Here is a 144,179-nt window from a genome sequence, read left to right as displayed (position 1 = left end):
TTCTTTTAGTGCTTTTATTGTTCTATGTGGCCCATTTTGAGAGAACCACATCAATTTTTGACCAATTTCCTACTATTTGGTTGTATTTTTACACTATAATTTTCGTTTTGAATTTATTGTTAGAGAGTCCACTCCTATTTTCGGTTTTTTGATTCTTTTACCCCTTTCCTAATTTTTCCTTTCAACCGGAGGAGGGGGGGGGGGGGGGGGGGTTAGTTTCCTTGAAATACGAAAAATACTTTCTTATCCAAAACCCTTTTGTGAGTAGCTTATAATTAGGTGGTAGAACTTGGTCATGGGGGTATTATATATGGTCCTAGCTAGATTCAATAATAAGTGACTGCCCATGGTGAGTCTTCACCATGAGAGCTGGTGCTTTTTTTTTTTTTTTTTAATAATATATATAGTGTAAATTTTTAATTATTGGCTAAATGTTCGGTGGTCAAAATGGATTCAAAATGCCAAATCACTATGGGCGTCTTTTCGGACAGGATTTCAGTGCTGCACAGTTAATTTGAATCTCAAGAGCCTCGTCTGCAAGCCCATCTGCATGTCGTCCGAACGAGAGAGAAAAACAAGAAAACCCGAGAGTTTCATCTGCAACCTCGTCTATAAGCCGTTTGAATGCGCCGCAGCAAAAGAACACAGAAAGCGATGCTGCCCTAGCCCCGTTCGGACGAGCTCATTTACCGTCTTGACGGCCCGTACCTTCTAGGTCTATTTTACATTGTAATTGAGTTCTACCTAAACTAGGGGTCTTTAGGCTTTATATATATATATATATATATATATATATATATATATATATATATATATATATATATATATATCTTTACAGATCTGTATATGTACGAATTCTGCATCTAGAGCTCGGAGTTTGTGCTAAGAGAGTCCTTGATATAGAGCGTTTATTCTCTCTCTTAGAGTGATCGTTTGATCTTACTAGGTGATTGTTGAAGTGAAGTCAACCGGAATTCCGGTGAAGGGAGATCACGTAGAAGGATTGCGCCAGCTGTCTCTGGAAATGGCTACTGTGGTAGAAGGCAAGTGGGTCGCTTGTCTTATACAAGAGAGTGTCAATTGCAAATGTTTTGTAAGTGTAAACTTCTTGTAATTCTTATTCTTTTACTGATTTAGTTGATTTCCTGGGTTTGGCTGCTTTAGAGAGGTTTTACAATTTAGAGAGTTCTCTAAATGGTTTCCTTTTTGCAACCAAAATATCTGTGTCACTGCTTTACATATTTTGGTGAATGATTGATTGGATTGTTTAATTTTAAATTCCGCTGTTATTTTCATACACCTATTCAACTCCCTTCTAGATGTTGTTAGGAGTCGTATATTAGGTTTTTCATGTAGTATCATATATCTTCCAAAGAAGCCAAACGAATCTTAATTATTTGTTCTCTCTTGTTCTCATTTAAAACAAATATCCCTAAATGAATCATCGAAATGGAAGATTAAAATCAAGCTAATTAATCTTGCCCAACTCAAGAATTAACTCATCTTAAAATTGTTAATATTAATTAATGTTGTTGGGTCATGAAATGTCTCTGCTTAAACATTTTCCTCCATTATTATAGTGAGGTTGTTGAATTTAGGCTGAAAGGTGAAAGCTAAATTTGCTATAAAAAATTTCATTGACTGAAGAAGACTCACTTTATAGAGCTAGAGGTGAGAGTAAAGCTAAGGCTAATCTGATGGTACGTACAATTGTTCCATTGGTATCCAAATCCTCCGAATTGTCCCCATGCTAAAATAGTAAATTACCCATGAAATAAATGAAATTCCCACAGCCGACAGTTCTGTCGAGATCATCATATCCTGACTCTTTATATAATTAAAAGGTCCCACTCAATTGTACACTTTGAATTAATCCCATCCATCCAATTCTTTACTCGATCTGATCACGTTATTTATTTGTATAGTAGGATAAGCAAAAGGATCTAGGCTCTAGCATTAGCTAGCTAGGTACGTTCTCAAGGGGGTCGAGTAACATGGGAAGCCATGTACTAGCTCGCAGTGGTTGTTTTCCATTATTTACGTTTTATGTCCTTCCATAACATCTCCATCGGGTGCAATAAATTGCTCGTATTGCATATAGTACTAAGTCTTATGTGAAAAGATATTTTGTCTTTATCGTTCATCTTTTATTTTAATTAATTATTTAAGGAAAATTTAAGATTGCAAATGATCAGGAAAATATTAAAACATTAATTAAGTAATTAAATTAACCATTCTTTATTGGCTTAACTTCTTAAGATAATTAAGTGGTCATGAGTGAGGATTTAATAATCTATTTCTGCCTTCAGCTCCAAAACTTGAAGAGATCAATTAAAACACCTTTTAATCAATTAGTGATTCAATATATATATTCATTCATAATGCTTCCTTTTGCTAAAGATCATCATATACTTAAAAGACCTATTTAATGGAAAGCAATCATTATATAACTCGCAAAATTAACTCTCTTCTTTATTTTTGTTATTTAACTTATTCTCTTTTTGATTCCAGGGGATAGCTGCACAATGATTAATAGTGTCCCAAGAAACAAAGATTACTAGCAATTCTACTCTTACAGCCATTAGGGGGTGGTAAAACATAATTTTAAAGGGTTTATTCCATAAAAACTTATAATTTTGAGAGAATTTTTAAAATTTGAAAAATTACTGTCCCAAGCCGGGCTATAGTTCCGCCCTGGAGGCCATTTGGTGGTTCATTTATACCCTTATGGCCATTTGTTGTCAATTGTGCTTAATTCATTAAGAATGTCTTAAGGGAGTTATTTATATGTTACACAATTATACTACACGGAGTTATTTCTCAGTGCTTTTGAAATCCTAGAGAATTATTTGTCGCAACCTTAGACCAACTTAACAAATTTCTCTTATGTTTTTTCGCTTCACTAAACGATATGGTAAATGATTTTACTCTCCCCTAAAGATTAAACATCTTTTCAAAACTACTTTTTTATTATTCTTTCACAAAAGGCAACACATTTGTATCATATCAATCAATTCTTATTATTACTCAAACAAAAACATTTACCAAACACACCCTAAAAGTCGGGGGTGACAAGCATTAGTCTTTCTCCAATTCCCCATCACTCAATCCAAATAAATATAAACAAATTAAGAAGGGACATGATCTAAGATTTTTGTGTTATCGAGTTATTAAACTGAATAAATTACTGTTTACTAAGGATTATGGTAATATTTGTTCTCATGATACGGGGTGTAACTTGGAACTTGGAAGCAAGAGTTTAGACATGTCTTTTGGACATGAAAATAGACTCTTATATATATATATATTATATTAATTGCAGAAGAAATGAATTAAATTAGGCAGATGGGGCTCGGGTATTGGAGACCAGAGAGAGAGAGAGAGATCGAGATGATCAAAAACAGTGAGAGTCTGTGAGGCGACCAGGGCGCACCCACCAAAGCAAATGCTGTGTGGGATTGGAACTATTTGTTTCCCAAGGAGGAGAAAAACGCAAGGCAAGAGAGGATCATCTTACAACAACAACCCATGCTGCTTTATAATTGTATACGTATATATGCTTCTTCTTCTACAAAGTATATTCTCTCTGGTTTTGGGAGACAACCTCCAAACCTAATTATATTTTTGTCTTTCAAACTCTATTCTCGGTGAGGTAATTTTTTTTTTTTTTTAAACACTCCCTTTCACACACTGTCCCATAAAAATAGCTGGGTTCTTTCCAAGTCCCAAGATTATCTTATTTTCTCCCCTCCCACACTTCCCCTTTTCACCTCTCTCTCTCTCTCTCTCTCTCTCTCTCTCTCTCTCCTCTTTAGCATAATTTGTACCCATTGTTTAGTCATACTTCACAAGTGATTTCTTGTCTCTCCTTTTTTTTACTCAATTGGGTTCACTTTATCAACCTTGATTTTGTACAATTTTTCTTTTTTCTTTTAGCCATTCACCCTTAGATTTCCTTTAATTTGGTGATTTTGTTCAATCTCTCCCTTAAAAAGTTTTGATCACCACCTTTATCTCTCTCTCTCTCTCTCTCTCTCTCTATAATATTAAGACACCCATCTACCCAAAACTTCTCTTCTCTCCTAGCTCCCACCTCTCATCATGAATGATCCCTACTCCTCCAATTACTTAACTGGATGGTTGAACTACAATTCTCTCCGCCACCACCACCAGTACTTCTCTTCCTCCACATCTTCTTCCAATCAATCTTTTTATTCTCCTTACAACACAAACTCTTTCAGTACTTGCTTTGAATCCTCTCCTCCCTCTCCTCCTCTAAGAGAAGCTCTCCCCCTCCTCAGCCTAAGCCCCACAAGGCATCATCATCATCAAGAATCCTCCTCCTTTACTACTTCATCTGCTGCTGATGATCATCATGACACCCTGGCAGTTTCTCTTCATCTAGGGTTACCAAGCCCCAGCTCTGCTGATTTGACCTCACGCCTCTCCTCCACCGCCATCTCCGATAAAGATGACGTCACTCTTGCTTCAAACAGGCTCAACAAGGGACAGTATTGGATTCCTACACCGGCTCAGATTCTGATTGGTCCAACTCAGTTCTCATGCCCCCTTTGCTCCAAGACCTTCAATAGATACAACAACATGCAGGTTTGTTAAAAAAAAAAGAAAAAAAAAAAAGGTTTCCTTTCCCTTTTCCTTTTCCTTAATTCAAACCTCTCCCATCCATTTCTAATTATCCTTTTAATTTTGATGAAAAAGAGGACATCTACACTTCTTTTCTAGCTAGCTTGATTAATTCAACCTTTCACTTTTATATGGGTCCTTAGGGTTTTCCTTTCCCTCTTGCTGTTTTGCTTTAGATTTATAATATACACAACACATTTTGTCTGACAATTTGGAGTCTTTTTTTTTTTTTTTTTTCATCCCCACTCTCCTCTTTTTATCTTTTTGCATGATTTTTGGGTTTTTGGAATTCAAAAAAAATAAGAATAAATCTACCTGGTCCAACTGAGAATAAGATCAGTACCCCTCTTTATGTGATTGAACAACACAACCTTATGCTTTTTGCACCTTGAACTTTGTGTAATATTGCACATAACTAGTTTTTCCAGGGCTCTCATCAGATGATCTTCTCCAAACCACCCCATATACTATAACTAGTACATGCATGAAAGCCCCCATACATGGTATATATATTGCTGCATCTGTAAATTATAAGAGTATCACTTTCCTTAAACGTGAGCCGTTTGCCTTCAATATTTGTTCTTTTTTTTTTTGTAGAGACAAAATGCAAAGAAGGAAGAATCCAGTTGGAAATTAAGAACCCTATAAAAACCTGTTGTTTTAACCTCTCTAGTGTTATTAACTTACAGTCTACCACTTGATTTGAGAAATATGAAGCAAAAACAATTCAAATTCGGTAGCAAAATTTCAAAGCACCACACATGCAGAGCAAACCCCTATCAAAGTACTAGTAAACCAGAATATATATATATGAATGTTCTTTGCCCAAGTGGACTCAGCCGAAAGACACCTGAATCTTGTAGCAATATATATATATATATTAAATGGGATGCTTCTATTCAATTTTTTTATTTTTTTATTTTTTTTTATTTTTGTGAGGTGTTCCCTTTCAACTTCTTATTTTTTCTTTTTAGCAAAATTTAAGCTTAGGACTAAACCCATCTTGATCTATCCAAAAGCTTAAGCGGGCAAGAAATAGTTAATTTAATCGTTTAATTAATTTATATTCTTTCACACATGTGGGAAGAGAAAGTCAAGATATTTACTATGATATTATGTTAAACCGGATAAAAAATAGTTAATTTAATCATTTTTTTAAAAAAAATTGATTTGATTGGTGGATGGTTGATAATAATTTGTAGATGCATATGTGGGGGCATGGATCTCAATATAGAAAAGGGCCGGAGTCTCTAAGGGGAACACAACCAACAGCCATGCTTAGGCTGCCATGCTATTGTTGTGCAGCAGGGTGCAGGAACAACATTGACCACCCAAGGTCAAAGCCACTCAAAGACTTCAGAACCCTCCAAACCCATTACAAGAGAAAGCATGGGATCAAGCCTTTCATGTGTAGAAAATGTGGCAAGGCCTTTGCAGTGAGAGGTGATTGGAGAACCCATGAGAAGAACTGTGGCAAGCTTTGGTATTGCACTTGTGGTTCTGATTTCAAACACAAAAGATCTCTCAAAGATCATATCAAGGCATTTGGAAATGGCCATGCAGCTTATGGAGTTGACTGTTTTGAAGAGGAAGATGATGCAGCCTCTGAAATTGAGCAAGATAATGAATCCTCTCAGTGAGACAGATCGATCGATGGAACCCAATAGCTAGCTGAAAAGATTGTTGAATTTTATTCGATCTCATATTTTGAGCTCATCTATATATATCATGATGGATGCTTTACACAATCTATTTGGCTAATTATGCAAGAACATATTTTATATTAGCATTATTTTGAGGCCCCTGCCCTTCCTTTATTCCTTTTCTTCTTATTATTATTATTATCCCTTTCTCTCTCTCTCTCTCTCTCTCTCTCTCTCTCTTTTTTTTTTTTTTTTTTGCATCGTTTTCATTCCTAGAACTTGCACTTTTAGTATATTGTAGACTCCTTATATATATACTGCTTCGTAATTGCAAATCAAGTTAAAGGTCAAAAGAATATAGTAATATTTAAGAGTGCTAAAATAGGGGAAGTCGTGTCTGGGTCAAACTTATACTCCTATATGATTTAAAGTTAGTCAGCTGTCTCATATATATATATATATATATATATATATATATATATATATATATATCCAGTAGTCCAATGAATAAGATATAAACATAAATATTGCGAATGTAAAAAGGTTTACATATATGTCATTATTGGAATTACCAATTAGTTGTTCCTCAAAAGAGGTTTGAGGCTTGGGATATGAAATTGGATTTAGTTCATGATTTAAACTTCTTCTAACAGCGTTTTCTAGCTATCTTTGCTTTGCTTACTACTTTTTTAATGCAAAGTCCAACAACAATTTTCTATTTTATTCTCTATTAATTTTTTTTTTTAAATATTAGTTTTCAGTATTTCTTTTAGGGTTTAACACCGCCGTTTTCTCACCCATGGAACATGTACGGATCACATCAACTGCACCACCACCCTTCACGGCTTCAGCAACCCCCCACCCCTCCCCTCCCTTCTTATACTCACTCACTAATCTTGTCCTCTCATAATAGTAAAACATAGCCAAAATGCGTCACCCATGGCCGGGATGTTGCGCATATAAAGAACAAGAGTACTTAATATACATAAGTGGACTAAGTTCATTAGCTTGGGCTTTTAGGCTAGAAGTGATATCCTAATATGTATACTAATTTACTCTCCCCAATACGGAAGCTATGCAAGACAGCCATTGCAACCGACACCGTGGCCACGTGCAGTGGCAAAGCCATCAATCCCCCATTTCATCTTTCTCGATTATTCTCTCTACGAGATTTGCTACAATGCATTCTCCTACCCATTTCCTCACCATCTTTCTTCTTTCAACATCTTGATTTTTTCAAAATAAATAGAAGAGAGAGGAGATGGGTGAGAAAATGCAAAAAAGCATTTGCCTTCTCTCTACCCATGACATTACCCCACATTGGAACACCCAATGAAAAATACGGCGACCCACGGCCACCACGAAGTGCAGTGGCTGGTGACCTGCCAAGATTCGCTATGCATAGCCCCCTACTCTCCTATGCCTTCATTTTTCTTTTTTACCTTTGTTCTCGACTTCTTGATTTGTGACTCTTACGGCTTGTTGATGGTGATGAAGAGAATCAATATTTTATTCATTTAATATGCTATACACTAATATGAAAAATTTACTTATTAATCTACTCTATTGGAGATGCATGGTCTAACATATATCTCTTTTTCCTTACAACAACAGGAATACTATCAATATCTAACAATATTGACAGTGTGATAAGAAGATATTCGTAATTTTAGGGGGATAGTCAGTGCAACGCAGTTTTAAAACCCATGCGGATATATATACCCAAGGTAGATAGAGACTAAAGAGGATAATCATATATATATATATATATATATATATATAGAAATGTAGTTTTAGAAAAGGTTTTCAACATGCAAATTAGGGCTAGTAATAAGTTGGAGGGTTAAGTTTGAGGAGTATGATTTATTTAATTAAATACGTTAAATTAAAGTTAATTCAAATAAATTTATACTCACGTTTCGATACAATTTAAACTTGATATATGATATTTAAGACTAAAAATTTTTGACGGATTATGATTAAAAATGTTGACCTGTTTAATTAAATAAATCAAATTATATACAAGATAATGAATTACTACCTTTAATGCAAATAAGTCAGCATTTGGAGTGCATTTGATGCTGTTTTTCTTTCGTTAATGACAGATCAACATATACTACTATATATGTTTAGATTCACCATTAAAAAAAAAATCGAATGATTGGGTTGAGAGAGAGAAATAGTAAGAGAAACGTATTTTGTATAGTTCATAGTACAGAGGTTGGAATAGATAGATTGGATCTTGGTGGCAGCTTTGTGAGTTGAGAGAGAAAGAGAGAGAGATTGATATCAGTCAAAGGGTTTTCTTGAAATGTCATATCAAAGAACAAGACATTCAGAGTATGTACTGTACGTAGGTGGCTTCTGAACATGTCTCACATGAGCCCAACCAAAATAAGTAGCCCAGTTTGGGACTTCTCTCTCTCTCTCTCTATTTAAACTGTGATTTTCCGCTTCATGATGATGTAAGTTTTGCAGTGTTTGACAGTTATGGGTTTCGTTGTACGTACTGTATCTATGGATTTAACAGAACAGTGAAAATTGGTGATGAATACGATGATTAATTATGTTTTTGTTTGATTCTGTTGCTGTTATATTTATCACCCCCCTCCCCAGTGTTTTGTGTTCGATCTGTCACTAATGCCGTCTGCTACGCGTAAAGACATGATGGATCACTAATGTCTCTGCTACCATGAAGACGCGATGGTTCCTTGTTATGTGTAACGAACCACACCTTTTCCTTTTCTTTTTTTGTTGACAAAGAGAATTTTATTTTCTTTAACTATCACTTTATTTAGGGAGAGCGTTTGAAAAAAAAGGATTTTGAAATGAAAAACAAAGAAAAAATTGATAGATGTGATATAATACGGAATAAAATATAAACATTTTTGTGAGAGAAAAGTGAAGAGTGTTTGTTGGATAATAGTTTTGAAAAGATGTTCATTGCCAAACCTAATAGTTTTTAGGAGAAGTGAAAATAGAGCAGTTCATTGCGTGGCGGATTGATTTTTATTTTATTTTATTTTATTAAAGATACCTAATTTTTATTTCATAATTATCTCAGATGTAATAGTCTTAACCGGCCTTTATTTTTTTAATAATAATTAATTTAATTTTTTTTTTTTTTTAAAAAAAATGTCACCTCAATATTGTAGAGGGGACCAAGAATCCCATGAATTAATATATGCATTTATGGTCTTGTTTTCAATATCCATAATAGACATTTTACCGATTATTCTCTTCCGACTCTTTATTGTAGGGAAATTTTTATTTTGGGGAGTCAAAATGGAAAAATATATGCTTTTTTACCATCCATCCGGCTCACATTTGGAGAGCGTGAACGATACTCCCTCACTCTCCAAATCGGTAAAAATAATATTTAAATGGAATTGTGAGCAAATCTCTAGTTTGAAGAGGTACTTTAAAAAAGTAAATAATTAAAATAGAAAAATATAATTTTTTTTTTTTTTTTTAAACTAAAATAGGAATAAATCTAGAAAGCCAGCCCAAATAATTGCTGTAGACATCCAGAAAATTGAAAGCAAACCGCGGTAAAAGTGGCTTTGCTTGAAGGGTCCCCATAAAGAAAAGTCATAAGGGAAAAATACTTATTTATTGTACACTAACTAAATTACCTTTTCAAAACGAAAAAAGTAAATTAATAATAAAACTAAAATAATGCAAGTGAGGGAGATGCATGCATATATGGTTACCATAATATTAATTTGATATAGTAATTATCATCATATTATAATTACGTTACTCTTGGCATTTTCATGACAAAATTTATACTAGAAAAGTCTTCTTTATTTGTTAAATATACTTGCAGTGGATTTGGCTGCAACCATTAATATCTAAACTCCAAAGAATTCTTTTTCGGATAAAGTTTTTCTTCGAATTAGGTTGAAAAATGTTTCTCCAATCTAAGGATATATGTTAATTTAATAGACCAAATTAAAAAAAATTACATTCGTTAGAGTTCAAGTAAACCTTTTCCTCATTCAATTAGAAAAAAAAAAAAAAAGAAAAAAAAAGTAAACTCTCTTGGGAGGTAGTGATGTGTTCATGACTCAATTACCCCAATGCTGCCCTTCAAAACGCCATTAACCATGGAATTTGTAGGACTTTAGAGATTCATTGAACACCATTTCAAGAAATATCATCTACATGTTAGATTCTAACAAAAAAAACAAAAAGCATCTAGAACTATTAGTAGAATAATTTTTTTTCTCTAAATTGGGTTGAAAAAAATTATTCTTAATTATAACTCAGTCAATTAATTGATATTTATCTTTAAATTATGTAATTCTCACGTGCATTTTTAATAAGATTAACGTATATAGCATGTTATTCAAATTGTTTCAATTCATAACACATTATCAATTAATTTTAACTGGAAACAACTATATCCAAACCGTTCCATGAAAGTATAAAAACAACCCAAAAAGAGGGGGGAAAAAAAAACAATTCAATTTTAGTTGTAAAAGCAGGAAAAATCTCTGTAAACTCTACCAGTCCACGACTCTATGATTAGGTTGGTATATAGAAATTGCTCCTCTCCCCCATAAAGCATTCATTTGGGCAAAAAATTTAAAAAGAAAAGAGAAAAAGAGACAAAAGAGAAAAATTGGCTTTCTTTTTCCCCTTTTATTCTCCTTTAGTTGATAAAACACTTTTCTTCTCTTTTTTGCTTTAGGTATAGTAGGTCACCTTTTTTTTTTTTTTTTTTTTTTTTTTTTTTTTTCTGCTCTCTACGTATCCCATTCTCTCTCCAACTTTCACAGGTTCAATCAAAATCTCACTTTTTTCTCTATTAAGGAAAGATAGGATAGACAGCTTTAAACCCATGAATCTCTTTGATGAGATTTTGTCCCTCCTATGACTTAGCTCGGAAATTTGTATTTTCCAGAAATTACAAAATGATGAGGAAATAAAAAAATTTACGAGATTGACTCTTTCATTTTCCCCACTTTTGACGTCTTTTTGCTTTACATGTCTTCTTTTGTGCTTGCTAGGTGCCTAAAGAACAATTTGTAGCCCTTCACCCTAGTGGTCCTAAAGTCTTTTATGCAGTGGAGCAATTCTATTCTTCACACCCATTTTATATTGGTTGAAGTGACGTATTTTAAGTGGTTGACATTGAGTGAAGACTACGTTTTATTTGCATATTTTAGTATGTTTCTAATCTACCAATATTAATCACTTAAAACATGTCATGTTAATCAAAGTGAAATGAGTGTGCATAGTAGCATTACTCTTGTGCACGGTGATCCATAACCTAATACTTTTTTTGCATGTTTGGGTACCTTATACTACTGGATTCCATCTTGCATCACACAATATCTAAGAACAGAAAGTTGTCCACACGAGTGATTGTTATTAAGGAATTTGAAGTCAAGTCAGCTCTTGGTACCATTGCGAATTAGGATCCAAATGGAGATGATCCATTTTATGGTCCAGATTATATTTCACGTATCTAATAGCATATACATCGATACATGGTAAATATGTTGCCATGTGGCACCATGTACGTTATTAAATGCAACAAAACAAAATCTAGATGGGAAAACGAATCCTCTCTATTTCACCATTTCACTTCCATTCCAAGTGAAACAGAGAGGATGGCATTACTTAAATGACAAAGAATGAAATAATTTAACGTTTAGCCACAGGGCAAAAATAAGTAAAGCTTCAAAATATATCTGAGATTTTATGTACACATGCAAACCAGCAGAGACGGATGATACAAGTTTTATTAAAGAGAACAAGTTCCATAACATATCTTCATTTTGTTTTTCATTTCTCTTTTTCTTTTCCCCTCCCCAATAAAACACAAACAGTGGAAGTACATGTCTGCTATCTTCATGAAAAGAACTGCAATGGTACAAAGACAGTTATACCTTCTCTACCTTCTGGCAGAAATCAAATGATGCTGGCCATTAGTACAAGTCTTCAATGCGACAATTAGTAAAGGTCTTCAGTGCCACTTGAAAAAAGCAGGCACTATTTGAAAAACCATCATGGCGGTTCAGGCATTGTACAACACTGGGGAATAATAATTGGCAGCATCCATGACTACAGGCTCATCTCCTTGGGTAAGCTGATCTCAAGAAAATATAGGCTGGTAACAACCAAGGAGATATTAGAAGATAAAATAAAACTAGGAGAAAGAAGCTGGACACAAACTAATGGAAACGCTTTAATACATATTTCTTAGCTATGTAATTTCAACGCCACCGGTTGTAGAACTGCAGATGGCAAGAGCCACATTGTACAAAGCAGCATACAAACCACTTAGAAAGAGCTATATTTTTCTTTATTCTTGTGGAAAGACACCTATTTGCATTCTCTTTCAACATCCCCATAGCAAAAGCTAGCGGAAGTATCCTCCCCAAAACAATTTAAGGCAGTATTTTGATATTTTGCTTCTCACTTCTTTGTATCTCTTTCTTATTTGGGTCACGGGGGAGGATTGACCCAATGATTTATGCCAGTAACAATAACCAAGTGCTATCCGGCAAAGACAGCATGGCATCTTCCTGTGTTTAATAATGTTTCTTCCCCTTACAGGCAAGAAATTACTATTTTCCATCATAAAAAGTATGCCCTAGTAAACATGCATATAAAACATTTTTACCTTGCAGACATGAAAGCCATTCCAAAGAACACGGCCTTGACAGCTTGCTTCTGCCCCGCATAATCAAACGCCAGTGGCAGCATTTCGTGCAGGGTTAGAAAAGCCATCACTCCACCAACTGAAAACAAAGACTAGAAAATTAATATAACAATTCATCACTCTTTGATCAACTCAAGATTAGGAATGATTATATCGCTAACCTGATCCAAGTAGGCCCTCAAGAATTTCTGGATTCAAGCTGCTTGGAAATAGATAGGCTGAGAATAAGATATTAAAAAGTTTATTTTTCCAAGGATAATCATTACAATTTACAAAAAATTAAACAATCCCAATTTGTAATGCACACAGCATCTAACTCACAACCTCGCCCTACGTCAATACCAAGGCTTACATCTCATAAACATCACCTCTATTAGTTTAAAATAAGGCTTCCACTTAAATTCAAGTTTTCTATTCGTTCATAAAGAAAAACAACTTGCTTTGGCATTTTACAATAGAAAACAGTTGACATACCTACTATTATAACACCCAGAGGCTCAGCAAAACCAGAAAGCGTGGCCAACTTGAATGCCTGCCATTTGCTGCAATTTGAGAAGAATCAACCATTTTGTGATTTAACTGCATAGGTGATTTCTTTATCATAGCTTCGTAGAATATACTACAATACACAGATCGAAAGGAACTTAAAACATTATTATCAATCATTATAGTGTCCATGTCAGCTTATTTTCTCATAATGTGATCAAGGGGAAGCATTTTATCACCCATTGCAAATATGACTTGTGCACCGAATAAGATCCCCTTTGGTAACCATATTGAAGTCTTGGAGTCGGCATATGTTGGATGGAATACTTTGCTTTGAAATGCACATGTTTGGAATGAGATTTGGATTTCAGAGGCATGGTTTCTTTTTTGATGAAAGAGGACAGAAGCAAGCTCTACCCTTGAGGGCTACTGATTCTGAAAGACATAACTTTTTTCCTACAAACTATTAGCACCACCACCAACAACATACCAACACGATCATCACCACCATTGTCACCAGGAACAATTATTCCAATACCATCCATTGAAACCACTGCCAAATGGTACACAACCGTAAAGATCATCTCCTCCAACACCACCAGACTGCCCTCACCATCTTCAGTACTAGCAGGCACTAAGGTAACAGCCATCTGTGTGATAACCACTTGATAATTGCTCTACCCATGACCACCCTAAACCACTTTTCACACCGATCCTGCCAGCATGCAATGACCTCCACCACCTCTAAGACTATCACCACACCCATTACCATCAATACCACCATTTCAAACACTTTTCTTATTTCTGATGAAGTACCAATATTTGAATATGCACTGACAAAACATGATTAGCTTATGTATTGCAACAACTAAATATTGCAAAAAGAAGTAAATATATTGCATGCTTGACTAGTCATAAATGCTTTTAGAAAGCTGAATTAATTGCTACCGTAAAAAATTCTCACCTCTGTGTTGCAAAATAAACAGGAAGTGCAACAGCAACGCCCTGAAAAAGGGAACCAAAATAAGAAAGGGCAAAATGAAACATCTCACCACATATATGGTCATTTTTCAGTTATAAGACTGCTTGGATTTCCAAAAACAAGGGAACATGATAATCAACGCTATTGATTTTAGCTCAGTACCATATAGCTGTCAGTACATGATTATTATTGTTATTTTTATTATTAGCACTACTACCTGTCTGAGACATTAATTCAAGCTGGGACTTCAAAGTAATCTTGTAATTTTTGCAATTTCCAAAATCTGGACCACACAATTAAGTTGTGAATTGCCAGAGCTAAGAAGAGATACAACATTGACCGATAGTTTAAACCTTGTAGGTAAAATTAGGGTAACTCAAAAAAACTTTTAAAACCACATTTTTTTAATCAAACTCTGAGGCACCAGAGCAAATAAACTCGGTAATGTGATATTTCTTTCATGAACCAATCTAATTACAGTTATAATTTCATTACATAATCAAGAGAACTGGCAGAACGTCCACCAATATACTTACATGACAAGTGCATTTTCAATTTCTCAGCTTGGGCATGAATCGAGCAATTTGTTAAAGCATAAAAGGGACAGAAAGCAGGTTCAGGCTTGAACAATAATTCTGAGATTGATTTCTCCTTTCCAAAATTTTTTTTGGTGTTCCAAAGCCATATTACATGTATATTATATTTCTTGATAACCTCAGACACCTAATAGATACAGTTGTGGGAACAAGGCTGAAGGATCTCTACTTCCCTTTGTTCTAATCGGTTAAATTTAAGGAATTATGTAAATTAATGGACAACCACAAGAAAATCACTCATTTTCGTATCTATGGAACCATTCAAGTAACACACCACATCTTATCCCAGGAATTATTCTAGTCACATGCATCCATGCGCATAAAGCCAGTTTGTAGCACATGGAATTAATCACGATTGACAATAGCAAGCACACACTCAAACATCTCTGAGATCAATACTGTCGATGGAATCCATGTGCGCTTCAGCTACGATCTGTAATTCACCTTTTGGGAGGGCCGGGGGAGGGGGGGGGGGTGTGTGGAGGTTGAGAGGGAGAGGGAGAGGAAGGCGCTCATGACAAGTTACATGCACAGGCACACACAGAGACAAACAAACAACAATAACTACGAAAAAAAAAAAAAAAAGAAGATAAATTGCCACGTTAAAGTGTTATGTCATAGCTTAAGCTGCGTCAATGCACAGGCCTACAAGTAAAGATATCTGAACAAATTCTGTGGGAAGAGCATGCCAAAATGGCTACCTTTGAAACCATAATATAGGCTCAGCCATGAATGTTCATCTAATGGAAAGTACAGGAATGGTTAACAAATATACCAGTTCAGAGTTTGTTGGGAATTAAAAAGTTGGAAGTTACTGTTATTCATGGCAAGGTGCAGCATTCTGGAAGAACCAATAGCATCTGTATGTAAATTAAATATATTACAGAATGCATACCTCTGGAATGTTATGCAGAGAAATGGCCAAAGCCAAGTTGACACCAACACGAAGACCCTATAAAAGAAGCATGAAAAAATTAGAAATCTTAATGGCATAAGCACCAGTGTTTATTTCTCTGAAGACCAGAAGGTTCAAAATATTTTCAATACGTTTTGAAATAGTATTCCTGCAAGACTATGTTCGTAAAAACCAAATTCTTGTAAAACAATACAATAATAATTCAATGAGTTCCAGAAGCGCATTAACATACAAATCAGATTATATATGGATCCAATCAATTCAAACAAACAAAAAATGAGCATAGCTTTTATAAAAAGCAACTAAATTCATCTCATACTGCAGTATCAAAAGATTGAGCATCCATAACAAATTGAAAGATTGTACTTATCAAAAAAAAAAAAAAAAAACAAATTGAAAGATTGTGACATAAGCTAGATTTGCATCAACAATAGAATGCTCATATTTTCATTTTAGTTGGAAGCTTATAGGTTCAAAGAAAGCCAACAAAACCTAAAAATGTTATGCAAGGATTAAAAAATAAAATAAAAGAACCCAAACTTGATGGTAGTTCTTTTTTGGATTAAGTAATTTGTTTTGTTTTGTTTTTTTTTTTCTTTTTTTGATAAGTAAAACTTGATGGTCATTCTTAAAACAACAAAGATTATTGTTTGGGTCAGGTACAATAAAACTGACGGAGTCCAGCATATTCTCAAACTCTTCAGGCGGTCGCATGCCTTGCTCTGTTTTCCACCTGTCAACCGCGTTGGAGAAAAAGTTTATTCTGGTTGCATGGGGATAAACTTTCCTCAGTTTCCTGGTTGAAGGGACAGGGCTAATGATCAAGCAATCAGGAGCTATCTGCTTGGAGACTTAATTTTTATCTAGTATTACATATTTGCACTGTAGCCAACTACAAGCTCATTTCTGTTTGTTTAAGTTTATCAATAAGTTGACTTCTGTTCCTAAAGTTTATCAATAAGTGGCTGGAGCCTATATGTCGAAGTAATTGAGCATTTCATATTATTATGCAAAGTATTTGAATTTTTCCAGATTTTCTAAGAGATGAGACGTTTCTGTTAGCATTGATGAGACTCCATTGCTCGAGTGTGTGAGTTGAGTCAAAAAATCAGACTCAAATACTGCATCATGGACCAATGACATAAAGGGAAAATCCAATTCATATACTTCATCATGAATCACAAGAGTATAATGATAATTAGAAGAACATATTTTTCCCAAGAGTATTCACAATTACACTGAATTAAATTAAAGCAGAACATCTAACTCAAAGTCAAAGGAGTACCCTCCTAACAATGGATATAAATTTTCTCATTAAATTTAACTTGACACTCCTGCAACAAAATAAAAGAAGACTGGGAATACCTTCATTGACCCAAGGAACACTGCCATTCCTTCAGGGAAATTGTGTAAGCTTATGCCTGCAGCTCGGAGGAAACAGTTTTCATCAAATAGGACCAACAAAAGCACTTTGTTTACATAGCAAATATGCAATAACCCATGAAAATTGAAGTTTGAAATTTCTCGGTGCCCTTGATATAAGAATTTCATGAACTTCTGCAAAGCATGAAAGTGCTATAAGTTCAGTTTAATCATCAGGAATAGTTTGGAGGCAGATCGCCATGTACTAGTCAGCACCTTTGTTGAAACAGCTACTCAAGCTAAAATATTTTCGACAAGAGGATATCTACATGGTCAATTCTACAGTAGCAACAAGTCAGCTCTACACTTTCCCCACCAAGGGATACATTCTAGAGAAGGGACCACATGTAACCGTTCTTATTTAGTTAAATTATTATAATAGCTGAAGATTATTGCAAAAGAAAAATAAATTTGCTGGATTTTTGAGTTCTCACTCAAGCAAAAGTGGAAAAAATAAACAATTTGTGTTAGCCAACCCCAAATTTAGTTGAGATTAAGGCTTAGTTGAAAAGTATTGAATGAAATCTATGTTACCATCAGGTGTAGTCAGGTCAAAGATACTCATGATTCAAAATATATGTCATGAACCTCATTGTAATTATATTTCTTTTATCAATAAATTCATTAAAAGGACGTCAAGGGGATGCCACTCAAGCATACCAGAAGTATACATATGTAGTTAATGATCACTGGTATTTGTATGCAGAGTGCCTAATTCAATGTGTGTGTGTGCGCGTGCGCGCATGAAACAAATCATGTGATCAAATACAGATGAGGCAGCATGAAACATCAATGCTGATCGGGCCCATCTTTGTATGGCATAAACTATTCAGAATTCCATATGGCAAATTACAAAGCAAAGGAGCGCCAAGTATGGGCTAGAACAAACACAAAGAGGACAACAGTGGGAAATGGCACAACATTCTTGCAGCCAATACTGTGGTTTGGTAAACTTCGTTTGGCCTTGTCAGCCTGATAGGTGGTAGAAAAATGTACAAAACAGAATTCGGCATATCAGCCCAAAACGTTAACACAAGCCCTTTTTTTTTTTTCTTCAAAGAAATTAAAAAGAGAAGTCCAGATAAACAGAAAATTTGCTGTATTAAAAACACAATAAAGACTCTTCGAACACAAACAATTCGGAACACATACAGAGAAAAACTCTTTCTAATACTATTACTATAAGATTGAGAACCAAAAATTCAATTGCTCAAAGTCATCCATCATATGATTTTTTTACTCAAAGCTATATCATTTGCAGATGGAATATACTAACTAATTACAGTTTTAGTTCCACAAATTACATGCAACCAATTTTGAAATAATTCACATCACAATCTATGAGAAGAGTGAACCATGTCAATGAGGTTGTTCATACCTATTGCTGTAACGATCCCACTGTATAAAACTTGGCGGCGATGCTTCTTCATAATGTCCTTGCCACCTTCATCTCCACTTTTCTGTACTCAAGCGCAGAAGAAAACTTTCAACTATTTCTAATTTTTTTTTAGCCATTATAGAAGTATTCAATCATATGCAAGTAGATTAGGAAAACAATCATTAAGTAGAAGAATAAATCATTCATACCTTTTTGCTTTTCACATCTGAAACAGGGACAAGTGTTGGTTCTGGGATAAAATTGGCAACAACAGCAAAGAATATGACACCTGCAAAAAACTGCCTTGGCAAGAATGTAGAATTTAATTACCACGACAAAAATGAATAAATCAGGTAATAAAAGTGCACATTTGAATTATATGAACATTGTAGTCTATAACTCACCCAAAGGTTGCCTTTTAAGAAGCCAATAGAGTTGATAGCATTGTGAGCCAAATCCAGGAATGATATGCTCAGCATGAGACCTGCAGCAAATCCCTGAAAGGAATATAATAATTCCGGACAAAATATCTCACAACATTAATATTAATTGGAAAAAAAATCAATATGTGATCAAAGTCTAGATTATTGCTCCACATTTCTATTATCAGTTCAACATAACCTGGGAAATTATCTAGATAAGTAGTATACTTGGATAAAAATATAAACATTAGCTACAAGAGAAAATCACAAATGATAGCAATTAAGGAAATGAGTGGTATCACATGTCCCTAGCAAGCCATCCAGATTTTTGGATAAGAAATGAAGCGGTTGGGTACTGAGCATCACCTGTAAAAGCCCAAGCACCTTCAAATTGGGAGCCGGATTGAGAATTACAAAAAGTGCACCTGCTCAACATTTCAGAACTTAAAATTAGATTATAAAACACAAGCTAATATGCAATTACTTATATTCATGGATGAGGCAATGAAATAAGCAGAAAAGAAGTACCAGAACTGCAAATCAAAAGTTTCTAATATCGATGCATCTAGCATGAGTAGTATGTTTGAGGTTGCTAGAGTTGAATAAGTCAAGGAAGAGCGCTATGCTAACACTAAAACTTGTATGACTCAGATAGACACACCGAGCATGTGTGTGTGTGTGTGTGTGTGTGTGTGTGTTAAGACGCAAAGAATCAATAAGTGAGAAAATCTGTTTAGTACTCATTATGATATCAGGAAATCCATGAAACCTTGGTATAGAACATGTAACGAAACACTAAAAGACTAAAAGAATAACTTCTGAATTATGAAACCATATTCTACTACACGAAGATGTCAATGACCAGAGCAGCATCTTGGTCCCAACAAAGCCTTAATCACAGAAAAGAAATGAACCTGAAGTCAACTTTTCAGCAGAATGTAATTACGTCATATTTGAAATTACAAGCTAATTAGAAGCAACCCATCAACCAATTCCTTCAATATCAGACTTCTATGCATCCAAATCCAAGAAAAGATTCGAATTTAACGATACCCAAGCAACGGCTAACGCGAAAAGCCATTGTTGCAACTAAAACACAAACGAATTATCAAATGTAATAAGCAATTAAAACCCTCAAATTGCATCCACCAAAAAAAATGCACCTTTAGTACGATAGCGATTCGAATTTGAAACATTATAAGCTTCACTCACCTATGGAAGTACTCGCTCCACCAACAAGGGAGAGTGCCAGAGCCACCAAGACCTGCGAATCCATAGCAGCTATATTTTTTGCTTGTGACCCGAAATTCAAACCCAAACACCAAATGAAGCAAATTTGGCACAAAAGTCAAGTGCACGATTCAGTGAAATACAGATTTTTAGGGAGAGAGGGAGAGTTGGTCGCTTTGGACTCCACCAAAGAAGCTATTTATAATGAAGTTGTGGGAGAGAAAGCGACGGAAATCCTACAGGGACGGAAATCCCACAGGGAAAGAAAGAGATAGTTTGACGGGTTGGTACAAGATACGTTAAAAGAGAAGAAATAAAGCATAGCATTCTCTCAGATGAAGTGTTCTGTAGTACCCTCCATTTCTTTTTGCTCTAGCCCCTAGGCCATACCTAAAGACCATAAAAAGGAACACGTGAAGGGTTTTTTATTTTTTATTTATTTATTATTTATTTTTTATTAAAAGGTAGGAGAACGCGACCAAAGTGCTATGAAAAAACTTAGACGACAAAAACCGCACAACAATTCCTCATGACCGATCAAGCGATAACTTAATACTAACCCCCCTAATAAAGACTCTAGCAACACCTAAGTCAATAGCCTTAAGCGCTTTTCATTGTGAGATTCGACCTTAAGATCTAGCCCACACATGTAGTTCATTTTAAATGAATATGGAGAATGATAACTAGTACCGCATATGACTCACAATGTTATATATTATATTTTTTTCCAAATAATTATCTTACAATATTATGTGTTGTCCTAAGTACCTTAATAAAATAATGATCGATCCAAAGATTTGTTAAGATTATCACGCTAATATTGTGAAATAGTTGTGTGATAAAAATATTATTTTTAACATTACTCAAGTTACAATGATGGCTGCTGGGCGGTCAAATCACTTTCTTTACCCAATCATTTGAATTTGGGGTTTGTTTATGACTAAAATGGGGTGATTCGATCACCCGGCAACTGCACAATATTTAAGGTATCGTAAGGATATCAAACGTATGCGTATAAGTAAGATAAAATTATAACTAAAGAAACGCTTAATTTGAATGAAGAGTAGAACAATGACCTCTAAACCAAATGGACATAAACAAGAGTTAAGACAAACCAACCTTAAATTGTCGTATGATAAACATCAAGATATCTACAGCAACATTAAGAAGAAGAGATATATTGGGTTTTTTTTTTTTTTTGGGGGGGGGGGGGGGTCTATTTATCCTTTAATTTACTTAAAATAATGAAACAATAATTTAAAGAAAATAATTTATTTAAGGCTCATGGGTCTGTAATCATATTTTATCGAAATGCACGTGGAGGACTCGCATGTTAAGATTCTAACGCATGGTAAGATTCTAACCTCCTCCTTCTTCTTCTTCTTCTTCTTCTTTATTTATTTATTTTTTGACAGATAGATCTGAAACATTGCTACGAAGTTAAAAGGTTGTAGCTTTTTTGAAGGCAAATCTAAAGGAACTACTTATTAAGACAACAATTTTCGTGGGGTTTTCGTCTCGTCAAGTGAGAAAAAGTTTCTGAAAAAGTCCAATAGCCGCCTCTTCATTCTCTTTCTCCCCCACCTAATTCCCAAAACCCCTAAACCCAGCGCAATCATTTTCTTCCTCTTCACAATTTTCCTCACTTTCCCGAGAAAATTCTAACCCCCTCTTCATGGCCGCTCGCCTTTCCCTCCGCCTCAGATCCCAACTCCTCCGCTCCACCACCACCACCACCCTTCTTCTCTCTCCCATCAAATCCCAACCGTCCATCCCCAACGAACTTTCTCTATCCACCCTCCGATTCCTCTCCACGGCCCGGCGACACCCGTCCCGACCCAAGACCGTAGACATCGGCGCTCGGGCCCGGCAGCTCCAGACCCGGCGCCTGTGGACCTACGCGCTCACCTTCAGCTGCATCGCCGGCTTCGTCGTCATCGTCCTCAATGGATTCCAGGACCAGCTCGTCTTTTATGTCACCCCCACCGACGCGCTTGAAAAGTACGCCGCGAACCCGTCCAAGACCAAGTTCCGATTGGGTGGTCTAGTCCTCGAGGGCAGCGTGGTTCAGCCGGCCTCGTCGCCCGAGATGGAGTTCGTGGTCTCCGACCTGATCACCGACATTCTGGTGAAGTACCAGGGCTCGTTGCCTGACCTGTTCCGGGAGGGACATTCCGTGGTGGTGGAGGGGTTCGTGAAGCCCTTCACGGAGGAAGCTCGGCGGGAGGTCTCGGCCAAGAGCGTCTCCAGGAAGGCGAGGAGCGGCGAGTGCTACTTCTCGGCCACGGAGGTGCTGGCCAAGCACGACGAGAAGTACATGCCCCAGGAGGTCGCCGCGCAGATCGAGAAGAACAAGAAGAAGATCGAGGGGGCGGCGCAGGAGGGAGTGAAAGGGTCTTAGGGAGAGTAATGGGTATGATTCAGATTTCGATCTTTTTCCTTTTTCTGGATGAAGTTTTACATTTTTGTGCTGGATATAGAGGATATAGGCGAAAAGAACAATGGGTTTTTTCACGATTGGATAGTGGGAGATTAGAGTATACTCGATTATATATGTTGAGGAAGGGATTGTTTTGACTAATTGAGGATTTTGAGAATTCGATTTTGTATGTTGCAAATTGCAATGCTAAACTCATTGATGATCATTTATACGTTCTGTTTGGACGGAGCAATGAATAAATTCAACTAGGAATAAGTATTCTGTCCACAATGACTTTGGCAGACATTGTGATGTAATTTTGTGTTTGGAAAATCTCTGAGATGTTTTCTGATGAACTTGGGGAAGTTGCTGGTGATGGCTGGAAAATGCACCAAGCCACCAACTGTTTTGGATGTGATTTCATTGTGCCTATTCCCAGCCAAAATGGCTTGTATTATAGCATTTCTTTTAAGTTAAACATATAAGGAAGGTATGATTACTGGATTGTGGCCGTTTTGGTCCATAATCAAAGAGTATTGGAGAAGAATGTAATCTTATGAGGACCTAAATGTTGTACTCTTGTCACTAGTCTTTCTTCTCATTCAAGAATTTCTGTTGTTTCCTTACTTTTAACAATCCTTTTTGCCATGGAAGCTCTCAATTAGCATAATGTTAAGCTTAAATGGATGCACGTCCAACTCTTGAAATACCTATGCTTCATGTTGGCTATCTGGTTTGCTTTAGTGTACCCAGTATTCTTCATGGCAGTCATTTAGGGAATGCTCAATCAAGCTATAACTAAATCCACGATTGAGAATGATTAAGAGTTTGATAGGATTCCCGGAAATATGAAATTGTCATATTTAGTTTATTCTTTTTTGTTTTAATAAGTAATTGACCTTAAGGGAAGGGAGAAGACGATATTCAAACTACTGACTTTTGCTTTATGAGGTATCGTCCCAAGCCGATTGAGCTACTCTTGGTTGGTTTACTTCTAGGCATTCTATAGGAATTATTTATGTTATATCTTCAAGTGCACAAAGTTGTTTGATGCAAAAGTATTTAACAATTGAGAAATTCTATTAAACATTCATCCAACAACGCTAACGTGGTACTCTTAACTAACTACAATTCTGGGTTTATGTTGGTGTAACCACTGTCCTAAGAAAGTTCGTTGCGAATCAATGAAGAAGATCAGATCTTGCCTGTGTTGAGCTTGTCATTCATCTCTCTCATATAACACCTCTGCCCCGACTAGCCTTTCTTCTGATTCATATATCTTGTCATTTCGGTCGTATTCTTCCATATCATTGTAGGAATAATGTTATTGACTCTCTCCACTGAATTTATTTATAAGCTCTTAAAAATTGCTCAGTTTGATTAAATTTGCTCATAAAGCCGGGTTGTATAATTGAGACGATTAAAAGCTGCAGCTGCTACAACGAGAGACAAGAGTAAAAATCAGATTTTTTTTGCTCTGTTTTTCTACTCTGTTTTCTGCAAAAATTGCAACAACATATTTTGTTTCAATAAGAACTGATTTGCTTTAGTTTTCCTATACTTGCTGGAATATCCAGGGCAACAATGCAAACTAAAGCATTAAAATTGAAAATTGAGAAACCAAATTGATCACAACTCTTGACAGATACGTAATTTTAAAGAAATATATCATATACTTAAAACCTTTTGTGCAATCTGGCCAAAGACACTGCTAGTTTGACATAATTTTATAAAGCAAAGGACCACAAACTCCCCAAAAACCTACAATGAAACCGAGAACCACACTGATTGGAAACCATGGGATTGTAGGCCCATTTTCCTCCTCCTCCTCCTCAATGTCTTCGTTGGTACTATCAGTATCGGTACACTCATGTGGAAGTGGGGGACCACAGAGTCCAAGGTTGCCCTCATATGCAGAGGCATTAAAGCTCTGTAACTGAGTGCTTGATGGTATTGGCCCATGAAGATTATTGTTTGCAACACTAAACCGAGACAAGAAATGTAGTGTACTTAGTGATGTTGGTATTTCACCGGACAATTGATTGGTAGAGATGTCCAGTAATTCCAAGTTTGTGAGCTCAGATATTTGGTGTGGAATGTTGCCTGAGAAGTTGTTATGCTTGAAATCCAGCTGACGAAGCAACTTCAAACGACCAATCTCAATGGGGATGTTGCCACTAAGACTGTTGTTTGCAATTTTTATTGTTGGTCGCATGTTCGAGAGAACATTATATTGGCCAAGGGTACCATCTCTAGCAGAAAAAACTGGTAAATTCAAATAGTTATTGTCTACTAGAGCCTCTGCTAATACTAATGCTGGCAATGCACAAAGTTCTTTCGGGAATTCACCGGAAATGAGGTTATTAGATAAGTCAAAAGCGAAGAGCCTTGGAAGAGTCGACAACCAACCAGGAATTGAACCTGTGATACGATTGGAAACTAGATTCAGAACTTCTAGCTTCTTAATCTTAGATATCCATATGGGAAATTGACCCATCAGTTGGCAATCACCAAGACCCAAAAACCGGATATTCTCAAATCCATTAGAACCAACTATACTATTATCAGTTGGCATTGCCTCGTGCAGAAAATTTCCTCCAAGAAGGACTACGTTGAGAGTCTTGCAATGCATCAGAATCTTGATTGCCCCTGTAATATTGGTTAGCCTATTGTAACTAAGTACAAGGAAAGACAAGAATTCCAATTGAGCCACCTCTGGTAGGATTTGTCCTTCTAGTCTATTGTAGGAAAGCCGAATGGCTCTTAGGAACTTACATGAGTAAAGGCTTATTGGAAAGTTACCGAAAAAGTTATTGAACCCCAGATCAATAGTAGTAAGTTGAGGAAGAGTGGAGAAGTTAGAGGTGGAGATGTCTCCTTCAAACAAATTGCTCCGTAAAATCAATTCTATGAGATTTGTGCAATTCATCAAAGATGGGGGCAGAGAACCTGTTAAGGAGTTTGTATGAAGGATTATGTACTTCAATTTGGAGAGCTTTCCAATATTCCCAGGGAGCTTGCCGCTCAATTTATTTTCAAATAACTCAAGGTTGATGAGTTTTGTAAGGTTTACAATGTCACTGCTAATGGGTCCTGAAAGATCATTGGAAGGTAAAGAGATTTCTTCAAGCCCTGTCGCATTGTAGATATCAAGAGGAAGCAATCCTCTGAGAGAATTAAAACCTGCCCGCAAAACCTTTAGTTCGGAACATGACCCAAGTCCACTAGGAATTTGGCCACCATGAAGATTACGAGAGAAATCGAGGAGCCTAATAAAGGAAGAATTGATGCAAGGATAGGAAGGAATAGGGCCTACGAAACTATTGTTGCTGACATTGAGCTCAATCAACCTCCATGCTCTTTGAAGGAACAAAGATTGGATTGTTCCGTTGAACTGATTGCTAGATATGTCAACAATTTGAACGGAGGCAGGCCAGCCAGATATCTCTCCAAATAAATGGTTGTAGCTCAAATCAAGGACCATGAGTTGATTCAAGGACAAAAACAAACCCTTAGGGAGACGACCTAAAAGTGAATTGTGGGAGAGGTTAAGGTGAGAGAGATATGTGAGGTTTCCAAGAGAGGGAGACATACTCCCTCTAAGGCCTTTATAGGGTAACCAAATATGGGTGACGTGACCTTTATCATCACAAGAAATACCTTCCCAATGGCAACAATCAGCAGAAGAAGACCAATTTAACGGAGGAGAAGAAGTATTAAAGGGCAGGGACGAGAGAGAGTTGCGGTCTATTTGGTTGCACGCATGATTTGCAGAGAAAATGGCAAAGAGAAACAAGGTGAAGAGGAGATGATGAGGCATCAAGTGTTGCATGCTTTTTGTTTGATAACTCATACCAGAGGAATGAAAGGCAAAGTTCTCGAAGAAGCAAGAAAAACAAATGCCTCTTTATAATTTATAGCCCAAAATTGCAAGTATATATAACAAAGAATTGTTTTGGTTAGAGAAAAGATGTTGCCTCTTTAGTCTTTACTAGTGTAATTTCTTCGAGCCATTTGATTTTGGGTGTTGCTATTGTAACTCATCATCATTTGATATTGGCTACTACGGTGACTTTCCAACATGGATTTCTTTTTTATTTTTTTTTGACTAAAATTGATAAATAATAATTTTCTCGTTTCAACGTCGTAATCTCGTGGGAATAGATTGAAAAGAAGCAGCATGTCTTTTTGGAAATCATAGAATTCAATATTGAAGGCTGCATTGTCAACTGTGTTGGGTAATATTTAAGCGTTGAAAGCCATCTAAAGGACTAACATGAGCCATGCATTTTATATATATATATATATATATATATATATATATATATATATATATATATTTGGGAGTTGGGGAAGTCGTCTTGCATGGTGCAAGTGGAGAGAGACACTTGGTCCAATGGATTTTCAACATTTCATTAGTTGGAATATTTGAATGCTTTAGCCTCTGCATTATTGCCGTTGTGATACGAATCATATTGCAGACATGATGAGTACTCCTGAATCGACATTCCAACAAGCAGTAGGATTCATAACTAAACATGTTCAAACTAAGATAAAAACTTTGCATTTACATTTGGGCTGTTTCTCACCCGAATGGCAACTTGCTTGCCTCCTTGTGTAGTATTCGTCTTCTTCTTTTTCTACTGTGCCACTCATCATTTCAAATAAAATTAGTTTATGAGTTGCACCTCAAAAAGAAAAATCTCATCTCATAATAATTAGCATAAAACTTGAACACTTTCATTGATTGAAATAAACTTGGTAACATTGATATGTATATAACCACTACTACTATAGTAACACAAATGATAAACAATGGTACTTCAATAGTTGATCACACATCAACTAAATTTATTGAAATGATAAGATAATAAAGATAAACAACTCCTTTAGCTGGCCACTAGTATTTTGCTTCAAGACGTCTGTCACCAATCATTTGTGATGAACTTATCTTTACCACAAGTACTCCAACATGGCCTTCTTGAGAAGTTAGAATTTGTGTGGGACTCTGCATCAAAGTATAAATGCCAACTTTTAGTACGAGTTAAGATTCATTTAGAAGAAACAATGTTTAACATTTTGTAATGAATGAAAAGAGTTAATACATGATAATCTTTCTATTGATGTCAAATATATATATATAAGTTGAAAGGTCTTCTTATGCGGTATATGAAGATTGATAAGCATTTTAAGAAACCAGCCGCAACGTGGTTTCCATCTTCGTATTGTATTCAATCAATTTGGTGACTAACAAATAGTTAGAGAGAGAGAGAGAGTAGTTAACAAATCTTTATGTTGTGCATAAACTTGTGAGCTTTATGTCTCAGATTGAGAAAGTATAAAGAGTAAGAGTGATTAATATACCTAAGTGGACCTAAGCTCATTAGCTTAGGCTTTTGGGCTAGAAGTGGTGTCCCAATATATATATATATACTCTTATTTGACTCCCCTGTTGTTTCTCTCCCCAAAACAATTGGTATCATAGTCTATGGTTAGCTTCTGCTGCCTACTAATACGAGTGTCTTGATTCGACGCGTTTAGTTTGAATCTCGTAAAAAGAGTGGTTTTCTCTTGGAATATGCGTGAGACTCTTGTATATGTGTGAGTTTGGTCAATGTGGTAAAGACTCATAAGTGAAGGAAAATTTGTTGTGCATATACTTGTGAGCTTTGTGTCCTACATTGAGAAAGTATAAAGAGTAAACGTAGTGAATATATCTAAGTGGACCTAAGCTCATTAGCTTAAGCGTCCTAATATGTATATTGACTTACTCTTGTTTGACTCCCCTGTGTATCTCCCCAACACTTTAGCAGACTTTAAGCTAGAAATTTTTTGTACAAACGACATCTGAGTACTTCTTGAAATGCTTTTTATGACATTCTTCGAGACAGGCCTTAACATCGCTTTGATTTTTTACACAATCACGTAAGCAATATGCATGCTCGGAAGTCACGGTCTCTTCGGCGTTGTGTTTCCTCCAACATTTGTAATAACCTACAAGAAGACATTGTTCATGACTAACCTCGCGGACCTCGCGGGTTTTGAACACGCTGTGATCTAGCCATCTTTCATCACACAATATAATCTCCATATCAATGCATGATTGTAGTGTTTCATCAAGTTCGGAGGATTGAGGATACCAAATGGGTTGCGGAGAAGGAAAAAAAGAAGTTGGGCCAATGTCTTTGGTTTGAATTTTATTAAGTTTAGGGAAATGAGAAGGCAATCTAGAAGGTGAAGAGAGATAGAAAGAGATATGAGAAAGGTCACTAGCTTGCACTTTTAAGAGAACATGGATAAGCAACTCCATCATCACTAGCATAAGTGTGCAACCCATGTATTTTGGTCTATTATAGAAAACTTTTAGTTTGATGTATAATTAAAACGATGGTTAAGGCTTAACCTTTATATATCGTATGGAATTGATATTCATAAAGTAATTTGAATCAAATAAGTGTTATTTAATAATTGTGAATTTTGGACCAATGACCATTTTTCAATTAAGTGCCTTTTAGGTTAAGTAATATATCTTTTTGTTAGGATTTCAAGATTTGTTTTGAAATATTTCTTTAGCAAAACTTTTGTATTGGTAAGAACTTAATTAATTTCAAAAGGACAAGTGAAGAAGATGATCCCTAGTCATTACATATTACATCAAACCACCTATACAAAAAGTTTTTAGAATATATTGATTTGAAATGCATAATAAATGTGCATATTAGAATATTCAAAATTTAATCATGACGCTATTCATTTATGAAAAGACATTATATATATATACATGAAAGTTGCTACTTAAAACATGTTTTTTCTTGTAAACGAAGGATAAAAAAGAAAAAAAGAATTTTTGTAAGTGATAAAGAGACATTTGAAGTAAATATTGTAAATAGATTTTATCAACGATTGGAATAAATGAAGTGACTCAATACTTAAAAGTAATGCAAAATAATAGGTCACACAAAATTGCATAAAGAAAATTGATTTAAATGGAAAGTTGTAGAAAAATAAATAAATTTTGATAGGGTAAGATGGATTATAAATTAATCAAGTAGCCATCTTTTGATTTTTTGAAAGTAAAAAAAAAAAAACATTGTCCCATAGTTTGGGTTATGAGCTTCTAAGAAAGTTATTATTTAATTAATTAACAACTTGCATAAAAAATTACAAAAACTCGAAAGATTGGTGTTCGTATGAACATGTGAAGAGCCTATGAAAATGACAAAATACATTTAACGAAAGCGCATGTTTCAACGGCAGTAGGAATAACTTCATTCTGTGACTATAGTCACGTCTTTAACAAAAGAATCATACGTATATATAGAATCAAAAGGTTATGAATGTATAATCTTTTTCTTTAAAATTATATTATATTGGTTGCTCTTGAGTTTATTATCAATTTGGTTTCTCAAGTTTTAATTTGAATAATTTAGTTCTCGTTGTTGGATTTTCCATTAAGTATAACATATATACAAGGGCAGCTAAGAAAAGTCAAGCAAATTAGCTCTTATGAAAAAATGAGAATCAATTTTGTTTGTCATTTTGACTTTACTAAGGAAAAAATAAAGCAAATTTAGTCTACTTATTAATGTCATTACAAGTTAAGAACCATCAGAATTCCATTTTGCTAGCTAGGCTTCACTGCTAATTTTGTGAATATTCATGTATGCCTCTCTATAATTTAGCCCAAATTTGCAAGTATATATAACAAATAATTGTTTTTAACTAAAATTGAAAAATAATCTCGTGGGAAGAGATTGAAAAGAAGCAGCTTGTCATTTTGGAATTCATAGAATTCAATATTGAAGGCTGCATTGTCAACTCTACTGTTGGGTAATAAGTAAGCGTTGAAAGCCACCTTAAAGGACGAGAAACCTCTCAAGGGGTGAGTATACTTATCAGGATTCCTTCCCATTAATGGGATAATGGGAGATTTTCCGATTATTAATCTTGGCTATTCAAGCTCATCTAACGGCCTACAGCATGTCACGTGTTTCATTAAATTTAAAATAAGAAAATATTATTTAACTTAAAAAAAAAATTAAAATAAATGACAAAAAAAATTGGGAGTGGCTCCATGGCCCTTGGGAGCCACTCATGCTAAGGGAGTCACCCCCAATTGGCCCTTGCGGGTGGCTCAGCATGATGTAGGCCGTTGGATGAGATTGAATGGCCAAGATTGACAATTGGATAATCTCCAATTATCCCACTAATGGAAGGGGATCCGGATCTGTGAGTACACGAGGTATACTTTGTGTACTATGTTTGAAGGGCAAATTTTGCACGACCTGTCACACAAATTGGGTAATACTCGACTTCACCGTGAGTGTATCCTAAAAAATTGTTTATCCTCAAAGGGATTTGAACTTTAAACTTTATGTAAATACCACCAAGTCCAAAACATTTATCACTTTAGGAAGTCGTCTTGCACGGGTCAAGTGGTTAGAGATATTAGGTCCAATGGATTTTCAACATTTCATTAGTTGGAATATTTGAATGCTTTAGCCTCCACATCATTGCCATTGTCATACAGTCCACTTCACATTTCTGCTTTAACCTCCGCATCGTATACGTGGAGGACACATTATTTTTATAGAATAGGTCGAAAAAAATTTCGGGAGAACTTTGTGTTTTCAAAAATGTTAGTTCTCACTTTTTACCCTAGTCCATTTTAATGATAGACAAAAAATCAAATAGTTTATGTAAAAGTATTTTCTTATATTATCATGATTTTACCAGCGACCGACACACTCCTACCCCCACAAAAAAATTTGGGCTAGCCCCCCGAAAATTTTCAAGAAAAATAATAATAGGTCCAACTCAAAAATTTTGACCCTGCCCCAAACCGAAAGATCCTATTCTACACAAGCCCATACAAAAAACTCTTGGCCGAAGCCATTACAGAAATTTAAAGAAAATGACTACACCACCTATATTAGATTAAGTTACCAGGCTTCGTATTGTTGTTAGGAGATGATCTTTTTTGCTATGACATGGAAATGTCAAGAGTTTTTATTTCAAAAGGTCAAATTTTCTTGATATTTTCTGATATGACATGGAAAACAGGGTGGCCAGGTTGGATTTTTATAAGGTAATCAGCTACTAATTACCTTAGATTTTTATTGAGATAAATAAAGGGCAGAAAAAGCTATTCAAAAAAACTAATAAAAAGGAAAGGACAGAAAAAGATGGGATCTTGGGCATTGGATTTTATTATGGTCTACATGAGAGAATGGGACATGATAGATGTAACACTCTAATCTATCAGTAGTCTGAGTAGGTGAGTTTATAAGAGACGTTCATAGGAGCTAAGTCCCTCATTAAGCGAAGAAAGACTTGATTATGAATACAATGCGCTCTTAATCACTATGATTAAGCGAGATCTAATCTCATTATTAATGCTACCCATGTATTCCCATACCAAATATTAATAATTTGTCGCTATTTCCGTAGCCTCTAATTTTAAGATAACATACCTTTAATGGGAGATTAATATCTTAAATTAGTCAAGTGTAAATTATTGTATGGATTCCATGTGATTTTCAAGTAACTCCACCAAGGGGTTGTCGCTAATGATCTTAACCACATCTCCTATACCTTTTGGAGAAGTCTAGTCCAAGTAAAGTTGCCAAGTAGAGACAACCCTCCTTATAAGGCGGAGAAAGACGCCCCCTACTATGACTTACAATGGAGGCCGTGAGATTCAACTCTTGATCTCTCTCCCACTTGATGTTTTAAATAAATGAGTTTCATTTAACCTTGCTGGATTGTGCGCATTCCAAATCCCATTTAGAAATCCTAGCTCGAGTAATTATCCTATTTAGAAATGGGATATCCTATCCAGAAATTAAAGTAGGAGTGGAAGTCCTAATAATGAAAATCCTAGTTGAACTATGGTTTCTCATTATTGTAGGATTCCTAGCTCACATTAGGTTTCATACTTGGAATATTAATATCATTAATTATCTAAATTGGACTTGGTCTTTGGAACTCTAATCTAATTATTAGATTCCTTATCATACTAGGTTCTAGGCATTCTAATCCAAGTGTTAGAGAGCTAAACAAATGACTCAGGAAAACTTATAAACTGACGTGACAAAGGTTTTTAAATTAAAAAAAATGCAATTCTTTCTCCTTTGTCTGCCACTCACGGTCTGTAAGTTTGAAAATTTTTTTGGGTTCATTTGTTTGGCTCCTTAGCATTTCTCAATTAGAAAACCTAGGTTGTTCCTTAATCAAATTCTGAAACAACTTTTCTAATATAGGAAACCCTAACCAATATGACACGATTATCCTAATCATTAGAACACATTTCAAATAAAATTGAAATCTCATTTTACGTTTATGGAGTCCAACTCCTAAACAAATCCTTATCAATCATCCACCCGAAAATATTTTAAGGATAATAAACAACTTTAATATCCAAAAATAAACTAGGGTTAGGATTTTTGGAATTACGGCTTTTAGGGTTAGGGTTTTGACAAAACCCTTGGATGAAGCATGGGGTAGCTGCACCTCTAGGGGTGTGCAGCACCCTTGTCCTTCCACCCTAAAGGGTTATGGTAATGATTAAATTTTGTTTGAAATCAATATAGGTATCGAGGTTAATTATTAAATTCTCCATAAGTTATGAAGCACGCCAAATGAAGACAACAGAAAATAAACATAAATTTCATGTTGAACAGAGTCTTATTATTTAACAATGTGGTTTTGGTAGAGTTTCACCACCATAAGGAAGATGAGTTATACCTCAAAAAGAAAAATCTCATTTAAAAATAATTATCATAAAACTTGAACACTTTCATTGATTAAAATTGTTAGGAATTGGGCCAATCGAAAAATCCAATTATTGAAATGGGCCGGAGCGAATGTTCTAGAGATCGGCGAGGCCCAAAACCGGGCTTGTTATCTACATAACTCTTTATATGGATACTTCGGGAAACACTACAGAAAATCCCAAAAATCCTGTACTGTGAATATCGAAGTTGTTTCAGGAATAAGCTTGAATCTTAGGGTAATACCCCAATCCAAAGAGTCTCGGGATCACATCAATTCCAAGAAAGGCGGAATTAGATCCAACACCAACTGTCGTCCCCTCCTATATAAGGAGGGCTCTCTCCAGGTAAAAGGGGACAAATATGTAATTTAGAGTTATTATTTTCGTTCAGAAACAAATTATTAACTTAAGTAATAGAGTTATCTTCTGCCGGCGCATCTCAATAAGCTCGGAAACTGTTCCAACAAAAATAAACTTGGTAACATTGATATATATAGGCACCAACCTCTTATTTGATAAACTTAACCACTACTACTCGAATCACACAAATGATAAACATTGGTACTTCGGTAGTTGATCAAACATCAACTAAATTTATTGAAATGATAAGATAATAAAGATAAACAATTGCTTTAGCTGGCCACTAGTATTTTGCTTTAAGACGTCTGTCACCAATCATTTGTTATGATATCTTTACCACTAGTACTCTAACGGTGGCCACCCTGAGGAATTGGAATTTGTGTGGGATTCTGCATGAAAGTATAAATGTCAGCTTTTAGTACGAGTTAGGATTCACGTAGAAGAAAAAATGTTCAACATTTTGTAATGAATGAAAATAACTAATACATGATAAACCTTTTATTGATGTCAAAAAAATATATAGAAGTTGAAAGGTCTTCTTTTGCGGTATTTGAAGATTGATAATGTGGCTTCCATCTTTGTATTGTATCCAATCAATTTGGCGACCAACAAAAAGCTAGAAAGAGAGAGAGAGAGAGCACCAACAAATAGCTAGAAAGAGAGAGAGAGAGTAGTTAAGAAATCTTTAGCAGACCTTAAAGTGGGAATTTTGTGTATAGACGCCATCTGATTGCTTCTTGACATGCCTTTCATCACATTCTTCGAAACAAGTCGTAATATCACTTCGATGTTTGACACAATTACTTAGGCAAGAACTATGCTCGGAAGTCAACGTCTCTTCGGCATTGTGCCTCCTCCAACATTTGTAATGACCGAAGAGAACACAAGATTCATAACCAAGCATGTGAGCTTCAAACAAGCTGTGGAGTGGCCATCTTTCATCACACAATTTAATATGCGTATCAATGCATGCATATAGTTGTATTTCATCAAGTTCAGAGAATTGAGGATAGCGAATAGGTTGTGGAGAAGGAAAAAAAAGATGTAAGGCCAATGTCATTAGTTTGAATTTTAGTAAGTTTAAGGAAACAAGGAGGCAAGGTAGGAGGGGAAGAGGGATGGAAAGTGATATGAGAAATGTCATTAGCTTGCACATGAAAGAGATCATGGATAAGCAATTTCATCATCATTAGAACAAGTTTTATAATACATTTGCAAGCCATGGATTTTTGTCAACTTTAAAAACTTTTTAGTTTGAGTATAATAAAAAAGATGACCATGGCTTAGCACTTATATATTGTACAAAACTGATTTATTTATAAAGTAATTTGAACCAAATAAGTGTTGTTTAATAGTTGTAAATTTTGTAGCTATGACCAATTTTCAATTAACTGCTTTTTAGGTTAAGTAATATCTTTTTGTTTGGATTTCAAGATTTGTTTTGAAATATTTTTTTGAGATATGATAGAGGCTCAACTGAGCCCCATCTAAGACCCAACTTTTGTGGATATATATATATATATATATATATATATATATTTTTTTTTTTTTGTCTTTTGTCTTTTTAAAATTTTAATTTTAATTTTAAACTTTTTTTTTTTTTTTGGAAAAGTTTAAGGGTTAAATACCTCAAATCCCCCTAGGGTTTACTAACTTTATTTTTTCCCCCTGGGGTTTCACTTTTATCACAGGACCCCCCTGGAGTTTTGATAAAGGACCAATTTAGTCTATCCGTTAGTTGACCGTTAAGACTGATACGTGGATGACACGTGGCACATATTTAATTTAATTTAATTTTTTTTTTTTAAATTAACAAAAAAAATGTATTTTTTTTTTTAAAAAAAAAGGAAAAGAAAAGAAAAGGAAAAAACTGGGGGTGGCTCGGCCACCCCCTTGGCCATTTGGGGGTGGCCGATTCTTTTCTTTTTTTTTGTTAATTTAAGAAAAAATTAAAAAAAATTAAATAGGTGCCACGTGTCAATATCTTATTGGTCCACGTGTCAGTCTTAACGGTCAACTAACGGATAGACTAAATTGGTCCTTTATCAAAACCCCAGGGGGGTCCTGTGATAAAAGTGAAACCCCAGGGGGGAAAAAATAAAGTTGATAAACCCTAGGGGAGTTTGAGGTATTTAACCCAAAGTTTAATTTTAAACCTAGCACAACTCTTATGTGACTTTGTACCAAGTAAGTAAAAGTTGGGTCTTAAATGGGGCTCAATTGAGCTCCTATCATATATCTCTTTTTTTTTTTTTTTTATTTATTTTTTTTTTTTTTATGTTAACATTTTTCTTACAGTAAAACTTGTGTATTGGTAAGAACTTAATTAGTTTCAACTTTCAAAGGAGTAAAGCTTGAGAAGTGTTAGAGAGCCAAACAAATGAACTCAGATTAATTTTCGAACTAACGTGGCAATGGTTTTTAAATTAAAAAAATGCAATTATTTCTCCCTTTGTCTACGACTCATGGTCTACCACGTCAGTTTGAATTTTTTTTTTGGATTCAATTGTTTGGCTCCCTAGCATTTCTCGAAAGGGATGATCCCCTAGTCATGATTTATTACATCAAGGTACCTATACAATTTTTTTTTATTATTTTTATTTATTTTAGAAAATATTGATTTGAAATGCATAACAAATATGCATACTAGAATATTTAGAATACAATCATTACACTCACTATATATATAATTATGCTTTTAGAAAGCTGAATTAATTGCTACCGTAAAAATTCTCACCTCTGTGTTGCAAAATAAACAGGAAGTGCAACAGCAACGCCCTGAAAAAGGGAACCAAAATAAGAAAGGGCAAAATGAAACATCTCACCACATATATGGTCATTTTTCAGGTCCCAGTCAAGTTCTGGGCGTGTCCTGGTCAAATCTTGTGCAAGTCGCGGCGGCGTCCTGGGTAGGTCTCGGTGGAGTCCAAATTGGGTCCCGGTCAAGTCCCGGGCGGGTCCAGGTTAAGTCCTTGGTGGGTTCCAGCTTGGTCACAGGTAGGTACCAGCGGGGTTCCAGTCAGGTCTTGGTCAAGTTCCGGTGAGGTCCTCGTCAAGTCTCGGGCAAGTCCCGATCAAGTCTTGGGTGGGTCCCGGTAGGGTCCCAGTCAGGTCTCAATCAAGTCCAGAGTGGGTCCCGTGCAGGTCTCGGGCAAGTCCCGGTCGGGTCCCAGTCAAGTTTTGGTCACGTCCTGGACAAGTCCTGGCCGGGTCCCGGGCAACTCCCAAGCAGGTTCTAGTCAAGTCCCAGTCAAGTTTCGGGTGGGTCCCGATAAAGTCTCTGGCAGGTCTTGGGCAAGTCCCGGGCGGGTCTTGAGCAAGTTTGGGCGAGACCCATTCAAGTCTGGTTGGGTCCTAGGCAGGTCTTGGTGGGGTCCCGAGTTGGTCCTGGACGAGTCTCGGTCAAGTCCCGAGTGGGTCCCATGCAAGTCCCCGCGAGGTTCTAGGCGTGTCTTGGCAAGGTCCGTCGATTTGAGAATGAGATGCTTAAAGTCAGAAAATGATTTACGGTTTTGAAAACCGTAAATCATTTTCCGAAAATTATAGAAGAATTTTCGGTTAAAAGGAAAATATTTTTCGTTGACCACTATTTTACGTCAAAGTAAACACAGTAAAATGCGGAAATCGTTTTCTGAAAACCATTTTACGTCAAGTAAACGGAGCCTAAATTATTCAATTGATCATCTCTTCCTATCCAATTAAGCTTTTGAGATAAATAATAATTTAATAATTAGAATGTAAGCAAATAATCCTATAGAATAGTGATTAAATTATATACAAGATGTGCTTCATTTTTCTCTTGCTTCTTCTGGTTTGGCACATCAAACAGGAACCATATGCATGACTTGGTGTTGTTTCTCTTCAGCCTTTATTTGCAATTCATTCATGCAACCAATATTCTTCTGTAACTCTTCCCCAACAAAAAAGAGAAAAAATAAAAAAATGAAAAAATTTCTTCCTTCCCCCCTATGCTAGGGTTTCTTCTTCTAGCAGAGAGCGCAGCACAAGAAGAGGTTCTCCGCCTCCTCCCCTCATCCTTTGCTGCCTCCCCTCTCCCTCTTCACCTTGTGAGCTAGACTATTTACTTGATGCCTCCTAACTCCTTGTGCGGTGTTTTTTTCCCCTCCCTTTCTGCCTCTTTCCCCTCATTTTGTCCCGTTTTTGTTTTAGCCCCTCTCCTTCGGCCCCTGAACTCAGCTCCGCCGGGTCATTTTTCGGTTGTGGCTTGGCTCATGGATCGGACTGGTCTAAGCCCGATCTACCGTCCCTCGTCAGATTCACGTCAACACACGCTCTTCCCCTTGGCTCTACGTCCATTGCCTCCTTGCGTTGCCTTCTGGTCGCCTCTCTTTAAGGCCTGTTTTCTTCCGGCGCCGTTTTATGTTTTTGTGGTTTTTTTGGCTTTTGTCTATTTTCCCTTGTATTTATTTATCCAGTTTTTATCTTGTACTTTTTCTGCCGGTTGTTTCTTTTTCTTGTGGTTTTTGTTATTGTGTTTTTTGCTTGTAATAAGGCTATATCCTCTATCTTGATCTGCTCGGTTGATGATCTGTGAGGTATTTGTTTTTGGTATAGACAATTGGGTTGTGGATGTGAACGGTATCCTGACTTTCGGGTCGATGAGAATGAGTTTCAGCATGGGGTTTTCTGCTCTTAGGGCGAGGAATAAGAGCTACCTATGCATTGGATTTAGTTTGTTTGAAACAGATTTGTTGTTAAAACTGAAGACTAGTCATGAATTAGCGGATGTTGATGTCATTGATAGGTCTTGAATGTTAGATTGTAATGTTTATATCTTTGACGTCCGTAACCTTGTAGCTTCGACTATAATTTGCTTCAGAGCTTTTTGCTCTATTTGTAAGAGCTTTTGCTCGCGAACTTGTCATCAATGAATGAGTATGGAATGTTTTCCCCTTAAAAAAAAAAAAAAAAAAAAAAAAAAAAAAAACTCCTCCTCAACACTCAAGGATGGAGCCAACTTTAAATTTGGGGGAATTGAGGGCAAAATTTTTTTGAAGAGAGACCAATTGGCAAGAAATACCTTAAATTATTATTTTTTTACCTTAATTTTTTTTTTGCCTTAATTTTTTTTTTCTTGTAATTTGGGAATTAAGATTTTCTTTATTTCATTTGAATTGGAGAATATCTAGTTAGTTATAGTGAAATATTTTTGTCCCCCCTAAAAAAATGAAAAGACAAAAATAAACCTCAACTATAATTAACTGTCAAAGGACCCTATTCCGTAATTTAGGAGGGACCAGTGTCACTGTCAATCCCCCCTTAAATCGGTCTCTGTCAACGCTGCCAATCATCACATGAAGGATTCAAATTTGCACTGATTTTTTGGTTTCATGGGAAGATGGAAGAGGAGATAAGCGTGTCTCAGCACTTTGATCAGATGGAGAAGATTTTTAAATTTGGTGATGTGAGAGTCAAATGACTAATCATCACCATTCGCTAGTGACCAACAAGTCTGAGTCTAAGTCAAGAGCAAAAAAACATAGGCATTGGTCATTTTTCTCCCAACTTTCACTTCATCAGGATTTCTTTCAGACTCCAGAATTCCAAGTCCAAGTCATGAAGTTCAATAAAAGCAAGAATTTGACTAATCATCACCATTCGCTAGCTACCAACAAGTCTGAGTCTAAGCCAAGGGCAAAAAAACATAGGCATTGGTCATTTTTCTCCCAACTTTCACTTCATCACGATTTCTTTCAGACTCCAGAATTCCAAGTCCAAGTCATTAAGTTCAATAAAAGCAAGAATTTTAATTTGAAGGATTGCAGGGAAGAATATTGGACTGGAAATTCAGTAATCTTAAAAGATAAACCTTTTGAAAGTTGTTTAACCATCTTTATAAACTACCATTTATTTTGAAAGTATTATAAGTCGCACTAATGAATGATAATCCCTCCATTTTAGTTAGATATTTTATTACACATGAGAGAGAGTGTGTTATACAATTAAAAAATGATTAAATGCACATTTTTTTTTATCATCTTAAATTTTTGAAATAAGTGATAATTTAATAATGCCTACAACATTTGGCCAAATTGCACACAAGGTTTGTTGCCCCGAAATTATGCCAGTGATTTGCACAAATTATAGATCTCTAATATATATATATATATATATATATATATATATATATATATTCTCTCTCATTCAAAGCCTGCCATTAGTTAGAAAGCAACATTATTTTTTACGGATTGAGATTCCATAGAATTCTCTTTAAATTTGAAATTATCGAATTCATAAATTTCAGCCGCTCATCTTATCTAGGATCAGGATCCCCTCACATTGGAGGAGAAATTAAAGACTTCAATTGATCATCCTGGCCGTCCATTTTCATCAAACAGTCCATACCACGCCACGTGTTCCACTAAAAAATAAATAATAAAATATTAATTAACTTAAAAATAAAATAAAAATAAAAATAAAAAATAAAAATAATTTTTTTTTAAAAAATATGGGGTGGTCGGCCACCCCAGCTAAGCCATAGGGTGGCTTGAAGCCACTCCCAAGGGCTGATTGGGGGTCGCCGAAGCCACCCCCATTGCCTTAGAGGGTGGTAATTTTTGGGTTTTGCCCTTAGGGGTTGGCTGAACCACCCCCTAGCTAGGCCCTAGCCACCCCCAATCGGTCTTTGGGGGTGGCCGAAGCCACCCCCTAGGGCCCTAGGGGGTGTCCGAACCACCTCCAACCGGCCCTTGGGGGTGACTTAAAGTCACCCCATGGCTCAGCTGGGGTGGCCGGCCACCCCATATTTTAAAAAAAATTATTTTAATTATTATTTTATTATTTATTTTTTAGTGGGACACGCTGTTGGATGAAAATGGATGGCCATGATGATCAATTGGAAAATCTCCAATTTTTCATCCAATGGGAGGGGATCCAGATCCTCTCATTTAAGCGTCTAAAATAAGTCATATTTCAACATTTAATGAGAAAATTTAATGAGGAAGCTACCTTCAAGGAAACTTAGGTTTAGTAGCTTTCTCATTAAATGCTAAAACATGGCTTATTTTAAACACTTAGATAAGTTGGACAGTTGAGATTTATGAATTTGAGAATCTAAAATTTAAAGAAATTTTAGGGAATCTCAATCCATATTTTACAATTAATTTAAGAACAACGGTTAGTAATGGTCATAATTTATTTAGACTTGATTAGAAAATCATGTTTTTGTGAATTAGGATCATCGCCAATTCATTTGAACTGGAGAATATCCAGTCAGTTATAGTGGAGATCCATTTTTATCCTCTCAAAAAATGAAATGACAAAAATACCCTTCTATTATGACTAATGGGATACTCTCTGGTTCAAATAAACCAGAGAAAATCTTGTTCTTGTTTTCGCTTGCTAAATGTCACCGGCCACCATCATTTTACAATTAGTGCCTCATGATTTTATCTCGCACAGCTGCATTTAATATTATTATTATGAACAAGGGAAAAATATAAATTCAGTCCTTGTGGTTTACCTGATTTGCAATTAACTCATTGTAGTATCAAAATGAACTCAAAGATCTCTGAGGTATCCTAAAAAAATAATTTAGTCTCTACAGTCAAAATCTGTTCATTGACTTAACAGATTCTAATAGCGTAAAACATTAGAGCCAATATAATTGTGATACTTGTCCTATTTAAGTCAGTGTCATACTAAGGGAATTTGTTAAATTAGTGGATGGAATTTGATTGTAGAGACTAAATTATATTTTTGGTATACCTCAAGGACCTTTGAGTTCATTTCGATACCATAGAGAGTTAATTGTAAATCAGGTAAATCACAAGGACTAATTTTGCATTTTTCTCTTATGAACAACTAGCTAGCATGATTAAATCTAGCTTAATTACCTTAACCATGGTTCGAGGTCCTCTATAACCTTAGCATGATTAAATTACATAAATGGGTTAAAATTGACAACATGCTTCATGAATTTACAGAAACTAAATTATATTTAACCATATTTTGTGTATTCATGTTCTATTTAATACCTAACTCGTGGCAATTAATGTTTTACTGATTCTATTCTCCTTTTTATTTTTGTTATTTTCTTGAATTTTCCGTTTGGAATTTTTTTTTTTCTTCCTCTTTCTTAAGTATTCGTATTTTCTTGTAAAGTTGACCTAAAATACTCATTCCTTAGTCATCACCTCCGACAACGAAATATGGAAAATCCTTTGGACATAATATCTGTAAGCACTTGCACCAACGAAAAAGATTGTGAACTAGATTACTTTTTTCATGAAATTATGTCCACACTGGACTTTCAATTTTCCATGATATGTCAAATATTTCGGCCAGTAAGTTGTTCGATCGGAAGGTCCAACGTCGTTGAAAGTTGAAACCATGCACTTCTAAAGTTGAGGCTGACACTTTTTTTGTTTTGCCCACAAGTTGTCGCTTCCTTATTTTCCTATCACTTTGCTTGGTTCATTCACGCGTGAAAAGAGTGCTGATAGATACATGGTGGAGGAAAAACTTTGTCAATCGATCCCATCAGAATAATTTTCATGCCAGAAAGTCATACATGCTTCCAAACCATACCAGATGAAACTACAGGCAAGAACCTTAATTTGCACCCAAAATCAAAAGATAGTACTAGTGAACTTGATATTATGTCGGCACTAGGCTCACAATTTGGGCAGAGTTGTCGTCTACAGAACTATAGGTCGTGACTTACCATTTGGGCAAAGTTACAGATCATAGCTATATATACATGGTGTAATTTTAGGACTACTTCATAGCCATTTTTCTTCTGGTTTCACATATTAAAGAAGAACCATGCTAGATTTAAAGCCTTATCATCTCCTCTTCACCTTGTTTCTCTTTGGTATTTTCTCCACCAACCATGCCTGCAACCAAATAGACCGCGACTCTCTCTCATCCTTAGCCTTCAACCGTATATCTTCTCCTCCACTAAATTGGTCTTCCATTGATTGTTGCCGGTGGGAGGGCATTTCTTGTGATCGTAAAAGTCGAGTCAACCATATCTGGTTACCTTCTAAAGGCCTCAGTGGCAGTATATCTCCCTATCTCGGAAACCTCACACGTCTCTCCCACCTTAATCTCTCCCACAATTCACTTTTGGGTCCTCTCCCTAAGGGATTGTTTTCGTCCTTGAATCAACTCAAGGTCATTGATTTGAGCTACAACCATCTATTTGGAGATATATCTGGTTGGCCTGCCTCCCTTCAAATTGTTGACATATCTAGCAATCAATTTAGTGAGACAATCGAATCTTCATTCCTTCAAAGAGCACGGAGGTTGATCGAGCTCAACATCAGCAACAATAGTGTCATGGGCCCTATTCCTTCCTTTCCTTGCATCAATTCATCATTTGTTAGTCTCCTCGATTTCTCTCATAATCTTCATAGTGGCCATATTCCTAGTGGACTAGGGGCATGTTCTAAACTCAAGGTTTTCCGGGCAGGTTTTAACTCTCTCTCAGGTATGCTTCCAAATGATATATACAATGCGACGGGGTTAGAAGAAATCTCCTTACCTTCCAATAGCCTTTCAGGACCCATTAGCAGTGACATTGTGAACCTTGCCAAACTCACCAACCTAGAGTTATATGTCAATAAATTGAGTGGCGAGCTCCCTTGGAATATTGGAATGCTCTCTAAATTAAAGCACCTAACCCTTCATACAAACTTGTTAACAGGTTCTCTGCCTCAATCTTTGATGAATTGCACAAATCTCACACAACTAATTTTACGGATCAATTTCTTTGAGGGAGACCTCACTTTCTTTAATTTCTCCAGTCTTCATCAACTTACCGTAATTGATCTTGGGGCTAATAACTTCTCAGGTAACTTGCCAATAAGTCTATACTCATGCAAGTCCCTAATTGCGATTCGTCTAGCCCGAAACCAACTAAAGGGACAAATCCAACCCGAGGTTCTTCAATGGAAATTCTTATCTTTCTTTTCCCTTGCTTACAATCGGCTAACCAATATCACAAATGCAATCGAGATTCTGATGCATAGCAAGACACTCACAATTGTCCTCCTTGGAAGAAATTTTCTACATGAGGCAATGCCAGGTGATGACACTATAGTTAGTTCGGGTGGATTTGAAAATCTCCGAGTTTTGAGTCTTAGTGAATCCCAACTGACTGGTCAATTGCCTATATGGCTTTCCAAGCTCAAGAAGGTAGAAGTCTTGAATCTATATTCCAATTGTTTCACTGGCCCAATTCCTGGTTGGTTATCGACTCTTCCAAGGCTCTTCCAATTAGACTTATCTGATAACCATATTTCAGGTGAATTCCCAAAAGAACTTTGTGCATTACCATCATTAGTGTCACTAAAGGCTCTAATAAACCGCAGTTATTTGGATTTGCCAATTTTTGTCACAATAGCAAGTATTACCCAGTACAATTTTATCTCAAACATGCGACCAGCAATATTACTTGGATACAACAATCTTAGTGGCAACATCCCTATTGAGATTAGCAATTCAAAGATGCTTCATTATCTGAACCTTAGTCATAACAACTTCTCAGGCAACATTCCAAAGCAACTGTCTCAGCTCACGAACTTAGAAGGATTGGACCTCTCTTCAAATCAGTTGTCTGGCGAAATTCCAACATCACTAAGCAGTCTAAATTTCTTGTCCCATTTTAGTGTTGCAAACAACAATTTGCATGGACCAATACCATCAGGCACTCAGCTCCAGAGCTTTAATACCTCTGCATATGAAGGCAATCTTGAACTTTGTGGCCCGCCACTTCCACATGAGTGCGCCCATATTGTTAGCAACAACAAAGGCATTGAGGATGAGGACAACAGGCCTCGAATCCCATGGTTTAAAGTTATTGTGGTTCTTGGCTTCATTACAGGTTTTTGGGGAGTTTGTGGTCCATTACTTTATAGTTATAAGTGGAGAGTTGCTTATTTCCAATTTATGGACAACATAAAAGATAGGTGTATAATCTTATTTTTAAAAATTGCAGATTGGTTGTTTTAGAGTCGATTATCAATTGGCCAGTTTAGAGTCTGTCATCAATTTGGTTTCTCTTTTCTTTTTTTTTTTTTTGTAACAGGTTTCTCATGTTTTAATATGAGTTATTTAAGGTTTTGTTAGTCTTCCTACTTTCAATTTGTGTTCAATTTGCGTTTAATATATGGATTGTTTAGTTATAATGCTCGACAAATTTGTTAAGCACTGTACGTAGCAACTAACCATTTTCTTTTTTAGCTAAAATAACTAGCGAGATGAGGCTACTTTTTGTTTTTTTCCCTATATTTACTATCAATACTCTTGGAGTAGCGGTGACTTTAAGAATCAAGAACAGGGGTGGAACTACATGTTTTCCCAATTTTTTTTTTAAAAAATTATAATTTTACCTATAAATTTTTTAATTTTGCCTCTCCAAATTAACTCCATTTACCTCCAGCTTTAATTATAAGGATAAAAATTTCTTTTAAATCGAGAAATTTAATTAGAAGGTGCTGCAATCTGCATGAATGATTGATGACGTACAACCCGTGGCCGTATGTGGGTTTCAAGTTCAGAAATATTTTTGGAGTTATAAGAAGAATAAGATACTTACGTCTTCATGTGGTTCAGTGTTTCTTCAAGGATACTGAAATGGAGTTAAAAAATGAAAAAAAAAAAAAAGGAGTTACAGTCTCCGACAGAATTTACCTCTAAATTGAATTAAATGAATTTCCTTTAACTTAATCTATAAAAGTGACATGCTATATATATATATATATATATATATATATATATATAAATAAAGCATGTGTTGCTTTCATGCAAATGAAGAATTAAAAAAGAAAAAGGATTTCTGTAAGTGATTAAACGACATTTGATATAATGATTACAATAAATGAAGTGATTCAATACTTAAACCAATGCAAAATAATAGGTCACATGTACGAAATTGCATAAAGAAAATTTATTTAAATGGAAAGCTGTATAAAAATAAAAATATTTTGATGGGGTAAGATAAGATTATAAATTAATTAAGTGGCCATATGTTTATTTTTTGAAAGGAAAAAAGCAATATTGTCTCATAATTTAGGTCATGAGCTTCTAAGAAAGTTATGATTTAATTAATTAACAACTTGCATAAAAAATTATAAAAACTCGAAAGGTTGATATTCGTATGTACATGTGAAGAGCCTATCAAAACGCCAAAATACGTACATTTAATGAAAGCACATGTTTCGGAGGCAGTAGGGATAATTTCATTTCATTGACTATAGTTTATCTTTAAAGGTACATGCGCAGGTTCACGGTAAAAGAAGCATCTTTATAGAATCAAAATGCTATTGAATTCAACAAAAAATACCTTCTAATCAATACGAGTGGTATAATGTGATTTAAATAAAACTCAAGATTAAAATAGAATCGATTTAACCAAGCATAACCGTTGCAAAAAACTACGTCCGTTATACACTGCTGTGAATTCTCACACCACAAATAACCACAACAGGAACATATGAATTATTTTTTCATGGGAAAAAGAACAAAAAAAATTACACAACATTATTTTAAAATAAAATGGTGGAGATTTTTTCACATGGAGATGCAGAGGCTAAGGCAATAATGTGAAGTGGACTGTATTCAGGACGACAACGGCAATAATGCAGAGGCTAATGAGATGTTGAAAGTCCATTGGACCTAATATCCCTAAGCACTTGCATAAGACTTCCCAAGGGCCAAATATATATATATGGTAAAGTCCGTATACCCCCCCTCTAGGAGCGTAAACGAGCCGAGCCTGAATGAGCTTCCCTTGTTTGGGCTTGACTCTTTTAAATTTTATTTGAGCTCAAAGACGAGCCCAAAAATCGAATTCGAGCTCAACCTCATAATAAGTTGAGTCGAGTCGAGCCAGCTTGCGAGCTGGCTCTTATGTTTAATTTAATTTATTTTTATTATAAGTTTAAACTTCAAGTACTTAAACGGCTCAAGAAGCCAAATTACATATGAGCATTTGTTTAGCCTGGCTAGCTGAGTATGGAGCTTGAGTTAATAAAGTAAGGCACTTGGTTTCGAAGAAAGAGGATATGTATAATTTTATAATAAAATGATGCTATTAGGAAAAAAAAAATCATCAATTTTTAATATTAATATGAGCAACTATGTGAACAACTACCAATTTGAGCCTCATACGAGCTGCTCACGAGCTTAGCCGAGCCGATCTTGCTTCATTTAATATTCGAGCCAGTATTTGTATTTACGAAATGCCTTATTTAATAATCGAGCTGAGCCCGAGCTCGCTCACGAGGGTTTCACTCACTAAACACCCCTGGTCCCCTCAAACTACCACCCAATTGATAATGTCCTTCTTAAACTTTCAATTGTAACAATATTTTCCCAAACACCAAAACATTGTCAATGTCCTCCTCAAAGCTAGCAAAAAGATAAAATATCCTTATAGATTTCTCAATAAGACAAAAATACCCCTATAAATTTGAAAGAAATAATTTTTTTTTAAAACAAAAAATTTTAATTAAAAAAAAAACGATTTATTTTTTATTTTTTTAAAATGGAAATTTGAACTAAAAAAAAAGGTTTTTTTAAAATTTTTTTTTTCTTAAAATGAAAATTTTTATTCTTTTCAACGAAAATTTTTATTAAAAAAATAATAATAATAAAACAATAATTAAAAAAAAAACGAAAATTTTCAATTTTTATAAAACAAATCAACATTTTTAATTTTTTTCTTATCAAAAGGAATTTTTTTCTTTTAAAATTTGGCCACCCTTGATATATATATTAGTTTTAGGTTTCTTGTAGAAGTTTTAACATTTTTTATTTTTTTTTTATTTTACTAAGGGTAGTTTAGTTATTAGGAGGATTTTGGAGAACATTGACAATTTTTGATAGTTTGGAGAAGACATTGTCAATTAGATGGTAGTTTGAGGAGGTATGTGGATTTTCTCCATCTTGTGGCATATATATAGCTTTCAATCCTCAATTATGAATGGATACAAATTTCGAAAATTTGCTTCAACCTATTCTAATAAGTGATAAGTATCATTCAATATATATGAGTTTCTAAAAAATTAATATTAGAATTCTTAGATTAGTGGAATAATACTAAATAATTGTTAAAATATTAAATGTTGAATGACGTTTATCATTTATCAGAGTAGGCGAAAGGAAATTTTTATCCATTATGAATTACCCAAGAGTCAAAGACAGTTGACAATGTAGTCGTAAATATTGAATTTGAGGAATTCTGAGCTCCTGATCTTCAATATCTTCATCTCAACAACCAACGAAAGATCGATCCTTAGTCTAAAAAAAAAAAAAAAAAAAAAAAAAGGAAAGAAAAGAAATTAATGTCGGAAAGTCATATGTGCTTCGAAAGCACGCCAAAGTCAAACGATAGTGACTGACGTACAATAGAAACACCCAAAATCAAATGGCTCGAAGAAATTCCACTAGTAAAGACTAAAGAGGTAACATCTCATCTCTGACCCAAACAATTGCTTGGTTATATTTACTTGCAATTTAGGGTAAGTACTTATGGGGAGGCATACAAGACAATTTAGGGTAAGTACTTATGGGAATATGAAGTTCTCGAATTTAGTTTATTCTTTTTTCTTTTAATAAGTAATTGACCTTAAGGGCAAGAAGAAGAAATTCGAAGTAGTAATTTTCGCTTCATAAGATATTGTTCCAAGCCAATTGAGATACTCTGGGAGTTATGTTTGGTTTACTCCTAGGCATTTTATAGGAATTATTTATGTTATTTCTTCAAGTGCACAAAGTTGTTTGATGCAAAAGTATTTAACAATTGGGAAATTCTATTAAACATTCATCCAACAATGCTGACGTGGCACTCCTAACTGTTGCGTTGGTGTAACCACTGTCCTAAGAAAGCACGTTGTGAATCAATGAAGAAGATCAAATCTTGCTTGTGTTGAGCTTGTCATTCATATCTCTCATGTAACACCTCTGCCCCGACTAGCCTTTCTTCTCATTCATATATCTCGTCATTTCGGTCGTATTCTTCTGTATCATTGTAGGAATAATGTTATTGACTCTCTCCACGCATGTCCACACCTTCGTTTTATGAGACGTGATCTCCAGCCGATTGAACTACCTCTTGGGGACTGCCATTTACTATTGGTCTACGGTGAAAACCCACAACTTATTTGGGCATTGTGCAGTTAATTTTTCAAGAATTTCACACGCGGCATAGCCTCTCTCACTGAATTTTAGTCATTTTAGTCTTAGATGCATAATAAAAGAGAGACAACAAACAAATTCTAAAAAACAAAAAAGAAAGTGAAAACAGAACCAAAAAGGCAGTCCTCAGGAATTCAATTTCACTTGTATGCTTCATGTTCTGATATAAACTTAACTATAAATAGTGTTATCTAACTAGTTAATATATTAATATTCGCATTTTTTTTTTTTTTTGTATTAACCAATATTACTTAAAAAAAAAAAAAAAGTATATCCACTTTTGTAAGGCATCACAATCTGTCTTTACCAGGAGATTCCAAAAGCCACATGAAAGATTAGTGTTAAATTATCACTTATACCAAAAATTTAAACTTCTTTTTTAAGTTTTGTTGCTAGGAGAGTCAAGTGAGTAATCATGATCAATGACCACAAAGTCTGCTGAAGAGCATATGAGCCTTTGACAGCTAGCTACTCTCTCTACAATACAATGAAATTTGCTGAAGTCAAGCATTTTGCCACTAGAACCGTCTAACGTCCCTTGGGAATTCAAATTCAATAGAAAAGCCAAAAAAGTAGGCATTGGTCATTTTCCTCTCAGTTTTCAGCTTGGTTCGATGAAACTACATGCAAAAAATCTTGCATTGATGTAGTCAAAATCAATGATGTTGATATAACTCAAATAATTTTCTCCGAAATCATGGCAAAAAACTCCAAATACTCCACCACTTGTCAACCGCCACCATTCTGTTTCTGTTTCTGTTGACGACTGGCGTTGACGAGGACTGAGGGAGGGACTACAACAAATGTAATTATAAAGTCAAGAATTAATTAAATTGAATCTACACAAACCAAGTTATGCGAGTCATGGTTTTGTTTTACTCATTATATTTCTCTTTAAATCATGGCTTAAATGGATAACAAGTGATAACTTTAATCATTTAATTTATATTATAGCAATCTCCTTTACGTGTAAGCGAATGACAGAGTCATATTTCAAAATTTTAAGCTCATAGGAAGAGATGATTATAATTATTTAATTTATATTAATCTAACATTTCTTCTTTTTATTGTTGTTATTTTCTAGAGTTCACCTTTTGGACTCGGGGCGTGGTGGATTTTTTTCCCTTTCTGAATCTCTTCATGTTTTGTTGTAAAATTGACCTATATACTCTTACTTTAATTAGCTGCACAGCAGTCTTTTTTTTTTTTTTTTTTTTTTGGGGGGGAGGGGGGGTTGATTTCTGTGGATTATTCATTTATCTGTTTAAATACTTTCAAGGGTTTAGATAGTGGAGGGTAGCAAAAGAAGTAAACAAGCTTTAAAGGCGACAAAAAGTGGAAAAGCCAATGGACGTAAGCACTTTGCACCAAGAAGACTCTTCCCATCAACCAAATTTATAGAAGGCTCATGTTCGTCCTTTAGAAGCTTTTCATACTTAATGGTGGAAAAGAAATTGTATATATCAATTCGAAATTAAAGGAGAATCACAACAAAAAGGGGCCGTTGGTTATCTTTCTCAGAGTAAATAAAGAAATTCCTCCAAACTGGGTGGAAGAAATTTCTTTCAACCTAATCTATAAAAGTGACATGTGTCAATTGAACATGTGAGATGCACATTTTTTTTAATAGCAGGGACAAAACATGAATAAATTTTATTAAAAATTCATGTGCATCTTACATGTTATTAAAAAAAGAGACATATGTCACTTTTATAGACTAGGTTAAAGGAAACTTCTCTAACCCAGTTTGAAAAAAAAACTTTGTCCATAATAAATATATAAAATATTACCTTTCAACGATTCATGGCAAATCCACTAGTAAATAAATAAAGAGTTAACATCTCATCTCTAACTTAAACAATTTCTCTTTATATATATAGTTGCAATTTGGGCAAACATATAGAGAGGTATATGCAAGATGTGCTTCATTTTTCTCTTTGCTTCTTCCGGAGCTTTGCTTTTCATTCCTTTGGCCCAAAAAATTGGTACCAATTTATTACGCTTCTTCTGGTTTGGCATATCAAACAAGAACCATGCAAGACTTGATGCCTCATCATCTCTTCCTTACCTTGTTCTCTTCAGCCTTTTCTCCGCAGTTCATGCATGCAACCAATCTTTGCACTGATTTTTTGGTTTCCTAGGAAGATGCAAGAGGGGATAAGCGTGCGTCTCAGCACTTTGACCAGATGGAGAAGATTTTCAAATTTGGTGATGTGAGAGTCAAATGACTACATGATCATCACCATTCGCCAGTAAACAACAAGTCTGCTGAAGGAGTTTGACTCTAAGTCATGCATCCTGCCACAAAGTCTAAGTCAAGCATCCTGCCATTGGTCATACTTTCTATGCCTTCCAAGTCTTTAGTTTTAGTCATTATCCTCCCAACTTTCACTTCATGATAATTTTTTTCAGACTCCAGAATTCCAAGTCATATAAGTAGTATGTTTTCCTGTGCGCGAAGTAAAATACCATCATTAAAAGCAAGAATTTTAAGGATTAGGATCGCTTCTCATTATTGGGAGAATATGAGTCTCATATTCTCAATTTGAGCTGTCTATTTTTATCCCACGGTTTACAGCATGTCACGTGTCCCACAATAATAAAATATTATTTAAATTTTAAAAAGAAAATCAAAATAGAAATAACAAAAATTTAAAATCAAATAAAAGCCTAAGCCACCCCTAAGGGCCAGTTGCGGGTGGTCCAGCCACCCCTTAGGGCCAAACCCGAAAAATATCATAAATTATCTTTTTTGGATTTGGCCATACGTGCTTCCAAATCGCAGCAGGCCAATGTCAAACGAAAAGTGACTTACAATAGAAACACCCAAAATCAAATGGCTCGAAGAAATTCCACTAGTTAAGACTAAAGGGGTCCAACGTTGAAACCATGCACTTTTAAAGTTGTGGCTGACACTTTTTTTGTTTTGCGCACAAGTTGTCGCTCCCTTATTTTCCTATTTATCACTTTGCTTGGTTCAATGATAGGGGAGAGGAAAAAGTTTGTCAATCCCATCAGAATTTTCATGCCGGACAGTCATACATGCTTCCAAACCATACCACATGAAAACTACAGGGAAGAATCTTAATTTCGACCCAAAATCAAAAGACGGTACTAGTGAACTTGAAATTATGTCGGCCCCGGACTCACAATTTGGGCAGAGTTGTCGTCTACAGAACCATCGGGTCGTGACGTACCATTTGGGCAAAGTTACCGATCATAGCTATAAATACATGGTGTAATTTTAGGATTACTTCATAGCCATTTTTCTTCTGGTTTCACATATTAAAGAAGAACCATGCTAGATTTAAAGCCTTATCATCTCCTCTTCACCTTGCTTCTCTTTGGTATTTTCTCCACCAATCATGCCTGCAACCAAATAGACCGCGACTCTCTCTCGTCCTTAGCCTTCAACCGTATGTCTTCTCCTCCACTAAATTGGTCTTCCATTGATTGTTGCCAGTGGGAGGGCATTTATTGTGATCGTAAATGTCGAGTCAACCATATCTGGTTACCTTCTAAAGGCCTCAGTGGTAGTATATCTCTCTATCTCGGAAACCTCACACGTCTCTCCTACCTTAATCTCTCCCACAATTCACTTTTGGGTCCTCTGCCTAAGGGATTGTTTTCGTCCTTGAATCAACTCAAGGTCATTGATTTGAGCTACAACCATCTATTCGGAGATATATTTGGTTGGCCTGCCTCCCTTCAAATTGTTGACATATCTAGCAATCAATTTAGTGAGACAATCCAATCTTCATTCATTCAAAGAGCATGGAGGTTGATCGAGCTCAACGTCAGCAACAATAGTTTCATGGGCCCTATTCCTTCCTTTACTTGCTTCAATTCGTCATTTGTTAGCCTCCTCGATTTCTCCCATAATCATCATAGCGGCCAAATTCCTTGTGGACTAGGGGCGTGTTCCAAACTTAAGGTTTTCCGAGCAGGTTTTAATTCTCTCTCAGGCTTGCTTCCTCATGATATATACAATGCGACTGGGTTAGATGAGATCTCCTTACCTTTCAATAATCTTTTAGGACCAATTAGCAGTGATATTGTGAAACTTGCCAAACTCACCAACCTTGAGTTATATGGCAATAAATTGAGTGGCAACCTCCCTTTGGATATTGGGAAGCTCTCCAAATTGAAGCACCTACTTCTTGATGAAAACTCCTTCACAAGTTCTTTGCCCCCATCTTTGGTGAATTGCACAAATCTCACAAAATTGACCTTACGATCCAATTTCCTTGAAGGAAACATCTCTACCTTTAATTTCTCTAGTCTTCATCAACTTATTGTAATTGACCTTGGAGATAATAAGTTCTCTGGTAACTTGCCAATAAGCCTTTACTCATGCAAATCCTTGATCGCAATCCGTCTATCTCGAAACCAACTCGAGGGACAAATCCAACCTGAGGTGCTTCAATTAAAATTCTTATCTTTCCTTTCAATTGCTTTCAATAGGCTAACCAATATCACTGGTGCAATCAAGATTTTGACGCGTTGCAAGACACTCACCATTGTCTTCCTTGGAGGGAATTTTCTACATGAGGCAATGCCAAGTGATGACAATATAGTTGATTCTGATGGATTTGAAAATCTTCGAATGTTTAGTCTTGCTGCGTGCCAACTGACTGGTCAACTACCTATATGGCTCTCTAGGCTTAAGAAGCTAGAAGTCTTGAAACTAGATTCCAATCGTATCACAGGTTCAATTCCTAATTGGTTGTCGACTCTTCCAAGGCTCTTTCGTTTATACTTATCTAACAACCTCATTTCAGGTGAATTTCCAAAGGAATTTTGTGGATTGCAAACATTAGTGTCACCAAAGGCTCTAGTAAACCATAATCATTTGGATTTACCAATATTTATTGGCCCCAGTCCTTTTGGACAGATTGTACAACTCAATTTTCTCTCAAGCCTGCGACCAGCAATTATTGTTGCAAACAATAATCTTAGCGGCAACATCCCAATTGAGATCGGTTGTTTGAAGCTTCTTTCTGTGCTGAATTTTAGTCATAACATCTTCTCAGGCAGCATCCCAAACCAAATTTCAGAGCTCACAAACTTGGAAGTATTAGACCTCTCTGCAAATCAATTGTCCGGCGAAATACCAGCGTCACTAAGTAGTCTACATTTCTTAAATGCCTTTAGTGTCGCAAACAATAATTTGCATGGACCAATACCATCAGGCACTCAACTCCAAAGCTTTGATGCCTCTGCATATGAGGGCAATCCTGAACTTTGTGGCCCCCCTCTTCCACATGATTGCGCTCATATTGTTAGCAACAAGGGAGACATTCGAGATGAGGACAATGGGCATAAAATCCCATGGTTTCATATTACTGTGGTTCTCGGCTTCATTACAGGTTTCTGGGGAGTTTGTGGTCCATTAGCTCTTAGCTATAAGTGGAGAGTTGCATATTTCCAATTCATGGACAACCTAAAAGGTAGGTGTATAATCTTTTTCTTTAAAATTGCATATTGGTCATTTTAGAGTCTGTCATCAATTTGGTTTCCTGAGTTTCAATTTGAATAATGTAAGGTTTTGTTAGTTTTCATATTTCCAATTTGCGTTCAATGTGATCATCGTCTTGGAGAAAATTAATTAATCTTGGTTACTTTGTTTGTCATGCCATTTACAGTTGATCCGTGATGACAAGCCACAACTTATTTGGTCATTATATGTTGCATAGCTTTCCTATGCATATAATAAAAAGAGTGACAACAAACAAATTCTTCAAAAAATGTGAAAACAGAACAAAAAGGCAGTCCTCGGGAATGCAATTTCACTTGTACGCTCTATCATTATCTCTTCTAAAGCTCCAAATCAACCAAAATTTCCAACTATCAAAAGGCATCTGATTAGTAGACTGATTGGCTTTATAAATTTAAGTTAAAAGATCTCATTATCCATCAAGAAACATATGAATTAAGGAATTTCAAAGAGTTAAATTAAGGGGAAATTAAGGTTAAAATGTTTTACAATGATTTCAAGATTATGAAAGTGAACTTAGCTTTTGAAATCTAGAAAATTTGTCTACTTGATGAGATTACAAGTGATGAACCATTCAAATTCCATTTCTGCTAAGTTGCACTGCCAGTTTTGCGAATATTCATTAGGCTCTGTGTCAGCCAAATTGCTGTTTCTCTTGATGACACAACTTCTTCTTCACGAAAAGGTCTCAACACTCCTGCAAGTTCCTCAAGCCTTTCCTGTTTTAGTAAATCTGAGCAGATCTCTAGTAGTGACTCCAGACCTTCTGCTCTTTGCCGAGTTTGGGGGTCCCATTCAATCCTTGTTTCATTACCATGATCCAAAGTCACCGTACTCATTGATGAGATGTCACTAGAACCTCCATTCAATTCGTAAATATCTTCTTTCTTTGTTTGCTTACGAGAGATAAGACCATTTTCACATGGAAGTGTGACTTTACCTTCTACTGATGCATTTTTAGTGGAAGCATTGATCAGATATGAGCTAAGGTTTATTGTAGAATGTGAAGAGCCTCTTGGCTTAGAGGAACACCCTTGCTCCATGTCAAAGTTCTTTCACCAATGAGCAATGGATTAATATGCTAAGTTCAAGGTTTTAAGTAGTACTACTTACATATCTCCTCCTTCACAGTAACTTGTCACAATGCACACATAGCATTCCTGTAGTACATGAATCAAAAACCAACCCAATAATAAGGTTCAGGGGACATAATTTTCAAATTATAATGTTTTCTTAAATTCATGAAAATAAAATGGAAAATTTTAATCTAATTCTGATTTTGGGGTAAAATTACAGAACTAACACCTTGCTAATAGACTACCTTTTCCACCCATGCATCTTTGTACTCCACAATATACGGGTTATTTAGCTGTGCTATTATTTTCATCTGCAGCAGGACCAAATGTCAGAAGTTACATAGCTTTTGTATGCATCTTGGATTTAAGTAACTTACCAAAAAACAGTCTTGGATTTAAGTAAGCAAGCAGATGTTCTCAAAATAGAAATTTAATTGTTTACAAACAAAAACAATCTGGTTTTCTTTTCAGATAGAAATGATTGAATCAGGACCTTACTTGAACATGATTTGTTTCATAAGCTCATACTTGTCTTATTGAATCATGACCACAAAAATGATTAAATTCATTCCCTTTTTCCAAATTTAGAAACGTTTTTTTTTTTCTCTCTCTAAAATGATTGACAGAATAGTCAATATGAAAATTTCCTGCATGATAATACCCTTTTTTTGGCCCTTTGCCTGGGGCTAGTGCTACAGAACAGAGTTCCTTAAAGAATGGTTTTTCATAGCCAGACTTAAAAGATCAAGAAACAATTACACCTTTACTTTTGCTTCTAGTGTTGAATATTGACATTGAAGAGGAGGGAGGGAGGGATCACAATAAACGTAACCTAAAGTCTATGAACGAAATTGACACAATCAAACTTTATACGGTCAAAATTGACAACAAACCTACTCACAACAAACCAACAAAAAAAAAAAATTCTCCTCTAAAATACACTAATGGAATATTCTCAATCTCATTTAAAAGAGAGAGAGAACAAAAAACTCTTGAAGAAATGTGAAAACAGAACAAAATGGCTATGCTCAGGAATGCAATTTCACTTCTATCTTCTATCATTCTAAATTTACTGAAATGGTCATAAGATAATAAAGACAAAGCCACTAGTATTTTGCCTCAAAACGTCTGGCGGCAATCATTTTTGATGAACTTATTTGGCCTCCAAAGGAATTGGAATTTGTGTGGGACTCTGCATCAAAGTGTAAATGACAACTTTTAATACGAGTTAAGATTCATGTAGAAGAAACAATGTTCAATAGTTTGTAATGAATGAAAATAATTAAAATATACCTGATAAACTTTCTATTGGTGCATGTCAAAAAATATATATAAAAGTTGGAAAGTATTCTTTTACTGTATATAAAGATTGATAAGCATTTTAAGAAACAAACCATATCAAATCCATTTGGCGACTAACAAATAGCTAGAGAGAGAGAGAGAGATTAGTTAAGAAATCTTTAGTAGACCTTAAGCCGGGAATTTTATGTATAGATAACATCTAATTGTTTCTTCAAATGCCTTTCATGACATTCTTCTAAACAGGTCTTAACATTAGTTTGATGTTTTATACAATTTTGTACACAAGATGCAAGCTCGGAATTCACCATCTCCTTGACATTGTGTTTCCACCAACATGTGTAATAAGCTAGAAAAAGACAAGATTCATAACCAAGCTTGTGATCTTTAGACCAGCTGCGATCTAGCCATTTTTCATCACAAAATTTAATAAACATATCAATGCATGTATGTAGTGTTTCATCAAGTTCAGAGGATTGAGGATACCAGATGGGTTGTGGAGAAGGAAAAAATGACTCAGGGGCAAAATCATTAATTTGAACTTTATCAAGCTTAGGAAAATGAAGAGACAGTGTGGGAGGTGAAGAGGGATGGAAAGAGATATGAGTAAAGTCATTAGCTTGCACTTTTAAGAGAACAAGAATAAGCAACTCCCTCATCACTAGCATAAGTTTTCTAATAAATTTGCAAGCCATGGATTTTTGTCCAAGTTTGAAACTATTTAGTTTGGTGTATAATCAAAAAGATGATTAAGTCTTAGCCCATATATATTGTACGAAATTGATTTATTCATAAGTAATTTGAATAAAATAAGTGTTGGTTAATAGTTTTAAATTTTGAAACTATGACCGTTGCCACTTAAAGCATGTGCTTTCATGGAAATGAAGAATTAAAAAAGAAAAATTATTTTTGGATGTGATAAAGAGACATTTGAAGTAAATATTTTAAATAAACTTGATCAATAATCGGAATAAATGAAGTGATTCAATACTTAAAGCAATCCAAAGAATGTCACACGAAATTGCATAAAAAAAATTTATTTAAATGGAAAATTGTATAAAAACAAATAAATCTTGGTTGGGTGAGTCGGTAAGATAGCTAGATTATAATTAAATGAATTAAGTGGCCATCTTTCTATTTTTTGAAAGGAAAAAAGCAATATTGTCCTATAGTTTGTGTTATGAGCTTTCAAGAATATTATTATTTAATTAATTAAAATTTCAAATCCTTTCACGCAAAAAAAAAAAAAAGAAAAAGAAAATTCCAACCATTAAAATGGAAAGAATCGGCGAGAGGAATCTGATTATTAGATTAATTGGCTATATAAATGTAGGTAAAACATCTCATTATTCATTTAAAAAAAAAAAAAAAAAAAAACAAAGTCTCTAGGTGAAGCTTGATTTTATCCCACGGAAAAGGTTAAGATTCCACTGATTTATTTAAGAGAAATGCTAGGGAATCAAGACTTTTACAAAGAGATGGATATCAAAATGATATGGAGCTATATATCTATTGGAGAAAATCAAAACAATTAATTAAGAAAAATGCTATGGGTACAAATGAATAAACTCCACATGATTTTGGTACTCATCTCTTGGTAAAAAATTTGATACTTATAACGTCTCTCTTGATTTTATAGGAATTGAAGAGTAGAAATAGCGTTTTTCAGCGCAAGAAAATCCACCTTTTATCTGCTAAATGAAGAATCTATGTACAGCAAACTTAATGCATCTTGTTGATGCAAATTTCTCTATACTTCGTTAATCCTAGTTGAAAGATCAACAAATTCATATGTTTATGTTTCAAGTAATGCTATACTTACTTCTATTTCTTCACACCAATTTTGATCTCGACATTTATATGTAGTTTTTAAAATTACTATTGAATATAAAAATAAATAAATAAAAAAAGTGTAAAAAAGTGATAATATGTATAACATTACTCTTTTATGCGGCTCTTAAAAAAAAAAAAAAAAAAAAGAGTACTAAACCACACGCAAGTGATGGTAACTCAAATATTTTTCCAAGAAATCAAAGGAGTAACCTGAGGATATTAGCATCTTTGCTTTAGCCGGGATGCAAGGATTCATGTGCACAGCATTATATATATATTCTAAGCAACGTACAGAGGAAGGGCGAACATGATTTGTACGTATATATATACACATGATAAAAATTGTTAAAGAAGTGGGGGTGCCAGCTGTTTTGTTTAGGAAGAAAGTCAAAGGAGGAGTGCCAGCAAGATTGACTTGGATTTGCGAAGATCTCTAAGCAGGGGAACTTTTCTTGTTAAGTAAATAATTTTATTAAAAAAATCAAACAAACCATACGTTATCTAATTCCAAACGCAACCTTATAAGCAGCATTACAAGAAAAGATGCCGTTGGTTTATCGTTGTCAGAATAAATAAATAGCATATATATAATTTTTTTATGATTCAAAGTAATTTTCAACAAGAAGACTAAGCAAAACCCAAATCAAATGGCTCCAAGCAATCCCACTAGCAAAAACGAAGTAGGCAACATCTCATCTCTAACCAAAACAACTCCTCATTATATATACTTGCAATTTGGCCAAACTTATATAGATCGAATAGAGGTATACAAGATTTAGACGTTCATCATTTTTTCTCTTGCTTCTTCTGCGACTTTGCCTTTCATTCTTCTGGTATGAGTTATCAAACAAGAAGGATGCATGACTTGATGCCTCCTCGTCTCCTCTTCACCTTGTTTCTCTTCGGCATTTTCTCCACGAATCATGCGTGCAACCAAATAGACCGCGACTCTCTCTTGTCCTTAGCCTTTAATGGTATGTCTTCTCCTCACCTAAATTGATTTTCCATTGATTGTTGCCAATGGGAAGGCATTTCTTGTGATCATAAACATCAAATCATCCAAATTTGGTTACCTTCTAAAGGCCTCAGTGGGAGTATATCTCTTGCTCTTGGAAACCTCACATTTCTCTCACACCTCAATCTCTCTCACAATTCACTTTCGGGCCCTCTCCATAAAGGTTTGTTTTCTTCATTGAATAACCTCAAAGTCCTTGATTTGAGCTACAACAATCTATTTGGAGATATATTTGGTTGGCCTGCCTCCATTCAAATTGTTGACATATCTAGCAATAAGTTCAGCGGAACAATCCAATCTTCATTTCTTCAAAGAGCATGGAGGTTGACTAAGCTCAACGTGAGTAACAATAGTTTCACAGGTCCTATTCCTTCCTATCCGTGCATCAATTCTTCCTTTGTCAAGCTCCTTGATTTCTCTCATAATCATCATGATGGCCAAATTCCTAGTGGATTGGGGTCATGTCCCAATCTAAATGTTTTTCGAGCAGATTCTAACTCTCTCTCAGGAAAACTTCCTGACGATATGTACAATGCGACATGGTTAGAAGAAATCTCCTTACCTTCCAATAATCTTTTAGGACCCATTAGCAGTGACATTGAGAATCTTGCCAAACTCACAAGCCTTGAGTTATATGAAAATGAATTGAACGGAAACCTCCCTACGAATATTGGCAAGCTTTCCAAATTAAAGCATATAATCCTTCATACCAACTCCTTAACAGGTTCTCTACCCTCATCTTTGGTGAATTGCACAAATCTCGTAAAATTGATTTTACGAGAAAATTTTCTTGAAGGAGACATCTCTACCTTTAATTTCTCTAGTCTTCATCAACTTACTACAATTGACTTAGGCTTTAATAACTTCTCCGGTAACTTGCCGATAAGCCTTTACTCATGCAAGTCCTTAATCGCAATTCGACTAGCCCAAAACCGACTGGAGGGGCAAATCCTACCCGAGGTGCTTCAATTGAAATTCCTATATTTTCTTTCACTTGCTAGCAATAGCCTAACCAATATCACCGGTGCAATCAAGATTTTGAAGCGTTGTAATAGACTCAACATTGTCCTTCTTGGAGGAAATTTTTTACATGAGACAATGCCAGTTGGTTCCGATGGATTAAAAACCTTCGATATTTGGATCTTGGTGGCTGCCAACTAATTGGGCAATTTCCTATATGGTTATCTAAGCTCAAGAAACTAGAATGTCTACATCTATATTCAAATCGTATCACTGGTTCAATTCCTGGTTGGTTGTCAACTCTTCCAAGGCTTTTCCGTTTAGACTTATCTAATAACCTCCTTTCAGGTGAATTTCCAAAGGAACTTGGTGCATTGCTAGCATTAACGTCACAAAAGGCTTTAGTTGACAACAATAAATTGGATTTACTAATTTTTGCCACAAGAAGTACTATCCAGTACAATTCTCTCTCCAACATGGGACCAGTAATTTTTGTTGCAAACAACAGTCTTAGCGGCAACATTCCTATTGAGATTGGTCATTTGAAGCTACTTATTGGTCTGGATCTCAGTCAGAACAACTTCTCAGGCAACATTCCAGACCAACTATCTGAGCTCACAAACTTGGAAAGATTAGACCTCTTTGCAAATCAGTTGTCTGGTGAAATACAAGCATCATTAAGTAGTCTACATTTTTTGTCTGAGTTTAGTGTTGCAAACAACAATCTACATGGACCAATACCATCTGGTACTCAACTCCAAAGTTTTGATGCCTCTGCATATGAGGGCAACCCTGGACTTTGCGGCCCCCCACTTCCACATGAATGTGCCCATATTATTGGTAACGACAGAGACATTCTTAGCGAGGACGATGAGCCTAGAATCCCTTGGTTTCCAATTACTGTTGTTCTTGGCTTTCTTACAGGTTTTTGGGGAATTTGTGGTCCATTAATTTTTAGCCATAAGTGGAGAGTTTCATATTTCCATTTTCTTGACAACCTAAAAAATAAATATTAATCTTCTAATTTAAAATTACATATTGGCGGCTTTAGAGTCTTCCTCAATTGGTTGGTTTAGAGTTTGTCACGAACTTGCTTTCTCAAGTTTTAATTTGAATAATTTATGGCTTTGTTAGTTTTGACCATTTCAATTTTCGTTCAATGTGATCCCATGGTCCCACCGTTGTTAAAAATAAAACTGTTACGGGGAAAAAGAATTTAAAAATTTCCAACCAAAAGAAATAACGTACACATTTCGATCAGCCTAGCTTTGGAAATTTCTGTGAAGCTACCACCACCAGCACCGATGGTCAACGGTCAACCATTTTGGGCCAAAGGAATAATATATAATTCACACCCACAAGAGCTTGCTAATTACATGATTTCACCTAATTTATGCTGCATAATTGAATATATATATATATATATATATATATATATATATATCAAAATTGACAACAAACCTACTTCACTTAAAAAATAAAAAATAAAAAATGACAAGAAGTTAAAGAAACCAATTTAACTTTCTTAATCTCGAAGGTTCTTGCAAATTAATTTTCTTAATCTCGGCTTAACTAATTATCTCAACCTTTTCTCTCTTTATTTTTGTAGTACAATGAGATGGCGTGGTTCATTGTGAGTCTTTCCTAAGGACTTACAAACTCCTGAAATTTTTTGGATAATTTCATTCCAGGTCAAATTTTTCGGCCATGCCAGGAAGGTCCAACGTTGAAACCATGCACTTTTAAAGTTGTCGCTTACACTTTTTTTGTTTCGCCCACAAGTTGTCGCTGCCTTATTTTCCTATCACTTTGCTTCTAGTCTTGGATGCATAAGAAAAAGGGAGATAACAAACAAATTCTAAAAAAGAAGTGAAAACAGAACAAAAATGCAGTCCTCAGGAATTCAATTTCACTTGTATGCTCCATGTTCTAATATATATCCTCTTCTGTAGGGCATCGCAACCCGTCTTTAATTATCAGGAGATTCTAAAAGCCACATGAAAGATTGGTGTTAAATTACTACTTATACGAAAAGTTTAAACTTATTTTTTAAATTTTGTTGCAGTGAGAGTCAAGTGAGTGATCATGATCAATGACCACAAAGTCTGCTGAAGAGCATATGAGCCTTTGACAGCTAGCTACTCTCCCTACAATACAATGAAATTTGCTGAAGTCAAGCATTTTGCCACTAGAACCGTCTAACCTAGCCGTTGGGACATTCAAATTCAATAGAAAAGCCAAAAAAGTAGGCATTGGTCATTTTCCTTTCAATTTTCAGCTTGGTTCGACGAAACTACATGCAAAAATCTTGCATTAATGTAGTCAAAATCAATGATGTTAATCACTCAAATAATTTTCTCCTAAATCATGCATCATTTCTTTCAGATAGTTTGAGTCTAAGTCAAGCATCATTGGTCATAATTTCTATGCCTTCCAAGTCTTTAGTTTTGGTCATTTTCCTCCCAACTTTCACTTCATGATTTCTTTCAGACTCGAGATTTCCAAGTCATATAATTAGTACGTTTTCTTGTGCGCGAAGTTCAAAATACCATCATTAAAAGCAAGAATTTTAATATGAAGGATTGCAGGAAAGAATATTGGACGGCAATCCTAAAAGATAAATTTTTGAAAGTTTTTCTAGCTACTTTTAAAAACCATCATTTTAATGCCTCTGCATATGAGGGCAACCCTGGACTTTGTGGCGCTTCCACATGAGTGTGCCCATTTTGTTAGCAACAATAGAGACATTCGGGATGAAGACAATAGGCATAAAATTCCATGGTTTTGAGTTAATGTGGTTCTTGGCTTCATTACAGGTTTTTGGAGAGTTTGTTGTCCATTAGTTATTAGTTGTAGGTGGAGAGTTGCGTATTTCCAATTCATAGACCACCTAAAAGATAGATGTAAAATGTTCTTCTTTAAAATTGCATATTGGTTATTTTAGAGTCTATTATCAAGTGGTCGTTACGGAGTCTGTCATCAATTTGGTTTCCCAAGTTTTGATATGAATAAGCCTTGTTAGTTTTCATACTTTTAATTTGTGTTCAATGTGATCACCTTTGGTGAAGAAAATTAATTAATCTTGGTTACTTTCTGTTGAGACAGTTGTCAATCTGGTAGCAACTTGATTCCAAAGCCTGCTAAGAGTAAAGATTGATCAGTGATGGAAGGCCGCGAAGTGGGATGTGGCTGCCGTTCCACCTCCGATGCCTAAGTTAGAATAATGTAAAGAGATGAAAGTAAAACAATAGAGTAACTATAATGAAATGAGAATAGTAGAGATAAAATTCACCGTCCCCTTTATATTGTGGTGTGTGTTTCTTTTATAGATGGAGCTTGAGAGTGAGAGTCCTGCAAATACTTTCCTCAAATATTGGTAAACAACCCTTGGAAGGTGGGATTGAGTTTGTTGAGAGGATCAATGATTACATTTGTTGAGACGACATCTCTCCCATAATAATCTCTGGAGAGGTTGTGAGTGACTTTGGATGTATCTGGACTTTAATTGATGAGATAAGGTTGTTGGGCCAATCCAATTTTCTCTTGTGAAGTGGACCTTCATGATCTTGTTTCGAACCGCCTGATTCTAAGATGGATCTGGCGTAAGGTTAGCCTTTTCTCCTTATGACTTTTGACTACAAAATTCCCTCAAGGCCTTTACGGATGCACCTTATAAGCCTTGGGCTTTCATTCATTGTGGACCTCTGTTTCTGGCTTCGTAAGTGGGGAAATATTTTGTCTAACCACTTTATTTGGCATGCAATTTACAATTGGTCGGCGATGAAAAGCCACAACTTATTTGGTTATTGTGACAATCTCTCGAAATTTTCACGCGCGGCATAGTTGCCCCCACTAAACTTTAGGGTCATTTTTGATACATCAAATTGTAAAAAATGTGCAGTTGGGGATTGGGGCATAACAAGCACAACTTTAGCTTTTAGCTTTTCGCTTTTAAAAATTCTTCAAGAAATGTGAAAACAGAGTAGAATGCCTTTCTGTGGAATGCAATTTGATTGCTTCTATGGTCTTTCATTCTCGAAAACGAAAAAGCCCACTACGGGGCAAGTGAGATGGAATGAATTTCCTTGCATTATTACTCATGAAAATAATATTTTTTTAAAAAAGTATAGTAACTTCTTCCTTCTTTTTTGTTGAGATAGTTTCTGTTAAATCATCAGATCATTATTTTAACTTTTTTCTTCACTTGTGGGCTGAGACTATCTTTTAATAGGTGAGACCCAACACGTGAAATATTTAATTTAAATGGGAGTGAATTGACGGAGTTAAGGTTCGATCCTAAGACATTTGGCTTTGATACCATGTTAAATTACCCGTTATCCCAAAAGCTTAAGCTTAAACTTATAGGAAGAGGTAAATTTAATTACTTAATCATTATTTTAACAGTTTTCGATCCAAGAAGAATGGACTGGACTGGGTTGACGCATCTTCATCCTGAATTGGATCAATATACCGTCTAAAAGGTCTGGATTGCAAGATTTGATTGTAATTTCCTAGCTTTTTGGTAATATCATACTATTACTTTCACTTATTCTAATTCTCCTATAAATATAAGCCTTTGTATTGAAAATATTACTAAGAATAAGAGCAAGCCATTTGCGTCCCATAAATCCTTTGTGTTTATTTTTTTATTTTTTATTCTACCAGAGTGGAAACTACAAACAATAATCTTGATTTGAAAGATTAGAAAAGAAAAAAAAAAAAAAAAATCTTTATTTGAAAGGTGTATGTATTGATTTTTGAGACTGTTTGACGTCTCGCGTCTGATCCCGTGTCTATGAATTGTGGTTCCATTGCTTAATTTCCACAAACGTAGAGGTTACGATCTTCATCAATAGCAAAAGACTTTTGAATAATCGTTTGAAACAACACTTCTTAAGTATCTCATGCATATGCCAGACTTTCCCGGTCAAATTATTCCTTTGGCTTTGATTGATTTAGCCGTGATAAGAGTGTTGATACATAGCACAAGTGGTGGAGGGTTGAAGCATAGAGGAAATTAAGGGATAAGTTTGTCAATTCCATATATAAGAATTTTCGTGCCGTAAAGTCATACATGCTTCCAAACCATATATACCAGATGAAACTACACGCAAGAATCTTCATTTGTAGCCAAAATCAAACATAGGAAAATGAAATCATGGAAAAAAGCTCCGAAATTGGGAAAAACTAATTAACAGTTGACAGGAGAAAATTAGTTTGCTTACTAGAGATTAGACCATTTTCCCTTGCTTTAAATTCATTTTCACATGGAAGTGTGACTTTACTTCTAATGATGCATTTTCAGTGGAAGCATTAGTCCGATATGAGCTAGGGTTTATTGTAGAATGTGAAAAGCATCTTGGCTTAGAGGAACACCCTTGTTTCCTATCTGCGTGTGCGAACGTACAACACTAACTTTGTTAGACAGTTGGATTCCTTTTGGTCTATATTTTTTCAAAGTGAGACTCAATACTCACAAATGCACTCAAATACCAATGAAAAAGGAATTCATTAAAAGAAGCTAAAATGCAAAGGAGGGCAGTCACACCGCCTCCTTACATCAAACAACATGGCTTCACATTACCAACTAAACCATGGAACTGAAAAAAAAAAATTAAAAAAAATTAAAAATCCTCAAAAAAATGCGCTTTTAAATCAAATTGCATGAAATTGTGTTTTTAAAAAATTATGATTTGGAATCAAATTGCAATTAAAGAGACGTTTTTTTTGAAACCGTACAATTTTAAAAGCTAACCTACAATTTTTTTCTTTTTCTAGCACACTGAGATGGCGTGGTTCATTGTGAGTCTTTCATTGTGAGTTCATTGTGAGTCTTAAAAACTCTAGAAATTCAAAACGTAATTATCAAAATTGTCATCAACAAGGTTTGGAATAATGTTAGGTGGAGTGTAAAACGACAACAGTAGCCGTGGGTTTCAAGTCCAAAAACGATTTTCAACATAATTGACAAAATTAGCAGCGGTCGGTATCGTTAGCCCAAATGATGGAGGGTTCAAGCATAGGGGAAAGAGAGAGGTTCGTCAATTCCTTAAGAATTTTCGTGTTGGAAAGTTACACATGATTCCAAACCATGCCAAAGGAATGGTTTGGAATTCATTAAAAGAAGCTAATATGCAAAGGAGGGCAATCACACGGTCTCCATACATTGAACAACATGGCTTCACATTACCAACTAAACCATGGAACTGCAAAAAAAAATAATAATAATAATAAAATAAATCCTCAAAAAGTACGATTTTAAATCAAATTGCATGAAATTGTTTTTTTTTAAAAAAAAAAATTACGATTTGGAATCAAATTGCATGCAATTAAAGAGACATTTTTTTGAAAATGTACAATTTTAAAGGCTAACATACAATTCCTTACTTTTTCTAGTACACTAAGATGGCGTGGTTCATTGTGAGTCTTACAAACTCTTGAAATTCAAAACGTAATTATCAAAATTGTCATCAACAAGGTTTAGAATAATGTTAGGTGGAGTGTAAAACGACAACAGTAGGCGTGGGATTCAAGTCCAAAAACGATTTTTCAACATAATTGACAAAATTAGCAGCCGTCGATATCGTTAGCCCAAATGACGGAGGGTTCAAGCATAGGGGAAAGAGAAAGGTTCGTTAATTCCTTAAGAATTTTCTTGTTGGAAAGTTACACATGATTCCAAACCATGCCAAAGGAAACTGGACGCTAGAGTCTTAATTTGCATTGTAGCCACAAATTAACAATCAATTGATAGTGAACTTGAACACTTTTCCATGACCAGTGACCACATATATATTTACCATTGGGATCGCAGCGATATATACAAGGTGTCACTTATTATAAATAATAAAAAGATGTTAAAAATCAAATATATATACATATAAAGGAAAAACAAAACAAAAACAAAAAAAAAGGGAGGGGGGGGGGGGGAGGAATTATATTTATTCTTTAGGTTTTTATATCATTTGAATTTAGTCATTGGGTTTTCAATTTCAAGAATTCGGTTAAAATATGTTCCTATATCACTTTGCTGTCAAAATTAACAGTTTGTGAAATCAAGTTCTAGGAATTATGAAGAGTCATCTAAAAGAAATAGAATATTTCAACTTGATCACGATAAGATCTACCACATGTGTCTCATTTAACACCTCAAAATTCATCTAAACAGTCCAATGCAATGCCACGTCAATAGAACTGAAGTCTTTTGTTACTGTGAGTTTGCTCTTTAGGTTATGATGTTTTGTGTTTCTTTAAGTTTAAGCATACATCGAATGTTTTTTGTTTTTCTATGAATGACTTAGCACTTTCTGAGTTAGCATTGCATTGGATATTTATGATGTATCAAATGAGACACATATAGCTGATGACAAACCGTTAACTTTGCTGGTAAAGTGACGAAGGGATCTATTTTAAACTTTGTCAATACCGAAAGAATGTATGTATTATTGAGATTAAATACTCAAGGAATAAATTAAATTAAGATGAAAACATTGGAGATTAAAGCGAAAAAAAAAAAAAAAAAAAAAACCGCAGTTTGGTAATTTCAAATTTTATAGAGACAGCAAAGTCACGAGAGTAGCAGTAGGATATTTGCAAATATATACCTAAAAGCAGTGGTTAGTACTAATGATTAAAAGATGACATATTATAGCCCATATGCTTATTTAGTATATTATTGGTTGTGATATATATATATATATATATATATATATATATATGTGTGTGTGTGTGTGTGTGTGTGTGTGGGTGTGTGTGTGTGAAACCATTTATCTTCTTCTTTGACTTTTTCATCAACTGATTCGACTTTGAATCCTTCTTCTTTCACTTATCTTTGAATTATGTGCGCACTGGACTTGCAATCTGGGCAACATCAACGGGTACAGAACTATTATATTATGTGTGAAGAGGACATTGTTCGAAGTTTCTTGCAAATTAATTTTCTTAATCTCGGCTTAACTTATCTCTACCTTTTCTTGCTTTATTTTTCTAGTACAATGAGATGTTGTGGTCCATTGTGAGTCTTTCATTAGGACTTACAAACTTTTGAAATTCAAAATGTAATTATCAAAATTGTCATCAACATGGTTTGGAATAATGTTAGGTGGAGTGTATAACGGCAACGTACAGTAGCCGTGGGTTTCAAGTCCAAAAACGATTTTTCAACATAATTGACAAAATTAGCAGCCGTCGATATCGTGTTGGAAAGTAATACATGATTCAAGCATAGGAGAACAGGAAAGGTTCGTCAATTCCTTAAGAATTTTCGTGTCGGAAAGTTATATATACATGATTCCAAACCATGCCAAAGGAAACTAGACGCAAGAATCTTTTTTTGCATTAATTTTAGACACAAATTAACAATCAATTGATACTGATCACTTGAATACTTTTCCATGACCAGTGACTACATATATATTTACCATTGGGATCACAGCTATGTACACAAGGTGTCACTTATTATAAATAATAAAAAGATGTTAAAAAATCAAACCATGTAGTTCTCTTATGGCCACAGCAATTTTAGAGATTAGTAGAAGAAAATCCATCCAAAATATCTTGCTTTAACTCCTCATCATCATGTACAGATAACCCGTTGTTGTTAGTTATCAAAACACCATCCATATTCGTCGCTGGGAGCTTCTCCATTCTTAGCTTTCTCTTTCAGCTTACCCTCAGTTTGTCTAACGTTAAACATGGGCAAGAGAAATCAGACAAAAAGGTTGTTGGGCAATAAATATACCTATCTAATTAGTGACCTCTTTGTCAATTGAAATAATAATTTGATGGTACGTATAGTAGTTGGCATTTAAGGCAATGTCACATTTCCAGACCAGTCCTCCTTGGAAGAAATTTTCTACATGAAGCAACGCCAAGCGATGACACTATACTTTGGTTACAATGGATTTAAAAAACTCAGAGTTTTGGCTTTTAGGGTTCAGTTTGTTTTGGCATAAAATGATTTCTAAAAGAGTTTTTTTTTTTTTTTTTTTGGGTAATTAGTGCGATGGAAAATAATAATCAATGAAAACTATTTTCAGTTTAACGGAAAATGCCTTTATAAATTTTAAAAAATTGTTTATATTTTTGAAAATTTTAAACAATTTTCTGAGTTTGAGCACCTCATTCTCAAATCGACATACCCGACTGGGACCTTGTCGGGATTCGCCCGGAACCTTCTTAGGACCAACCCAAAACATGACCAAGACTCATCAGGACCTCGCTGAGACCCGACTAAGGCCTAGTCGGATCCAGTTAGGACATCGCCAGGACTCAGTCGAGACCTATCAGGACACCGTCAAACTTGGTCGAGACCAAATTAAGACACTATCAGGACTTTATCGGGACCTAGTCGAGACTCTACTTGGACCTAATCGAGACTCGCAGGACTCGGCCAGGTCATTGCCGGGACCTGGTTGGGACATTTTCATAATTTAAAGTTTAATGTGATTGATATATAAATTTGTAATTTTTCATACATGCCAAACACCGGAAAATGTTTTCTAGGAAATTATTTTTTAGAAAAACATTTTCTTCTGAAAACATTTTCTAACGGAAAATATTTTACATTGAAACAAATGAGCCTTAGTGAATCCCAACTAACCAGTCAATTCCTATATGTATGGCTATCTAAACTTAAGAAAGTACAAGTACCGAACATATAAAGTGTTGGATCGAGCCTTTGACCATCTCATCTGAAAACCAATTGGTATCATGACGCTCCCGCGACTCGAACCCATGACCCTGGCTCTGATACTATTTATTGGATCGAGCTTTTGACCATCTCATCTGAAAATCAATTGGTGTCCAGCAAGGGAAGCCAAATCCTTTTAGGGCATTCGAAATCGCACCTTGCAAGATATCTAAGAGCCGTCCAAATGAACAGAGCAGCGGCATTGTTGAACCTCAACGTAAAGGATTCTTTATATTAATTACTTGATACTTAGTAGCATATGTACAATCTGGTTTCCTAATTTTTATCTGCTTCACCTACTACGTCCATTACCTTTACAATACAAAGTGATGATTTATATTGTAAAGATATCAAGTTGAATAAACAGCTAGCAGAATGTTTAGTCACTTCCAACAACAAATTCCTTTTATTTCTAAACTTAAGCCGCGACTTTGAGCTTGATGAGACCGTAGAATATATGATTCTCTATATATATTACGTTGATATTTTCCTTACTATAATATTTACATTGACATGTGGTTTGTGAGGGGTAGGTCAATTGGTTGAGACTACGCATCATAAGGCAAAAATTACTAATTTAAATCTACCTCTTCTTTTGTGAACATGTGTAAAAATAAAATAAAAAATATATTTACATTGACATGTGATTGTAATAAAATCTTAAAATTTGGTAACTTTATTTGTATCCAGTACTCCTCCGCCTACTACACTTACAAAAAGTGGTTATAAGCATATCAAGTTGAATAAAAGCACTATATATATATATATATATATATATATATATATAACATTTTGAAGAGATTCCAGCGGGGGAAGTAGGCGTTTATATTTCATTACAGTCGTACCGATACCGATACCGAGTTATGTCAACCTGGTTAATTCCTTAGTGTTTTTCCTTCATCAATTTGCGATCCAGAAAGACGTTGGGTACATCTCCATGCATGGTAAACCATGGTAAAAAGTTAAGAGGGCAAAGGTATTATTGTTATCTGAGCTGGAGTCCCGTGAGCATTATTAGAAATGGGTCATGGGCCTAACTTAATCCAAAAGCTAGCTTAAGAGTTGAGGTTTCCCTTCACCCTTACAAATGGTTCATCTCCTTAATACCAAGTAATGTGGAACTTCCAACACACCCCCTCACGTGTGGCGGGAGGTCATCCAAGCCAACACGTACAGCAATAGTTGACGATGGGCCACAGGCAATTAAAACTGGCTCTGATACCATATTAGAAAATGGATCTTGGACCTAACTCAACCCAAGAGCAAGACTCATTTCTAATATGGTATCAAAGCCAGGTTGAATTGGTTGTGGCCCACCATCTTCCATTGTCGCACATGTTGGCTTGGATGTCCTCCCGCCACACGTGCTTGGCCCAATTGGCTGTGGCCCACCGTCTCCCATTGCTGAATGTGTTGGCTTGGATGTCCTCCGGCTAGACGTGAGGGGGCGTGTTGAAAGTCCCACATTGCTTGGGTATTAAGGAGATGGACCATTTATAAGGGTGAGGAAAAACCTCAACTCTTGAACTAGTTTTTTGGTTGAGTTAGGCCCAAGACCCATTTTTAACATGCATCTTATTGATTGCATGCTTGATAAGCGTTCAATCCTGTTTACGCAATGGGGTCGTTGATTAACCAACAACGACATATATGGAAAATCCTTTGGACACAGTAAGCATTAATGCGGGAAACCATACCAGCTAGAGGGGAAACTACGTACACTGAAAAACTTGATTTGGAAGACAGTAAAAGATTGAAAAAGAAAATAGAAGCTCAGTTTTGTAATTTGAAATCTAGTAGGTAGAGACAACAAAGTTTGCCTCAATCATCAGATTACACTTTATTAAAATAACATATATATGCTTATCTACTCTGTAATCAGCTGCTCATTAATTATTCGTTCCGAATAATAAATGTGACATTTTTACGTGGGGATACAGAGGGTTTTTTTTTTTTTTTTTTTTTTTTTTTTTTTAAGCAAATTAGAAAAGGAAAACAGTTGCCGTGGGTTTCGAGTCCAAAAACAATTTTCATGCTGGAAAGTCATACATGATTTTGTCACTTGACGCAAGTCGAGAGCGATCATAATAATAACGTATACTTGTGAACTCGAATAGTACTTTTCCACGAAATTATGTCCCCCGGCCCCACTGGACTTATAATTTGGGAAAAGCTGCAAATGAGAGCTATATATACAAGGTGTAGTTTTAGGACTACTTCATAACCATTTTTTCTTCTAGTTTGGCATATCAAATTAGAACCATGCAATATTTAAAGCCTTATCATCTCCTTTTCACCTTGTTTCTCTTTGCTATTTTCTCTACCAATCATGCCTGCAACCAAATAGACCGCGACTCTCTCTCATCCTTAGCCTTCAACTGTATGTCTTCTCCTCCACTAAATTGGTCTTCCATTGATTGTTGTACGTGGGAAGGCATTTCTTGTGATCATAAACGTCAAGTCACCCATATTTGGTTACCTTCTAAAGGCCTCAGTGGGAGTATATCTCCCTCTCTTGGAAACCTCACACATCTCTCCCACCTCAATCTATACAACAATTCACTTTCGGGTCCTCTCCCTAAAGGATTATTTTTGTCCTTGAATCAACTCAAGGTACTTGATTTGAGCTACAACAATCTATTTGGAGATACTTTTGGTTGGCCTTCCTCCATTCAAATTGTTGACATATCTAGCAATCAATTCAGCGAGACAATGCAATCATCATTCCTTCAAAGAGCATGGAGGTTGACCGACCTCAATGTCAGCAACAATAATCTCGCAGGCCCGATTCCTTCCTTTCCTTGCATCAACTCTTCAGTGGTCAAACTCCTCGATTTCTCCCATAATCATTATAGTGGCCATATTCCTCGTGGACTAGGGGCTTGTTCCAAACTCAAGGTTTTCCGGGCAGGTTTTAATTCTCTCTCTGGATTGCTTCCTCATGATATATACAATGCAGTGGGGTTGGAAGAAATCTCTTTGCCTTCCAATAATCTTTCAGGACCCATTAGCGGTGACATTGTGAACCTTGCCAAACTCACTTACCTTGAGTTATATCGCAATAAATTGAGTGGCAAGCTCCCAGTGGATATCGGGAAGCTCTCCAAACTAAAGCACATACTCCTTGATGATAACTCCTTAACAGGTTCTTTGCCCCCATCTTTGGTGAATTGCACAAATCTCACAAAATTGTTCTTACGATCCAATTTTCTTGAAGGAAACATCTCAACCTTTAATTTCTCTTGTCTTCATCAACTTACTGTAATTGACCTTGGGAATAATATGTTTTCTGGTAACTTGCCAGTAAGCCTTTACTCATGCAAGTCCTTGACCGCAATCCGTCTAGCCCTAAACCAACTCGAGGGACAAATCCAACCGGAGGTGCTTCAATTAAAATTCTTATCTTTCCTTTCACTTACTACCAACAAGTTAACTAATATCACATATGCAATCAAGATTTTGATGCATTGCAAGACACTCAAAGTAGTCCTCATTGGAGAGAATTTTCTACACGAGGCAATGCCAAGTGATGACAATATAGTTGATTCTGATGGATTTGAAAATCTCCGATTTCTTAGTCTTGACTATTGCCAACTGTCTGGTCAAATTCCTATATGGCTCTCTGGGCTTAAGAAGCTAGAAGTCTTGAGACTAAATTCCAATCGTATCACAGGTTCAATTCCTAATTGGTTGTCGACTCTTCCAAGGCTCTTTCGTTTAGATTTATCTGAAAACCTCATTTCAGGTGAATTTCCAAAGGAAATTTGTGGATTGCAAGCATTACTGTCACCAAAGGCTCTAGTAGACAATAATCATTGGAATTTACCAATATTTTCTGGCCCCAGTACTTCTGTACGGCACAATTTTATCTCGAGCCTGCGACCATCAATTGTTGTTGCAAAGAATAATCTTAGTGGCAACATCCCAATTGAGATCGGTTGTTTGAAGCGTCTTTCTTGGTTGGATCTTAGTTATAACAACTTCTCAGGCAGCATCCCAAACCAAATTTCAGAGCTCACAAACTTGGAAGTATTAGACCTTTCTGTAAATCGATTGTCCGGCGAACTACCAGCATCACTAAGTAGTCTACATTTTTTGCATGGCTTTAGTGTTGCAAACAACAATTTGCATGGACCAATACCATCAGGCACTCAACTCCAGAGCTTTGATGCCTCTGCATTTGAGGGTAACCCTGGACTTTGTGGTCCCCCGCTTCCACATGAGTGTGCCCATATTGTTAGCAACAAGGGAGACATTCGGGATAAGGACGATGGGCATAGAATCCCATGGTTTCCAATTACTGTGGCTCTTGGCTTCATTACAGGTTTTTGGGGAGTTTGTGGTTCATTAGTTCTTAGCTATAAGTGGAGGGTTGCATATTTCCAATTCATGGACAACCTAAAAGATAGGTGTATAATCTTTTTCTTTAAAATTGCATATGGGTCGCTTTAGAGTTTGTCATCAATTGGTCGTTATAGAGTCTGTCATCAATTTGCTTTCCTGAGTTTCAATTTGAATAAATTAAAGTTTTGTTACTTTTCATATTTCCAATTTGCATTCAATGTGATCACTGATTACCGCCTTGGAGAAAATTAATTAATCTTGGTCTTTGTTTATCATGCCAGTTACTGTTGATCTGCGATGACAAGCCACAACTTAATTGGTCATTATATGTTGCACAGCTTTCCTATGCATAATGAAAAGTGAGACAACAAACAAATTCTTCAAAAAAATGTAAAAACAAAACAAAAAGGCAGTGCTCAGTAATGCAATTTCACTTGTATTTTCTGTCATTCTCTCTTCCAAACCCCCAAATCAGCCAAAATTTCTAGCTATGAAAAGGCATCTGATTAGTACACTGATTGGCTTTATAAATTTAAGTCAAAGATCTCACTATCCATCAAGAAACATATGAATTAAGGAATTTTAAGGAGTTAAATTAACCGTGAAATTAAGGGTAAAATGTTTTACAATGATTTTTGGATTATGAAAGTGAACTTAGCTTTTGAAATCTAGAAAATTTGTCTACTTAATGAGATTACAAGTGAGGAACCATTAAAATTCCATTTTTGCTAAGCTACACTGCGAGTTTTGCGAATATTCATTAGGCTCTGTGTCAGCCAAATTGCTGTTTCTCTTGATGACACAGCTTCTTCTTCACCGAAAGGTCTCAACACTCCTGCAAGTTCCTCAAGCCTTTCCTGTTTTACTAAATCTGAGCAGATCTCTAGTAATGGCTCCAGACCTTCTACTCTTTGCCGAGTTTGGGGGTCCCATTCAATCCTTGTTTCATAACCATGATCCAAAGTCAGTGTACTCATTGATGAGATGTCACTAGAACCTCCATTCATTTCGTAAATATCTTCTTTCCCTGTTTGCTTGGTAAAGATAAGACCATTTTCCCTTGCATTAAATTCACTTTCACATGGCAATGTGACTTTACTTTCTAATGATACATTTTCAGTGGAAGCATTTATCAGATATGAGCTAGGGTTTATTGTAGAATGTGAAGAGCATCTTGGCCTAGAGGAACACCCTTGTTTCCTATCTGCATGTGCTGACAACATATGCACCAAGGCTGTTTCTGAGTTGGCATTTCCAATTTGTTCAACAAAATTGGAGATAACTCTAGAACCCTTTACTGCTTTTGATGTTTTCTCAAGACAGCTAGTGCAATCTACTATTCTTGTCTACTTCAATTTCAAGAAAACCACAGATGTTGGTTTCCTTTGCTGGGGCCTTATTGAATGCATGTGATTTTCCTACCTGAACACTTCCCAAGTTCTTTGATGGCCTTGTCTTTCCACCTCTGGTGTCTTTCCCAACACCAACTTTGTTAGACAGTTGGGTTCCTTTTGGTCTAATTTTTCTGCTGCATTCAGACTTCACTGGTATAAAAATAGGTGATATATTGGAGACTTGAGCAAGGTATAGTTGTAAATGGGGATGCCTCAGAAGCTCTGCAGCCTAAAATGTGGTGAAAGTTTCAGGAAAAGACATTGCTTTCAAAAAGATATGACAAAGTTTGGTAATTTGAACTCATTGTTGGTCTGTGGTCAGGGTTCTTTCTTAACATGCTCTTGATTAATTGTTTCCTGCGTTCCAAATTCCATCCAATTTTAGTTGTATAATTCCTTTCTGTATATTTGCTTTTGTATACTTATTTACAGCAAAAAATAAAAACATTCACTTACAATGCAGAAGAATACACAATTAGAAGCGGGGACTTGTATGATCGGTTTATTTTGTTAACAAGTCCTGACAAATCCTGTTACATTAATTTGTCAATAATCCGATTTACTTGTTAGCCAGCAATTGAAATATATAGTTCAATACTCAACTTCATCGCGTCAAAAAATGCAGTAGTTATAGGTCAAGCCAACACTTACAGGAGCTCTAAATGCAGGTTAATGTGCAGCTATTTCAAACATGCAGAAACCTGTCATATTAGCAAATGTTATTTCTGGAGTTGTAAGACCACTGGGTTGCTAGACAGGACTAGTGAATAATGTCAGAAGATATTTATAACCTGGTCATATATTCGATTTGTATCCATATGGTACATCTGCCAAAAGCTCTGGGCACATGTAGAAAGGAGTGCCAACAACCTACATTGTATATGGATTACAATAAATATGTTAATATGAGCAGTCAGATTTCAATAAGAACTTCAATTGTTGGAAAATTAACTATTGAAAAAACAGCTCTTAGGGTAAGAGGAGAATCATTAGTAAAAACAATGACAGGCAAGCATCACTTTTTTAAACATATTTCCTCTTGGGATGCAGCAGTTATCATTGTAACTGCTACTTTAATATCAAAGATTGCAGCCAATTCACTAATACCACTGGGGCATAGAGGAAATTCAACCATTACCGAGGAAGCAAGGTCATCTTTGTTGAGTAGTTTTGCAAGTCTGAAATCACCTGTAAATATAATGTGGGATAAACATTGTTCAAAGACAAATGAAATCAAATCTGGTGTATAAAATTTCATGTAAATGCCTCCTCACCTACCCTGATGTCACTGCTCTATGTAAGGAATATGTTGGAGCACTGAAATTAGGTGATAAAAAAAAGTTAATTAATTACTGCAGCAAGATAATCTGCTCAGAATAACTCATAGCAGCTAGAGGTATGTACCTTTAAATCTCTGTGAAGAACATGGTTGGAGTGGAGGTAGTCAACCGCTAGCAACAGCTGGGTCAGCCATTTGCAGAGCTTCTGGATTAAAACTTAAAAGATTTTGTGTATCAGGTACAAGTTGTCATATGTAATTCCATGAAGGGACTTCCATTTCATGTAGTTATTTTATGTTCCCTACCTCTTCTGGAAGAAATGTTCCTCTAGCTTTCTTTATCATCTCTGCCCTGTATGATTAGTATTAGAAAGTCACAGGAAAGTATATATACAGGATTCTTTGAGTAGAAAGTTCAAAAAAGAATTTCTAGTTCTAGCATTAGCTTTGCTTTAGATTATCAGGAAAAAGGAGTTCAGAAGATAAGGCAAGAGTAAAAGAAATAGTGGGATGAATGATAATTCCATGGCGAAGTTCTTTCACCAATGAGCAATGGCCCTCAACTAGCTTAGAATCCAGCAATTTAGATACTTAATATGCTAAGTTCAAGGTTTTAAGTAGTGCTGACTTACATATCTCCTTCCTCACAGTAACTTGTCAGAATGCACACACAGCATTCCTGTAATACATGAATCAAAAGCCAACCTGCTAATAAGGCTCGGGGTTCTCAAGACATGATTTTCAAATTATAACGTTTTCTTACATTCTTGCAAATAAAATGGAAAATTTTAATCTAATTCTGATTATGGGGTAAAATTACAGAACTAACACCTTGCTAATAGACTACCTTTTCCACCCATGCATCTTTGTACTCCACAATATACTGGTTATTTAGCTGTGCTATTATTTTCATCTGCAGCAAGACCAAATGTCAGAAGTTACATAGCTTTTGTATGCATCCTGGATTTAAGTAACGTACCAAAAAAAAAGTTTTGGATTTAAGTAACTTACCAAAATAGTATTGGATTTAAGCAAGCAAGCAGATGCTTCTCAAAATATAAATGTAATTGTTTACAAACAAAAACAGTCTAGTTTTCTTGTCAGATAGAAATGATTGAATCAAGACCTTACTTGAACATGATTTGTTTTATAAGCTCAGTCCTCTGTCTTCATGACCACAGAAATGTTTGACAGAACAGTCATTATGAAAGGCAAAATGGAAAGTGGAGAGGTCTTCAAATATATTATATGATACAAAGCTTTCCTTTTCATAATAAAAAGAGAGACAAGAAACAAATTCTTCAAAAAATGTGAAAACAGAACAAAAGGGCAGTCCTCAGAAAATACAATTTCACTTGTATGCTTTATCATTCTCTCTTCGAAACCTCCAATCAGCCTAACCGCTTAATAGCCTAACAACTTTTGGAGGCAGTTAAAAAAAAAAACCATTAACCACACACATTTTTTAGAATGTAACAGGAGTCACCATCTTCCTAAGTGTAGTTCCTCCATATTACCCTTGGAACACTTAGAACATTTTTCCACCAATATTCTTCAACACAATCTCTGATATCATAGTTACTCTGAAAATATACATATGACTTCAAACAGGCATCTTGGTGGTCCTCACACAACACCTCGTACGTACACACTGCAGACGGGCTTGCAGATGAATGTATTTTGTCATTGAATTTGACAATTCAAAACCCAACATACTCTAATACATCTAAGTAATAACAGCTTTCATTATTTTTCAAAGCCAATAAAATCCGAAAGTGATCCAACCCACAACCCCCAATATTAAATACCGACTCTGAAGCAACAGAGGTAATAGGAATCATGAATGCATCTTTCTCTATTTTGGCGAGATCACAAACTTTGCCGACTTTAGTTTTCACTAACTTAAAATATCAAATGTTATATTTGGTGTTTCAACATCAACCACAAAATCCTGATTTATCTTTAATTTACATTCCATCGTATTTCTGTTTTGTTTGTTCGCTGTTTCGTTGTGCACGTTTTCTTCTTGTTGTTTAATTTTTTCCTTTGTTTCTTGTTTGAATGTTATGTGCTTTAAAAAATAAAAAATAAAAAAGGGGGAAATTATGGTTCTTTTTTGTTGCTTTAGTCGTGAATCACATGTCTGTCTAAAACATATATTAAAGCCGACATGACATGGTGGCTATAGTCGTGTTTCCATTGGGAAGGCTTTGAATGGTAGACTTGCAATATCTTATTTTGGGTTTAAAATGATAAAAATATTCTGTATAATACAAAAAATTTAAAAATGTAGAAAAAAAATTAAAGCCGAATCCTCAATAGATTACTCCAAAGCTTTAAAGCTGTTCAGACACTTATCGACATATGTGGAAAGCAATATGGGAAAGAACTTTCCTGCTGGAAAGCTACGCGTGCTTCCAAACCAGCCCCACAGGACTTGCAATTTGGGCAAAGTTGACGTGTACAGAACTATCAGTTGAAATGATTATGATTATATATATATACTAGTCGTTTTAGGATATTTCATATCCATTCTTCTTCTGGTTTGACATATTAAAGAAGAAGCATGCTAGATTTAACCCATTTTCATCACCTCTTCATGACCTTGTTTCTCTTGGGCATCTTCTCCACCAACCATGCCTGCAACCAAATAGACCGCGACTCTCTCTCGTCCTTAGCCTTCAACCGTATGTCTTCTCCTCCTCTAAATTGGTCTTCCATTGATTGTTGCAAGTGGGAAGGCATTTCTTGTGATCTTAAACGTCAAGTCACCCATATTTGGTTACCTTCTAAAGTCCTTAGCGGGATCATATCTCCCTCTCTTGGAAACCTCACCCATCTCTCTCACCTCAATCTCTCCCACAATTTAGTTTCAGGTCCTCTCTCTAAGGGATTGTTTTCGTCCTTGAATCAACTCAAGGTCATTGATTTGAGCTACAACCGTCTATTTGGATATATATATGGCTGGCCTGCCTCCCTTCAAATTGTTGACATATCTAGCAATCAATTTAGTGAGACAATCCAATCTTCATTCCTTCAAAGAGCATGGAGGTTGATCGAGCTCAATGTCAGCAACAATAGTTTTATGGGCCCTATTCCTTCCTTTCCTTACATCAACTCTTCATTGGTCAAGCTCCTCGATTTCTCCCATAATCATCATAGTGGCCATATTCCTAGTGGACTAGGGGCATGTTCCAAACTCAAGGTTTTCCGGGCAGGTTTTAACTCTCTCTCAGGATTGCTTCCTCATGATATATACAATGCGACTGAGTTAGAAGAGATTTACTTACCTTTCAATAATCTTTCAGGACCCATTAGTAGTGATATTGTGAAACTTGCCAAACTCACCAACCTTGAGTTATATGGCAATAAATTGAGTGGAAACCTCCCTTTGGATATCGGGAAGCTCTCCAAATTGAAGCACCTACTCCTTGATACGAACTCCTTAACAGGTTCTTTGCCCCCATCTTTGGTGAATTGCACAAATCTCAAAAAACTAATTTTGCGGTCCAATTTTTTCACAGGAGACATATCTACCTTTAATTTCTCTAGTCTTCATCAACTTACAATAATTGACCTAGGGATTAATTACTTCTCTGGTAATTTACCAGTAAGCCTTTACTCATGCAAGTCCTTGATCGCAATTCGATTATCCGATAATCAACTAAAGGGACAAATCCAACCTGATGTGCTTCAATTGAAATTCTTATCTTTCCTTTCACTTACTAGCAATAGGTTAACCAATATCACAAGCACAATCAAAATTTTGATGCATTGCAAGGAACTCAGTGTAGTCCTCCTTGGTAGGAATTTTCTACACGAGGCAATGCCAGGTGATGACACTATAGTTACTTCTGATGGATTTGAAAATCTTCGATATTTGGGTCTTGATATGTGCCAACTGACTGGTCAACTGCCTATATGGCTATCTAAGCTTAAGAAGCTAGAATTTCTAACTTTATCTTCTAATCGTATCACAAGTTCAATTCCTGGTTGGTTGATGACTCTTCCAAGACTCTTCGGTTTATACTTAAATGATAACCTTTTTTCAGGTGAATTCCCAAATGAACTTTGTGCATTAACAGCATTAGTGTCACCAAAGGCTCTAGTAGACGACAATCATTTGGAGTTACCAATATTTACGACCAAAGGTATTTCTAACCAGCACAATTTTTTCTCAAGCCTGCGACCATTACTTTGTGTTGCAAACAATAATCTTAGCGGCAACATCCCAATTGAGATCGGCTATTTGAAGCGGCTTTCTTGGCTAGATTTAAGTCATAACAATTTCTCAGGTAGCATCCCAAACCAAATTTCAGAGCTCACAAACTTGGAAAGATTAGACCTCTCAGGAATCGATTGTCCGGTGAAGTACCAGCATCACTAAGCTCTCTACATTTCTTGAATGCCTTTAGTGTTGCAAACAATAATTTCCATGGACCAATACCATCGGGCACTCAACTCCAGAGCTTTGATGCCTCTGCATATGAGGGTAACCCTGGACTTTGTGGCCCCCCTTCTTCCACATGAGTGCGCCCATATTGTTAGCAACGAGGGAGATATTAGGGATGAGGACGATGGGCCTAGAATCCCATGGTATTCAATTACTGTGGTTCTTGGCTTTATTACAGGTTTTTGGGGAGTTTGTGGCTCATTAGTTCTTAGCTATAAGTGGAGAGTTGCATATTTCGAATTCATGGACGACTTAAAAGATAAGTGTATAATCTTTTTCTTTAAAATTGCATATTGGTCGTTGTAGAGTTTGTTATCAATTGGTCGTTATAGAGTCTGTCATCAATTTGGTTTCCTGAGTTTCAATTTGAATAAATTAAGGTTTTGTTAATTTTAATATTTCCAATTTGCGTTCAATATGATCACCGTCTTGGAGAAAATTAATTAATCTTGGTTACTTTGTTTGTCATGCCATTTACTGTTGATCCGCGATGATAAGCCACAACTTATTTGGTCATTATATGTTGCACGGCTTTCCGATGCATAATAAAAAGGCAGTCCTTAGGAATGCAATTTCACTTGTATGCTCTATCATTCTCTCTTCTAAACCACCAATTCAGCCAAAATTTCCAACTATCAAAAGGCATCTGATTAGTACACTGATTGGCTTTATAAATTTAGGTCAAAGATCTCCTTATCCATCAAGAAACATATGAATCTAGGAATTTCAAAGGATTAAATTAAGGGTGAAATTAAAGGGTAAAATGTTTTACAATGATTTTCGGATTATGAAAGTGAACTTAGCTTTTGAAATCTAGAAATTTTGTCTACTTAATGAGATTACAAGTGAAGAACCATTGAAATTACATTTCTGCTAGGCTGCACTGCCAGTTTTACGAATATTCAATAGGCTCTGTGTCAGCCAAATTGCTGTTTCTCTTGATGACACAGCTTGTTCTTCACCAAAAGGTCTCAACACTCCTGCAAGTTCCTCAAGCTTGTCCTGTTTTAGTAAATCTGAACAGATCTCTAGTAGTGACTCCAGACCTTCTGCTCTTTGCTGAGTTTAGGGGTCCCATTCAACCCTTGTTTCATCACCATGATCCAAAGTCAGCGTACTCATTGATGAGATGTCACTAGAACCTCCATTTAATTCGTAAATATCTTCTTTCTCTGTTTGCTTACTAGAGATTGGACCATTTTCACATGGAAGTGTGACTTTACCTACTAATGGTGCATTTTCAGTGGTAGCATTTGTCAGATATGAGCTAGGGTTTGTTGTAGAATGTGAAGACCATCTTGGCTTAGAGGTACACCCTTGTTTCCTATCTGCATGTGCTGACAACATATGCACCAAGGCTGTTTCTGAGTTGGCATTTCCAATTTGTTCAACAGAATTGGAGATAACTCTAGAACCCTTTACTGCTTTTGATGTTTTCTCAGGACAGCTAGTGCAATCTACTATTCTTGTCTCAACTTCAATTTCAAGAAAACCACAGATGTTGGTTTCCTTTGCTGGGGCCTTACTGAATGCATGTGCTTTTCCTACCTGAACACTTCCCAAATTCTTTGATGGCCTTGCCTTTCCACCTCTGGTTTCTTTTCCAACACTAACTTTATTAGACAGTTGGGTTCCTTTTGGTCTAATTTTGCTGCTGCACTCAGACTTCACTGGTATAAAAACAGGTGATATATTGGAGCATTGAGCAAGGTATGGTTGTAAATGGGGATGCCTCAGCAGCTCTGCAGCCTAAAATGTGGTGAACGTTTCAGGAAAAGACATTGCTTTCAGAAAGATATGACAAGAGTTTGGCAATTTGAACTCACTGTTGGTCTGCGGTCAGGGTTCTTTCTTAACATGCTCTTGATTAATTGTTTCCTGCATTCCAAATTCCATCCAATCTTAATTGTATAATTCCTTTCTGTATATTTGCTTTTGTATACTAACTTACAGAAAAAAAAATCATAACATTCACTTACATTGCAGAAGAATACACAATTGGAAGTGGGGACATGTATGAACGGTTTATTTTGTTAACAAGTCCTGCCAAATCCTGTTACATTAATTTGTCAATAATCCGATTTACTTGTTAGCCAGCAATTGAAATATATAGTTCAATACTCAACTCCATCGCGTCGAAAATGCAATGGTTATAGGTCAAGGCAACACTTACAGGAGCTCTAAATGCAGGTTGATGTGCAGCTATTTCAAACATGCAGCAACCTGTCACATTAGCCAATGTTATTTCTGGAGTTGTAATACCACTGGGTTGCTAGAAATTACTAGTGAATAATGTCAGAAGATATATATAACCTAACGACCATATATCAGATTTGTATCCATACGGTATATCTGTTAGAAGCTCAGGGCACATGTAGAAGGGAGTGCCAACAACCTACATTGTATATGGATTACAATAAATATGTTAATATGAGCAGTCAGATTTCAAAAAGAACTTCAATTGTAGGAAAATTAACTATAGAAAAAACAGCTCTTAGGGTAAGAAGACAATCATTAGTAGAAACAGTGATATGGTCTAGTTAAATAGCCAAAAACACCTCTCAAAGAAGCTCTGAAATGTGGTGATTTTCCACATTTGACAACTGTTTCGTTTACTGGGGTTACAAGATTGAATCTTCAAAATTACAAAGGTTTTGTAAGTAGAACAATCTATAACAAAGTCTTGTTTAGTAATTCTACTTCTGAAGAGTTTTTCAAAAAGTTTTCACTTCGTTATCAAAAAACTGTGTTAATTTTTTTATTGCTTTCTTGGATTTTGGTTTTGATCACTGTGGAAATTTTCTTAGTAATTGTGTGTTTAACAACTTGGGGTCTAAATCCCGAATTTTCAATATCCATGACCTATCTTGGTGTGAGCTCTCAAAGGAGAGGAAGGAATAGGTCAAAGCCTTGATCCTTTTTGGCTAAATCAATTCTACTTTTTATTTTGATCTCCTGTCAGACAAGTATGACTTTTTTAAATGTATTTCCTCTTGGGATGCAGCAATTATCATTGTAACTGCTACTTTAATATCAAACATTGCAGCCAATTCACTAATACCATTGGGGCATAGAGGAAATTCAACCATTACCGAGGAAGCAAGGTCACCTTTGTTGAGTAGTTTTGCAAGTCCGAAATCACCTGTAAATATAATGTTGGATAAACATTGTTCAAAGACAAATGAAAACAAATATGGTGTATAAAAATTCATGTAAATGCCTCCTCACCTAGCCTGATGTCATTTCTCTTTGTAAGGAATATGTTGGAGCACTGAAATTAGGTGATAAAAAAGTTAATTACTGCCGCAAATATTCTGCTCAGAATAACTCATAGCAGCTAGAGGTATGTACCTTTAAATCTCTATGAAGAACATGGTTGGAGTGGAGGTAGTCAACCGCTAGCAACAGCTGGGTGAGCCATTTGCAGAGCTTCTGGATTAAAACTTAAAAGATTTTGTGTATCAGGTGCAAGTTGTCGTATGTAATTCCATGAAGGGACTTCCATTTCATGTAGTTATTTTATGTTCCCTACCTCTTCTGGAAGAAATGTTCCTCTAGCTTTCTTTATCATCTCAGCCCTGTATGATTAGTATTAGAAAGTCGCAGAAAAGTATATATACAGACTTCTTTGAGTAGAAAGTTCAAAAAAGAATTTCTAGTTCCAGCATTAGTTTTGCTTTAGATTCTTAAGAAAAAGGAGTTCAGAAGATAAGGCAAGAGTAAAAGAAATAGTGGGATGAATGATAATTCCGTGTCAAAGTTCCTTCACTAAGGAGCAATGGCCCTCAACTTGCTTAGAATCCAGCAATTTAGATACTTAATATGCTAAGTTCAAGGTTTTAAGTAGTGTTGACTTACATATCTCCTTCCTCACAGTAACTTGTCACAATGCACACACAGCATTCCTGTAATACATGAATCAAAACCAACCTGATAATAAGGTTCAGGGTTTTCAGGACATGATTTTCAAATTATAATGTTTTCTTACATTCATGCAAATAAAATGGAAAATTTAATCTAATTCTGATTATAGGGTAAAATTACAGAAGTAACACCTTGCTAATAGACTACCTTTTCCACCCATGCACTTTTGTACTCCACAATATACGGGTTATTTAGCTGTGCTATTATTTTCATCTGCAGCAGGACCAAATGTCAGAAGTTACATTGCTTCCTGTATGGATCTTGGATTTAAGTAACTTAAACAAATAAAATATATATAAAAAAAAAAACCCTTGGATTTAAGTACTACCCAAACAAAGTCTTGGATTTAAGTAATAAGTTAGCAAGCAGATGTTTCTCAAAATAGAAATTTAATTGTTTACAAACAAAAACAATCTGGTTTTCTTGTAAGATAGAAATGATTGAATCAGGACCTTACTTGAACATGATTTGTTTTATAAGCTCATACATCTGTCTTCATGACCACAAAAATGATTAAGTTCATTCCCTTTTTCCAAATTTAGAAAAAATTTCTCTAAAATGATTGACAGAATTGTCAATATGAAAATTTCCTGCCTTATAGTACCCTTTTCTTTTTGCCCAGTGCCTGGGGCTAGTGCTACAGAACAAAGTTCCTTAAAGAATGGTTTTTCATAGCCAGACTTAAAAGATCAAGAAGCAATTACACCTTCACTTTTGCATTTTGTCTTCTTGCTAAAACCTTAACTATACCTATAAAGTAAACTATTGCAGTCACTGAAATTTGAATGCAAGAAGATATCAGAGAAAGCATAAGCATAAACATGCTAAAATGTATGAGAATTTTTCTCTTCAGAGAATTCAATTTGATGAAAAATATAATAGGAACACTATTGCCAAAAACCAAAATTTCATTCTTCAAAGCCAAAAATTTATACTAGAAGGATAAGCTCTTGATGTGCCACACGCTTGAATTTCTCTGTTTGTTTAGACAATCGAATCTTTTTTAATAGATACCTAAAATGACCGTTGCAATAATAATAAGACAGTAAACAAAAACCAAAAAGTGAAGTTAAACTACAGAATTAGAACCAGTGTAAGCTAGTAAAGATGTTACTAAGAAGAGCTTTTTTGAGGTGAAAACATGTTTGAAATCATAATGAACATAAGGAATATGACTTTTGAAAGTGATTTTTTCTTACTTCTTCCTCTCAAATTTGTGAAGAACTAGAAATACAGCTCCAAATGTTCCTCTGCCTATCTGCTCTATCACTTCATAATCATCCATCTTTGATGTTTTTTCCTTGTCATTAATCTCCATGAGCACCCTTAAAGCTCAAGAAAGTAGCAGAAGTCCAGAAATGGCTATCTTTGGATCCTTGTTCAGTGGGTACTCCATACCATGCACAGCATATAAATGTATACAAGGCCACCATGTCATTAAATTGAATTTAATACCATTTCAGAAATCTCAACTCTTTGCAGGAAAAGATGTCACAGTAAAAGCTGGGTGTTGCAGAGGTCATAAAAAGGATTCATGCAACAGCCATGAAAAACGTAAGAGCATTGAACTATGCATTTACATACCAAGCAACACTATTTAAAGATCACCTACACAAAAACTACCAAAAGAATTATTGGGATTGTGAAAGCTCAAGAAAACTGTGAATGTTGGGAAGAGGTGGATTGAAGGAAAACAACCAAACATAAATGTGAATTAAAATTTGAACTGGAGAGAAAATTTAAGGTAATAGCAAATGGGAAAAGAAAAGCAAGCATTGCTTTCATTTTGAGATTTCTGGGAAATAATTACTAATTTACTACAGTGTTGTTGGTATGTCATTGTCTCATAACTGAAAATTTTCAATTGATTTTGACTTTTCAACAACTAGAGATCTATTTGGAATATATAGAATGTTGCTCCAAATTGGCCAAAGTCCAGTTGCATAATGTTAGCTTTTAATGTTGCTTCAACCATTTCATGGATAGTAGCTAACTATGGACAAATCCCATCAACAAGTCCTCTCATTAGAGGGTTAGAAAGGACACAAGATCAATGAATGGACCCACAGATCAAGCAGAGTATATCCCTGCAATGATTTGGATTATAAATTATTTTTTGTGGTATTGCTTGTTATGTGAAACAAATATAATCAAATATCAAGGTTAAAAAAAACAACAGAACAATTTAGTTAAAATAAGTACAAGGGGGACATGAGTATGTTGTTCTTTGTACTCTATAGAATTGTTGTTCTGTATAAAACCCTGGAAAAATTGCTAAACTGGTGCTTGGGACAAATAACTCCTTTGAGATTTTGAAAGTGATAAATAACTTTATGTGATATGCCTAAGTAACAAATAACTCTGCTGTACAAATTCCGGCCATTTTTTTAACGTATCATTGATGGCAACTCCTTAACAGGTTCTTTGTCCCCATCTTTAGTGAATTGCACAAATCTCACAAAATTGATCTTACGATCCAATTTCCTTGAAGGAAACATCTCTACCTTTAATTTCTCTAGTCTTCATCAACTTATTGTAATTGACCTTAGGGATAATAAGTTTTCTGGTAACCTGCCAGTAAGCCTTTACTCATGCAAGTCCTTGATTGCAATCCGTCTCGGCCTAAACCAACTCAAGGGACAAATCCAACCTGAGGTGCTTCAATTAAAATTCTTATCTTTCCTTTCACTTTCTTTCAATAGGCTAACCAATGTCACTGGTGCAATCAAGCTTTTGACGCGTTGCAAGACACTCACCATAGTCATCCTTGGAAGGAATTTTCTACACGAGGCTATGCCAGGTGATAATAATATAGTTGGTCCTAATGGATTTGAAAATCTCCGATTGTTTAGTCTTGAATCATGCCAACTGTCTGGTCAACTGCCTATATGGCTCTCTAGGCTTAAGAAGCTAGAAGTCTTGACACTAAGTTCCAATCGCATCACAAGTTCAATTCCTAATTGGTTGTCGACTCTTCCAAGGCTCTTTCGTTTAGACTTATCTGAAAACCTCATTTCAGGTGAATTTCCAAAGGAATTTTGTGGATTGCAAACATTAGTGTCACCAAAGGCTCTAGTAGACAATAATCATTGGCATTTACCAATATTTGTTGGCCCAAGAACTTATGTACAACACAATTTTCTATCAAGCCTGCAACCAGCAATTGTTATTGCAACAATAATCTTAGCGGCAACATCCCAATTGAGATCGGTTGTTTGAAGCTTCTTTCTATGCTGAATTTTAGTTATAATAACTTCTCCGGTAGGATCCCAAACCAAATTTCAGAGCTCACAAACTTGGAAGTATTAGACCTCTCTGCAAATCGATTGTCAGGCGAACTACCAGCATCATTAAATAGTTTACATTTCTTGCATCCCTTTAGTGTTGCAAACAACAATTTGCATGGACCAATACCATCAGGCACTCAGCTCCAGAGCTTTGATGCCTCTACATATGAGGGCAATCTTGGACTTTGTGGCCCCCCTCTTCCACATGAGTGCGCCCATATTGTTAGCAACAAGGGAGATATTTGGGATAAGGACGATGGGCCTAAAATCCTATGGTTTCCAATTATTGTAGTTCTTGGCTTCATTACAAGTTTTTTGGGGAGTTTGTGGTTCATTAGTTCTTAGCTATAACTGGAGAGTTGCATATTTCCAATTCATGGACAACCTAAAAGATAGGTGTATAATCTTTTTCTTTAAAATTGCATATTGGTTGTTTTAAAGTCAGTTATCAATTGGTTGTTATAGAGTCTGTCATCAACTTGGTTTCCTGAGTTTGAAATTGAATAAATTAAGGTTTTGTTAGTTTTCATATTTCCAATTTGTGTTCAATGTGATCACCATTTTGGAGAAAATTAATTAATCTTGGTTACTTTGTTTGTCATGCCATTTACTGTTGATCCGCGACGACAAGACACATCTTATTTGGTCATTATATGTTGCACAGCTTTCCTATGTATAATAAAAAGCAAGACAACAAACAAATTTTTCAAGAAAAAATGTAAAAACAGAACAAAAAGGCAGTGCTCAGTAATGCAATTTCACTTGTATGCTCTGGTATTGTCTCTTCTAAACCTCCAAATCAGCCAAAACTTCCAACTATCAAAAGGCATCTGATTAGTTGACTGATTGGCTTTTTAAGTTTAAGTCAAAGATCTCACTATCCATCAAGAAACAGATGCATTTAGGAATTTCAAAGAGTTATGAAATTAAGGTTAAAAGGTTTTACAATGATTTCTGGATTATGAAAGTGAACTTAGCTTTTAAGATCTAGAAAATTTGTCTACTTAATTAGATTACAAGTGAAGAACCATTCAAATTCCATTTCTGCTAAGCTGCACTGCCAGTTTTGCGAATATTCTCTTCAATTGCTATTTCTCTTAATGACAGCTTCTTCTTCACCAAAAGGTCTCAACACTCCTGCAAATTCCTCAAGCCTTTCTTGTTTTAGTAAATCTGAGTAGATCTCTAGTAGTGACTCTAGACCTTCTGCTCTTTGCCGAGTGTGGGGGTCCCATTCAATCCTGGTTTCATCACCATGATCCAAAGTGAGTGTACTCATTGATGAGATGTCACTAGAACCTCCATTCCATTCGTAAATATCTCCTTTCCCTGTTTGCTTACTAGAGATAATACCATTTTTCCTAGCATTAAATTCATTTTCACATGGAAGTGTGACTTTACCTTCTAATGATGCATTTTCAGTCTAAGCATTACTCAGATATGAGCTAGGGTTTCTTGTAGAATGTGAAGAGCATCTTGGCTTAGAGGAACACCCTTGTTTCCTATCTGCATGTGCTGACAACATATGCACCAAGGCTGTTTCTGAGTTGGCATTTCCAATTTGTTCAATAGAATTGGAGATAACTCTGGAACCCTTTACTGCTTTTGATGTTTTCTCAGGACAGCTAGTGCAATCTACTATTCTTGTCTCAACTTCAATTTCAAGAAAACCACATATGTTGGTTTCCTTTGCTTGGGCGTTACTGAATGCAAGTTCTTTTCCTACCTGATCAACACTTCCCAAATTCTTTGATGGCCTTCCCTTTCCACTTCTGGTGTCTTTTCCTACACTAACTTTGTTAGACAGTTGGGTTCCTTTTTGCTTAATTTTGCTGCTGCATTCCGACTTCACTGATATAAAAACAGGTGATATATTGGAGCATTGAGCAAGGTATGGTTGTAAATGGGAATGCCTCAACAGCTTTGCAGCCTAAAATGCAGTGAAAGTTTCAGGAAAAGACATTGCTTTTTTCAGAAAGATATGACACAGTTTGGCAATTTGAACTCACTGTTCGTCTGTGGTCAGGGTTTGTTGTAACAAATGCAAATCCAAGATCACCAAAGAAGTAGAAAAGTGCAGAATAGAAAATAAACACAACCACACAAGACGCCAAGATTTAAGTGGTTCGGCTTAACAAGCCTACATCCACTGGCGGAGACGATCTAGGAGAAATTCACTAACAAAAGAGTGGAGTACAAAGAGTAGTACAAACAAAACCACTCAAACCCAAAAGCCCCAATACACCACAATCTCACTCAAAAGAGAATTAGATACAAAAGAGAAAAATATTCTCTAAAATTCTCTAAGCATTTCAGCACTCCAAAAGTGAGATCAAAATGAAGAAATATGGTGTATCTCTTTTTCTCTACAGCACACAAGTCCCTCTCTCTCAGCAAGCTTTTCTTTTCTTCTTTCTCTCTTTTTTTCTTGCTAAAGTTGCTGCTGCCCTCTCCTCCTTCTTGATGACCGAATGGCTTCAAATAAAACAAAGCCAGCCTTTTCTCAAAGCTTCTAGAAGAAGCTCAATAGATGGAGAGAAAGAGAGACGTGTGGGAGAGAAAAAAACAAGACAAAGAGTATGGGATGCCATACTGCTGTGGGGCCCACGGTAAGACTTGTGAAAACAAGTCACAAAATCTGACAAATCTCCACCTTGACTTGAATTTCATCAAGTCTTCAACTCAAATCTCCTCAAGACGTCTCCTCCAACACCCCTAAGGGTAATTACAAATGACAAACACCAATCAAGCCCAAGCAATGCTTGAACTTGAGGATCGGAAGTGGCTTCGTCAACATGTCTGCTGGATTTTCCGCCGTAGCAATTTTCTTCACTATAATATCACCTTGTGTCATGACCTCCCGAAGAAAATGATATCTGACATCAATGTGTTTGGTCCTCTCATGATACATTTGATTTTTGGTCAAATGTATTGCGCTTTGGCTATCACAAAATACAACAGTCTCATCCTGTTGTAAACCCAAATCACTAACCAAACCTCTGAGCCAAATAGCTTCTTTCACTACCTCTGCTGCTGCCATATACTCTGCCTCCGTAGTGGACAAAGCAACCGTCGACTGTAAAGTCGCTTTCCAACTAATGGCACACCCCGAGAGAGTGAAAACAAAACCTGTCAGAGATCTTCTTTTATCCAAATCACCAGCATAATCTGAATCAACATAACCAGTAACACGAGAACTGATACCACTGCCTCTATCATAGACTAAACCAACATCTGTAGTGCCCCGTAAATAACGGAGTATTCATTTCACTGCCTGCCAGTGAACCTTGCTCGGATTCGCCATGTAGCGACTAACAACACTGACTGCCTGTGAAATATCTGGACGAGTGCACACCATAGCATACATGATGCTTCCAACTGCACTGGAGTAAGGAACATGTGACATGAACTGCTCCTCCTCCTCACTCTGTGGTGCTGACGCTGCTGAGAGTCTGAAATGAGCTGCAAGTGGAGTACTCACTGATTTAGAATTATGCATACCAAAGCGTTCAAGTACTTTCTCAATGTACTTTTTCTGTGACAAGTACAACTTTCCCGCTTTTCTATCCCTGTGAATCTCCATACCAAGGATTTTCTTCGCAGCACCCAAATCCTTCATTTCAAACTCATCACTCAACATAGATTTCAATCTCTTAATCTCCAACATGCTTTTAGCAGCAATAAGCATGTCATCCACATAGAGTAACAAATAAGCAAAAGAACCATCAGACAATTGCCTGTAATACACACAGCTGTCATAGCTACTTCTTGTGTAACTATGTCCGATCATAAAGCTGTCAAAGCGCTTGTACCACTGTCTTGGAGATTGTTTTAAACCATACAACGACCTCCTCAACTGACAAACATGATCTTCTTTACCTTCAGCAATGAACCCTTCTGGCTGATGCATGTAAATGGTTTCCTCAAGCTCACCATGCAGAAATGCAGTTTTCACATCAAGTTGCTCAAGTTCCAAATCATTTAAAGCAACCATGGCAAGCAAAACACGAATAGAACTATGTCTCACAACAGGAGAGAAAACTTCATTGAAGTCCATACCTTCTCTTTGACTATAGCCCTTTGCTACCAAACGTGCCTTGAACCTTGCATCTTCAACACCTGGGATTCCTTCCTTTTTCTTGAAGATCCATTTGCAACCAACAGTTTTAGCGCCTTTAGGCAATTTCACCAATTCCCATGTTTGGTTCTTATGAAGAGACTCAATCTCCTCATTCATGGCAACAACCCATTGAGCAGACTCACTACTTGTGACAGCTTCTGAGTAAGTGGAAGGTTCTTGGATTGCAGTGTCCTCTGCCACAGTAAGTGCATATGCTACCAAATCTGCATAACCATATCTCTGAGGTGGCCTAATCTGCCTCCTCTGTCTACCAGCCGCAATACTGGTCTCTTGCTCTTCTTGTGGACCATCATCATCAGAACTGGAATCATGAACATCTGTAACAGGCTGATCTTGAGTGTTATCTCGCACCCTCTGTGAAGCCTCCACCTGAAGCTCCACCTCCTTGCTAGAACCCTGCTCCTTTCCTGCAGAGACAATAGACTCCTTTCTCGGGTGAAGCATGGCAAATTCATCAAATACAACATCTCTACTGACTATAAACTTAGGTGATTTAGGATCAGAACACCACAATCTATATCCCTTCACCCCATCCGCATAGCCTAGAAATATACATTTCTTTGACCTAGGCTCAAGCTTACCATCATTCACATGACAATAAGCAGGACAACCAAAAGTTTTTAAAAATGAATAATCAGCAGGAGTACCAGACCATACCTCATAAGGAGTTTTACAATCAATGGCTGTTGATGGAGAACGGTTGACCAAATAGCAAGCAGTATTGACCGCCTCAGCCCAAAAATCTCTAGACAACCCAGCATTTGAAAGTAAGCAACGCGCTCTCTCCAAGAGAGTCCTGTTCATCCGCTCAGCTACCCCATTTTGCTGTGGAGTATGACTAACTGTGCGATGTCTAGCGATGCCTTCATCCTTGCAGAATTTATTAAATTCACCACCACAAAATTCCATGTCGTTGTCTGTTCTGAGTCGCTTGATTTTCTTCCCAGTCTGATTCTCAATTAATGTCTTCCATTGCTTGAAAGTGACAAACACATCACTTTTCTTCTTCAAAAAATACACCCAGACTTTTCTCGAATAATCATCAATAAATGTAACAAAGTATCGAGCACCACCCTTTGATGGAACCTGAGAGGGACCCCATAGATCTGAATGGATATAATCCAATGTACCATTTGTTCTGTGGATGCCTGTACTGAACTTGACTCTGCACTGCTTCCCGAACACACAATGCTCACAAAAGTCAAGAGATACTGTTTTCTGGTCACAAAGCAAACCTCGCTTGCTCAAGATTGTCATACCCCTCTCACTCATATGACCCAACCGCATATGCCATAATCGAGTAGTGTCTGAATCTGGATCATCTGAAGAAGACACAGCAGCTGAACCTGTTACCGTACTACCTTGAAGAAAGTAGAGGCCATCAACCTTGTTACCTTTCATTATAACCAATGAGCCTTTGCTAACCCGAATGACTCCACCTCCACCGGAATACTTGTATCCAAGGGAGTCCAAAGTGCCCAATGAAATAAGATTTTTCTTCAAATCTGGTATATGTCGAACATTCGTCAAAGTCCTCACAATCCCATCATGCATCCTAATTCTGATTGTACCAATACCAACAATCTTGCAGGCGACATTATTTCCCATCAAGACTGAACCACCATTGACTGAATCATAGGTAGTAAACCAATCCCTTTTAGGGGACATATGAAATGTACAAGCAGTATCAAGGACCCACTTGTCGTTAGAACGATCATTAGAAATGGTAACTGCAAGGACAAGGTCTGAACCCTTAGAATTTCCTTCGACAACACCAGCCACAGAAGAGGAACTTTGCCTGTCACCTTCCTCTTTATTTTTCAACTTCGGACACTCGGATTTATAATGCCCATACTTTTTACAGTAGTAACACTTTACTTTCTTCTTTGACCTGGACTGTGATCGGCCTCTTGATTTACTTTTACCCGAATCCCTCTCACTGGATCGACCTCTAAAATTAGAAGAATTTTCTGAACGACCCTTAACAAATAAACCCTCTGCCTGATTATCACTACCTTTACTATTCAATCTTGTCCTCAACTCCATAGAATTTAAAGCAGATTTAACATCAGCTAAGGAGATAGTATCTCTACCGTACAACATTGAATTAATAAAATTATCAAAGGCATCCGGTAGTGAACATAACAAAATCAAGGCTTGATCCTCATCATCTACTTTAATATCAATATTTTTCAGATCCAAAATAATTCTATTAAAGTCATCAAGATGATCACAAAGAGGCATACCTTCTTTCATCTTGAGGGTATATAACCGTTGCTTCAAATACAATCGGTTTGTGAGGGATTTCTTCATGTACAAGCTCTCCAGCTTCTTCCAAAGTCCAGCGGCCGTTTCTTCACCGGCAACTTCACTTAAAACTCCATCTGAAAGAGACAACAAAATTGCACTGTGGGCTTTTTCTTCAAGTTCCTTCATTTCCTCCGTTGATGATGTTGATGGCACCTCGCCATCCAAAATCTTCGCCAAGCCTTGTTGTTGTAACAAAGCTCGCATCTTGATGCGTCAAAGGCTGAAACTATTCTGACCATCAAACTTCTCTACTTCAAATTTTGCAGTAGCCATCCCGCAAAATAAATACCCGAGCTCTGATACCAGTTTGTTGTAACAAATGCAAATCCAAGATCACCAAAGAAGTAGAAAAGTGCAGAATAGAAAAATAAACACAACCACACAAGACGCCAAGATTTAAGTGGTTCGGCTTAACAAGCCTACATCCACTGGCGGAGACGATCCAGGAGAAATTCACTAACAAAAGAGTGGAGTACAAAGAGTAGTACAAACAAAACCACTCAAACCCAAAAGCCCCAATACACCCCTATCTCACTCAAAAGAGAATTAGATACAAAAGAGAAAAATATTCTCTAAAATTCTCTAAGCATTTCAGCACTCCAAAAGTGAGATCAAAATGAAGAAATATGGTGTATCTCTTTTTCTCTACAGCACACAAGTCCCTCTCTCTCGGCAAGCTTTTCTTTTCTTCTTTCTCTCTTTTTTTCTTGCTAAAGTTGCTGCTGCCCTCTCCTCCTTCTTGATGACCGAATGGCTTCAGATAAAACAAAGCCAGTCTTTTCTCAAAGCTTCTAGAAGAAGCTCAATAGATGGAGAGAAAGAGAGACGTGTGGGAGAGAAAAAAACAAGACAAAGAGTATGGGATGCCATACTGCTGTGGGGCCCACGGTAAGACTTGTGAAAACAAGTCACAAAATCTGACAGGGTTCTTGCTTAACATGCTCTTGATTAATTGTTTCCTGCATTCCAAATTCCATCCAATCTTAGTTGTATGATTCCGTTTTGTATATTTGCTTTTGTATACTTACAGAAAAAAATCATAACATGCACTTACAATGCAGAAGAATACACAATTGGAAGTGGGGACATGTATGATCGGTTTATTTTGTTAGCAAGTCCTGACAAATCCTGTTACATTAATTTGTCAATAATCTGATATATTTACTTGTTAGCCAGCAATTGAAATATATAGTTCAATACTCAACTTCATCGTGTCAAAAAGTGCAATAGTTATAGGTCAAGGCAACACTTGCAGCAGCTCTAAATGCAGGTTGATGTGCAGCTATTTCAAACATGCAGCAACCTGTCACATTAGCAAATGTTATTTCCGGAGATATGACTAGTTAATAATGTCAGGAGATATTTATAACCTAATGACCATATATCCGATTTGTATCCATATGGTATATCTGCCAGAAGCTTTGGGCACATGTAGATGGGAGTGCCAACAACCAACATTGTAATATGAGCAGTCAGATTTCACCAAGAACTTTAATTGTAGGAAAATGAACTATTGAAAAAACAGCTCTTAGGGTAAGAAGAGAATCATTTGTAAAAACAGTGATAGGGGCTTGTTAAATAGCCAAAAACACCTCTAAAAGAAGCTCTGAAATGTGGTGCTTTTCCACATTTGACAACTGTTCTGTTTACCGGGGTTACAAAATTGAATCTTCTGAATTATAAAGGTTTTGTAAGTAGAACAATCTATAACAAAGTCTTGTATAGTGTATTCCGTTGCTGTTGGCTAGCCCTCAGAGTAATTCTACTTTTGAAGCGTTTTTCAAAAAGTGAACTTTTTGAAATGAGAGAAGATTGCAATTATTATTATTATTATTATTATTATTATTATATTGCACTTTGATAACACAACATCAACTTCTCTTTAGCACATGGCAGCCCAAAACGCATATAAAAAACAAGAAAGAAAAGAATATTTCACACTTATTCCCTTTTAAGTCTTTAGAACAAATTCAAATTAACACATAAAACGAACACTCATCTTAATGGTTGCCAGTTGCATTCCACCATTTAATCTAAGATCATCTCTTCTTTACACATCATCTTGAGATATACACTTCTTATTAATCACAATTTTTCCTTTACTTTCCCCAAATCAGCTTCAACTCTTCATTTCGTCTTCTTCCTATCTTCACTCTTCACACTTAAATGTAACCATAAATCATCTCAAATCAAACATAATGTCTAATGCTCCTTACACCTAGTGACCACACCTCCGCTTAGCTCCGCTTCATGCAGCAGTGGTCATGACAATGTTCACATAGAGAGGCAGTTACGTGACATGAATATAGGTCTTGTTTGGTATAATATTTCTCCTCTCACCCTATAGATCTCTCACATTAACCTTGTTTCCTTGATGGTCGTATCATTAATAAAATTTCTTTATTGTGTTTCTTTGAATTTTGTTTTTAATACTTAAATGCAAAATTTAAATAATCCGATGTAAGCTGAGCTCGACAAAAATTTCTAAGCTCAAGCTCGAGATCGAGCTTGAGCTCGGTACCCATCTTAGCAAGCCAAGCTTGGACACGAAATGAGGCTCGTGTCAAGCTCAAGCTCGAGCTCGGGCTCGACAAAAAATTTAACGAGCCAAGCTTGGGCAAGCACTACCCGCTCAAGCTCGGCTCGTTTACACTTACCCACACACCATCTCTTTCTTCTTCCTTCTAACCCCCTGAACTAACAAACCAATGCCCCCATCCCCCAACTGAATGACGTCTCCGGAATCCATCAAAATACTATTTTCAGAAGAAAAATACTCCCAATTGAAACAGAATAGTCGTCCTAGGTATGGTCATTGCAGAAAAATTCCTCGCAAGAATGAAAAGAACAGCTACGAAATACTACCAATCACAATAGAAACTTAGTCTTACCCATCGCCTGAATTTTCTCTTTTGTTGGTGGGTGAATCAAGGTTCCCCAGTTGAATTGATTGTGTTGTGACTTGTGGGTTTTTCCTTTTGATGTGTGCTTGAGAAATGGAGTTCCAGTGTTTTTACCTCTTCTTGCTTACGTGTTGAATTCTTAGTGGGTGCTGTAAAATTGGGCATTTACGCCAAGTCCTGTTTGAAGGTTTTCTCCTTTTGCAATGATATTTTTTTTTTTTTTTTGTTTGGTCCTAGCAAGATGCAAGAAAGGAAAAGCGTGTCTCAGCACTAAGAAAAGACGGAGAAGATTTTCAAATATGTAGCTGTGAGAGTCAAATGGCTGATCATGATCAGTGACCACGAAGTTTGCTGAATGAGTCTTTGACACCTACTCTCTCCACAATACAATGAAGTCTCTGCTGAAGTCAAGCATTAATTCTGCAAACTAGAACCTTCTAACCTAGTCCTTGGGATATTCAAATTCTAAAAAAAAGGCATTGGACCTTTTCTATGCCGTCCAAGTCTTTAATTAAAACTTTTTTTTGGCATTGGACATTTTCTAGGTCATTTTCCTCTCAATTTTCAGCATGAAAATCTGGCATCTTAGTTTACTCAAACTACAAAGTCTGATCATGATCATGACTTTTTGCTTGCCAAACGTCACCACCATCATTCTATAAGGGAAAAGAATTTTGTTGTAGAACGACTGGCATTGACGAGGAGGACTGAGGGAGGGACGACAACAAAAGCCAGAAGATTCTTGTGTTTGGTAAGACTCATGATATTATTATTATTATTATTATAAGCAAGAAGATACTGATAATGCTGATATTATTTAAAAATCATAAATATGATCATCCGCTACACTAGGCTTATATATATATATAGATAAATTGGTTTTTCTAAATTCAGGTTTGTTGTCAAATTAACCCCTTTAAATTTGATTTGGTAGTTTAGGGACATTGTCCTAATTGAAAGTTTAAAAATGATATTATCAATTGAGTGGTGATTTAAAAAGGGTACGTTGACTTTTCCCATATATTTACAATTAAATATCCTATTAATCTAACTACTGGGCCAAACTTTGTTCTCTATCAGAATACTTGGAATTACCAAACTGAGGTTCTTTTTATGTTCACAAATTCCTCTTCTTCTGCGTAGTTGAGAATAAGATGAGTAGCGTTTATAGTTGTATTTCGCCCAAAAACTAGAATTTGGTGATCACTTTCGTAATATATATATGGTTGCACTACCTTGCTTTCAAGGATTCAGTAATGTGAGTTTATTAAGAGCTTATTGGGATTGCATGAGTAATGCTAGAAATTCCTCTTGTGTCACTCTAAGAATGATGTGATTTCTAAAATCACTATTTGTCTTGTTATTAATCATTATTGAATGTTGATCAAATGCTGATTTTAAAAGACACCTCATTCTTAGAGTGATACAAGAAAGACACAAGAATGACTTCTAGAATTACTCAGATTACGTTGGAAAACAGAGCTTTTGTCTATGGAAAATGTTAGAAAGAGCTTTTTTAGAAGAAAAAAAACCTCACTTTTAAGCTTTTTTCAAAACCCAGTTTTGAGTTTTTTTAGAGAAAAAAGTAAGTGTTTTCTTTTCTTTCTTTTTTAACAAACTGACCCATATTTGGCACATTGTTGTTAAAGGCTCATCTCCAATCACCGCCACTGACACCTACCGTCTCCAACAAAAGCAAAACCAAAGCCTATATATATATATCAAACTCTAAGATTTCATAAATTTTCCCCTTAGTTTGACTGGAAATGTTAGAATATATATATATATATAATTATGAGATTTGATTGTATTGATTTTAGAGATTACTCATCTACCCGTTCAAAGAGACTTTCTAGGATTTTTTTTTTTTTCCTTGTATCCTGCGCAGGGCTGAAAGCGGTAAATAAGCTTTAAAGCTGTTCAACACGTCCAACAACAACATATGTGGAAATTAAGTTATATATATGGAAAAGAACTTTCTTCCTGGAAAGTTACACGCACGTGCTTCCAAGCCATACCAACCAAAATCAAAAGATATATGTACAGCGAGCTTGAATACTTTCCATGAAATTATGCCCCCACTGATGACTTACAATTTGGGCAAAGTTGAAGCATACAGAACTCTCTGTTGACATGATTATATGTATATATATATATACTAATCCTTTCAGGATACTTCATATCCATTCTTCTTCTGGTTTCACGTATTAAAGAAGAACCATGCTAGATTTAACCCCTTTTCATCACCTCTTCATGACCTTGTTTCTCTTGGGCATTTTCTCCACGAATCATGCCTGCAACCAAATAGACCGTGACTCTCTCTTGTCCTTAGCCATCAACGGTACATCTTCTCCTCCTCTATATTGGTCTTCCATTGATTGTTGCCAATGGGAAGGCATTTCTTGTGATCATAAACGTCAAGTCACCCATATTTGGTTACCTTCTATAGGCCTCAGTGGGAGTATATCTGCCTCTCTTGGAAACCTCACACATCTCTCCCACCTCAATCTATCCAACAATTCACTTTCCGGTCCTCTCCCTAAAGGATTATTTTCGTCTTTGAATCAACTCAAGGTACTTGATTTGAGCTACAACAATCTATTTGGAGATACTTCCAGTTGGCCTTCCTCCATTCAAATTGTTGACATATCTAGCAATCAATTTAGCGAGACAATCCAATCATCATTCCTTCAAAGAGCATGGAGGTTGACCGACCTCAATGTCAGCAACAATAATCTCGCAGGCCCGATTCCTTCCTTTCCTTGCATCAACTCTTCATTGGTCAAGCTCCTCGATTTCTCCCATAATCATCATAGTGGCCATATTCCTCATGGACTAGGGGCATGTTCCAAACTCAAGGTTTTCCGGGCGGGTTTTAATTATCTCTCTGGATTGCTTCCTGATGATATATACAATGCAGTAGGGTTGGAAGAAATCTCTTTGCCTTCCAATGATCTTTCAGGACCCATTAGCAATGACATTGTGAACCTTGCCAAACTCAATTACCTTGAGTTATATCGCAATAAATTGAGTGGCAAGCTCCCAATAGATATCGGGAAGCTTTCCAAATTAAAGCACATACTCCTTGATGAGAACTCCTTAACAGGTCATTTGCCCCCATCTTTGGTGAATTGCACGAATCTCACAAAATTGTTCTTACGGTCCAATTTTCTTGAAGGAAACATCTCTACCTTTAATTTCTCTAGTCTTCATCAACTTACTATAATTGACCTTGGGATTAATAAGTTCTCCGGTAACTTTCCAATAAGCCTTTACTCATGCAAGTCCTTGACCGCAATCCGTCTAGCCCGAAACCAACTCGAGGGACAAATCCAACCTGAGGTGCTTCAATTAAAATTCTTATCTTTCCTTTCACTTAGTAGCAACAGGTTAACCAATATCACATACGCAATCAAGATTTTGATGCGTTCCAAGGCACTCAGTGTACTCTTCCTTGGACGGAATTTTCTACACGAAGCAATGCCGGGTGATGGCAATATAGTTGATTTTGATGGATTTGAAAATCTTCGAATGTTTAGTCTTGCTGAGTGCCAACTAACTGGTCAGCTACCTATATGGCTCTCTAGGCTTAAGAAGCTAGAAGTCTTGAAACTAAATTCCAATCGTATCACAGGTTCAATTCCTAATTGGTTGTCAACTCTTCCAAGGCTCTTTTATTTGGACTTATCTCAAAACCTCATTTCGGGTGAATTTCCAAAGGAATTTTGTGGATTGCAAACATTAGTGTCACCAAAGGCTCTAGTAGACAAAAATCATTGGGATTTACCAATATTTGATGGCCTCGGTACTTCTAAACAGCACAATTTTTTCTCAAGCCTGCAACCAACTATTTCAGTTGCAAACAATAATCTTAGCAGCAACATCCCAATTGAGATCAGTTGTTTGAAGCTTCTTTCTATTCTGAATTTCAGTCAGAACAACTTCTCAGGCAACATTCCAGACGAAATTTCAGAGCTCACAAACTTGGAAGCATTAGACCTCTCTGGAAATCGGTTGTTTGGCGAAATTCCAACATCACTGAGTAGTCTACATTTCTTGAATGACTTTAGTGTTGCAAACAACAATTTGCATGGACCAATACCATCAGGCACTCAGCTCCAAAGCTTTGATGCCTCTGCATATGAGGGTAATCCTGGACTTTGTGGCCCCCCTCTTCCACATGATTGCGACCATATTGTTAGCAACAAGGGAGACATTCGGGATGAGGACGACGGGCCTAAAATCCCATGGTTTCCAATTACTGTGGTTCTTGGCTTCATTACAGGTTTTTGGGGAGTTTGTGGTTCATTATTTCTTAGCTACAAGTGGAGAGTTGCATATTTCCAATTCATGGACAACCTAAAAGATAGGTGTATAATCTTTTTCTTTAAAATTGCATATTGGTAACTTTAGAGTCTATTATCAATTGGTTATTATCGAGTTTGTCATCAATTTGGTTTCCTAAGTTTCAATTTGAATAAATTAAGGTTTTGTTAGTTTTCATATTTCCAATTTGCGTTCAATGTGATCACCATCATGGAGAAAATTAATTAATCTTGATTATTTTGTGTGTGTAATGCCATTTACTATTGGTCAGCAATGACAAGTCACAACATATTTGGTCATTATATGTTGTACAGCTTTCCTATGCATAATAAAAAGAGAGACAACAAACAATTTTTTCAAGAAAATATGTGAAAACAGAACAAAAAGGCAGTGCTCAGAAATGCAATTTCACTTGTATGCTCTGGCATTGTCTCTTCTAAACCTCCAAATCAGCCAAAATTTCCAACTATCAAAAGGCATCTGATTAGTAGACTAATTGGCTTTATAAATTTAAGTCAAAGAACTCATTATCCATCAAGAAACATATTAATTAAGGAATTTCAAGAGTTAAATAAGGGTAAAAAGTTTTACAATGATTTCCGGATTATGAAAGTGAACTTAGCTTTTGAAATCTAGAAAATTTGTCTACTTAATGAAATTACAAGTGAAGAAGCATTGAAAATCCATTTCTGCTAGGCTGCACTGCCAGTTTTGCGAATATTCATTAGGCTCTGTGTCAAATTGCTGTTTTTCTTGATGACACAGCTTCTTGTTCACCGAAAGGTCTCAACACTCCTGCAAGTTCCTCAAGCCTTTCCTATTTTAGTAAATCTGAATAGATCTCTAGTAGTGACTCCAGACCTTCTGCTCTTTGCCGGGTTTGGGGGTCCCATTCAATCCTTGCTTCATAACCATGATCCAAAGTCAGTGTACTCATTGATGAGATGTCACTAGAAGCTCCATTCAATTCGTAAATATCTTCTTTCTCTGTTTGTTTACTAAAGATAAGACCATTTTCCCTTGCATTAAATTCTTTTTCACATAGCAGTGTGACTTTACCTTCCAATGATGGATTTTCAGTGGAAGCATTTATCATATATGAGCTAGGGTTTATTGTAGAATGTGAAGAGCATCTTGGCTTAAAGGAACACCCTAGTTTCCTATCTGCATGTGCTGACAACGTATGCACCAAGGCTGTTTCTGAGTTGCCGTTTCCAATTTGTTCAACAGAATTGGAGATAACTCTAGAACCCTTTATTGCTTTTGATGTTTTCTCAGGACAGCAAGTCGAACCTACCTGAACACTTCCCAAATTCTTTGATGGCCTTACCTTTCCACTTCTGGTGTCTTTTCCAACACTAACTTTGTTAGACAGTTGGGTTCCTTTTGGTCTAAGTTTGCTGCTGTGTTCAGACTTCACTGGTATAAAAACAAGTGATATATTGGAGCATTGAGCAAGGTATGGCTGTAAATGGGGATGCCTCAGCAGCTCTGTAGCCTAAAATGTGATGAAATTTTCAGGAAAAGACATTGCTTTCAGAAAGATATGACACAATTTGGCAATTTGAACTCACTGTTGGTCTATGGTCAGGGTTCTTTCTTAACATGCTCTTGATTAATTGTTTCCTACATTCCAAATTCCATCCAATCTTAATTGTATAATTCCTTTCTGTATATTTGCTTTTGTATACTTACGGAAAAAATCATTACATGCACTTACAATGCAGAAGAATACACAATTGGAAGTGGGGACATGTATGATTCGTTTATTTTGGTAACAAGTCCTGACAAATCCTGTTACATTAATTTGTCAATAATCTGATTTACTTGTTAGTAGCAATTGAAATATGTAGTTTAATACTCAACTGCATTGCGTCAAAAAATGCAATAGGTATAGGTCAAGCCAACACTTACAGGAGCTCTAAATGCAGGTTGATGTGCAGCTATTTCAAACATGCAGCAACCTGTCACATTAGCAAATGTTATTTTCTGGAGTTGTAATACCACTGGGTTGCTAGACATGACTAGTGAATAATGTCAGAAGATATTTATAACCTAATGACCGTATATCAGATTTGTATCCATATGGTATATCTGCCAAAAGCCTTGGGCACATGTAGAAGGGAGTGCCAACAACCTACATTGTATATGGATTACAATAAATATGTTAATATGAGCAGTCATATTTCAATAAGAACTTCAATTGTAGGAAAATTAACTATTGAAAAAACAGCTCTTAGGGTAAGAAGAGAATCATTAGTAAAAACAGTGACAGGGTCTAGTTAAATAGCCAAAAACACCTCTCAAAGAAGCCCTGAAATGTGGTGTTTTCCACATTTGACAACTGTTCCGTTTACAGGGGTTACAAGATTGAATCTTCAGAATTACAATGGTTTTGTAAGTAGAACAATCTATAACAAAGTCTTGTATAGTGTATTCCGTTGGTGTTGGCTAGCCCTCGGAGTAATTCTACTTCTGAAGAGTTTTTTAAAAAGTTTTCACTTCGTTCCCAAAAAAATTTGTGTTAATTTTTCTATTGCTTTCTTGGATTTTGGTTTTGATCACTGTGGAAATTTTCTTGGTAATTGTGTGTTTAACAACTTGGGGTCTAAATCCAGAATTTTCAATATCCATGATCCATCTTGGTGTGAGCTCTCAAAGGAGAGGAAGGAGTAGGTCAAAGCCTTGATCCGTTTTGGCTAAATCTATTCTACCTTTTATTTTCATCTCCTGTCAGGCAAGCATCACTTTTTTAAACATATTTCCTCGTGGGATGCAGCAGTTATCATTGTAACTGCTACTTTAATATCAAAGATTGCAGCCAATTCACTAATACCACTGGGGCATAGAGGAAATTCAACCATTACCGAGGAAGCAAGGTCATCTTTGTTGAGTAGTTTTGCAAGTCCGAAATCACCTGTAATTATAATGTGGGATAAGCATTGTTCAAAGACAAATGAAATCAAATCTGGTGCATAAAAATTCATGTAAGTGCCTTCTCACCTAACCTGATGTCATTGCTCTTGGTAAGGAATATATTCGAGCACTGAAATTAGGTGATAAAAAAAAGTTGATTAATTACTGCAGCAAGATATTCTGATCAGAATAACTCATAGCAGCTAGAGGTATGTACCTTTAAATCTCTGTGAAGAACACGGTTGGAGTGGACGTAGTCAACCGCTAGCAACAGCTGGGTCATCCATTTGCAGAGCTTCTGGATTAAAACTTAAAAGATTTTGTGTATCAGGTACAAGGACTTCCATTTCATGTAGTTATTTTATGTTCCCTACCTCTTCTGGAAGAAATGTTCCTCTAGTTTTCTTTATCATCTCAGCCCTGTATGATTAGTATTAGAAACTCACAGAAAAGTATATATACAGGCTTCTTTGAGTAGAAAGTTCAAAAAAGAATTTCTTTAGATTATAAGGAAAAAGGAGTTCAGAAGATAAGGCAAGAGTAAAAGAAATACTGGAATGAGCCATGGCCCTCAACTTGCTTAGAATCCAGCAATTTAGATGCTTAATATGCTAAGTTCAAGGTTTTAAGTAGTGCTGACTTACATATCTCCTCCTTCACAGTAACTTGTCACAATGCACACACGGCATTCCTGTAGTACATGAATCAAAAACCAACCTGATAATAAGGTTCAGGGTGGTTCTCAGGACATGATTTTCAAATTATAATGTTTTCTTACATTCATGCAAATAAAATGGAAAATTTTAATCTAATTCTGATTGTGGGGTAAAATTACAGAAGTAACACCTTGCTAATAGACTACCTTTTCCACCCATGCATTTTTTTACTCCACAATATACGGGTTATTTAGCTGTGCTATTATTTTCATCTGCAGCAGGACCAAATGTTAGAAGTTACATAGCTTTTGTATGCATCTTGGATTTAAGTAACTTACCAAAAAAAAGTCTTGGATTTAAGTAGCTTACCAAAATAGTCTTGGATTTAAGCAAGCAGATGCTTCTCAAAATATAAATGTAATTGTTTACAAACAAAAACAGTCTAGTTTTCTTGTCAGATAGAAATGATTGAATCTGGACCTTACTTGAACATGATTTCTTACTTGAACATGATTTGTTTTATAAGCTCATTCCTCTGTCTTCATGACCACAGAAATGTTTGACAGAATAGTCAATATGAAAAGCAAAATGGAAAGTGGAGAGGTCTTCAAATATATTATATGTTGCAAAGCTTTCCTTTGCATAATAAAAAGAGAGACAAGAAACAAATTCTTCAAAAAATGTGAGAACAGAACAAAAGGGCAGTCCTCAAAAAATACAATTTCACTTGTATGCTCTATCATTCTCTCTTCTAAACCTCCAATCAGCCTAACCGCTTAATCGCCTAACAACTTTTGAAGGCAGTTGAAAAAAAAAAAAAAAAAACCATTAACCACACACATTTTTGAGAATGTAACAGGAGTCACCATCTTCCAAAGTGTAGTTCCTTCCATATTACCCTTAGAACACTTAGAACATTTTTCCACCAATATTCTTCAACACAATGTCACGTACATTCTTCTCGATACGTTCCACATTGAACAATACAATAACTCAAAGAAAATAGTACCCTTCTTTCTCCAATTCAACTCAATCTTTCTTTCTACGTTTCCTCTTCCTAATTTGTGGACTTCTTCTAAACTACACATCTCTGATATCATAGTTACTCTGAAAATATACATATGACTTCAAACAGGCACCTTGGTGGTCCTCACACAACACCTCGTACGTACACACTGCAGACGAGCTTGCAGATGAATGTATTTTGTCATTGAATTTGACAATTCAAAACCCAACATACTCTAATACAGCCAAGTAATAAGAGCTTTCATTATTTTTCAAAGCGAATAAAATCCGAAAATGATCCAACCCACAACTCCCAATATTAAATGCCGACTCGAAGCAACGGAGGTAATAGGAATCATGAACGCATCTTTCTCTATTTTGGCAAGATCATAAACTTTGTTGACTTTAGTTTTCACTAATTTAAAATATCAAATGTTATATTTGGTGTTTCAACATCAACCACAAAATCCTGATTTATCTTTAATTTACATTCCATCATATTTCTGTTTCGTTTGTGTTTTCCTGTTGTTAATGTTTAATTGTTTCCTTTGTTTTTTGTTTAAATGTTATGTACTTTAAAAAAAAAAGGTTTATCGGGCTTTATATTGTTGTTAGGAAATGATCTTTTTTCCTGAAAAAAAAAAAAAAAAAAAAAAAAAAAAGGAAGAGGAAATTATCGTTCTTTTTTGTTGGTTTAGCCGTGAATCACATGTCTGTCTACTAGTCTTCTTGTTACTCGTGAATCACATTCTGTCTAAAGCGTATATTGTACACGATATGACATGGTGGCTATAGTCGTGTTTCGTGTTTCCATTTAGAGACTTTGAGTGGTAGACTTGCACAGAAAAGAGTTGTGTCAGTTGACATGATTATATATATATTAGTCGTTTTAGGATACTTCATAATCATCCATTCTTCTTCAGGTTTGGCGTATTAAAGAAGAAGCATGCTAGATTTAACCCCTTTTCATCACCTCTTCATGACCTTGTTTCTCTGGCGTATTTTCTCCACCAACCATGCCTGCAACCAAATAGACCGTGACTCTCTCTCGTCCTTAGACTTCAACCATATGTCTTCTCCTCCTCTAAATTGGTCTTCCATTGATTGTTGCAAGTGGGAAGGCATTTCTTGTGATCCTAAAAGTCAAGTCACCCATATTTGGTTACCTTCTAAGGGCCTTAGCGGGAGTATATCTCCCTCTCTTGGAAATCTCACCCATCTCTCTCACCTTAATCTCTCCCACAATTTACTTTCAGGTCCTCTCCCTAAGGGATTGTTTTCTTCCTTGAATCAACTCAAGGTCCTTGATTTGAGCTACAACCATTTATTTGGAGATATATCTGGCTGGCCTAACTCCATTCAAATTGTTGACATATCTAGTAATCATTTCAATGAGACAATCCAATCTTCATTACTTCAAAGAGCATGGAGGTTGACCGACCTCAATGTCAGCAACAATAATCTCGCAGGCCCGATTCCTTCCTTTCCTTGCATCAACTCTTCAGTCGTCAAGTTCCTCGATTTCTCCCATAATCATCATAGTGGCCATATTCCTCGTGGACTAGGGGCATGTTCCAAACTCATCGTTTTCCGGGCAGGTTTTAATTCTCTCTCTGGATTGCTTCCTCAAGATATATACAATGCGACTGGATTAGAAGAAATCTCTTTGCCTTCCAATGATCTTTCAGGACCAATTAGCGGTGACATTGTGAACCTTGCCAAACTCACTTACCTTGAGTTATATCGCAATAAATTAAGTGGCAAGCTCCTAGTGAATATAGGGAAGCTCTCCAAATTAAAGCACCTACTCCTTGATGGGAACTCCTTAACAGGTTCTTTGCCCCCATCTTTGGTGAATTGCACAAATCTCACAAAATTGTTCTTACGATCCAATTTCCTTGAAGGAAACATCTCTACCTTTAATTTCTCTAGTCTTCATCAACTTATTGTAATTGACCTTGGGGATAATAAGTTTTTTGGTAACTTTCCAGTAAGCCTTTACTCATGCAAGTCCTTGACCGCAATCCGTCTAGCCCGAAACCAACTCAAGGGACAAATCCAACCTGAGGTGCTTCAATTAAAATTCTTATCTTTCCTTTCACTTAGTAGCAACAGGTTAACCAATATCACATACGCAATCAAGATTTTGATGCGTTGCAAGGCACTCAGTGTACTCTTCCTTGGACGGAATTTTCTACACGAGGCAATGCCAAGTGATGACAATATAGTTGATTCTGATGGATTTCGAAATCTCCAATTGTTTACCCTTGACTCGTGCCAACTGTCTGGTCAACTGCCTATATGGCTATCTAGGCTTAAGAAGCTAAAATTTCTAAATCTAGATAACAATCGTATCACGGATTCAATTCCAAATTGGTTGTTGACTCTTCCAAGGCTCTTTCGTTTAGAGTTAGCTGACAACCTCATTTCAGGTGAATTTCCAAAGGAATTTTGTGGATTGCAAACATTAGTGTCACCAAAGGCTCTTGTAGACAATAATCATTGGGATTTACCAATATTTTTTAACCTCAATACTTCTACACAGCTCAATTTTCTCTCAAGCCTGGGACCAGCAATTATTGTTGCAAACAATAATCTTAGCGGAAACATCCCAATTGAGATTGGTTGTTTGAAGCTTCTTTCTGAGCTGGATTTTAGTCAGAACAACTTCTCAGGCAACATTCCAGACCAAATTTCAGAGCTCACAAACTTGGAAGCATTAGACCTCTCTAGAAATCGGTTGTCTGGCAAACTTCCAGCATCACTGAGTAGTCTTCATTTCATGTCTCAATTTAGTGTTGCAAACAACAATTTGCATGGACCAATACCATCAGGCACTCAGCTCCAGAGCTTTGATGCCTCTGCATATGAGGGCAACCCCGGACTTTGTGGCCCCCCTCTTCCACATGAGTGCGCCCATATTGTTAGCAACGAGGGAGATATTCGGGATGAGGACGATGGGCCTAGAATCCCATGGTTTCCAATTACTGTGGTTCTTGGCTTTATTACAGGTTTTTGGGGAGTTTGTGGCTCATTAGTTCTTAGCTATAAGTGGAGAGTTGCATATTTCGAATTCATGGATGACGTAAAAGATAGGTGTATAATTTTTTTCTTTAAAATTGCATATTGGTCGCTGTAGAGTCTGTTATCAATTGGTCGTTATAGAGTCTGTCATTTTGGTTTCCTGAGTTTCAATTTGAATAAATTAAGGTTTTGTTAGTTTTCATATTTCCAATTTGCGTTCAATGTGATCACCGTCTTGGAGAAAATTAATTAATCTTGGCTACTTTGTTTGTCATGCCATTTACTGTTGATCCGCGATGATAAGCCACAACTTATTTGGTCATTATATGTTGCACGGCTTTCCAATGCATAATAAATAGGCAGTCCTCAGGAATGCAATTTCACTTGTATGCTCTGGCATTGTCTCTTCTAAACCTCCAATTCAGCCAAAATTTCCAACTATCAAAAGGCATCTAATTAGTAGGCTGATTGGCTTTATAAATTTAAGTCAAAGATCTCATTATCCATCAAGAAACATATGAATTTAGGAATTTCAAAGGGTTAAATTAAGGGTGAAATTAAAGGGTAAAATGTTTACAATGATTTTCGGATTATGAAAGAGAACTTAGCTTTTGAAATCTAGAAATTTTGTCTACTTAATGAGATTACAAGTGAAGAACTATTGAAATTACATTTCTGCTGGGCTGCACTGCCAGTTTTGCGAATGTTCAATAGGCTCTGTGTCAACCAAATTGCTGTTTCTCTTGATGACACAGCTTTTTCTTCTTTCTCTGTTTGCTTACTAGAGATTAGACCATTTTCACATGGAAGTGTGACTTTACCTTCTAATGGTGCATTTTCAGTGGAAGCATTTGTCAGATATGAGCTAGGGTTTATTGTAGAATGTGAAGAGCATCTTGGCTTAGAGGAACACCTTGTTTCCTATCTGCATGTGCTGACAACATATGCACCAAGGCTGTTTCAGAGTTGGCATTTCCAATTTGTTCAACAGAATTGGAGATAACTCTAGAACCCTTTACTGCTTTTGATGTTTTCTCAGGACAGCTAGTGCAATCTACTATTCTTGTCTCAACTTCAATTTCAAGAAAACCACAGATGTTGGTTTCCTTTGCTGGGGCCTTACTGAATGCATGTGCTTTTCCTACCTGAACACTTCCCAAATTCTTTGATGGCCTTGCCTTTCCACCTCTGGTGTCTTTTCCAACGCTAACTTTATTAGACAGATGGGTTCCTTTTGGTCTAATTTTGCTACTGCACTCAGACTTCACTGGTATAAAAACAGGTGATATATTGGAGCATTGAGCAAGGTATGGTTGTAAATGGGGATGCCTCAGCAGCTCTGCAGCCTAAAATGTGGTGAAAGTTTCAAGAAATTATAGACATTGCTTTCAGAAAGATATGACAAGAGTTTGGCAATTTGAACTCACTGTTGGTCTGTGGTCAGGGTTCTTTCTTAACATGCTCTTGATTAATTGTTTCCTGCATTCCAAATTCCATCCAATCTTAGTTGTATAATTCCTTTCTGTATATTTGCTTTTGTATACTTACTTACAGAAAAAAAAAAAAAAAAAAAAAAAATCATAACATTCACTTACAATGCAGAAGAATACACAATTGGAAGTGGGGACATGTATGATCGGTTTATTTTGTTAACAAGTCCTGCCAAATCCTGTTACATTAATTTGTCAATAATCCGATTTACTTGTTAGCCAGCAATTGAAATATATAGTTCAATACTCAACTCCATCGCGTTGAAAATGCAATAGTTATAGGTCAAGGCAACACTTACAGGAGCTCTAAATGCAGGTTGATGTGCAGCTATTTCAAACATGCAGCAACATGTCACATTAGCCAATGTTATTTCTGGAGTTGTAATACCACTGGGTTGCTAGACATGACTAGTGAATAATGTCAGCAGATATATATAACCTAATGACCATATATCCGATTTGTATCCATATGGTGTATCTGCCAGAAGCTCGGGGCACATGTAGATGGGAGTGCCAACAACCTACATTGTATATGCATTACAATAAATATGTTAATATGACCAGTCAGATTTCAATAAGAACTTCAATTGTAGGAAAATTAACTATTGAAAAAAACAGCTCTTAGAGTAAGAAGAGAATCATTAGTAGAAACAGTGATAGGGTCTAGTTAAATAGCCAAAAACACCTCTCATAGAAGCTCTGAAATGTGGTGATTTTCCACATTTGACAACTGTTTCGTTTACCGGGGTTACAAGATTGAATCTTCAGAGTTACAAAGGTCTTGTAAGTAGAACAATCTATAACAAAGTCTTGTTTAGTGCATTCCGTTGGTGTTGGCTAACCCTCGGAGTAATTCTACTTCTGAAGAGTTTTTCAAAAAGTTTTCACTTCGTTACCAAAAAAATTTGTGTTAATTTTTTTATTGCTTTCTTGGATTTTGGTTTTGATCACTGTGGAAATTTTCTTGGTAATTGTGTGTTTAACAACTTGGGGTCTAAATCCAAAATTTTCAATATCCATGATCCATCTTGGTGTGAGCTCTCAAAGGAGAGGAAGGAGTAGGTCAAAGCCTTGATCCGTTTTGGCTAAATCAATTCTACTTTTTATTTTGATCTCCTGTCAGACAAGTATGACTTTTTTAAATGTATTTCCTCTTGGGATGCAGCAATTATCATTGTAACTGCTATTTTAATAGCAAACATTGCAGCCAATTCACTAATACCATTGGGGCATAGAGGAAATTCAACCACTACCGAGGAAGCAAGGTCATCTTTGTGGAGTAGTTTTGCAAGTCCGAAATCACCTGTAAATATAACGTGGGATAAACATTGTTCAAAGACAAATGAAAACAAATATGGTGTATAAAAATTCATGTAAATGCCTCCTCACCTAGCCTGATGTCATTGCTCTTTGTAAGGAATATGTTGGAGCACAGAAATTAGGTTTTAAAAAAGTTAATTACTGCAGCAAATATTCTGCTCAGAATAACTCATAGCAGCTAGAGGTATGTACCTTTAAATCTCCGTGAAGAACATGGTTGGAGTGGAGCTAGTCAACCGCTAGCAACAGCTGGGTCAGCCATTATCAGAGCTTCTGGGTTAAAACTTAAAAAGATTTTGTGTATCAGGTGCAAGTTGCCATATGTAATTCCATGAAGGGACTTCCATTTCATGTAGTTATTTTATGTTCCCTACCTCTTCTGGAAGAAATGTTCCTCTAGCTTTCTTTATCATCTCAGCCCTGTATGATTAGTTTTAGAAAGTCACAGAAAAGTATATATACAGGCTTATTTGAGAAGAAAGTTCAAAAAAGAATTTCTAGTTCCAGCATTAGCTTTGCTTTAGATTCTCAGGAAAAAGGAGTTTAGAAGATAAGGCAAGAGTAAAAGAAATAGTGGGATGCATGATAATTCCGTTTCAAAGTTCTTTCACCAATGAGCAATGGCCCTCAACTTGCTTAGAATCCAGCAATTTAGATACTTAATATGCTAAGTTCAAGGTTTTAAGTAGTTCTGACTTACATATCTCCTTCCTCACACTAACTTGTCACAATGCACACACAGCATTCCTGTAGTACATGAATGAAAAACCAACCTGATAATAAGGTTCAGGGTTCTCAGGACAAGATTTTCAAATTATAATGTTTTCTTAAGTTCATGCAAATAAAATGGAAAATTTTAATCTAATTCTGATTATGGGGTAAATTACAGAAGTAACACTTTGCTAATAGACTAGCTTTTCCACCCATTCATCTCTGTACTCCACAATATACTGGTAATTTAGCTGTGCTATTATTTTCATCTGCAGCAGGACCAAATGTCAGAAGTTACATAGCTTTTGTATGCATCTTGTATTCAAGTAACTTACCAAAAAACGGTCTTGGATTTAAGTAAGCAAGCAGATGTTTCTCACAATAGAAATTTAATTGTTTACAAACGAAAACGATCTGGTTTTCTTTTCAGATAGAAATGATTGAATCAGGACCTTACTTGAACATGATTTGTTTTATAAGCTCATACCTGTCTTCATGAATCATGACCACAAAAATGATTAAATCCATTCCCTTTTTCCTAATTTAGAAAACTTCTTTTCTTTTCTTTTTCTCTAAAATGATCGTCAGAATAGTCAATATGAAAATTTCCTGCATGATAGTACCCTTTTTTTGCCAGGTGCCTAGAATGGGGGTCCTTAAAGAATAGTTTTTCATAGCCAGACTTAAAAGATCAAGAAGCAATTACACCTTCCTTTTGTATTATGTCTTCTTGCTAAAACTTAACTATATCTATAAAGTAAACTATTGCAGTCACTGAAATTCCAATGGAAGACGATATCAGAGAAAGCATAAGCATAAACATTGTAAATGTGAGAGAATTTCAGAGAATTCAATTTGATGAAAAATATAATAGGAACACTATTGCCAAAAACCAAAATTTCATTCTGCAAAGCCAAAAATTTATACTGGCATACAGAGTATATATTCAGAAGGATAACCTCTCGATGAGCCGCACGCTTGAATTTCTCTGTTTGTTTATGTTAGTTTAGGTTTTGGCTCATTCGGTTTACATGTATGGAGTTGAAAATGAGTATTTTAGGAAGCAAGTTCTAGAGCATGTCCGGACCACCAGAAGCCGGGTCCGGACACAAAAACCAGAAACAATGTTTTGAAGGAGGGGTCCGGACCGCCAGAAGCAGGGTCCGGACCCCATTTCCAGAAACCATCTTGAGAAGGGGAGGTCCGGACCGCCAGAAGCAGGGTCCGGACCCTATTTCCAGAAACAATTTTTTGAAGGAGGGGTCCGGACCGCCAGAAGCAGGGTCCGGACCCCATTTCCAGAAAGTTCATTTTATGAGGCCTGTCCGGACCCCAGATTTGCCCTGTCCGGACATGGCTGATTTATTAGGTTTATTTTTCTATTTAAGCTACGGTATTTTGCCATTTAAGCCTACGTATTTTATTTAGAAAAATTAGGGTGTTTTGATAGAGAGAATTTGTTCAAGATTATTGTTGAAGAGAAAATACGTGAAGCCAATCGGAGTTCCGGTGAAAGGAAATCTTTTAGAAGAATCGTGCCAGATGTTCTGGAAAGGGCTACTGAGGTAGAAGTCAAGTGAGTCACTTGTCGTGTGCAAGGAAGAGTCAAAGGTTTTGTTATTCTTCTTGTATTCCTTATTCTTCTATATAGTGAATTGATTTCCTGGGTTTGGCTGCCCCGGAGAGGTTTTACATTTAGAGAGTTCTCTAAATGGTTTCCTCTTCGTAACCAAATTTCTGTGTTCTTAATTGCATATTTCATATCAGTGTTTGGTTGATCTTTTAACTGCTAAGTTAGATCTGTTTTCTGGATATTTTCTATAAAACTCCTAGACGTGTGAGTAGGTGTTAATTGGAGTCGTTTTAGAATTTTCAATTGGTATCAGAGCGGGTTCACTCTGTGAAGGATTTATTTCCTGAGTGTGATCCGAGACTCCATATCAAATGTCTCATACTGTTGCTCCTAATTCTCTTCCCGTCTTTGACGGAACAAATTATACGCTTTGGAAAATTCGTATGAGAGCATATTTTAAATCCATTAATGTTTGGCATATTGTCGAATCTGGATGGACACGTCCAGAAAAAGCAATAGCTAAATGGACAACAGAGGAAAAGAATAATGCTACTGCGAATGACAAAGCTATAAATGTTATTTACATCTCTATTTCAAATGAGGAATTTTCTAGAATTTCTAGATGTGAAATAGCTAAAGAAGCCTGGGAAACTTTAGAAATCACACATGAAGGAACTAAGGTTGTTAGAACTTCAAAAATTCAAATGTTGGTTTCTCAGTTTGAGGAGATTAGAATGCAGGAAGATGAAACTTTTGATGAATTTTATTCAAAGCTTAGTGCCATTAGAAACTCTACCATTAATTTGGGAAAGAAAATGGATGATGCTAAAGTGGTGAAAAAAATCTTAAGATCTTTGCCTGAGAGGTTTATTCCCCAAATTGCTACTATACAACAGAGCAAGGACTTAGATACTATGAGAGTAGAAGAACTTGTAGGTTCCCTTCAGACCTTTGAGCTAATTCTTCCTAAACACAAGAACACCAAAAATATTGCTCTTAAGGCAAAAAATGTTAAGGTTGACTCTTGTGGTTCATCTGCTGAGGATTCTGGAAATGAGGAAGAAATTGCTATGTTTGCTAAGAAGTTTAGGAAATTCTTTAGAGCCAAGAAAGGAAATTTTAGAAATAGCAATTTACAATTTTCTGAGAAATCTAGAAATGAGAATGTTGAGAAAGGAAAGTCACCTAGAGGTATCAAGTGTCACGAATGTGGAGGACATGGGCACATTCGTGTTGACTGTGCTAACTTGAGAAAGTCAAATGGCAAGGCATTTAATGTGACTCAAAGTGATGAGTCAGACAAGGACAATGCTGAACAGGGAGTTAATTACTTAGCATTTGGAGTTAGTTATGAGAGTGAGCATGATGATAGTGAGTGTAATTCTCAAGACAAACAAGGTGTGTCCGATAATGATTCGGAAGAGGAAAATGATCTGCAAAATGCTTATAATAATCTCTTTGTGGAATGCACTAAACTGAAAAAGCTGAATAGACAGCACTTGAAGAAACTCAAAGAGGTTAATCTTGAAAATGATCAACTTTCTGTCACCTTAACTGATTCTCTTGCTACTCATAATACTTTGATGTCTGAAAATCAAATGCTAATTGCCAAAGTGAAATCCTTAGAGAATGAATTGAATGAATCAAAGAATCATTTAACAAAATTCTCTAGTGAAAAGCTAAATCAAATGCTACATAATCAGAAACATTCGTTTGATAGAACTGGATTGGGTTTTGATAAATCTGCTATTTTATCTACTAATGTTGCTTCTTCTTCAAAGATGATTTTTGTGAAACCAGTGAACAAAGAAGATAGCTTGGCTGAAAAGAAGGTAATTTCTCCTCAAATTTCCAAAGGTGGAAAAGGTAAGGGAACTCTAACTGATTCCTATATGTCTAGTTCTAAGTCGAGAAGTGTGCATATGTTAAGGAACCAACCTTCTCAAAGGTTTATTCCTACGTGTCATAACTGTGGTAAGATTGGACATATTCGTCCTAAGTGTTTTCAGCTTAACAGTCATGAGCCTAAAAGAGAATATTTCCATTCTAAAAATAGTTATGAGAAATTATTCAACATGATGAGAGACGTAGTAACACGGTTAGATGTCTTGGATAAGAGTCATATAGTTGTCCCTGATGTGAAGAAAGTTTGGGTCAAGAAGATTAATACCATTCACCCATTGAGGGGGAGTGGTAATGGACTCACCTAGATTAGGTGGGCACATAGACCATGCCTAGAAATTGAGCATATTGATATTTGTCTATAGCTGTTCTAGGGCATTTTTTTAATTTTTGTTTGCTTTGTTTTTATTTTCTTTGATTATTTTTTATTCTTTTAGATTGTTTTAATTGTTAGATACTCAGTTTCTCATGTCTTGTGCTCAAATGAATATTTTACATATGAGTGGGGTCAATATTTCTGCAATTTACATCTATTGCTCCATATGTTTCTGATATACCTTGTTTTTCTGAAGACTGTTAAAGGAGTAAGAGTCAGTTTTTCTCATGTTTGAAATTGTGAACTTTTTGCCCCCATTAGGTTTAGATTTTTGTTGTATGTTTGGGAATTTGGAGCAAACATTTTGCTTGGAAGATAGGTAGTGTCAGTTCTATCCACTTGACCAACTCGTTAGTTGAACCTAGCTCCTAAAAAATTCCAACATTTTCCAAAAAAAAAAAAAGGGGCATAAAATAAGCTCAAATGACTTAGTTTTACTTCTGTCTGTCCCTAAAGAAAGAATCAGTGATCAAATCATTACGAAAATAGATGATTACTAAAGGACATGGTAAAAGCGAATGATTAGTCTCAGGGGGAGTGTATCGGATGAGGGAATCTAGGTCCTAACATTATAAGGTTTTACTGTGGCTTGAATCAGACTGTTTGTCTTTCATTTACAAAGTGTCTGCCTAGATTTCCTTTCCACTGATGCAATCTTATTTAATGGGAGTTTTCACACACTACACCATCACATGAGATTTCTGATTATTGCCTACTTGACTGCATTCACAGACTAAGATTGTGTCATGCATATGGTACATTTACGGTGTAAGTGTAGCTTGTTGATCACTCCGAATTGTTAAGATATTCATACGGGCATGCATGATTTATTGCTTATCTATACAAGTTGTGTTTTTTTTTTTTGGTGTTTTGTTTAAAAAAAAAAAAAAATTCATTTTTTTTCTTTCTTTCTCGGTGATTTCATTTCTTAAAGGCTCAACACTTTGGCATCATCCAAGGTATGCTTCTTCCATTATTCCTTTTCGATTTGATTTCAACTTGCAATATGTGAATGTTTGGGTTTAATTGTGCGATTCCGAATTGCTTATCTGTTTGATTCTTATTGGTCATTCTTTCTATCTCACATGGCTGTTGCACAATACATCATCTATCATGTATTTGGGGATGGGTTCCTTAGTTTGCCATGGACTGTTCACGGATGAATTTTCTTTGCCCCTCACGTGTTTGATAAATTGCCTCAAAGACTCAGTTTTGCAATTGTGTTCCATTGGCGCTCTCATTACGAAGATTTTGCACGCTACTTTGCCAAAAATTGCTGCAAATGAACATATGGAAGCTCCTGAAGGTTACTTTGGAAAAGCAACTATGATGAAGTCAAATGCCCAACTTCGACTTCACGCTCCAGCTACGTAGGCGCCTCCACTTGCTCAAGATTCTCCAGCTGCGTCCTCCTTGGGATGAAAGATGTGAAGTCCATCAAGGAAAGCTTTTGGCAAGAATAATTTTTCCCTCCTGTTGTTGTTTGTTTCTGGCAAGAATAATTTTTTTATGTTGTCTGGTTAAAACTTGGTTGTCGGTTTTCTTATTTCAAACTCTAGTTTTTGTTTTGCTTCCTTTGTCCTTCCGAGACAAAAAGGGGGAGTTATTTTGATGTGTCATTTTCATGTACTACAATTATTTTTGTTCCCGAATGGCCAAAGGGGGAGTTTGTTAGTTCAGGTTTTGGCTCATTCGGTTTACATGTATGGAGTTGAAAATGAGTATTTTAGGAAGCAAGTTCTAGAGCATGTCCGGACCACCAGAAGCCGGGTCCGGACACAAAAACCAGAAACAATGTTTTGAAGGAGGGGTCCGGACCGCCAGAAGCAGGGTCCGGACCCCATTTCCAGAAACCATCTTGAGAAGAGGAGGTCCGGACCGCCAGAAGCAGGGTCCGAACCCCATTTCCAGAAAGTTCATTTTATGAGGCCTGTCCGGACCCCAGATTTGCCCTATCCGGACATGGCTGATTTATTAGGTTTATTTTTCTATTTAAGCTACGGTATTTTGCCATTTAAGCCTACGTATTTTATTTAGAAAAATTAGAGTGTTTTGATAGAGAGAATTTGTTCAAGATTATTGTTGAAGAGAAAATACGTGAAGCCAATCGGAGTTCCGGTGAAAGGAAATCTTTTAGAAGAATCGTGCCAGATGTTCTGGAAAGGGCTACTGAGGTAGAAGTCAAGTGGGTCACTTGTCGTGTGCAAGGAAGAGTCAAAGGTTTTGTTATTCTTCTTGTATTCCTTATTCTTCTATATAGTGAATTGATTTCCTGGGTTTGGCTGCCCCGGAGAGGTTTTACATTTAGAGAGTTCTCTAAATGGTTTCCTCTTCGTAACCAAATTTCTGTGTTCTTAATTGCATATTTCATATCAGTGTTTGGTTGATCTTTTAACTGCTAAGTTAGATCTGTTTTCTGGATATTTTCTATAAAACTCCTAGACGTGTGAGTAGGTGTTAATTGGAGTCGTTTTAGAATTTTCAGTTTAGACAATCGAATCATCTTTAATACATACCTAAAATTACCAATGCAATAATAATAAGACAGTGGACAAAAACCAAAAATCTAACTTCAGAATTAGAACTAGTGTAAGATAGTAAAAATGTTACTAAGAAAAGCTTTTTTAGGTGAAAACATGTTTGAAATCATAATGAACATAAGGAATATGACTTTGAAATTGATTTTTTTCTTACTTCTTCCTCTCAAATTTGTGAAGAACAAGAAATGCAGCTCCAAATGTTCCTCTACCTATCTGCTCTATCACTTCATAATCATCCATCTTTGATGTTTTTTCCTTGTCATTAATCTCCATGAGCACCCTTAAAGCTCAAGAATGTAGCAGAAGTCCAGAAATGGCTATCTTTGAATCCTTGCTCACTAGGTACTCCTTACCATGCACAGCATATAAAGGTCTACAAGGCCACCATGTCATTAAATTGAATTTAATGCCATTTCAGAAATCTCAACTCTTTGCAGGAAAAGATGTCACAGTAAAAGTTGGGTGTTGCAGAGGTCATAAAAAGGATTCATGCAACAGCCATGAAAAACATAAGAGCACTGAACTCTGCATTTACATACCAAGCAACACTATTTAAAGATCACCTACACAAAAACTACCAAAAGAATTATTGGGATTGTGAAAGCTCAAGAAAACTGTGAATGTTGGGAAGAGGTGGAATGAAGGAAAACAACCAAACATAAATGTGAATCAAAATTTGAACTGGAGAGAAAATTTAAGGTAAAAGCAAAAGGGAAAAGAAAAGCAAGCATTGCTTTCATTTTGAGATTTCTGGGAAATAATTACTAATTTACTACAGTGTTGTTGGTATGTCATTGTCTCAAAAGTGAAAATTTTCAATTGATTTTGATTTTTCATCAACTAGAGATCTATTTGGAATATATAGAATGTTGCTCCAAATTGGCCAAAGTCCAGTTGCATAATGTTAGCTTTTAATGTTACTTTAACCATTTCGTGGACAGTAGCTAAATATGGACAAATCCCATCAACAAATCCTCTCGTTAGAGCCTAGAGGTTTAGAAAGGATACAAGATCAATGGATGGACCCGCAGATCAAGCAGAGTATATCCCTACAATGATTTGGATTAGAAATTATTATCTGTGGTATTGCTTGTTATGTGAAACAAATATAATTAAATATCAAGGTTTAAAAAAACAACAGAGCAATTTAGTTAAAATAAGTACAACGAGTATGTTGTTCTCTGCACTCCATAGAATTGTTGATCTGTATAAAACCCTGGAAAAATTGCTAAACTGGTCCTTGGGTTTGTGCTTGGGACAAATAACTCCTTTGAGATTTTAAATGTGAAATAATTTTATGTTATATGCCTAAGCAACAAATAACTCTCCCGTATAAATTCCGCCCATTTTTCTAACATATCATTATGAAATTATAAATTTACCTTAAAAAGATTATTAAAAAAAAAAAAAAACAAACAAAAAACAAAAGAAATGGGTGGGTTTAGGAGTGGTCGGAACACCCCAACAGTTGCTCTTTTTTTTTTCTCCTTTTTTTTTTATAATTTTTTTAGAGTAAATTTGTAATTTCATAGTTACCTGGACGAAAAAATAGCTAGAATTTGTACAGAAGTTATTTGTTATGTAGGCATACCCCATAAAATTATTTGTCATTTTTGAAATCCAAAGGAGATGGAGCTCCTCCCTAGAGGGCGGCCTAAAGTCACAAGTTCCGTGCATCAACACGTTACAAGCACAAATCTAGAGACAAATTTTACAATTTTCCCTAAAATTTTAAGGAGTTGTGGTATTGAGGCCACTTTCATTCACACAAACACACCATCCAAAAGGGTATAAATTAAGTCTCCATGCTTCCAAGGAGACTGTTGGGATAGCATAGTTTGGCAACCTGGCTTCTGTTCTCCCTACATGAAATGGTCATTGCCCAACTCAAAAGGCATGGAAAGACATTTCCATTGTAGCATATTTTAACTGAAACATACAATTGCACATGAGAGTTCTCTATAAAAAGAACAAACTCCTTCACAGCTTTAGAAAACCAGAACACTAGACAGATTGAAATTGGCAGATTGTTGGCTTGCATTTGATCTTTAACCCGGTTTTCGTCTCTCTACTGCTTTCTTTGCAGCTTCAAATTTTCTCCCGTAGTTTCGGTAGATGGCTCATGTCCATCAAACATAGCCACCAACTATGCGTCTCTGCTTAGAAATAATTGCTAGTAGATCCTTGTCTGGCAATCTGCATTTGGTTATAAACCTTATTAAGTATACATGTGTGAGCGTAAAAAAGTTCGTGAGCGGATAATATTATATAATTGAGTTTAAAAATACAACTTTAGTTTTTGAGTTAAGTGGTGCCCGAACATGATATATTAATAGTCTTATTATTCCTTGGGTGTTTATTTCTCCAACATGTGATATCGGAGACCATGATGATGTGTATACAGGTAAGGGCCAAATTAAAAATATAATAAACACAATTTAAAATAGAAAATAAATATTTTTTACTTGCAACCCTTAGGTTCCCACAACTAGAATCTTAGAATGATGTTCTTTAGCTGCAATCCTTAGAGATTTAAAAGGGCATTCTTTGAGATTTGAAGTTTTTTCATTAAAATCCAACGATGTATTACTTTTTGGAATTTCAACTTATTTTCTTTTGAATAAGTAGTTCTTAATTTTAACGTTGTGATTCATGAACCTAAATTTTTGAAGTTAAATTATAATTAGTTAAGAGATAACCAAATTGATAAACAATCATAGAATCGAAACAAACATATATATATATATATATATATATATATATATGATCATGGAATAAAATCTAAAGTGTTTAATCTTTTGCTTTGGTTATAAACATTTCCCAACTATTTTTTAAACATATATCTCTTGAAATTTTCTACAAGCTAATTTTATATAAATCTTATAATATTCTCTAATAAGCAAATAAAAAATACACTGATTTTCAAAAGGGCAAGCAAGCCTCTCATTATAATATTCTCTAATTTTTTTTTTAATGACAAATATATTGGAGCCATTTTCAAAAATTTTCTTATAAAAAAAAAAAAAAAAGGGTTAAATACATTTCCACTACTTATGGTTTGCACCAAAATCAAATAAGCACCTGGGTTTTCAAAAGTGTCAAAAATGATACTTGTGGTAGGCAAATAAACTCACTTAGTACCTCTGTCAAGATTATGTTAGGTTTTTTTAACGGAGTGCCACATCATTCCTTACACGTGGCATGGTACCTGTGGTTTCAAGGTGCCACATGGTGTGGTACCTAGGTTTTTGTGTACCACATTATATTTAAAAAATAAAAAAAGAGCTGGGGAGGCCGAACCACTCCCATGGCCCAAGGGGGTAGTTCGGGCACCCCCAAGGGCCATGGGGTGGTTCGGCCACCCCCAGACGACCGGTCTGGGGATTACCGAACCACCCCCTTGGGCCAAGGGAGTGGTTCGCCACCCCCAAGGGCCAAACCCTCAAAAACAAAATTGAGGGTTTGGCCGTTGGGGTGGCCGAACCACCACCCCAGCTCTCCCTTTTTTTTTTTTGTTTTTTTTTTTTTTTTTTTTTTATAAATATGATGTGACACTTAAAAATTCAAGTATCATGCCACGTGGTACCTTGAAACCACATGTACCACGCTACGTGTGAGGGTGACTTGGCACTCCGTTATAGAACCTAACACAATCTTAACAAAGATACCAAGTATATTTATTTGCTTACCACATATATTATTTGTGACATTTTTGAAAACCTAAGTGGCTATTTGTTTTTGGTGTAAACCACGTATACTAAAAATGTATTTAAACAAAAAATAATAATAATAATAATAATTAAGAAGCTCGGTGGTCACATCCCCACATGCCACTGGATGATGGTGATTTCTTTTGCAGTTGGAATAGGGATAGGACTCATCAGAGGATGTATGTCATGATTAAACCCATAAAGCCCACATAAATGATCCAAGGAGACAGCCCAAAAGATTGAAACCATGCATGGTTTACAAGAATCAAGAATGTTCCTATTTTAGCAAATAAGAAGCAGAAGAAAGACAAACAACCAAGTTACCTGCTCATATTTCCCTTTGCATTTCTTATAAAAAAAATTATTCAAATCTTTCTTTCCTGGGTTGGTTGCTTCAACATCTTTCGTTGTTTTGGTGCTTTGTTCTGAACATCTTTTCCACTTGAATAGTATATACTATTGGCGACTTATGATATCCATCACCAGACCAGACTTGTCGTATACAGAATATGTACTTAGCCAGTTCATGGATAAACCAAAAACACCTCATTTGGATGCAACACAAATTATAACCCAGCCCAAACATAGTAGTCATGGCCCAACATGTACTTAGTGGTCTATTTGATTTCAAGCCCAAATAAAGTAGTCATGGGCCCAACATGCTGAGACGAAAGTCCAAATTTTCACCTGGGCTGGACCTCACATAACACCTCTCATGTTAGCATACAATTTTAATTACCCTAAACTACCCCCACAAAGCTAAAAACTCTTAGGCTATGTTTTGCAAAGGGCCGGACCCGACCGGACCCAACAATTCAAAAAATTCTTCTCAAAATCAATTCCAATATTCTTGTTTTTTATATCACATCAATCACTTTTTATTACTATTCAAATAAAAAAATCATTACAAAACAAAGTCTTTTATTTTTTTTGTATACAAAACATTCTTATTTTTTTCTCTCATATCAATCAAATCTGTTACATTATCATTTTATTCTATTTTTCCAATCCATTGCCAAACACAGCCTTACTTAAAAAATAAATTTTTTTTTTTTTTTTTTTACATAGTTTTTAGAAAGAAGATATTAAAAGACCTTTTTTTTAATATAATAATAATACATGAAGTTTTTTAATCTTCAAACTTTGATTAATCAAAACAATCCAAGATTGTTTTGGATTTCTTAGTTGTTTGGTCAAAAACTTAACAAACAAGACCATATTACCAGGAAAACCAAAAAAAAAAGACTAGATTACCAGAATCCCTTGATTTCCAATTACTGTGGTTCTTGGCTTTTTTACAGGTTTTTGGGGAGTTTGTGGTCCATTAATTTTTAGCTATAAGTGGAGAGTTTCATATTTCCATTTTCTTGACAACCTAAAAAAATAAGTGTATAATCTTCTAATTTAAAATTACATATTGGTGGCTTTAGAGTCTTCGTCAATTGGTTGGTTTAGAGTTTGTCACGAACAATTGCTTTCTCAAGTTTTAATTTGAATATATAATTTATGGCTTTGTTAGTTTTGACCATTTCAATTTTCGTTCAATGTGATCCCATGGTCCCACCGTTGTTAAAATAAAACTGTTACGGGGAAAAAGAATTTAAAAATTTCCAACCAAAAGAAATAACGTGCACATTTCAGCCTAGCTAGCTTTGGAAATTTCTGTGAAGCTACCACCACCAGCACCGATGGTCAACGGTCAACCATTTTGGGCCAAAGGAATAATATATAATTCACACCCACAAGAGCTTGCTTATATGATTTCACCTATATATATATATAGTTGATTTTTTTTTTAAAAAAAAAATTTTGATGTACTAAATTGACAATCAAACTTAAAACGATCAAAATTGACAACCAACCTACTCACTAAAAATTAAAAATTAAAAATTAAAAAAAATTGACAACAAGTTAAAGAAACCAATTTATAATTTAACCTGCAAAGCTTGTCTTATATATCCTTGTGAAGAGGGCATTGTTTCGAAGTTTCTTGCAAATTAATTTTTTTAATCTCGGCTTAACTTATCTCAACCTTTTCTCTCTTTATTTTTGTAGTACAATGAGATGGCGTGGTTCATTGTGGTCAAATTTTTCGGCAGCCAGGAAGGTCCTACGTCGTTGAAACCATGCACTTTTAAAGTTGTCGCTGACACTTCTTTTTTTTTGTTTTGCCCACAAGTTGTCGCTGTCTTATTTTCCTATCACTTTGCTTGGTTCAATCATAGGGGAAAGGAAAGAGTTTTTCAATCGACGACTCAATCCCATCAGAATTTTCATGCCGGAAAGTCATACAAGATTCCAAACCATACCAGATGAAACTACACGCAAGAATCTTAATTTCTATCCAAAATCAAAAAATAATTGACAATGTTTATTATATCGGCACTGAACTCACAATTTGGGCAGAGTTGTCGTCTACAGAACTATCAGGTCGTGGCTTACCATTTGGGCAAAGTTACAGATCATAGCTATATATACATGGTGTAATTTTAGGACTACTTCATAGCCATTTTTCTTCTGGTTTAATATATTAAAGAAGAACCATGCTAGATTTAACGTCTTATCATCACCTCTTCACCTTGTTTCTCTTTGGTATTTTCTCCACCAATCATGCCTGCAACCAAATAGACCGCAACTCTCTTTCGTCCTTAGCCTTCAACCATATGTCTTCTCCTCCACTAAATTGGTCTTCCATTGATTGTTGTCAGTGGGAAGGCATTTCTTGTGCTTACAAACATCGAGTCACCCATATTTGGTTACCTTCTAAAGGCCTCAGTGGAAGTATATCTCTTTATCTCAGAAACCTCACATGTCTCTCCCACCTTAATCTCTCCCACAATTCACTTTTGGGTCCCCTCCCTGAGGGATTGTTTTCGTCCTTGAATCAACTCAAGGTTCTTGATTTGAGCTACAACAATTTATTTGGAGATATATCTGGCTGGCCTGCCTCAATTCGAATTGTTGACATATCTAGCAATCACTTCAGTGAGACAATCCAATCTTCATCCCTTCAGAGAGCATGGAGGTTGATCGAGCTCAATGTCAGCAACAATAGTTTCATAGGCCCTATTCCTTCATTGCCTTGCGTCAATTCAACCATTGTTAAGCTCCTCGATTTCTCCCATAATCATCATAGCGGACAAATTCCTAGCGGATTAGGGGCATGTTCCAAACTAAAGGTTTTTCGGGCTGGTTTTAACTACCTCTCAGGTCCGCTTCCTGGTGATATATACAATGCAACAAGATTAGAAGAAATATCCATACCTTCCAATGATCTTTCAGGACCCATTAGTGGCAACATTGTGAACCTTGCCAAACTCACCTACCTTGAGTTATATGGTAATAAATTTAGTGGTAAGCTCCCCGTAAATATTGGAAAGCTCTCCAAATTAAAGTACCTAATCCTTCATACAAACTCCTTCACAGGTTCTTTGCCCCTATCTTTGATGAACTGCACAAATCTCACAAAATTGGTTTTACGGTTCAATTTTCTTGAAGGAGACATCTCTACCTTCAATTTTTCCAGTCTTCATCAACTTACTGTATTTGACTTGGGGTTCAATAATTTCTCTGGTAACTTGCCAGTAAGCCTTTACTCATGCAAGTCTCTCATCGGAATTCGACTAGCTCGAAACAACCTAGAAGGACAAATCCTACCTGAGGTGCTTCAATTGAAATTCTTATCCTTCCTTTCACTTTCTTACAATAGGTTAACAAATATCACACACGCAATCAAGATTCTGATGCGTTGTAAGGCACTCACCATAGTCCTCCTTGGAAGAAATTTTCTACATGAGGCAATGCCAAGTGATGACACTATACTTGGTTTTGATGGATTTAAAAATCTTCAAGTTTTGAGTCTTAGTGAATCCCAATTGACCGGTCAATTGCCTATATGGCTATCTAAGCTTAAGAATGTAGAAGTCCTGAATCTATATTCCAATCGTTTCACAGGTTCAATTCCTGATTGGTTGTCGACTCTTCCAAGGCTCTTCCAATTAGACTTATCTGATAACCTCATTTCAGGTGAATTCCCAAAGAAACTTTGTGCCTTGCCGGCCTTAGTGTCACCAAAGGCTTTAGTAAACAACAGTTATTTGGATTTACCAATTTTTGTCACATTGCCAAGTGCTAGCCAGTACAATTTTGTCTCAAACCTGCGACCAGCAATATTTCTTGGATACAACAGTCTTAGCGGCAACATCCCCGTTGAGATTGGCCGTTTGAAGCTGCTTCATTATCTGAATGTCACTCATAATAACTTCTCAGGAAATATTCCAGAGCAATTGTCTCAACTCACAAATCTAGAAGGATTGGACCTCTCTGCAAATCGGTTGTTCGGTGAAATTCCAGCATCATTAAGTAGTTTGAATTTCTTGTCTCGTTTTAGTGTTGCAAACAACAATTTGCATGGACCAATACCATCAGGCACTCAGCTACAGAGCTTTAATGCCTCTGCCTATGAGGACAATCTTGGACTTTGTGGCCCCCCGCTTCCACATGAGTGTGCTCATATTTTTGGCAGCAACGGAGATATTGGGGATGAGGACAATGGGCCTAGAATTCCGTGGTTTCAAGTTATTGTGGTTCTTGGATTCATTACAGGTTTTTGGGGAATTTGTGGTCCATTACTTTATAGCTATAAGTGGAGAGTTGCTTATTTTCAATTTTTGAACAACATAAAAAATAGGTGTATAATCTTATTCTTTAAAATTACATATTGGTCGGTTTAGAGTCTTGTATCAGTCGGTCACTTTATAGTCTATCATCAATTTGGTTTCTCATGTTTCAATTTGAGTAATTTAAGGTTTTGTTGGTTTTCCTGTTTTCAATTTGCCTTCAATTTGATCCCCCCAGTGTGGCTGCAGTTAAAACGAAATTGATATTGGGAAAAAAAAATTTAAAATTTCAAACCAAGAGAAACAACGTACGTCATTTCATATATCCTTTCACCCAAAAAAAAAAAAAATAATAATAATAATAAAATGAATTAAACTATGATGTGCCTTGGTAGAACTACTCTAAGAGCTGGCTCTGTTTTATATATATATATATATTGTAAATTTGACAAAATCAAGATTATTAAATTGACCAAATATTAAACTAGATTGAATGTACGTATTCTAACATTTCTTTCTTTCTTTCTTTTCTTTTTCTTTTTTTGTTATTTTCTGGAGTTCACCTTTTGGATTCATGGCATGGCGGATTTTATTTCCCTTTATGAAGCTCTCCATGTTTTGTTGAAAAAATTGACCTATATACCGCACAACAATAAATGTTTCCTTTTTCTTTTCCTTTCTTTTTTTTTTCTTCTCTTTTGTGTGATTTCTAAAAGACTTTCAAGGTTTTAGATAGTGGAGGGTAGCAAAAGAAGTAAACAAGACCACAAAAAGTGGAAAATGTGGAAGCTAAGGTTCATGTTAGTCCATTAATGGTGGAGGGTCCAAGCAAAGGGGAGAGGAAAAAGTAAATCTCAATTCGAAAAGGAGGATTACAACAAAAGGGGCCGTTTGTTATCTATATCAGAATAAATAATATAAAAAATATTACTTTTCTAGCTAGGATTCATAGTAAGTTTCAACAGGTAGGCTTAGCAACACTCAAAGCAAATCCACTAGTAAATAAAAAAAGATTTAATCTAATCCTCTAACTAAAACAACATTCCTAGCTCTTTATATATTATATAGTTGCAATTTGGGCAAGCATATAGAGAGGTATATATATACAAGATGTGCTTCATTTTTCTCTTGCTTCTTCTGGTTTGGCTTATCAAACAAGAACCAAGCATGACTTGATGTCTCATCCTCTCCTCCTTACTTGTTTCTCTTCAGCCTTTTCCCTGCAATTCATGCATGCAACCAATATTCTTCTGTTACTCCTCCTCAACACTGCCAATCATCACATGAAGGATTCAAATTTGCACTGATTTTTTGGTTTCCTAGGAAGATGCAAGAGGAGATTAGGGGTTGTTTGCCAATGGACCCAAAAAAAATCCCCAACTATTCATCTCAAATTCAAATTCAACTTTAACATTCTTACTTTTTACATCACTACAAAACAAAATTTTTTCACTTTTCAGTCTTTTTTTCATATCAAATATTCTTACTTTTTTCACACATAAATCAAATCTTGCTATAGTTTCAGATCACTTTCTTTTTTCAATCCAATGGCAAACGGCTACCTCAGCACTTTGACCAGCGCAGATGGAGAAGATTTTCAAATTTGGTGATGTGAGAGTCAAATGACTGATCATCACCATTCGCCAGTGACCAACAACTCTGCTGAAGGCGTTTGAGTCTAAGTCAAGCATTCTGCCACAAATTCAAAAGCAAAATAAAATTAAAATTAAAATTAAAATAAAAAAAATAAATAAAAAAAAAAAAAAAAAGGGCATTGGTTATTTTCTATGCCTTCCAAGTCTTTAGTTTTGGTCATTTTCCTCCCAACTTTCACTTCATCATGATTTCTTTCAGACTTCAGAATTCCAAGTCATATTAGTATGTTTTCTTGTGCATGAAGTTCAAAATACCATCATTAAAAGAAAGAATTTTAATTTGAAGGATTGCAGGAAGAATATTGGACTGGAAATCAAGTCATCTTAAAAGTTAAACCTTTCGAAAGTTCTTTAACTGCTTTTATAAACCACCATTTATTTCGAAAGTCTATTAGTCGTAGTCACAGTAAGGATTGATAAACCCACTATTTTAATTCAATATTTTATTACACATGAGAGAGAGTGTTATAATATTAATAAGTGATTAAATTCAACATTTTTTCTATCATCTTAAAAAAGCAACATTATATTTTACAATTAATTTAAGAACACCTGTTAGTAATGGTCATAATTTATTTAGACTTGATTAGAAGATCATGTTTTCATTTGCTAAAGGTCACCACCATCATTTTACAATTAGGGCCTCATGATTTTATCTCCCACAGCCGCATTATGAACTAACATGATTAGATCTAGCTAGCTTACCTAATCATGAATCAAGATCCTTTATAATTTCGTTAAAATTGTAGATTCTTAAATTATGTAATTTAAGCTGCTTTTAAGCATCAAAGCACTTGAAAAATGCTGCTATATATGTAATCGAAAAACTGAATTCACCAAATCAAACATAAAGGGGTTAAAATTGACAACAAACCTCATGAATTTACAGAAACCAAATTATATTTAACCATATTTTGTGTATTCATGTTCTATTTAATACTTAAGTCTTGGTAATTAATGTTTTACTAATCTATTCTCCTTTTTATTTTTGTTATTTTCTTGAATCTTCCGTTTGGGTATATTTTTTTTTCCTCTTTCTTAAGTATTCGTATTTGCTTATAAAGTTGATCTAAGTTACGTAACTCATTCCTTAGTCATCACCTCCGACAACGAAATATGGAAAATCGATCCTTTGGAGATAATGTCTGTAAGCATTTGCACCAACGAAAAAGATTGTGAACTTGAAGACTTTTTTCATGAAATTATCTCCTCAGTACTGGACTTGAAATTTTTAATGAATCCGAAAATTAAGTCAAATATTGATCACTCCACGATATGGCAAAACTTCCAGGTCAAATATTTCGGCCAGTAGTTCGATCGGAAGGTCCAACGTCGTTGAAACCATGCACTTTTAAAGTTGTCGCTGACACTTCTTTTGTTTTGCCCACAAGTTGTCGCTGCCTTATTTTCCTATCACTTTGCTTGGTTCATTCACGCGTGAAAACAGTGCTGATAGATACATGGTGGCCGGAGGGTTGGATTCAATTATAGGGGAAAGGAAAAAGTTTGTCAATCGATCCCATCAGAATAATTTTCATGCCGGAAAGTCATACATGCTTCCAAACCATACCAGATGAAACTACACGCAAGAATCTTAATTTCTACCCAAAATCAAGAGAATTTTCATGCCGGAAAGTCATACATGCTCCAAACTAAAAGGTTTTAGGGCAGGTTCTAACTCTCTCTCACGTCCACTTCCTAATGATAAGAAATCTCCTTACCTTCCAATGATCTTACAGGACCGATTAGCAATGACATTGTGAACCTTGCCAAACTCACCAACCTAAAGTTATATGGAAAAAAATTGAGTTTCAAGCTCCCTTGGAATATTGGAAAGCTCTCTAAATTAAAGCACCTAATCCTTCATACAAACTCATTCACACTGCATCAATCTTTGATGAATTGCACAAATCTCACACCCCTAATTTTACGGATCAATTTCTTTGAGGGAGACCTCACTTTCTTTAATTTCTCCAGTCTTCATGAACTTATCGTAACTGACCTTGGGGCCAATAAGGTCTGAGGTAACTTGCCAATAAGCCTCTACTCATGCAAGTCCCTAATTGCGATTCATCTAGCCCCGAAACCGACTAAAGGGACAAATCCAACTTGAGGTGCTTCAATTGAAATTCTTATCTTTCCTTTCCCTTGCTTACAATAGGCAAACCAATATCACAAATGCAATCGAGATTCTGATGCATAGCAAGACACTCACAATAGTCCTCCTTGGAAGAAATTTTCTACATCAGGCAATGCCAGGTGATAACACTATAGTTAGTTCGGGTGGATTTGAAAATCTTTGAGTTTTGAGTCTAGTGAATCCCAACTTATTGGTCAATTGCCTATATGGCTTTCCAAGCTCAAGAAGGTAGAAGTCTTGAATCTATATTCCAATTGTTTCACTGGCTTAATTCCTGGTTGGTTGTCGACTCTTCCAAGGCTCTTCCAATTAGACTTATCTGATAACCACATTTCAGGTTAATTCCCAAAAGAATTTTGTGCATTACCATCATTAGTGTCACCAAAGGCTCTAGTAAACAACAGTTATTTGGATTTACCAATTTTTGTCACAATAGCAAGTACTACCCAGTACAATTTTCTCTCAAACCTACAACTAGCAATATTAGTTCGATACAACAATCTTAGTGGCAACATCCCTATTGAGATTAGCAATTCAAAGATGCTTCATTATCTGAACCTCAGTCATAACAACTTCTCAAGCAACATTCCAAAGCAACTATCTCAGCTCACAAACTTAAAAGGATTGGACCTCTCTTCAAATAAGTTGTCTGGCGAAATTCCAGCATCACTAAGTAGTCTAAATTTCTTGTCTCATTTTAGTGTTGCAAACAACAATTTGCATGGACCAATATCATCAGGCACTCAGCTCCAGAGCTTTAATATCTCTGCATATGAAGGCAATCTTGAACTTTGTGGCCCGCCACTTCCACATGAGTGCGCCCATATTGTTAGCAACAACAAAGACATTGAGGATGAGGACAACGGACCTCGAATCCCATGGTTTCAAGTTATTGTGGTTCTTGGCTTCATTACAGGTTTTTGGGAAGTTTGTGGTCCATTACTTTATAGCTACAAGTGGAGACTTGCTTATTTCCAATTTATGGACAACATAAAAGATAGGTGTATAATCTTATTTTTAAAAATTGCAGATTGGTCGTTTTAGAGTCAGTTATCAATTGGCCACTTTAGAATCTGTCATCAATTTGGTTTCTCAAATTTTAATATGAGTAATTTAAGGTTTTGTTAGTCTTCCTATTTTCAATTTGTGTTCAATGTGATTCTCTAACTGCCAAATTGAAACTTGGGAAAAAAGAATATAAATTTCCAAATCATTTCATCCTTTCATTAGGAAAAAAAAAAAAGAATTAAACTATGATGTGCCTAATTGTCTATGGTGTTTTGAATTTCGGAATTGAAAAGATGGCTCTATTATATTTGATTCAGGGTAATAAGTCTGATAAATTCAAGATTATTTGCCTTAAAGAATTGTTCATTAGGCCGAGGAGAGTAACTACACCCATACGTGACAAAATAACATTTGATTAGCTAAGTGTGAATTCTTTAATTTTTTTTTTTGTTAGTTTAATATATGGATCGATTGTTTAGTTATAATATTGCTCAACAAATTTGCTAAGCACTGTAGCAATTAACCATTTTCCTTTTTTTAGCTAAAATGACTTTTTTTTTTTTTTTTCCTATATTTACTATCAATACTCTTAGGCAATTTAATTAAAATGGCCTAAATGTCCACTTTTCAACCTCACTACTTTAACAAAAAAAAAGTAGTGAGGTGAATAGTACTCACCAAATTTAAAAATGACTATTCACTCACCTATTGATTAAACAACTCATTTCTCTCTTTTTCTTTTTGCTTTTCGTTTCTCTCTCTTCCTTTAATAGTTAAAAAAAGAATAAACAAATCTTTGAAAAAGAATATTTAAATGAAATTGTGAAAGTGGATTGTTAAAACAGTGAGGCTGCTGAAATGTTTTAAAAAAGTGAGTTATTAAAATAACTAAAAGTGTTTTTTTGGTTATTTTGGTGAGGCTGCTAGGAATGCTCTTAGAGTAGCGGTGACTTCAAGAATCAAGAAGAGGGGTGGAACTACATGTTTTCCCCAAAAATTATATATATAAAAAAGTCTTTAAAATTTTTTAAAAATTACAATTTTACCCATAAATTTGTTAATTTTGCCCCTGCAAACTCCATTTACCTCTAACTTAATTATGAGGATGAAAATTTCTTTTAAATTTAATTGTAAGGTGCTGCAATCTGCATGAATGAATGATGACGTACGTATAACCCGTGGCCGTGGGTTTCAAGTTCAGAAATATTTTTGGAGTATAGGAAGAGTAAGATATTTATGTCTTTATGTGGTTCAGTGTTTCTTCAAGGATACTGAAATGGAGTTAAAAAATGAAAAAAAAAAAAAAAAAAAGTAATTATGGTTTCGGACAGAGTTTACCTCTAATCTTGTCTATAAAAGTGATATGTGTCATTTTTTTTAATAACATGTAAGATGCACATGAGTTTTTAATAAAATTTATTCCAGCTTTGCCACTGTTATTAAAAAAGCATGTGTTTTTCACATGTTCAAAAGATACATGTTACTTTTATAAATTAGGTTAAAGGAAATTCCTCCAACCCAATTTGAAGGAAAACACTCTCTGTTTCAAACACCGAAAAGATGAAAAAAGAAAAAGAATAAACAAATAAGGTAATAATGTGGATCATAGTACACATATTTATTATATCAAATGACTAAAATGATTGTGACATTAAATTGCCTCTTATTGAGAAACTTAACTACTACTACTAAGATAATAACACAAATGATAAACACTGGTACTTCAATAGTTGATCACACATCAACTAAATTTACTGAAATGAATAATAAAGACAAAGCCACTAGTATTTTGCTTCAAAACGTCTGGCTGCAATAATTTTTGATGAAAGTATTTGGCCTTCCAAGGAATTGGAATTTGTGTGGGACTCTGCATCAAAGTGTAAATGTCAACTTTTAATACGAGTTAAGATTCATGTAGAAGAAACAATGTTCAATACTTTGTAATGAATGAAAATAACTCATATATACATAATAAACTTTCTATTGGTGCATGTCAAAAAATATATATAAAAATTGGAAGGTTGATAAGCATTTTAAGAAACAAATTAACTGTATCAAATCCATTTGACGACTAACAAATAGCTAGAGAGAGAGATTAGTTAAGAAATATTTAGCAGACCTTAAGCCCGGAATTTTATGTATAGATAACATCTAATTGTTTATTCAAATGCCTTTCATGACATTCTTCTATACAGGTCTTAACATCAGTTTGATGTTTTATACAATTAAGTACACAAGATGCAAGCTCGAAAGTCACCATCTCTTTGACATTGTGTTTCCACCAACATGTGTAATAACCTAGAACAAGACAAGATTCATAACCAAGCTTGTGTTCTTCAGACAAGCTGCGATGTGACCATTTTTCATCACAAAATTTAATATACATATATTGCATGTATGTAGTGTTTCATCAAGTTCAGAGGATTGAGGATACCAATGGGTTGTGGAGAAGGAAAAAATGACATAGGGGCAAGATTATTAATTTGAACTTTATCAAGTTTAGGAAAATGAGGAGGCAGTGTGGGAGGTGAAGAGGCTAGGGATGGGAAGAGATATGAGTAAGGTCATTAGCTTGCACTTTTAAGAGAATAAAGATAAGCAACTCAATCATAACTAACATAAGTTTTCTAATAAATTTGCAAGCCATGGATTTTTGTCCATGTTCGATACTATTTACTTTGGTGTAAGATGATCAATTAAGTCTTAGCATATATATTGTACCAAATTAATTTATTCATAAAGTAATTTGAATAAAATAAGTGTTGTTTAATAGTTTTAAATTTTGAAACTATGCGCATGATCGTTGCCACTTAAAGCATGTGCTTTCATGCAAATGAAGAATTAAAAAAGAAAAATGATTTTTTGAAGTGATAAAGACACATTTGAAGTAAATATTTTAAATATACTTGATCAACAATTGGAATCAATGAAGTGATTCAATACTTAAAGCAGTCACATGAAATTGCATAAAGAAAATTTATTTAAATGGAAAGTTGTATAAAAACAAACAAATTTTGGTAGGGTGAGTCGGTAAGATAGCTAGATCGATATATAAATGAATTAAGTGGCCATCTTTCTATTTTTTGAAAGGAAAAAAGTAAGATTGTCCTATAGTTTGTGCTATGAGCTTTCAAGAATATTATTATTTAATTAATTAAAATTTCCAATCCTGTCAAAAAATAAAAAAAATAAAAATTCCAACCATTAAAATGGAAAGAATCGGCAAGAGGCATCTGATTACTAGATTGATTGGCTATATAAATGTAGGTAAAACAATATCTCATTATTCATTAAAAAAACAAATAGTGAGAACAAACAAATTAAACACAAAATCTCTGGGTGAATCTTGGTTTTACCCCCACGGAAAAGGTTAAGATTCCACCGATTTTTTTGAGGAATACTAGGATACCAAAACTTTTAAAAAGAAATGGGTATCAAAATGATATAGAGTTATATATCCATTGGAGAAGATCAAAGCAATAAATTAAGAGAAATGCTATGAGTACTACTAATAAATAAACTCTACATGATTTTGGTACCATTTTTTAAAAAAAAATTTAATACCTATAACATTTTTCTTGATTTTATAGGAATTGAAGAGAAGAAATAGCGTTTTTTAGCGCAAGAAAATTCACCTTTTATCTGCTAAATGAAGAATCTATGTATAGCAAACTTAATGCATCTTGTTGATGCAAATTTCTCTACTTCGTTAATTATAGTTGAACGATCAACAAATTCATATGTTTATGCTTGAAGTAATACTACACCTACTTCTATTTTTGCACGCTAATTTTGATCTACATACCTATATATTGACAACAATAGATCCATTTCAATTAGGAAAAAATAAATAAAGATTTTTTGCTTTTAGTGTAGAATGACGTCATTGCTGAGAACGGAGGAAGGGATCACTTTATACGTAATCGAGAAGTACTAACTTCACCAAATTAATAAAACTAATTAAAGTGGTTAAAATTGACTACAAACCTGAATTTAGAGAAACCAAATTATAATTTGACCTGATTCTGTGTTTCATATATATATGTTCTATTTGATATCTAGAGAATTAATTAACAACATCTTTCTTTAAATTTTTCTTAAATATAATTTTTTTGCTTTCCTATTCAAATAAATTTCATAATAACTTTCTTTATCATTTCTATATACCCCCTTTAAATATTCTTTAAATTAAATGTTAAGAAGAAAAAAAAGCTATTTAAATATTATTTCAAATAAATGCTAGAAAAAATTGAGAGAAAAAGTAAAAACATTTTTTATATTAAAATAATGGTACGTAGGGGTATCAATTTTTGTTTCCTTGGTGTTTCTTTATGTTTCAGGTTTTTTCTTATATTTAAAAAAGTGAGTGAAACTTAAAAAAGCTCCTGCTAATGCTCTAACTCGTTGTAATGTTTTACTGATTCTATTCTCTTTTTAATTTTTGTGATTTTCTTGAATTTCCCGTTTGGTTGTTGGGGCATGGTGGATTTTTTTTCTTTTTTCTTTTTTCTTCTCTTTCTTAAGTATTCGTATTTTCTTGTAAGTTGACCTAAAATACTGATTCCTTAGTCATCACCTCCGACAACGAAATATGGAAAATCCTTTCGAGATTATATCTGTAAAAGCACTTGCACCAACGAAATATTGTGAACTTAATTGAATACTTTTTCATGAAATTATGTCCCCATAGAACTTGCAATTTGGGCAAATTAAGTTGAAATGTACCGAACTATCAGAGCTACACACATATATATATATATATATATATATACAAGGTGTACTTCTTGAACTACTTCAGAACCAATTTTCTTTTGGTTTGGCATATCAAACAAGAACCATGCTATATTTAAAACCTTATCATCTCCTCTTCACCTTGTTTCTCTTTGGTATTTTTCCCACCAATCATGCCTGCAACCAAATAGATCACGACTCTCTCTTGTCCTTAGCCTTCAACCGTATGTCTTCTCCTCCACTAAATTGGGCTTCCATTGATTGTTGCCGGTGGGAAGGCATTTCTTGTTATCATAAACATCAAGTCACCCATATTTGGTTACCTTCTAAAGGTCTCAATGGGAGTCTATCTCCCTCTCTTAAAAACCTCACAAGTCTCTCACACCTCAATCTCTCCCACAATACACTTTCAGGTCCTCTCCCTAAGCGATTGTTTTCTTCCTTAAATCAACTCAAGGTCCTTGATTTGAGTTACAACCATATATCTGGAGAGATAACTGGTTGGCCTGCCTCCATTCAAATTCTTGACATATCTAGCAATCATTTCAACCAGACAATCCAATCTTTATTCCTTCAAAGTGCATGGAGGTTGATCGAACTCAATGTCAGCAACAATAGTTTCATTGGCCCTATTCCTTCCTTTCCTTGCACAAATTCTTCCTTGGTCAGGCTCCTCGATTTCTCCCATAATCATCATAGTGGCCATATTCCTAGTGGACTAGGGGCATGTTCCAAACTAAAGGTTTTTCGTGCAAGTTTTAATTATCTCTCTGGATTGCTTCCTGATGATATATACAATGCAGCAGAGTTAGAAGAAATTTCTTTGCCCTCTAATGATCTTTTAGGACCCATTAGCGGCGACATTGTGAACCTTGCCAAACTCACTTACCTTGAGTTATATGGTAATAAATTGAGTGGTAAGCTCCCTGTAAATATTGGAAAGCTCTCCAAATTAAAGCACCTAATCCTTCATACAAACTCCTTCACAGGTTCTTTGCCCCTATCTTTGATGAATTGCACAAATCTCACAACATTGATTTTACGGTTCAATTTTCTTGAAGGAGACATCTCTACCTTCAATTTTTCCACTCTTCATCAGCTTACTGTATTTGACTTGGGGTTTAATAATTTCTCTGGTAACTTGCCAGTAAGCCTCTACTCATGCAAGTCTCTCATCGGAATTCGACTAGCTCAAAATCAACTAGAGGGACAAATCCTACCTGAGGTACTTCAATTGAAATTCTTATTAGTCCTTTCACTTTCTTACAATAGGTTAACCAATATCACAAGCGCAATCAAGATTCTGATGCGTTGCAAGACACTCAGTGTAGTCTTCCTTGGAGGGAATTTTCTACACGAGGCAATGCCAAGTGATGACAATATCGTTGATTCTGATGGATTTGAAAATCTCCGATTGTTTAGTCTTCAATCATGCCAATTGTCTGGTCAAATGCCTATATGGCTATCTAGGCTTAAGAAGCTAGAATTTCTAAGTCTAGCTTCCAATCGTATCATGAGTTCAATTCCTAATTGGTTATTGACTCTTCCAAGGCTCTTTAGTTTAGACTTATCGGAAAACCTCATATCAGGTGAATTTTCAAAGGAATTTTGTGGATTGCAAACATTAGTGTCACCAAAGGCTCTAGTAGATGATAATCATTGGGATGTACCAATATTTACTAGCCCCAATCCTTCTGCACAGCACAATTTTCTCTCAAGCTTGCGACCAGCAATTGTTGTTGCTAACAATAATCTTAGCGGCAACATCCCAATTGAGATCGGTTGTTTGAAGCTTCTTTCTCAGTTGGATCTTAGTTATAACAACTTCTCAGGCAGCATCCCAGACCAAATTTCAGAGCTCACAAACTTGGAAGTATTAGACCTCTCTGCAAATCGATTGTCTGGCAAACTACCAGCATCACTAAGTAGTTTACACTTCTTGCATGCCTTTAGTGTTGCAAACAACAATTTGCATGGACCAATACCATCAGGCACTCAACTCCAGAGCTTTGATGCCTCTGCATATGAGGGTAACCTTGGACTTTGTGGCCCCCCCCCCTTCCACATGATTGCGTCCATATTGTTAGCAACAAAGGAGACATTCGAGATGAGGACGATGGGCCTAGAATCCCATGGTTTCCAATTATTGTGGTTCTTGGCTTCATTACAGGTTTTTGGGGAGTTTGTGGTTCATTAGTTCTTAGCTATAAGTGGAGAGTTGCATATTTCCAATTCATGGACGACGTAAAAGATAGGTGTATAATCTTTTTCTTTAAAATTGCGTATTGGTCATTTTAGAGTCTGTTATTAATTGGTTGTTATAGAGTCTGTCATCAATTTGGTTTCTTGAGTTTCAATTTGAATAATGTAAGGTCTTTTTAGTTTTCATATTTCCTATTTGCGTTCAATGTGATCACTGTCTTGGAGGAAATTAATTAATCTTGGTTACTTTGTTTGTAATGCCATTTACTGTTGGTCCGCAATGACAAGCCGCGACTTATTTAGTCATTATTTGTTCCACAGCTTTCCTATGCATAATAAAAAGAGAGACAACAAACAAATTCTTCAAAAAATGTGAAAACAAAAGAAAAAGGCATTGCTCAGGAATGCAATTTCACTTGTATGCTCTATCATTCTCTCTTCTAAACCTCTAAATCAGCCAAAATTTCCAACTATCAAAAGGCATCTGATTAGTAGACTGATTGACTTTATAAATTCAAGTCAAAGATCTCATTATCCATCAAGAAACATATGAGATTACAAGTGAAGAACCATTCAATCCTTGTTTCATCACCATGATCCAAAGTCAATGTACTCATTGATGAGATGTCACAAGAACATCCATTCAATTCGTAAATATCTTCTCTCTCTGTTTGCTTACTAGAGATAAGACCATTTTCCCTTGCATTAAATTCATTTTCACATGCAAGTGTGACTTTACCTTCTACTGATACATTTTCAGTGGAAGCATTTATCAGATGAGCTAGGGTTTATTGTAGAATGTGAAGAGCATCTTGGCTTAAAGGAACACCCTTGTTTCCTATCTGCATGTGCTGACAACATATGCACCAAGGCTGTTTCTGAGTTGGCATTTCCAATTTGTTCAACAGAATTGGAGATAACTTTAGAACCCTTTACTGCTTTTGATGTTTTCTCATGACATCTAGTGCAATCTACTATTCTTGTCTCAACTTCAACTTCAAGAAAACCACAGATGTTGGTTTCCTTTGCTGGGGCATTGAGCATGTGCTTTTCCTACCTGAACACTTCCCAAATTCTTTGATGGCCTTCCCTTTCCACCTCTGGTGTCTTTTCCTACACTAACTTTGTTGGACAGTTGGGTTCCTTTTGGTCTAAGTTTGCTGCTATGTTCAGACTTCACTGGTATAAAAACAGGTGATATATTGGAGCATTGAGCAAGGTATGGTTGTAAATGGGGATGCCTCAGCAGCTCTGCGGCCTAAAATGTGGTGAAAGTTTCAGGAAAAGACATTGCTTTCAGAAAGATATGACAGAGTTTGGCAATTTGAACTCACTGTTGGTCTGTGGTCAGGATTCTTTCTTAACATGCACTTAATTAATTATTTCCTGCATTCCAAATTCCATCCAATCTTAGTTGTATAATTCCTTTCTGTATATTTGCTTTTGTATACTTACTTACAGAAAAAAATCATAACATTCACTTACAATGCAGAAGAATACACAATTGGAAGTGGGGGCATGTATGATCGGTTTATTTTGTTAACAAGTCCTGACAAATCCTGTTACATTAATTTGCCAATAATCTGATTTACTTGTTAGCTAGCCAGCAATTGAAATATCTAGTTCAATACTCAACTTCATCGCGTAAAAAAATGCAATAGTTATAGGTCAAGCCAACACTTACAGAAGCTCTAAATGCAGGTTGCTGTGCAACTATTTCAAACATGCAGCAACCTGTCACATAATCACATTAGCCAATGTTATTTCTGGAGTTGTAATACCTCTGGGTTGCTAGACATGACTAGTGAATAATGTCAGAATATATTTATAATACCATTATGGATACCACTAGGTTGCTATTTCATACATGCAGCAATTCAGTTTGGAAGAAAACTTTGTCCGTTGTAATACCACAAGGTTGCTAGACATGACTAGGAGTTGTGATACCATTGTGGATAAAATAATTAATGATCTAGTTACTGTAAATGTTTGTTATGGCATTTATTATTGGTTATTGTGACAATTTCTCAAGATTTTCTATGCATAATAAAAAGAGAGACAACAAACAAATTCTTCAAAAAATGTGAAAATTCAACAAAACAAAAAGGTTGTGCTCGGGAACTCAATTTCGCTTGTATGCTCTATCATTCTCTCTTATAAACCTCCAAATCTGCCAAAATCTATATCACTGGAGAGATATAGGGTTTCTAAACTTATCTGAGAAAGGAAGAATCTTTGTATAGCTCAGATGGCTTACAAGAACAATAAAATGTAACCATCTGAGACCGCTACATACAACGAGAATCTGACAAAGAAGTAAATCACCACTTATCCCAAAAGTAGTGATTTAACATAATATTAGAGTAGAGGTCGTAAGTTCGAACACTGTTTTCGTTAATTCATCTCATTTCAATTAAATATTTCAGGTGTTTGACTTCACCTATTAGTGTTAAAGTATTGATTAAATTGATCACCTTTTACTATTAGGTTGAGCTTTTAAAATAAGTGGTAATTCAAATAATCCCTTAGAATTTAGACGTTTCTTTTGCAATGATTTTTTTTTTTTTTTTGGTCCTAGCAAGATGCAAGAGGGGAAAAGCGTGTCTCAGCACTTAGACAAGATGGAGAAGATTTTCAAATATGTTGCTGTGAGAGTCAAGTGGCTGATCATGATCAGTGACCACGAAGTCTGCTGAAGAGCATATGAGTCTTTGACACCTACTCTCTCCACAATACAGTGAAGTCTGCTGAAGTCAAGCATTAATTCTGCAAACTAGAACCTTCTAACCTAGTCCTTGGGACATTCAAGTTCCAAAAAAAAAAATCAGTATATATATATATATAATTTAACCCCTTCAAATTTGATTTGGTGAATTTCGTTCTTGATTACGTTTATTATGATCCCTTCCTAGCTCTGTTGTCATCAATATCGTCGTCATTCGACACTAAAAGTAAGCAATTGGGTTGAATCATTTTCTCTTGCAGTGATTTCACTGCTCATTGTTATTGCGAGTGATGAAGATTAATTCTAAACAAGGAATTACTCGCATGCGCCATTAAATTAATGGTGTTTCAAAAAAGGTGCAAGTGGGCTTGGAAATCACAGAAGACAAAAATCATGAAAGAACTACGGAAGTTGCGCTGAATTGTAAAAGATGACTTGGAAAAACTGTTGATGTACAACAGTGGCGTTTTGTTCACGTTAACTGTTCTTAAAATATACTTTACGAACAGGGATGGAGGAATGAGGGACTGGTATACGTCATGGCCTTCCTCCTACTTCCTACGAACAAAAAAATTAGAAGGTAATTTATTTTTCTTTTGTTTTTAGCCAACTGGTCCTTAGCATTTTTTTTTGGCTTGGGCCCTATTCATAATAGTTTCTAGTTCCATCACTGCTTGCCGGGTGCTATTTCAGATTTTTTAAAAACTTTAGTTTCCCTCACTAAACACCAATTAATTTTTAAATGAGATAGTCAAAAGCTTCTAACATAAACTATAGAGCTTGTAATTAAAGGGTTGAACTGATTAGGAGTTCAAAATATCATCAATTATCCAAAAAACTTAAATTAATTAAAACTAATAAATTTAATCATTCAACTTATATTATATCAGTACCTATATTTATTTACCTACCAATCTACTAATCTCTTGTCGGTCCCCTCCATTTTTGGCTCTTTTTGGAGCTTTATAAAAGAGATGTCAGACAGGATCTTAAAACTTGTAACTGTGTAATTATTTGACATTAGACAGTAG

At 35.7% G+C, this 144,179-nt stretch overlaps 9 protein-coding genes and 11 pseudogenes across 11 annotated transcripts; 13 read left to right on the top strand and 7 right to left on the bottom strand.

Moving 5' to 3' along the window:
• The first annotated feature begins 3,968 nt into the window (after positions 1 to 3,968).
• LOC132164034 (zinc finger protein WIP2) lies at positions 3,969 to 6,436 on the top strand. Its single transcript, XM_059574441.2, has 2 exons — positions 3,969 to 4,608; positions 5,847 to 6,436. The coding sequence occupies exons 1-2, from the start codon at positions 4,102 to 4,104 to the stop codon at positions 6,282 to 6,284; spliced, it is 945 nt and encodes a 314-aa protein (XP_059430424.1). The 5' UTR covers positions 3,969 to 4,101; the 3' UTR covers positions 6,285 to 6,436.
• A 5,584-nt stretch (positions 6,437 to 12,020) lies between these two features.
• LOC132164152 (ZIP metal ion transporter family) lies at positions 12,021 to 20,759 on the bottom strand. Of its 2 annotated transcripts, XM_059574585.2 has the most exons (12): positions 20,378 to 20,759; positions 19,532 to 19,590; positions 19,148 to 19,240; positions 18,953 to 19,042; positions 18,744 to 18,825; positions 17,309 to 17,364; positions 15,923 to 15,979; positions 14,414 to 14,454; positions 13,438 to 13,505; positions 13,125 to 13,181; positions 12,925 to 13,042; positions 12,021 to 12,408 (listed from the first exon to the last, which is right to left on the bottom strand). In XM_059574585.2, exons 1-12 carry the CDS (start codon positions 20,439 to 20,441, stop codon positions 12,363 to 12,365), a joined length of 831 nt encoding a protein of 276 aa, XP_059430568.1. In that variant the 5' UTR covers positions 20,442 to 20,759; the 3' UTR covers positions 12,021 to 12,362. The 2 variants fall into 2 exon arrangements, with proteins under 2 accessions (XP_059430568.1, XP_059430569.1); XM_059574586.2 differs by lacking the exon at positions 20,378 to 20,759 and having other exon boundaries at positions 19,148 to 19,227; positions 19,532 to 19,589.
• Positions 20,760 to 21,836: 1,077 nt separating this feature from the next.
• Positions 21,837 to 23,417, top strand: G1 (transmembrane protein G1P-related 1). The gene has a single exon (XM_059574718.2). The coding sequence runs from the start codon at positions 22,071 to 22,073 to the stop codon at positions 22,794 to 22,796; it is 726 nt and encodes a 241-aa protein (XP_059430701.2). The 5' UTR covers positions 21,837 to 22,070; the 3' UTR covers positions 22,797 to 23,417.
• Positions 23,418 to 24,525: 1,108 nt separating this feature from the next.
• LOC132163793 (receptor-like protein 2) lies at positions 24,526 to 26,604 on the bottom strand. The gene is made up of 2 exons (XM_088519072.1): positions 25,998 to 26,604; positions 24,526 to 25,907 (listed from the first exon to the last, which is right to left on the bottom strand). The coding sequence occupies exons 1-2, from the start codon at positions 26,404 to 26,406 to the stop codon at positions 24,526 to 24,528; spliced, it is 1,791 nt and encodes a 596-aa protein (XP_088375198.1). The 5' UTR covers positions 26,407 to 26,604.
• Positions 26,605 to 41,253: 14,649 nt separating this feature from the next.
• Positions 41,254 to 44,925, top strand: LOC132163794 (receptor-like protein 3). Its single transcript, XM_059574166.2, has 2 exons — positions 41,254 to 41,268; positions 42,751 to 44,925. The coding sequence occupies exons 1-2, from the start codon at positions 41,254 to 41,256 to the stop codon at positions 44,923 to 44,925; spliced, it is 2,190 nt and encodes a 729-aa protein (XP_059430149.2).
• Positions 44,926 to 52,411: 7,486 nt separating this feature from the next.
• LOC132163789 (tyrosine-sulfated glycopeptide receptor 1 pseudogene) lies at positions 52,412 to 54,610 on the top strand (annotated as a pseudogene).
• Positions 54,611 to 59,465: 4,855 nt separating this feature from the next.
• LOC132163788 (uncharacterized) lies at positions 59,466 to 63,737 on the top strand (annotated as a pseudogene).
• Positions 63,738 to 72,746: 9,009 nt separating this feature from the next.
• On the top strand, positions 72,747 to 74,936 carry LOC132163762 (tyrosine-sulfated glycopeptide receptor 1 pseudogene; annotated as a pseudogene).
• A 620-nt stretch (positions 74,937 to 75,556) lies between these two features.
• LOC148583971 (serine/threonine-protein kinase Nek6-like) lies at positions 75,557 to 79,479 on the bottom strand (annotated as a pseudogene).
• Positions 79,480 to 80,034: 555 nt separating this feature from the next.
• On the top strand, positions 80,035 to 82,260 carry LOC148583970 (receptor-like protein 2). Its single transcript, XM_088519341.1, is given in 3 exon segments — positions 80,035 to 81,850; positions 81,853 to 82,019; positions 82,021 to 82,260. Coding segments are annotated over 3 exon segments (2,190 nt in total). The 5' UTR covers positions 80,035 to 80,067.
• A 567-nt stretch (positions 82,261 to 82,827) lies between these two features.
• LOC132163246 (serine/threonine-protein kinase Nek6) lies at positions 82,828 to 87,288 on the bottom strand. The gene is made up of 14 exons (XM_088519070.1): positions 87,078 to 87,288; positions 86,814 to 86,892; positions 86,026 to 86,091; positions 85,813 to 85,859; positions 85,487 to 85,532; positions 85,306 to 85,386; positions 85,183 to 85,225; positions 85,047 to 85,096; positions 84,268 to 84,349; positions 84,128 to 84,177; positions 83,934 to 84,007; positions 83,781 to 83,832; positions 83,038 to 83,703; positions 82,828 to 82,956 (listed from the first exon to the last, which is right to left on the bottom strand). Exons 1-14 carry the CDS (start codon positions 87,194 to 87,196, stop codon positions 82,828 to 82,830), a joined length of 1,584 nt encoding a protein of 527 aa, XP_088375196.1. The 5' UTR covers positions 87,197 to 87,288.
• Positions 87,237 to 89,604, top strand: LOC148583969 (receptor-like protein 3; annotated as a pseudogene).
• A 608-nt stretch (positions 89,605 to 90,212) lies between these two features.
• On the bottom strand, positions 90,213 to 97,095 carry LOC148583968 (serine/threonine-protein kinase Nek6-like; annotated as a pseudogene). Its single transcript, XR_015912976.1, has 6 exons — positions 96,987 to 97,095; positions 96,870 to 96,919; positions 96,671 to 96,744; positions 96,549 to 96,575; positions 91,175 to 91,199; positions 90,213 to 91,095 (listed from the first exon to the last, which is right to left on the bottom strand). The product of XR_015912976.1 is annotated as a serine/threonine-protein kinase Nek6-like (transcript).
• A 3,644-nt stretch (positions 97,096 to 100,739) lies between these two features.
• LOC148583967 (uncharacterized) lies at positions 100,740 to 102,926 on the top strand. Its single transcript, XM_088519069.1, has 3 exons — positions 100,740 to 101,093; positions 101,307 to 101,625; positions 102,022 to 102,926. Exons 1-3 carry the CDS (start codon positions 100,740 to 100,742, stop codon positions 102,924 to 102,926), a joined length of 1,578 nt encoding a protein of 525 aa, XP_088375195.1.
• Positions 102,927 to 103,662: 736 nt separating this feature from the next.
• On the bottom strand, positions 103,663 to 120,598 carry LOC132163988 (serine/threonine-protein kinase Nek6-like; annotated as a pseudogene).
• LOC148583966 (tyrosine-sulfated glycopeptide receptor 1 pseudogene) lies at positions 108,336 to 110,561 on the top strand (annotated as a pseudogene).
• On the bottom strand, positions 111,319 to 113,518 carry LOC148583965 (serine/threonine-protein kinase Nek6-like). Its single transcript, XM_088519043.1, has 6 exons — positions 113,494 to 113,518; positions 113,118 to 113,239; positions 112,236 to 112,334; positions 112,042 to 112,115; positions 111,874 to 111,925; positions 111,319 to 111,792 (listed from the first exon to the last, which is right to left on the bottom strand). The coding sequence occupies exons 1-6, from the start codon at positions 113,516 to 113,518 to the stop codon at positions 111,319 to 111,321; spliced, it is 846 nt and encodes a 281-aa protein (XP_088375169.1).
• A 5,998-nt stretch (positions 120,599 to 126,596) lies between the features above and the next one.
• On the top strand, positions 126,597 to 128,801 carry LOC132163754 (receptor-like protein 2 pseudogene; annotated as a pseudogene).
• Positions 128,802 to 131,967: 3,166 nt separating this feature from the next.
• Positions 131,968 to 133,526, top strand: LOC132163755 (receptor-like protein 3; annotated as a pseudogene).
• Positions 133,527 to 138,309: 4,783 nt separating this feature from the next.
• On the top strand, positions 138,310 to 140,519 carry LOC132163756 (receptor-like protein 3 pseudogene; annotated as a pseudogene).
• Positions 140,520 to 144,179: the final 3,660 nt, after the last annotated feature.

The sequence above is a fragment of the Corylus avellana genome, chromosome 8 (genome assembly GCF_965113065.1).
Source record: "Corylus avellana chromosome 8, dhCorAvel1.hap1.2, whole genome shotgun sequence".
Lineage (NCBI taxonomy): Eukaryota > Viridiplantae > Streptophyta > Magnoliopsida > Fagales > Betulaceae > Corylus > Corylus avellana.
The sequence above is the reverse complement of the archived record's forward strand: the minus strand, read 5'-3'. Positions and strand labels throughout refer to the sequence as shown.

What these genes read in the sequence shown, in the direction of transcription:
- LOC132164034 (XM_059574441.2), top strand. Translation starts at nt 4,102, where the DNA reads ATGAATGATCCCTACTCCTCCAATTACTTAACTGGATGGTTGAACTAC. An exon ending in ATAGATACAACAACATGCAG is followed by an intron (nt 4,609 to 5,846) that starts GTTTGTTAAAAA and finishes AATAATTTGTAG; the next exon opens with ATGCATATGTGGGGGCATGG.
- LOC132164152 (XM_059574585.2), bottom strand. Translation starts at nt 20,441, where the DNA reads ATGGATTCGCAGGTCTTGGTGGCTCTGGCACTCTCCCTTGTTGGTGGA. An exon ending in GTTTATTTTGCAACACAGAG is followed by an intron (nt 13,506 to 14,413) that starts GTGAGAATTTTT and finishes CTCAAATTGCAG; the next exon opens with CAAATGGCAGGCATTCAAGT. An exon ending in TCTGGGTGTTATAATAGTAG is followed by an intron (nt 13,182 to 13,437) that starts GTATGTCAACTG and finishes TCTTATTCTCAG; the next exon opens with CCTATCTATTTCCAAGCAGC.
- G1 (XM_059574718.2), top strand. Translation starts at nt 22,071, where the DNA reads ATGGCCGCTCGCCTTTCCCTCCGCCTCAGATCCCAACTCCTCCGCTCC.
- LOC132163793 (XM_088519072.1), bottom strand. Translation starts at nt 26,406, where the DNA reads ATGTCTCCCTCTCTTGGAAACCTCACATATCTCTCTCACCTTAACCTC. An exon ending in ACTAAAGGTTTTGCGGGCAG is followed by an intron (nt 25,908 to 25,997) that starts GTTTTAATTCTC and finishes ATGATCTTTCAG; the next exon opens with GACCCATTAGCAGTGACATT.
- LOC132163246 (XM_088519070.1), bottom strand. Translation starts at nt 87,196, where the DNA reads ATGGAGATTAATGACAAGGAAAAAACATCAAAGATGGATGATTATGAA. An exon ending in AAGGTGACCTTGCTTCCTCG is followed by an intron (nt 84,350 to 85,046) that starts GTAATGGTTGAA and finishes TATACAATGTAG; the next exon opens with GTTGTTGGCACTCCCTTCTA. An exon ending in ATTGTGTATTCTTCTGCAAT is followed by an intron (nt 83,833 to 83,933) that starts GTAAGTGAATGT and finishes TTTGGAATGCAG; the next exon opens with GAAACAATTAATCAAGAGCA.
- LOC148583967 (XM_088519069.1), top strand. Translation starts at nt 100,740, where the DNA reads ATGCTAGATTTAACCCCTTTTCATCACCTCTTCATGACCTTGTTTCTC. An exon ending in CGTCTTTGAATCAACTCAAG is followed by an intron (nt 101,094 to 101,306) that starts GTACTTGATTTG and finishes TCATTGGTCAAG; the next exon opens with CTCCTCGATTTCTCCCATAA. An exon ending in TGATGAGAACTCCTTAACAG is followed by an intron (nt 101,626 to 102,021) that starts GTCATTTGCCCC and finishes ATGGCAATATAG; the next exon opens with TTGATTTTGATGGATTTGAA.
- LOC148583965 (XM_088519043.1), bottom strand. Translation starts at nt 113,518, where the DNA reads ATGGCTGACCCAGCTGTTGCTAGCG. An exon ending in TGTTTGCTATTAAAATAGCA is followed by an intron (nt 112,335 to 113,117) that starts GTTACAATGATA and finishes AGTCATGTCTAG; the next exon opens with CAACCCAGTGGTATTACAAC. An exon ending in ACCCTGACCACAGACCAACA is followed by an intron (nt 111,793 to 111,873) that starts GTGAGTTCAAAT and finishes ACCACATTTTAG; the next exon opens with GCTGCAGAGCTGCTGAGGCA.